This window comes from Diuraphis noxia, unplaced genomic scaffold, assembly GCF_037042655.1.
Source record: "Diuraphis noxia isolate RWA-SAM2 unplaced genomic scaffold, SU_Dnox_SAM2 contig0001, whole genome shotgun sequence".
NCBI lineage: Eukaryota > Metazoa > Arthropoda > Insecta > Hemiptera > Aphididae > Diuraphis > Diuraphis noxia.
In genome coordinates this window covers 101,578,503-101,692,266 of record NW_028301711.1, presented here as the reverse complement: position 1 = coordinate 101,692,266, position 113,764 = coordinate 101,578,503, and the positions used below count along the sequence as shown (strand labels likewise).

Genomic DNA, 113,764 nt, shown 5'->3' with positions numbered 1-113,764 from the left:
CACTATTCAACTAGACTTCTATAGACTGGTAAAATGGGACGAACGATTTTAAATAATTGAAAGCCCACACAGTGTTATAAAACGTGTAAAAAAAGCTAAGGGAACACTTTGACCAGTTTCGAGGTATACATTTTTAAAGTGACTACCACCCGACCGTATAGCGCACGGTAGACGTCCATATGCTGCCGAAAAGTAACTTTTCGAAAAAATATTTCAACAGGATCCGGGAGAGCGCGGGCTCTCGGACTTATACCAATTGAAAGCCCACACAGTGTTATAAAACTACATTGGTTGATTAAAAATAATTTCTGTTTATTCATTTGGACAGCAGCTAAATTTTTGCAAAAAAAAGTAGATTTTTTAAAATTAGGTTTTGAAACATATTTAGTATATTTAGTATCTTCTGAAATTAATTTTATATTAACATGTTTTCTAGAATCCATCATTGTTCTTCCAAATACTGAATTATTCATTGTTTTATAAAAGTTTTTATCGAAATCATTTGTTGCCATCTGTCTTAACTTTGTATTTTTATCTTTATAAACATTCATCCAATCGGATTGATCAAATTGAATAACTCTATGTATTTTTTTTAATTTTAAGCCTGCTCTCAAAGCTTGTTGTAGATTTGAGTAGTGAATAACATAATTATTTTTGTCATATAATGTAGTAAATAATTTTGGTAATTTTTTATTATCTATTATATTTTCTGAACAGTATAGCATGTTTTTTATGTAGTTCTTTAGGATAAATTAAATCAACCTCAAAGAGATATCTTTTTTCCTGATTATCTTTCATTTCTAAAATATTGTATGCATTAAATAATTCTGGTTTTACCCACTTAAACCCACCTTATGGTAAATATTTCGACATTTTATGCCCATATAAATTATTAGCATCTAGATATTGTATATATTATATTGATTCTATATTTTCATTAAATTTTTTTTCCCATATATTTAATATTTGCTTCACTATATCTGTTTGAACATTGAGATAACCCCCTCCCCCCTTTTGGCTCTTTCGAACATAAATATCATATCTATATCAGTTAATAATTGGATAATTTGTTTTGTTGTTTTAAGCATACAATCACAGGCAAATCCCGGAGTAGTATAATACCAAGCTGGATCTAGTCAATATGTTTTTAATGATTTTTTTCTGAAATATTCCATAATATCGGCTAATAAAATTACATCTATTGTATTATATAACATATTAAACTCTTTTAAATTTTTATATTGAAATATTTCCAAATTTCCATACCATAATGATATTTATCATCACTAATATGTTCATTATTCAATAAGTTTTAAAAAGATTCTTTTGGAGGTAATTCTGTTTCTTTATATTTATCTACAGAATTCATGTTATCATATGGAAAAGCTAATTTTTTAGTTAATAATCTAAATAAATATGTCTTTTGTAATTCAGTTAAATTATCAGGTACTTTTTTCTAAAACCATTTCTTTAAAATTTTGAAATTACATAATTTCATATTTTTGGCTAATTCTGAAAGTGAGCTAGATAGAAATTTGTAAGAATCTAAAAATCTAAGCTCAATTTTATTTTTATAATTTTTGGAATATTGTATTCTTTTGGAAAATGAAATATAATTATGTTCATTATTTGGTATAAGGTCTATATTATCTTTATCATTACCTAATTCTCTGACTAATAAATGAGAATCATATCCTGTAAAATTATGAAAGAATACAGGAATAAATTTTGGGACTTTATAATTTAGATTACATATATTATGAGCAGCTCCTCTATATAACCCTGTTAAATTATCAAGATCTTGGACCTTATCTTTTGCATTATTTTCATTTTGGACCTTATCTTCTGAATGATTTTTAGATGTTTAAGAAGGCATAATATTAGTTATTAAGTATTCTTCTTTACAAATATGACAGATTGTTGCATTTTTATATTCTTCTTTTTGTATTTCACTGAGATCTTAAATTTTCTTAATTTTATTCAAATAATTTTTAGATGCAAGTATACCATCTTGTTTTAAATATTTATATATTATTTCCAGAGAATCTTCTCCAAAGTATTCTAAAGTGCATTCTTCCCAATCCTGATCACTATTGACATATACAATAAAGTAAACAAAACTTATTGCAATATGTTTTTGAATTTTGATAGTACTACATTTTTCTTTTTCTTTTTTATAGTTTATCTGTCTTATAATACTTTCAAAATCTGCATATATAACAAAAGGTACTTTCATTTTATGATTATAATTTCTAAATTTAATAATATTATTTTTATATGGTAAAGTAACTCTTGTTTCTTTATTTAACCCACAATAATTCCTATGTTTTGACAGTATGAATTTAGTTTGAAAGCTATTTAAGCATATTCTACAGGGATATCTTATTTTATGATTATTTGTAATTTGATTTCTAATTAAACTCCATAATTTTTTGATTAAAATATAATGTGTGTTATCTTCATTCTTTAGCAGTAATAAGTCAATAATATGCACTTTTTTTCATTTTTAATTAAACTGGGAAATGAGAAAGCATAAAGTCCAGTAGACATTTTTGTTTTTCATTATGCATGTAATGTTCTAGATAGATAGATCCATTTACGATTTTAATTAATTTCATTTATTAACAAAAAATTTTAATAAGTTATTTAAATTCTATCAAATGGATTAATTTTCCATTGTCAATAACTTTTTTTCATTTATATATGATATATATGATATTATACATTTCACCATTATATCTATCTATATCTTGTTCAGAGATATTGTTAACAAATCTGTAAGGTAATATAAGTATATATTTATTATTTAATAAAACAGAAACTCATTCTCCATATTTTGTAGTTATTTTTTTGAATGATGTTATTCTATTATTTTCATTGATATTTGTTGAAGTACACCAGATACACAGAAGCTAAAGGTAAATAATAATAAGATCGGATATATGTAATAATATAATAATAATATGTATAATTGATACGAATAACTATAGTGCTCCGAGGCGTAATATAAAACAACGACTAATCGTCCTACAGGCTACTACATAGAACGAATATGATGCTAGTAATACAAAATGCCTATTCAGCGTCTGCTGTACTACAGTGTGAATAATTTTACTTATAATCTACATACTATAGGGTGTGTTGTTTACATTCAACACTTCCCCTTAAACAATATACCCTAACTTAGAATTAATATATCTTATTCCCATCATCTCCCTGAGTTCCTGGAATCTTGGTCGTGGAGTTGGCTTAGTCAATATGTCAGCTAACTGCTCCTTGCTTGGCACATACTCCAGAGAAAACATCCCTTCACTGAACTTCTCACGAATGTAATGATAGCGAATATCGATGTGTTTTGTTCGCTTATGGTATTCTGGATTTTTCACTAGTTTGATGGCGCTTTGATTGTCTACATACAAAACAGGTGTATCTCCCTGTGGCTCCAGAAGATCACTGATAAGTAGCGTCAACCAAGTGAGTTCCTGTATAGATTGGCTCAGCGCTATGTATTCTGCCTCAGTAGTCGAAAGTGCTACCGATTTTTGTCTTTGTGAACACCATGCTACGATTCCATCTCCCATCATGAAAATGAATCCTGATGTTGATCGTCTCGTTGTTGTGTCACCAGCATAGTCTGCGTCACTATATCCACGCAACTTTGGTGTAACACTAGAATCATAAATTAAACCATAATTAAATGTTCCCTTTAAATATTTAAATATACGTTTCACCGCATTCCAATAAATTGTCAGAGGCTTTTCTAGATAACGACTGACAAGATTTACTGCAAAATTTATATCAGGCCTTGTTATTTGGCTTAGATACAACAAACTTCCAACTGCTTCTCTGTATGGAACTTCCCCTGCTTCCAATGATCCTGACAAATTTGGATCTAATGAGTGTTGTGGATCTGTGGGAATATGCAGGACTTTGGTTTCTTCCATATTGAACCTCTCTAAAATGCGCTTGCAATATGAAGATTGGTGTATGAAAATTGAACCATCAGGTCTCTGATCAATTTCAATACCCAAGAAATGATCAAGTTCACCTTCCTTCGTCTCGAAGTTGTCCTTTAGATACTTCACCATTATGTCCACCAGCTGGTTATTTGTTGCTGCGATTAGTCCATCGTCTACAAAAATAGCGACAATTAGTAATTGATTGTTTTTATTACTTACGAATACACAAGGATCTGTTTTTGTTTCCTTTAGGTCAAAGTTCATCAGCATATTTTTGAACATTTTGTTCCAGCACCTGGGTGCCTGTTTCAACCCATATAGGCTCCGTTGAAGTTTGCATACTAACTGTGTTCCATCTTCGTAACCTTTAGGCTGTTTCATATAAATGTCTTCTTCAAGATCTCCATATAAGAATGCTGTTTTAATGTCAAATTGTCTGAGTACTAATTTTCTGGCTGCTGCTATCGCAAGTATTACTCGAATAGAATCATATTTCACTACTGGGCTGAACGTTTCTTGAAAATCTATTCCATGAAGTTGCGCACATCCCTTTATTACTAACCTTGCTTTGTACCGATCGACATCTCCGTTCGCTTTGTATTTAGTCTTGTATATCCAACTATTATTTATAGGTTTTTTATTTTGAGGCAAGTCCACAAGTGTCCATGTTTTATTTTTATTCAATGACAACATTTCATCGTTCATTGCTGCCTTCCAATCATCTGAATTGTCACCTGTCATAGCGTCTTCGTATGTAACTGGATCATTACATGCCGAAAATAATGCATCTTTATACCTTATAGGTTTATTGAGTTTTCCTCTGTCTCTGAGTGTCATTCTTGTTTGCTCTTCAGCTCCTATTGGTATCTGTTCATCATCATCCAACTTTTCTTCGTCGTCGTTGTTGTCTTCCTCATCTCCAGCTTCACCTTCCGAATTTATTTCTTCCTCTTCTTCTTTTTCTTCTTTATTTATGATTTTTACTTGTGTAGCTGTAGATGGACTTGTTGACTCTTTGAATATTACATCTCTGCTTATTGAAATTTCTCTTCCATCAATGCATAATGTATATACGATATCCTTTGGTTTCTTCTGAGTATCCAACGAATATACCTTTTCTACCCTTTTGATCCCATTTTCTTCGTTTTTCTTTTGGTATATGTGGTATATACTTCGCTACCAAAAATTTTCAGATGATTTATATGTGGTGTTTTATTGAACCATAATTCATAAGGTGTTTTTCCTTCTCGATCTGTGTTACCTGTACGATTTATTGTATACACGACTGTATTCACTGCTTCTGCCCAAAGTGTCTTGGATAGATTTTTGCTATATAACATAGTTCTGGCCGCTTCTACAATTGTTCGCATTGATCTTTTCGCCTTTCCATTTTGCTGGGGTGTGTATGGTACACTCGTCTCATGTTTTATTCCAAATTTATCCAATAAGGCTTTTACTTCAGTATTTTTATATTCCAGACCACAATCACTTCTTAAAGTAATTACTGAAATATTTAACTGATTTTTGACTGTATTTAAAAATAGTTCAAATTTATTTTTAACTTCTGATTTTTGGCTCATAAAATACACATATGTATATTTAGAATAATCATCCTTGAATATAACAAAATACCGTTTACCTCCAAGTGAATTTTCCTCCATAGGGCCACAGACATCACTGTGAATTAATTGACCTGGTTTTGTAGTTTTTGTATTGCTCAGTGTAAATGGCTCTCTGTGTTGTTTACCATAAATGCAAGCTTCGCAGAAAAATTTGTTTTTCGTTTCTGTAAATGGAATCCGCATATGTTTCAAGTAGCTCCGAACATATTGGACATTCTGATGAGTCAACATTTCATGCCACTGTAGTAATGTGAGAGTTTTAACTGTAATATTTGCTTGTTCAGCTTCTTGCACTGACTTTGTCTTCAGAGCCATTGAAAACATTTTATTCTCACGAACTCCAATAGCAACTATTTGATTATCCCTTTTAAATGTACATCCATCGCTGTCTGTCATCATTTTTATACCTTTGTCAAGGCACGCTCCACACGAAAACAAATTTACCTTAAGATCAGGTACATGTAAAACGTTTGACAAATGACTGTCAACCCATTTATTAACGATTTTCGCTTGAACATTTATATTCCCTTTGCCAATTGCCATGATATGTTTGCCATCACCAATACGTACTGGTAACTGAACTTCAAATGACTCATAGTTACTGAACCATTCTCTTCTGCTAGTCATGTGATCGCTAGCACCTGAATCCACATACCATTTTTCTGACTCACTGATTTTGATGTCCTTTGATTGTACACCAACCAACGCATTTCCTGAGTTGCTCTTATTTCTTTCTTTTTGTTCTTTTAAGAAAATCCGGCATTCAAGTCTCCAATGCCCTGGTTTTTTACAATGATTACACTTGCCTGGTTTTTTATCATTGTTCCATTGATTTTCAGAATTGCCAATTTTCGTACGTTTTTCTTTATTTGTTCCAAATGATTTCTTTGCCGAAAATGCACTACTACTTGCAGTATATCTCTCAGCATCATAACTTTGAGTTTGTCTTGTTTCCTCTACCATGAGTCTAGATGACAAATTAGACAATGTTTTGTCCACATTTGGTATCGAATCCCACGCACTGTAGAAATGTTTATAATTTTCTGGCAAAGTCATTAGTATCTTGGTCATAAGCATTGAGTCGGATATTGGTTCACCTAACTGCTTTAATTTTCTACTAAGACTCTCCAATTTCGAAATATGAATCGCCATATTGTCATCTGGGTCTTTAACATAGCTGTAGAACTTTTGTTGAATCAACGTTACATTCGAGTCCGACTTTTGTTCATATACACTAAGCAACTTGTCCCACATTTCCTTAGCCGTGTCACAATTCATTATGTACTGCAGTGGTTGTTCATCCACTGACGTGACTATATACTTTTGAGCCTTGTTGTCCGCTTTTTTATATATTGAATAATCTACACCATACCTTTTTCTTGCATCTTCTTCAGTTTTTGAACTTGATTTTGTAAGAGCAGGTTTTTTCGATTTTCCGGTCACAACATCAAATATATCGGCTGCAGTCATTATGACTTTTATTTGGAATTTCCATGTTTCCCAATTGTCATTACCGGTTAGTTTATTAATTTTTATAGATTCGTTTTTCATAATAACAAATTATCTGTACAATGTCTGTACACTATAAATGTAATAATAACAAACACAATTGCTGCGATTCACACGATCGATGCACTAACACTGCACTGCACTATACTTCGCGAATTATTATTGCTGTACACTGTCTGTACACAAACACGCGATTCGTAAATCAATAATTATTGTATCAAACATACACGACTTTATTATAATTACTTTACTATACTGGGCCCATAACCTGTTGAAGTACACCAGATACACAGAAGCTAAAGGTAAATAATAATAAGATCGGATATATGTAATAATATAATAATAATATGTATAATTGATACGAATAACTATAGTGCTCCGAGGCGTAATATAAAACAACGACTAATCGTCCTACAGGCTACTACATAGAACGAATATGATGCTAGTAATACAAAATGCCTATTCAGCGTCTGCTGTACTACAGTGTGAATAATTTTACTTATAATCTACATACTATAGGGTGTGTTGTTTACATTCAACAATATTTAGATCAGAAAATTGTATATATTTGTACGTGATATATTCTGTATTTAAATCTTTTAGTAAATTATCTTCAACAGAATTTGGAATATCAGCTTCAAACTCTAAATGATGGTATATATTTCCATTATTAAACTATTAAACATTTTTTCATATCTGTAATACATGTAATATGTATTACACTCATAATCATTCATTTCATAAAGATTGTTAGAGATAATTCTTAAATATCTATTTGGTAAAAAAAGTTTATATTTATTATCCAGTATTACAGAGATTTATAACCAAATATCTACCTCGAATTAATGATTCAGTTTTTGGATTATATTATAATACTCATAATTAGAGAGCGGATTTCTATGCAATTGCTTATTTTTGGATTGTTGTCAGTTATGTCCACGAATCATCATAATTTGAAACTAATGGTGAATTTTTTTTTGCATATTTCTGCATATTTAAAGGTTATTGCATATTTTTGCATATTTTGACAAAATTCAAAATGTATTGCATATTGAAGCGAAAATTTAAAAAAAATATATAAAATAATATTTTGTCAAGTAGAAAAATTAAAACTAAATTTCATAGTCACTAAATATTAATTTATATATATATTAATTTAAACCTTTATAAGATAAATAATCGATTACGATTAAAAATTCATTCTATTTCTGGATCGAAACCCAACACTTACTACAAAATTACGAGCTTTCCAACAAAAATTAAGGTCTGAAGATTCTACGAAAAATTAATTCAGTGTTATTAGGCGAAAACGTTCAGCTCGAAGATCTTTATCAAGACCCGACAATACTAAGTTGCTTCAAATATACCCCAATAACTTCGGTTAGGCTAGTCTTTAAAAATATGTTAGCCGATAAACGACACAACTTCACAGAAAAAAAAACTTGAAATGCATATAATAAATTAAATTTTAAAAATAAATTAAGGTTTTAAGAAAATTCCCTAAATTTTTTTACTAAGCATTTAAATAATTAATTATTATAAGTTTTACTGTAAATTTTAAATAAATAAAAATGTTTGCATATTTTTTAAATATTTCCATGATTTTGACTGCATATTTTTTGCATATTTTCATGATTTTTACTGCATATTATATGGCATATTTCGATACTTATAAGTGCATAAAAATCCGCGCTCTACTCATAATAAACAATATATGATTGGAAAAGATGTAGTAGAATTTAATAATGATAATTTAATTATAAATAGAAAAACATATGAAGAAACAACAGGATCATTTAATTTATTATGTTATTCTGAGTATGCGACCCCTAATTATTATACAGAGACAGATTTTGACAATTATAAAGATATAGGCTCTGTCTCTGGTCCCGGAAAATCCGTGAAATTTGCAAATATGTTATCAGTCCCGGACTATTTATGTTATCAATGCGCATGCGCCGGGCCTTGGACTTTTTCCAGTAGTTCGTACAATAATTACAGTGCATATTCTTAATCCCGGACAATTTGTGTAATCAAAATATAAAAACTGTGCATATTCATAATCCCGGAAATTTATTATCAAAATATAAAAACCGTAATATTAAAAATATTGTTTTTAAAATTATATAACATATCAATATAAAAAAACGAAATTCAATGATTTTTGGATTAGAGCACAGTCTTAGAAGACCGTGGATTAGAGATAATCGAAAAATAATACCATACCATGTAGATTGACAAGTTCCGAGGGGAAGCTTAGGTCACTCGACACTCAGTCACTATAAACCATACAGTATATATACTATGTTCTTATCTATGCTATAAACCTAAGACAAAGTAGTAATAGGTAGGAACTTTAACTTTGCTTCTATAGGCTACTCGTTTAGAAGCTGATGTTTTCACTTAGTAACCACCCCCCCCCCCCCGACCCTGAAATGTTTTTTTTTATTTTCTCAAACTAGTTTCCAAATGCAAATATATACTCATTTATTTAATCAAGCTTGATTGGGGTAGGTATGTACCCCGTGTAACTTTTAATCACTAATATAATTAAAATAGTGTTTTTAGACAATTTTTAAAAACTTATTTTCCAAAATATTTACTTTGTTTATTTATAAAATTAGGAGAGAGTGTTGTACTTTGGCACTTTATTATTTTCCTATTTATCACAAATTCTTGAAGTTTTAAAAATTCAGACTTTTTTCACTTTAAATATTATACTTACTTGATTAAAAATCAAGAAAGTAATAAAGTTAAGTATAATAGTGAGTTAGGTTAGGTTAGGTTAGGTCTACCTTATTTGTTGTGCATGTCATTTGTATGTCTTTTTTTTGGCCAATCTTAAAAAATAGTATTGGAGTACAATAAATTGAACCCTTAAGTGTTTTTAATTAGGTACGTATGCCTATACTTATTTTATTAAATTATTTAACAAGTAGTAGGTATATTAAATTACTTTCTCTATGAAAATAATTGTAATTAAATTGTACAATTTAAAAAAAGGATCTAATCCAAAAATCATTGAATTTCGTTTTTTTATATTGATATGTTATATAATTTTAAAAACAATATTTTTAATATTACGGTTTTTATATTTTGATAATAAATTGTCCGGGATTATCACGTAGGGATTATGAATATGCATGGTTTTTATATTTTGATAACACAAATTGTCCGGGATTAAGAATATGCACGGTAATTATTGTACGAACTACTGGAAAAAGTCCAAGTCCCGGCGCATGCGCATTGATAACATAAATAGTCCGGGACTGATAACATATTTGCAAATCTCACGGATTTTCCACGAATGGCTCTTAGCAGGAAAAATTTTTTGTAGAATCCATGATGTCATATCTCATGAAACTGTGATAAGGCGAACTATGATAACAATGATAACGAGAATATCAAATTCAGTGTTGCCAGATGATACGATCTTGGTGGAAAAATACGATAATTTAAAGTTTGGTACGATCCCCCCACCAAACCATTAAAAATAATAATACTACCTATTAAAATAAATGTTTATTAATAGCAAAATAGTAAATTGTAATATTATATTATATAATATTATTTTAATTTTATAAAATGGTATATTAAAGTATTTTACTATACTATTACCTCTCTGCTAATAAGTAAATAGGGAGTAACGACTATTTTAATAGCAATTATTATTTATAATTAGCAAGAGCAGTACTATTTTATTCATCTTAATCAGTCAGTTCTCAGTTCTTCGCATCGTTTGCCTATTGTTAAATCATATTTTATGTTGTATTAAATTATTAATTCTTTTAAAATGAACAGTGAAACTAAAGATAATCCTGATAATCCAAAAAGGGTGAGAACTCCGGAACATATTAAACGATGAAGAGGAGATAGGTAAACTAATTTATTAATACATTGTTGGTGTTGTATGCAGGTGGTCTGGCTCAGTGAAAACAATTATTGCTGGTAAATATTTGACTTAAATAAAAGTAGATACATAAATATTCTGGGTACCTAGTAAGTTAATTTATTTTACTTTATCATATTTTGAATCTGTATGTACTATTTTATATTCACCAAGACAGGGCAAATTAATGTTTTACCCTCAGATATTGAATCTAATTGATCACACAAAACTTGTTAATAACATAAATACATAATACATCTTTGACGACTTAATAAATATGAAAATTTAATTTTGGAAATATCTAGTTGTCAGTTAATACATTTTGGTTACAATTATAATATACAACTCTGAAATAACATAAAAAATAATATTGCAACAAAAAAATTGAATGTCAATCATAAATCATTTAGATAAAATAATTAAAATGTCAATAATTTATAGATAATAATAGTTAATAGATAGGTAATCATAATGATTGACGCTGTACATTTTTCATCAAATGGCTTTTGACATGCTGAATCAAAACCTTTTTTAAGTCAAAAGTTTCGTTACAATCATTGCATGTGTACAAGTTACGTTTAATAACTTTAGTTTTTTTTAAGTCTTTATGTTTAATCCTCATATGCTTGTTAAAACCTGAAATTGATTGAAACTTTGCTTCGCAAACTTCACAGGAATACATAATGTTGTTCGTAAAAGTTTAAACTTATAGAACTTGATTTAAGTGAAGTAAAAGCAAATTCAAGTTTCAGACTTTCAGTTGAAGTTTGAAAAACAAAACATTGATATTCTCGTTATCATTGTTATCATAGTCCGTCTTATCACAGTTTCATGAGATATGACGTCATGGATTCTACAAAAAAATTTTCCTGCTAAGAGCCTTTCGTGATTTTCCGGGACCAGAGACAGAGCCAAAGATATATTGATTCAGACTGAATCAATGTATCAAAATAATGATAAAAAAACTGGGTTTGTTAAATCAAGTAAAGGAGAAAAATTGAGTTGTCGGTAATTGTGGAAACTACTACTGTTAAGCTGTTTTTTGATGTAATTAATAATGAATCATATTCCATTTAACCCATTAAATACATATGTGAATTCTATAAATCATATATTCTTACCTCTCGTGTATATATATATACCGTTGTTTTCATCAATTTATGTGTACTCAAAACACTATAAATCATTGCATAAATACCCAATGCGAATACATTGCAATGTCTTATGTGTTTAATAAAGAATAAAAGTCATGTACTACTTATTTTACAATATATAAATACTTACATGTTTATTTTGTTTTAATAGGTACCTAGATATATTTATGTATTCCAAATACTATTATATATTGTATTATAAAGGTAATCATAGTCATGCTGACGTCCAATGCAAGTACATAGTGTTTTGTTACAGAATAATAGTCATGCACTATATATTACAATATATCGTTGTGCGTTAAATACTTACAACTAACGTCGATTACCAAATGAGTACACTATAAAATCCAGTATATCATAGTAGAATTTATAATCTAAACATGATATATATTTAATTGTCATGTTAACGTTAAAATCACAACGTACAATTACTGTTACTCATAAAGCTTCATATTCATTAAAACAATGATTCTCCCGACGGTATCACAGTTTTTGTGCTAGACCTACTGATAGGTATGGTAAGTACCTACATGTAACATACACAAACATGTAATTATTACAGACGGGCTCGCACAACGTCTATAATTGTTTCTAGGGTCAAACAGTATGGGCATACACGTTATATAAAAAAAAACGACAAACACAAAGTAATATGACAACGTAATTTGTTGAATTCAAACAAAATCATGTATATATAAGTCGTAACGCGACTCGATTGTACTTGGTTTGTGAACGTTCGTGGGGAAGGCTGCGAACCGAATTCGAACGAAAATCACACGCGCACGGCTCTGAAAAGACGTATGCCGTGAACAAAGCACACGCGGCCTTTATAGAGACGAAACGGATCGAGGAAAAACAAAAACGTCTAGAAATCCGGGCGACGGACGACGGGCGGCGACGGTTTTAGCGATCGACGTCTCGGCCCCCGCGGACGGCGCACGGGAGAAAACCAGATCGTACAGATGGTAAAAATGCGTCGGGAACGCGATGAGAGCACGAACGGGGCCGAAAAAAGGTCAAAAACGGAGTACGCGGGGCGAAAAGCCAAAATTTCGGCACCCGCCTTCGCGCTTAGAGTAATAAAACTATAGAGACGGCATTATGCATGAATCATTAGTATGATAGTGAAGCAAAACTGAACACCATTGTACCACAGATTATATAAAACCAGATGGTGCACTCCCTATTCGGCCCATGTAATTCTCAAAAATGCGAAAAATCAAAACCTACCTCAAATCAGTGTCACCACGGATAGGGAAAATAAGGCTTTATTAGAAATTATTGTTTATTAACTACGCATCACTGACTTTTTGACACTGTTCAGCCGTTGTACTACAGATTGTATAAATATATATTTAAATATATAGTAATATAATATATATTTAAATATAATATACATTTAAATATATAGTACCGAATTACCGTTATTGGTTTGCTGCTCATTGCTCAACGTACGCGGTATGCTGAGTGTGAATTTTTTTATTTAATCTTCATAATTTATTTTTGCATCAATTATTTTATATTTATTTAATAATAAAGAAAATATTTTTCATATCTGATTCTGTAAGATGCCCGATTTTTGATATCTGTAAAATTTAGTATAATATTTCATGTTAAACCATGCCCGTTTAGTTAGCTTTTCGAATTATTTTTTGGACGTAAAATTTAAAAATTAAAAATCGGGCTTCTTTTACGGAATCTGATTTTAATCTTCTCTACCTATAATTTTTTTTATTTATTTATCTTTTGTGTATTGAACTTGTGAAGAACATTATAATAAATGAGCTAATACTCCTGCCACAGACCAAAATTTGTTTTTATTTTAAAAATAATGTATTTCCTTCTTGTCTTTGTGATGTACACAGTAAAATATTTTTAAATTGTGTAACAGAGTCACTATTTCTTGAAGTGTAAATAAAAATATCGAAAAAGAGAAAACAAATTTAGTATTCTGGAATAATATGCACAAAAAAATATTTTAAATATTTAAAAAACACTTCTCAAAAAATGTTGGGGAAGTATTTGTGTGCTTAACATGAATATCTGTTAAAAGTTTTAAAAAATACAAGTAGATTTGACAAACATAAGCGCCAAGATTATAACAGACTAATCCATATATTGAATTAAAGCTACGCAAAATTGTATAGGATTTTTGGAATTCCATTAGCATTGAGCCATTGACGCTCAAAGTACATATAAATTATATATGATATAATATTATATTATTATGTATTAAATATTATTTGATACAATAATTAAAAATTATGGTAAAAGTTGTTGTACATTAATTTATTTCTCTTATGTGACCCTACTGATTTGAGGTAGGTTCTTGTTATCAGTAAATCGAAGAAGTGCACCATCTGGTTTTATATAATCTGTGATTATACTCTATGGATAATATCCAATATCGTCCGAAGCGCATTTTAGCGGATATGATGATAATTCACATTTTATACTTTTATTTATAATAATAATAACTAATAAGTAATAATTGCAATAACTTAATTGTCTTTTTTCGCTCCAGCCGGCCATTTTCGTGTTGTACTGTTTGTATCTACTTGCACTTATTGCGTTTTTGCTGTTTGCTGATCGTTATTGTTCCTTTTTGTTCGTCGCTACTCACTACCATCTTATTGTTATTTGTAAGACGTAAGTATACTATTGCCTATACAAAATAATATGATACATTTAATGTTTTTAAGAATATCTTCTTGTGCAACTCATTTTGTATATTGGTTTTATTCATTTAAATATATTATAACCATAGACCATAAACGAAGTTAGGTTGCTCTATGCATGCAATATGCACTACACTTATTACTAGTATTACAACTAATAACTACTTGGCTTATACCTTTCGCTTGCAGAACAATAACAACCACACAAAAATACAATATATTGTATTATAATAGCTGCGTAACTATTTTTTTTATAGGGCTGTTAACTTAAATATTACGGGACACAATAACAGTATAGAGTATAGCAAGGAAAATTATAACAGTCAATTAAATTATTACTTCTAAATTTATTATGTTTAAGATAAATATAATAATAAAATACTTAAGCACATAATATATTATGATTTATGATTAAGAATTGTATCAGACGATGAAATAGTCATCTATAATCTATATAATATACGACAATAATTATATAACATGTGTACGTGAACTAATTAATATGTAGTATTATGTACATGTAATATTATTATATAGCTAGCTTATAATTGCGATAATAACAATAACCTACATTTTGCAAAAATTTTGTGGTTAATAGTTAATTAAAAGTTCAATTTTTATAACAAAGGATTGAAAATTTAAAACAAGATTTTTCATTAGAAGTTAAAATTGTAATCAATATAAGTATATATATATATATATTAACAGAGTTTAAGCATAAATGTCTAGCACTACCGTGGAATCATGATGATGGTTGTGAAAACATCAGGCGCGGCTTCAGAGACTTACAAAGGGGGGGGGGGCATTTTTTTCAGCTGTCACTAAATTGCAAAGGGGACTTTGAGAATATTCTAACCTGGAACCTGTAAGTTTGTCAACAAATAATGTCTCGTATTTACACATAATATTTAGTTTTATTTAATAAAATATTTTATACAACAAACTCCAGCCTTCTTTTTTTTTTGTTTAGAAAATAATTCTATTATTTCGTCGACTTTATCATACATATTAATATTCTGATGTACGTTTAGCAAGCATAAACTTGTTAAACGATCCTCGTCCATCCTTGATCAAAGCCAAGTTTTAACTCTGCGTAGAGTCGAAAAACTTCTCAGCCGATGCAACACTCGCTGGGAGTGTTGCTAATATTTGCAAATACCTACAATATTACCGTTCAAAAGTTATGGCAATTCCATGTAGGTATTCGATATTACAAATTATGCTAAATAATTAACTATAAAGTGCAAATTTATCACCAAGTTGTAGCGCAGTGGAACGGAAAAGATCATTAACAATCCCACAATCCCAAGTTCAAACCCCGCAGAGTAACATATTCTTTTTGCACTTTTTTTTAGAATTTTTAAATTGCGTTTTTACATACGTACATAAATTATCATTATTCATTAGTTCATTACATAACAATAAATTAGATAATTAGATATTTTATTAATTAAATTAAATTAAATATTTACAAACAAGTTATTCATAATTAGTGTATGTTAATATATTATTTTGATCTTCGTCCTCTTCGTCCTCTTCATCTTCTTCCTGTTCATCCTGTTCATCAAGAGCTTCTTCATCATTATCAAAACTATATAATGACCCAGCAGCATTAAAAAATTCTACGGTAGGGTCTAGTTCATGATTACGACATTTTTTTAAGAACATGTATTTTGCCAGGTACCCTCCGTAGAATTCTTTTTTTCGTCAATAGTTTGGCAATGTTAGAGTGTGCGCCTGTCTCCGGGTCTTTAAAATTAACACTATGGTTAACCGTTAGATGATTATAGCCCTTTTCATTTAATCTGCTATAGGCCTGAAAATTTGTATTTTTAATACTTTATTATGTGATTAAGTCGCCGGCCTATTTGTGGTTATACATCAAGACTATAAAATATTATAGGTACCGACAAGAAATCCTACTATCTATGATTAATCGATACGACGGCGACGGTTTTATTTATTACCTATTTCGTATTTTTCTAATTTTATTTTATTTTGATCGATCGCCCTATATTGTAGTGCTAAATAATACGTACCTTCCAGTAATCGGAAATAATCGTCGTGCCTGGTTTTATCCACTCTTCGATTATGCGCACCAAAGTTTCTGCGCTTCGGTCTTCCACTGGAATTAGGAAGCAATCTCCACTTCCCCGTTCATATCCGCCAACTACCCACTGGCCTTCTACCCGGTGTCCTCGGTGATATTTACGGCGTCCAAATTTTGATTCGTCTATTTCGACGACTTCTCCGATGTCTCTCAATTGTTTTTTTTTTTTTTTTTTTTATCATATGTCCGAATATCACTTCTCTGCAAAACGAACTCCAATCTACCACCGTTTGATTTGCTAATCGAAGATGTTTTTGAATGACCAAGGAAGGACAGTTCATTGACCATAGATTTACGAATCCACAAATATTAATTAATAGGGACAAATGTGATTTGTAGAAAAAAGTATTTTTACGTAATGAGGAACTGTAAAATTATTTTTAATTAAACTAATGATAATTAATCAAACAATAATTATTACACGACTTACCTGTAATTACAAGGTTTTGCTTTTTGGTTTCTCTCTCTAATTTTTTGACGACACATCCATTTAAAATTGTCAATTACACTTTTGTCTTGTACCATGTTCATGGCATGTCCTTTCGGACATTTACGTGAGGCAGGAAGTACATTAAACTCGATTAATTTATTAATTAAAACGAGTCCATTATCCACGAAACTCCACTCTTTTAAATCAAATAAATTAATATCCATCGCTAAATCTTACTGTTGTCACAAGGTTAGGTTACTATACAGTCTGTTGTACACTACTGTTAGACGATTAAAATACTAGATAAAGAACCTTTTTAATCAACTATTTGTACGTTTCATATATACCTATGCGATTTTGCGACTTCCCACCTTTAGGTTGATTATTATTACAATATGACAATTCGATTTTGATTGTCCGAGCGAACACAGCGCACAAGTGACCCAGCCCGGCGACTAGATGCAATTAAAATGCATTTTGTATTACTAATTTTTGTTAAAAAAAAAGTACAAATATTTATTTTGCATTTCTTAATTTTTTACTACCTAGTGAACCACTTTTGGTGCTGTTGCATAGCAAATCGAGGGATATTTTCGTTTTTAATTGTCCGAGCGAGCGCAGTGAACGCGTAATCACTGCAACTTTGAACTTCCATAACTTTTGAACGGTAATCGCTTAATATATTTTATACGAAAATTATTCATGTTACATGTATTGTTCACGCATTTCATCGAATACCTGAAAAAATTAGAGGGCATTACTCAAAAGTTGACAAAATTATAGCAAACGTGAAGAAAGTATTTTGCAAGTCTCCATATCGCATTAATTGTTTTAAAGAAAAAGCACCTCTCCTTTTACTTCCCCAACAACCAATCATTACAAGATGGGGAACCTGGTTGAAAGCAGCTATTTATTATTGTGATAATTACGAACTAATACGAAATATTATTCAATATTTTTATAAAAAAGATTCTGTTTGTGTTGATAACTCTCAAAAGTACTTAAGTGTTCCAGGTGTTGCTCCTAAAGTGGTATGCATAAAATCAAACTTTGGATTTTTGCCTGATGTGATGACTCGCATTGAAGCAAGAAATATTCCCTTACCCGATGGAATTGAGATAATAGAAAATACCTATTGAAAATTGTCGCAAGCTACAGGTTCAGTGGGGAAATTAGTGCATAAAAAAATAGGTAGCGTGTCATGTGTTCGAATGCCAAATGTTCGAACGTTTAGTGTACGAAAGATTGTCTGTACGAAAGATTATCTGTTCGAAAGATTATATGTTCGAAAGATTATATGTCCGAAAGGTAGTATGTGCGAAATTGTCGATAAATAAAACTAAACAAAAATAACACTATAATATCGCGTTTTCATTATATTGGATTTCACACAATCTTATCTTTATTGATTTTACGTGGGGAAAGCATTATAGATATTATTAAACGTTCTTTTTTCTGTCATCTATCACAGTACAGTTTTATACATCATTACAAAAGTATCGAACACAATTTCGTTTGAACGTTGTTTTTAAATAATATTTTATACAATTTGTGTAAGTGATTTTTTTTTTTAAATGGCTAGTATACAGACATTTAAAAGTATATATGACAAGGAAATGTTACTTGTAAATAATTATGAATACATGTTTGATAAGAAAAGACTGCGAATACGTGATCAAAATAATATATATTATTGGAAATGTACAAAACGATGTGGAGCAACATTTCGGACAATATTTGAGCACGGTGAACATAAACAAGACAATTGTTTTATTAATAATGATCATTCTCACGCACCAGTTACAGTTAAACATCATTGCAAAATTCTAAAAAATAAAATTAAAAAATGTGCTCAAAATTCACAAGATTCGCCAAATCAAATATATCAAAACGAAATTGCCAATTGCAACGAAAATACTTACATTTATGGTAAACCAGCTATGAGACTACGAGGACGTATTAAACCTCAACGACACCCTCCCTTATTTCCAATTGACATGTGGTCAGTAGCTTCAAGAATTGATGCCAATTTTCCAAGAACAACAAATATTGCTGAATCATGGCACGGTCGACTTAATAGGTATAGGAACAATATATCAATATCAATAACCATAACATAATTGTTACAACTAAACTATTAAAAAATGTTTATAGATTAGTATCAAAACAACCAGGAGTTTACAAATTGATGAGACGGTTCCAAAAAATTCAGAATGAAACTGAAAATTCTATAGAGCAAATCATTCAAGGCCGAACAAGTAAAAAAAGAAAAACATGCAACGAAGAACGGGAACAAAGAATTAAAAATTTAGTTCTAAGACTAAAAAATTTAGACATAAGTATTATTGAGTTTCTAAGAGGAATATCGTATAATTTAAGTTTTTAGTATTTTTTTTATTTAGCATTTACATTTATTAACGACTAATTTATTTTACGACTTTTTGATACCTATTTTTAAATTTAATTTTTTACGCTGAAAATCGAATTAACGAATTATAAATATTTTGGTAAAATTCGTGTTTCATTTATCGATAATTTCGAACATACGACTTTTCGAACAGACAATTTTTCGTACACTTAACGTTCGAACATACAGCATTCGAACACATGACCCCTTACCAAAAAAATAGATGATATTTTAGCAAAAAATAATGGCTATAAAGATTAAATACTATTACAAAAATATTGAGTGGAGAAATTACTTCAATGGATGGCTTACCCGAAGACTTAAAAGCAAATGAATTGTTATTTTAGATTCTGAACGAAGTGATGAATGATTGATTTTACAATGATGTGTGTTTTTTTTTTGTTTTTGTATCCGTCTACAGCACAACTTGTCGAAATAATGCTTCAAATTCAAACTTTGGGGGTGGTTTCCGATGTAAAATTTAAGATCCTTGGTGCATTATAGAGGTCAAAAGTAAACATTATCCAACAGTTTTCAAAAAAATCGAGAAAAAAAAAAAAAATGACAGATAAACGGGAATTTTTAAGCAAAACCAGTTTTCGACCAAATCGATATTTTTATATGGTTGTAATTCAAAAACTAATCACTGTAAATACTTGAAATTTTCACCAAATGTTAATGTTAGTGATATCTATATACAGTTTAATTTTCGACTTTTTTGAATTATTTATAGACCACTGAAATTTTCGATTTTTTTGAGAATTTTTTTTTGAAGTGTCGGTAAAAAAATGTTGGACAACCAAAAAAACATGAAAATTTAATACAAGGTTCCTTATGAGTTGTTCTAATTGTAGCTAAAAAAAATTAAAAATCGTTAGTCACAATTTTTTTTTATAAGCGTTTATAGTTTAAAATTTTACGAAATCTGTCGAAAACGCGAAAATTTGCAAGTAATTTTGAAGTTGAAAAATCATAAAATTGTTTGCGTTTATAACTAAGGATTAAAAATACAACACAAAGTTTTTCATAAGTTTTCCTTCAAATAGCTATAGATAAAACTCGAAGCTTCATTATAGGAAAAATTTTAAGTGCGTTTGAATTTTAAATTTTTTCGAAATCGCGTAATGATAACGATTTATCCTCAAACCAGGTATATGTATACCTATGATAATATAAAGTATTATGAATTATGATAACTACATGCAATGTTTTTGGAAAAATTGATTAACCATGCGTCCAAAAATGCGTCCTAATTGAAAAATAATTTATTTGTTTCAAAATAGAATATCTGACAATATTTTAATATAATATATCCTTGACTGACAAATCATCTCCGTTCAGAATCGTTTTTCGTATACAATGATACCTATCATTGCATTCAAATTTAATCCCATCCATTACAGTAACCTACTGTACAGCAGAGCGACATCCACGACTTACCCGCTTTTTTTTAAATATGCATCATTAACTTCCGTAGATGTAGAACGATCTTTCTCAACATATAAAACATTGTTAGCAGATAACAGAAAATCATTTCAATTGTTTTTATAACTAAAAATACTCATAACTCGCTTTAAAATTAAAATATAATAAAAAGCCCATGAGATGCCCTCGGTAATAACTCTACATTTTAAATTAACGGAGATAAACGTGATCTGCTGAGCGTAAAATTTGCTATGCTACGACGGAGACAACACATGCAGGTGCGGCGTCCTCTTAAATACAAAATGTTTATTGAAATACATTTTTCAAACTAATATTTATAATAAATAAAAACAAAACAAAATTAAATTTTTTCAAAAGTAACTTTCCTAGTTAACAAAAAAATCTATTAAAATTAAAATTTGTAAGTACTTAAAAAACGTATTTAAATTTAAAATTCACTTCTATAGATATGTCTAACAAAAAAAATTAAATTTAGATTCGATGTTATTTTTATACAATTTTGTACAATATCCGGGCGTTTTATACATTGTCCAGACATTTTATATAATAACCTTTGTATATTGTGCAATATAGATAAATTTTGTATTTATCTCGTGTTCCATTCTGTCTCGTCCACCATGTCCAATCGATAAATTAATATTATGTATAACATAAAATTATTCTCTTCATTATGTACATAATATTTAATTTTGTTATTTTCAGATACTGCCATACTGGTACAATTAACTTGTTAATATCAGCAACTTTTAACACGTTAAATTTTTTTTTGAGTTTATAATCATTCGGTTCCTTTTTCTTTGAATTGCTTTTTAATTGATTAATATGTGAAATTAATTGATCATATTTTAAGTTGGTAAAAAATGTAGTATTTAAAACTTTTTTTGTAACAAATTGTTTAAATCTTAATTAAACTTTTCCATATTCGAATAAGTAGTTAGGTATACACTGAATCAATTAACCTGCACTATACAAACGATTCGCGGTTACAAAATAGTAATTTTTAAGAATAGGTAAAAGGCCGATTATGGCACAGCACGATAAGCACTACAACTAAATATAATATAACTTATAAATCAGTAAATACAGTTATAATATATTATGTTACGTACACGTGTATAATATGTGGACAAGCGGACATCCCCAGGGATATCCCCCCACGCCACCCTTAACGCTGGCCCTATAGTAATACTAAAAGCTAGTGCTAAATATAAATTACTTCAGCTCATATGTAAACTAAAAATTAGAGTTATTCATTTTATATGCAACATCATTACATACCCAAGGCCGTATATGGTGGTGGGGGGTTTAGCCCCCCCCCCCCCCGGAAATATTTTACAACTTATAAATTTAATTTATAATATTGTATATTCTATCTCAACAAAAACACTACGTCAACTCCGTGTAAAAAAACGCTAAGTAAAAAAAAAAATATATAAATGCAATAAAATGTGTGATATAAGGTGGAATCTAAGTAAATAGTTTAATGAATAAAATGTATGTATAAATAATTAATTCAAATTTAATAAAAATTGGTTATTTATATTAATTTATAATATGAATTATTTTAACTCAAATTGATCCAATTTTGGTTTACTTAGCCGGAAACAATTTATTTATTGTAATGGTGCTTTCATTATTTATTACATAAACTATTAGTACTTGGCTATACATTTTTTAGACTGAATCTTCCGGCCAAGTAAACCAAAATTGGATCAATTTGAGTTAAAATAATTCATATTATAAATTAATATAAATAACCAATTTTTATTAAATTTGAATTAATTATTTATACATACATTTTATTCATTAAACTATTTACTTAGATTCCACCTTATATCACACATTTTATTGCATTTATATATTTTTTTTTTTACTTAGCGTTTTTTTACACGGAGTTGACGTAGTGTTTTTGTTGAGATATCATTAGTTTTTATTAGGGTCAAGATATTTTTTATTTTTTTTTCCATTATTATGATGTAATGTCTTATTTATAATTTTTTTAAGATGTTTAAACATATCGTTCTGTACAAAAGTACATTTTGTTTCCTATACTTCAGCACCCATTTTAATACTCTATCTGCAGTACACCTACCTTGAACCAGAGGCATTTTTAATTTACCAATTGATCTATTGGTACATTTTTCAATATTTAATAAAATGGAAATAACTGTTTGGATTTTGGATTCTTTCTTTTTAGTGGTACTTCATGTACCGTGTTAATACTGCACTGTTTAATAGTAGTACTATTATAACTTTCAACTACGATTTTAGATTGAGTAGACTCCTGATATTTTTTTTCCTCATATCTCGCGCCTTTTGGAGTTAAGTTACCATTTTTAATGTAGACACAATTCGACACAAATATGAAGACAGTCACAATAAAGTATTATAAATTATAATAAAGACTGTTATAATAATAATTATTATTATAACGACTATATATTATTTACCAATAAAATGCTCAATGGAAAATGATAGATAGTCGATACGGTTAGGTTTGGTGATACCACGTGCATTGAATAATAATATTATGGACACGAGACAATAACGCCGATAACAAGCTCGTACGCAGGACGCGAGACGAAAGAACGAAATTTCAAATTACGAAAACAGAATGCACCGATACCGATAACTGATAAGCGATTGTGGACCATGTTCGCGTGTTAGTATGTTGTATGTGTCAAGCGGTGGGGGGAAGCAATAGTAGTGGGAGACACACGCCGCCGTCGCAAGAATCCTCTCACTCGTCCCGTCAACATGACGCGTTTAATACGGCAGCCGGCGGCGAAAGTAATATAAAATGATCACTTAAATATCCACAGTTTTTTGATCATAACTAAAATACTATTCAACCGATTCTATTTAAAATTATAAAAGCACGTAGCCTATGATTTTCTCGATCGATTGATATCTCATTCTAACTATTTGGTTCATTTATTAGACCTACAGCCTTTAATAAAGAATACCAAAATATTAACACGTATTAAATGGGAATGTTTAGGTTTCTGTATATATACACGGTCGAGTGCTTCGCCTTCCTTTTTTTTTTACTTAGCTCGCGACACTACCGTGTCGCTGGATATAATATAAATTTACTTTAAAATAATTATAATGTAATTAACATAGTAAAATGTTTTTTTTTTAAATAAGTGTTTTTATTTACTTAAAATGAAAATATTATTTGATTTAACCCCCCAGCTACGGTCCTGATCAATACCATTACCCTAATTCACTTAAGACAAAACATCTGTTATATTAATTTATATTTATAATTAATAAGAGTTAGAATATAATTTTATTGAGTTTTTATTAGAACATTTTATTTTTTATTTTGGTTTTCTGTTTTCTAGATTTAAACTTAAGGTTCACATAAGGCATGATAAATGCCGAAATTGTTCGTAATGCTATTCTTTCACGTATCACGTCCAGTTTGTCGTACACCTCGCGTTTTAGATAAACCCGTTCAGCTTCTTGCAGTTCAGCAAGATGCATATCCATTGACTTAACAGTCTCCTTAAATCACATATATTTATTTTATTATTATCAGTAGTATGTGCGCACGTTGAGTACACTTTTATTTTTTTATCAACATTAAAAATCATAAAAAAAACATAAACATTAAAAAAACCGACCTTATATTTTTATGTTAAAAATTACAAAAAATCTAGACATCTGTTAAAACTACAAAAAATGTAAACTATTTTTAAATGAATCTAAATTTATATTTTACCTATTAAATAATACAAAAAACATTATACATACAGTTATAATAATGATAACAGTAATTCTTCTTCATAAAATGTACCTTCTATATCATAAATTTTATAATAAGCAACATTTGATATAAAAACTTTTTCAATTGTAAATATTTCCTTCGACCAATTTGTTTTTAATTTATTTCTATATAAATCAATTATTGATGATAATCTAACTCTATCATTTATCTCAAATTTAGGTATAGAATTACTAATATCATATTTATAAACACTATTAAGTAAATAAATCTCATTATTCTTATTAACTTCAACAGGTTTCATTTTTATTGTTCTATGGTCAGTGGCGTATTTAAGGTTTTTCCGCCTCTAGGCACTTTCCAATTCGCCGCCTTCCTCCCCCTTCATCCTTCCTACAATTATTTCTAAAACGTATTTAAATATACAATTTATTATATTAAAAAGATACATTGAGATGTATGTAGATATATGATTAATTTTGAGCGAACAAAAATTAGTTGAGTTTGATTTCATCAAATGAAAAATAATTTTTCTAATTTTGTAAAAAAAAATTGTTGAAATTCGCCGTCCTCCAATGTTGCCGCTCTAGGCCCGGGCCTATAGGGCCTGTGCCTAAATACGCCTCTGTCTATGGTATGTATTGTTATATGTCTTAATCATTTTTGGCAAGTCAGAGATCCATACATTATTTAAATAAAGTACTTTCTTTAATTTATCACCTAATGTACGGTTAAAACGTTCGATCATAGAACTCTTTTTATCAGTACCAGTACTATACATTGTTATGCTATATTTGTTTAGTAATTGTTTTAAATCTTTATTATAAAATTCTTTGCCTTTATCGACATGTAACTTTTTTGGTACAACATATTTAAATATTTGTGAAAATGCTTCAGATACTTCCAATCCAGACTTGGTCTTCAAAGGTATTGAATAAACATACTTAGAAAATGTATCAATAACATTAAGAATATATTTACAACCATTATTAGCCTTATACAATGTCTTATGATTATCATTAACTTTAATTTCATTATATTTATTTCTTAAATTATAATTGGGGTCAATGTTTTTTGATTTTGGTCTATAAAAACAGTATAAATACCAAGTATCATTTATACCTCTTTGTATAAAATGTCTTGTATCAAAATGTTTTCTAGCTGGTTTAAATAACTCACAAAATTCTATGAATTCTTGTGGTTTTGATATATTGTTCTTTTTTGTATTACATTTTCTACATATTGATAATCTCCTATATTTTTTTCAATAAATTCAGGAATTCCATTATTTTTGTTTTTGTTTTACATTTCTTAGAATAATCCATTTAATTAAGATATTATTATCTATATATTTTCTCTAATTGTATTATTCGGAAGATCATAAAAAAATTCTGAACCACATACTAAACAAATATAACAAATGGTATTAGCAGGCACATCTTCATTAAAGTCTGCATGTAAGACAATAGGTACCTACTTGTTTTAGATCCATAAATTTGTGATGGCTGCCTACTCATATTAATTACAAAAAATGGTCCGGTATCTTTAAATTGTTGTGGAGTTATATACATTAAAGACAAATCTCGATGTAATCTATTATAAACATGCTTATAATCCATTAACATATCAAAAGCAATATTAAATTTTTCTTTTTTAAATTCTAAATTCATTAGTTTTTCAGGATACCTAATACTATCTATATCCAACCAAATATTCTTTAAATTACAATGATTAAACTGTATTGGATCTTTCAATTGATTATCTTACTTATCTGTTTGAAAAGCTATAATAGCAAACAAAGGATTATGGATATTTCTATACATAATACATATTTGTTATATCTTTAGTTAATGTTTTACCACTAATATTTCTATCTTCAATGCATTGCCATGATTTAAATCTAAACATATATTCATTCCTTTTAGACAGTAAAGTTAATTCATTTATCAACTTAATTTTATTCATATCATCGTAAACCACAAATGGAATCCTAATATTAAATTCATCAATAACAATTTTTCCAACACCAGCTAAATCACCTTTTTCATTTTTATCTCTAAATAAAGCATCATTATCAGAATGTCTTAAAAAACTTATTTTCAAAACCTCCTTTATATACTGGATATACTATATCTTTAAAAAATCCTAAACATAAATTAGATAATTTACCAACAGCACTAAAATAACCACCTTTATTAAATTTTGACTGAAATCCACTATTTATTGTGGGACCACTAAGATCTGCAGAATAACTAACTGTACCTTAAATTAAACTACATCTTCCAAAATTATCAATTCTGTCTATTTCATTACCGTGTTTTTTAACACAAATCCATTCAAACAAAAATGGAACAAAATTATCAACTAACAATATATTTGAACCTGCTGGGTAGTTATTACCATCTTCTTGTAAAACACGGCCAAAAATCTGATATTTTGATTTTTTAATATTTAAAAAACTATTTTCTTCCTTTATATTAAAAGTTGTTATCTGATTTGCAGAATTAAGATTAGATATAGATATAGGCCAATATACCTTATCTTGTTCACGGATAATAGCATGATCATAATTACCAAAAATATTTTCCATTTATGAGAAAAATTTTAATACAAATTTTATAATTTATAATTCTGAATAAAATCTAAACATAAATGACCACATATTGGTGGATCATTATAGTTTTGAAATTGTTCAGTGGTATAATATAAATCATCTTTTCCTAAATAATTCACAATTTCTTTAATTGGAATTGAATATCCATAAGAGTCAAAATATACTTTTTTATTATCATTTTTTAACCAAGCCACCCAATGTGAACCAGATTGATTAGAATTATTTAAATTTAATATTCCACACTCATTTTTCCAAGGTGTTGTTGGTAACTCATCTTTGATAAAACGACCTCTAAAATTCTTAATATTTTTTCCTGCATTAACACATTGGGGACGACAATTTTTTAAACCATAGTTACGTTCAGGACGAACGCCGTGTCTAACACGGTCTGTTTTTTTTAAGTATTGGAGACGACGCTATTTTTATACAGTGTAACGTTGAGGACGGTTATCGTGTTTAAAACGGTCAATATTTTTGCGTCTAAAAGACGGGCACCGTGTATTACAAGAAATCGTTTAAGTCATCGATATTTTATCTATATTTAATTTTAATATAAAGTGTATCAAAAATATCGCAATACCAAAAATTGTTTGATATTTTTATCGATTATAATATTATATTTATAGTCTTAAAAATTATAATAAATAATAATTATGATGTTTACATCATTTCCCCATCGACCATCGATTTGGTACGTTGTCTTGGGTGTTCAATTTTATTTTTTAACTGTGGTTTATTTATTCTATTCCATTTTCATGTTCTTAATTATTCGAATTATTAATTAATATAAAAATAAATATTATAAATTATAATTCACTATGGATCGCATTAATGACGATGAAATCATTCTTTTAATGGATAAATTTGCGGAAAACAGTGGTTCTGAACTCGATGACGATGATTCTGGTTAGTAAATTAAAAATTGCGATATAAAAAATAATTTTTACAAATACCAACTATTTATTATATAACTATTATCTTTTAGATGAAGATGTAACAGAGGATTTACATAAGACATACACTAATTTGGCTTCTGTTGTACCCGAATTGTATAACTACAGCGATGCATTTGATCAAAATAATCTTGAAAAATACAACGGTAATTTATAATAATAATAATAATTATTATTATTTTTTTGTTTTATAATTATTTATTTTATTATAACTGTTTATTTAATTGTTTGAGCTGTTTATTGTTATTTTTATAAATTGGTTGGAAAATTATTATTTTCTAACTGGTACCTAAATTTTATTTATTTTTTATTGATTATTAGATGTTATAGAAGAAAACGAAATTTTAGCTGTTCCGCTTAATGAGGAACAATCTACATCTGATGCACATAGATGGGGATTTGAAAGTGATGAGGAAGATGAAGATCGTCCAATGAATGAACCGGTACCTTCAAGATTACCTGTGAGTCACAGAAGACAAAGGACACTTCCGAAATGGCGACAACAAAATTCAATGCCTAAACCACATCCATTTACCAGCCATCAGTACGTTACAAACGAAGTAAGCGAAAACTCCACTGAGCTAGAATGTTTTCAACTATATTTTCCACAATGTATTGTTAAAATTATTAAAAAAGAAACCAATAGGTATGCGTTTTCAGTAATTCGTTCACTAAAAAGACGTAACGTACTAAAAAAAATTCAATTTGGCATAAGTGGAAGCCTTTAAGTATTTCCGAAGTTTATAAATTTTTTTCTATAATTTTACATATGAGTTTGGTTGAAAAACCGCATATTAAAGATTATTGGTCAACTAACTCTGTATTACAAACTACATACGCTTCGAAACTCATGAAAATTTATGTATATTTGTATTTTTTCTATGTTACACATAGCAAATAATGATAAATATATTCGTAAAGGTCAAACTGGATATGACAGTTTGTATAAAATTAGGTCTTACGTAAATTTTTTAAATGATCAAATGTCTAAATTATACTATCCGGGTCAAAATATTACTGTCGATGAAGGTGTGTGTCCTTTTCGCGGAAGAGTACATTTTAGAGTATACATGAAAAATAAACCCGAAAAATAGGGTATGAAATTATATATTGCTTCTGACCCCTTAACAGGATACACATTCAATTTTGATATTTATTCTGGGAAGGGCGAACAAAATAATTCAATAATACCGTTATATAGTCGATTATTAAAACAGTATTTTGGCAAGGGCCACATTATTTACATGGATAGGTTTTATACAAGTCCTATGGTGTTGGAGTATCTTTGGAATCATAAAACTAATGGTGTAGGAACGGTGATGGTAAATCGTAGAGGACTTCCAAAAGACACCGTAGTTAACGTGAAGTTAAAAAAGGGTGAAATGACTTTTGGTAGGAATGGTCCACAAATTTGCATAAAATGGAAGGACACGAGAGACGTTCTTATTATGTCAACGTGTCACTCGGCTGACATGGCACCTGTAAATGTGAAAGGCAGAGGAGGTCCAATACAAAAATTTAAACCCGTAGCCATCATCGATTATAACAAATACAAAACGGAAGTTGACCATGGTGATCAAATGATAACATACTACCCATTCAAACGCAAAACATTAAAATGGTGGAAAAAATGTTTTTTCATTTATTTAAAGTTAGCGTCGTTAAAAGTTTTATCATATATAAACATTATGTCTCACAAAATAAAAATCCATGTCTAAAAACGTTTATGCTCAATCTTTGTCTACAAATGGCAGAAAAAGCAGGTGAAATAATTGAGACTGACACAGGATTTGACCACAGCCAAGCTGTGTTTTCGCTGGATGGCGCGAAGCTGACAACTCGCGCCATTCCCTCATGGTCGGGGCGTCCACGTCGCGAGGAGATGGATACTGGCCGCTGCGCCTAGTGCGCAACGGCTTGCTAACACCGTACCAAAGTCACGGCGACTACTCATGACCTTAATTGGTTGGGGGCAGTCAAGCAAACTGCTGCCTTAACTGGCTGCAGTCTTGCGTGGAGAAGGACTTCCGGAGGTTGGCAACTCCGGTCGTAGGAGCCAGGCGGTGCCGAAGACCCGCCGTTATAAGGTCTTCAATGGTCGGTTAAACCAGTTGTGCCGGCCCCAGGCGCTACATGCTTGCCGTGTAGCGTCAAGTCGGACGCTTGCTAGCGGCCGCCTATACCTCGGGCTGGGAGCAACCCGCGAAAGAAGCTGACCGTCCTGCCGTGTCATTCGGTCAGGGGGCGTCGCGGGCGTAACCTGGCCTCAGGGTCGGAGGGTCGTCGTGAACGGGCGTTTAGGCGACAACCCTTAACTGGGGTGATTGCACGGTGACCTTAACTGGTTGTCGAGTGGTCAGGCTAGGCCGTATACTTAGCCGTATGCGGCCAGCGCTAGGAATGGACTTCCGGAGGTTGGCAACTCCGGTCGTAGGTGGCAGGACCACCTATGCGGACTCACATGAACAGGTTGAGTGCGCATGCAACTTGCGCTGGCCCAGCGCAGGCCAGAGGGCACAGGGATAGCCTGGCGGTAGGCTATAAAACGCAGGGAAGGCCACCCACAAACCAAACGATGAATGTGACCAAAAACTTATTTACCCCAAGTGATAATCCGGCAAATTCACGCTCTGCGGAGGCATGGACCCACGGATTTTGGGGGGGTCCAGCCGCATTCATCTCCCGGTCAGAGCCGAGCAGCCTGACTGACGGGTCTACGGACGACAATTTTGACAGTAACACTGACATAATAAAAAACATCGACTCACCCGAGGGTGTACTGTACATCGACTTCCCTTTGGGATACAGAAAGACCACGGAACTGACAAATGACTCTCTGAGACTCAGAGGCGGTGGGGATAATAGCAGTCCGCCGTCCTCTTCGTACCAACCAATTATTAAACGCAAACACCCGGAGAACAGCCCGGAATCCCCAAACAGGTTAAGCAACCATTTCAGTGACATCGACACTGTAATGAAAGCCGCCAAAGCTATTCTCGAGGAGATGGTTACGACCGGCAAAGTTGGCCGCAAATGGAACGACATGGTCTCTCATCAATTGGATGAAATCCTAATCGCAATTAGAAGGGTTGCCGAGGAAAGCGCCTTAGCTCTCGGACAAGTGAAAGCCAGACGTGAGGACCTCAGAGAGTCCTTGTCGGTAAATGGCGAACTGTATAAAGACATTGGCCTCCAAAGGGAGAGAATCCGGTCGCTTGAAGCAGCCGCCGAAAAGCTCACGGCCCAAACACAAATGCAGGCATCAGCACCAGCTAAGAATCCCTTAGGCATCCCAGGCATAGAGGTTACCCCTAAAAACTGTGAACTGATGGAAACAGATGCCATTATCGTCATAGGCTCCCCAGTATCACCCTCTGGCTCATGCACCTACACCGACGCTATCATCAACGCACCCAGTCCCAAAAGACCGAAACAGAAAGAAAATTTCCCGCCTCTTACCACACCGAGAATAGCAGGCAAGCAAAGACAGATAGCCTCAAAGGCAAACACCAGGCCTGAAGGTAGGGACGCCCGTGAGGTATTGACCGACCGTCGCAAAAGTACTGTCAACCGCGAAAGCCACGATAAGCGTAAACAGCTGGCATGTAACACTGCGACAACAACAAGATTTATCACCACATGTGAGATCCCATGGATTGACCTTCGAAAATCTATTGAGCAGAAAATCTCACAGGTGAAGCTTCACACGGTCAAAAGCAGAACTGGCCTCGTTCTCTTCCTTAGCGACGAAGAGACGGCAAACGCGCTCAAAAGGACGAGCAACCTTGGGGAAATTAAACCCCTTATGCCCCGTATCATAATAAGAGGCGTCGAAAGCCAGCTAGAACAGGCCGAAATACCGTGGGCAATAGTTAACCAGAACTCGGAGCTAGGACTCCGTGATGAGGACAAGGAAAACATTTCGCCTCTTTTCAAGCTTGGCCCAAGAGATGCTCATACGGTAAATTGGATTCTGGAGGTCAAACCGTCCACCTTGGCGAAGCTTGAAAGTAAAAACATCCACATAGGCATGATGAGATGTAAAATTAAACTATGGGACAAGAGTCCGCAATGTTACAAGTGCCAGAGGCACGGACACACAGCCAAATTGTACCGGGCGGACAAGCCAGTCTGTAGGAAATGCGCTGATGAACACGACTCTCGCGAGTGTAGATCCGAGAGCGTGAAATGTGCAAATTGCGGCGGCAACCACCAGGCCAGCAGTAAGTCCTGTAGGGCCATACAACGGGCGTCAGATCGCACCTTGCGACGAACCGACTTTGGCACGGCGTCTGCTAACATGCGACAGGGTGCACCTATCAATCATAAACCTAAATGAATAATATAAAATTGCACAGCTCAACATAAACGGCCAACGCGTAGCCTCGATGCAACTGCGAGACTACTGCGGTAAAAACAAGGTTAACCTAGTACTAATACAGGAACCTGTTGTCCAGTCAGGAAAGATATACGGCTTTGAGGACTGTAGGGCAATAAAAGCTGAAAGCCCAGGTGCAGCGATCGTCATCACAGACAATAACCTTTAGGCGATCGAGCTGACCCAGCACGTGTCTACCCACGTAGCTGCAATAAAAGTAGGACATGAGTCACGATCCGTGATTATTGTCTCCGCGTACTTTAAATACAGCCTGTATACACATGTCTTTACAGAAAAACTGAGGACAATTCTCGATAGCAGTGCCGAGACCATAATTGGTGCCGATACGAATGGACACTCGCCGAGATGGCACAGCGCCGACCGAAACCAAAGAGGCCGCATGGTTGAAAACCTCATAGATGACTTCAACTTAAATGTAATAAATACCCCAGGTAATATCGATACCTATGCTCGCCACGGCATGGGAGCCTCTAACATTGATGTCACGCTTAGCACACAAAACATGGCTAACGCCATAACGGGTTGGCAAGTGATCGACGCTACGGACAGCGACCATCGATTACTTAGCTACACGGTAGACATAAAGCATAGAAGGACTCAAGACAGCATACGCTTCAATGTGCGCAAAGCGGACTGGGACTCCTTCTCCCAGGAGCTAGCAAGCAGTGTCTTGACAGTCCAGACGTTAACGGGTATAGACGAACATGCGGCCACTTTGAGTGAGGCTATTACCGCTGCCGCAAAGAAATCGATACCAATAATAACAGGCAGACGCTGGACAATACAGAAACAGCCGTGGTGGACGGATAATCTCACCGCAATGAGGATAAAGCTCAATTTGGGCAAAAGACAGGGCCTAATGAAAAAAGACAGGCCAACATATAATCGATTGAGAAACGATTACCTCCACGAGATCAGACGCTCCAAAATGGAGTCATGGAGAAAAATGTCATGTCAAATAAATTCAAACACTTGGGGCAAAGCTTTTAAATATGCCAAAAACGGTCCTCGCACGGTTAATGTAACAAGCTCTCTGAGAAGAACGGATGGTACACTCACCGAGACGCTAGATGAGACTATGAAAGTCTTACTAGACATGTTCGTCCCCGCGGACCCAAAACAGAGAGGGTACCTACGACAAGGACCGCTCGACCAACATATCCCAGTTGAAGAGCAACAAGTTAAAAACGCGGTATGGCGGATGAAACCGTCAAGAGCTCCAGGACTAGACGGTATAACGGCTGGTATGTTGAGGAAAGCTTGGCCCATTATCAAGGTCACAACAACTCACCTAATGAATAGATGCTTGGAAAATGCCAGCTTCCCTGATTGCTGGAAGGTCTCTAGACTGGTAATAATTCCTAAACCAGGCAAAAAGGATAAATCTAGTCCTAAATCATACAGGCCGATCAGCCTCCTACCAACGCTGAGCAAAGTGCTGGAAACACTAATAATAAGTAAAATCGAAATCGAGTCCTCGCACAACGCCATTGGCAACCAACACGGTTTCGTTGCAGGCCGTTCTACTATCACGGCTATGGACTCGTTGTATAGCTGGGCAAATGAGTTGAAATGTAGGCACGTATTCGGAATCTTTCTAGATATCACGGGAGCGTTTGACAACGTCAAATGGTCTCCGATCTTGGAAAGATTACATGAAATTGGTGCATCACTCAGGAGCGTCTGTATGATAAATAACTACCTGACCTTACCAACACCTCAAGACACCAGCTGCAGTCGCCAAGTATTATTATTTCCCCCAAATACCCCTTCTTTTTGTCCGATTATATATGCATCTATAATTTTTCTCGTACACTCATTTTTTTCTTTCTTTCTTCTTTCTCTTTTTAAAGAAATGGCCGGTAACCGCGTGTCGGAGCCGTAGCTTTATATTTCTTTTTTTGTTGCAGTATTACATATTATATAATATTATACGAGTATTATATTTCTTCCCTGTGTTATGCACTCTGCCATGTGCCAAATTATATTATATTATATATTGTTTTTTTTGTATTATGCACTCTGCCATGTGCCAAATTATAATATTATATTATATTTTTTTTCTGTATCATCATGCACTTTACAATGTGCTAAATTATTCTAAAATATATCTTGTTTTTGAGTTGTAATTGCCATGTAAAATACAATCATATCACTACCTTACATGTTGCCACATATTTTCTTTTATTAATATTATTTTTATTTACTGTTTTCCCTTTTAAATAAATCTTTGGGATTCATTTCCCACTGTGTGTATCAAAACCCATAGATTCTACCGACATGTCCAAAAGACACCACGCGGTTCGGTCTATGGGTCATCACATAAGTGTTCCCCTTGTGTGATGGGTGGTCAGTAAGCCCTTAAAAAGGCCGAAAGCTCACACACAGAATAAGACAATTATATAACCTATTATAATACCTATTTACTGATATCGAGGTGATTATTAAGAAAATTCACATTTCATGAAAAACCCTGACATTTTCCAATATTGAAAAAAAACCCCCAACATTTTTATTTAAGCTTAAAAAGAGGACATGTCCGGGGAAAAGAGGACGTCTGGTAACCCTATGACGTGACACAGGATTTGAGTCAAATAATATAGATAGGCTTACTGGTAGACATTTTATTAAAAAAAATTCCGCCTACCCCAAAGAAATCTAATCCTCGTAGAACGTGTAAAGTGTGCTCCAAAAAAATTAAAACAGGTATTTTAGATAGATGTAAAAAAGAAACATCATATTATTGGCCTATTTGCAATGTGCCACTTTGCATTGACAATTGTTTTGAAATGTACCACACAAAAAAACAATATTGGTAAAAATATAATTATTATTATTACATTATTATAGGTATTAACGTACTATCTATATATTTATTGGTTTTTTTTTTAATAATTTATTCATTTTTTACGTAACATTGTTTTATATTATATAATATTCTATGTAAATACTGTTAAACATATTCATTCAATAGGTCAGGAGTTCATTTATTATTTATTAATGTTGTCATTGTTAACGCTGAATAATAATAAAATTATAAATATTACCGGTCGCGGAGGACAGCTGGTCACACACACACACACATAATTATTACCGTTATAATTTTTGTTTTATTTTTGTATGTTTTTAATTGTATCCCGTGTGAATTATATAATATATAGATAACCGCCGCTATAGCACGCCGCCGGATCGGCTGCGCGAATATTATTAGCACGGCCGCCGTGACTTTTGTCTCGTACCGTACGTTGTTCCGACTCCATATCATTGCGTACTTAATAATATTATTTTATAAAGTTTTTATTCAAAGGTTTTACCATCATTTTTTTTATATATATAATTGTCGCACCAGAAGGGCCTTACACTACAATTATTGTTTTTTTCTTGGTGCTAATTGCTAAAGGCGTCTGATATTCATATTATTTACTATTGTAAGCCATAAAGGCCAAATATTATTATATTATTGTTAATTTGTTGTTATTGCCGTCGTGTATTATTTTATATTATTTAGCACAGGACCAGCTGGCCAGTCTGCGCTCCACAAATTGTGAGTTTTTCTTATCACTACTATTTACTATTTATTTAATGATTATACTTATTTTTACTCTGTTGGGCCAGAAGGGCCAAAATATTATATATTTATTTGTCAACCATAAGGGCTGCACATTTATAATTGTATATTTATCTTGTTTAGCCATAAGGGCTTGATTTATTATTATTATATTATTTTTATTGTGCCATAAGGGCTATACATATTTATTATATTCTGTCGTGCCACAAGGGCCGTGCATTATTTATATTTGTATTGATTACTTTTACACGAGCATCAGTTCTAATAGCTGTGTTTATTATTATTTGATTTATTCGTACCATAAGGACCGCATACTATTCTTTATATTTACAGTAATTACTGCAAGCTTGTACAATATAATATTATAATTTATTCTGTTGGGCCAGAAGGGCCACAAATATTACCTTTGTTTTGTCCAGCTATAAGGGCTGTTATTTATTATATAGTATGTTGTATACATTTGTGTTGCTGTGATTTTATTATATATTTGTGCAATTATTATTATTGTGTATTATACAGCAACAGCAACTTATTACTAGAAACTTTGTTACCATTTATTATTATTTGTTTTATTGTACACACCCATATATATACACACATAACACAAATAATACACGTAAAACACAACACGCACTACATAGCTCGACAGTATTTGCCCGGCATTCCCGAACACTGCTGTTCGAGCTATTACACCAATACACACCCAGCTAGTCCTCGCACATTTAAGATCTAGGTGGTAGTGGTGAACAACAAAGGTGTCCGGGATGCGCATATTATTTTTATATGCTTCCGGCCCTAACAGTCATTATTTTGATTAAAAAAATGTTAATGTTAAGAAGGTTATAATGTATGTTTATTGATATTTTAATTATTTCAATTTTTATGTACGAAGAATGAAATGTGTATATTTTTATTATTATGATTATAAAGTTAGAAATATAACATGTGTCGTGACTCGTGTTTTACATAAAAATAATATTATTAAAAGAAAACAATTATACCATTATATTTTTAGTCTTATTCTCGAATCATCTATATTATACTCGTATTTATATTTTATAATAAACAGACAAGACAAAATAAATATCTTGGTCGACTTTTTGTTTTGAACATTGGAGTTGTCGTATTAAGCCATGTATTACTGATATCCGGTTTTAGACTACGATATTTATTTTTAGACCTATTTTTAGATCAACACTCGGAGAGTTCGATAAAAAAAAAACAAGATAATCGCATTATTCAATAGCGAGTAAACAACTAGAGAAAACATGTGAAAATTGCTCGTCCACACAACAAATAATTGGCGGGAAACGACCGTCTGTACGCATTAAACACGTGCGCCGCGTTATACGCGGCGTTCGTCCCCAACGTATTACCATTAGGGCCCTTTAGACGAACGCTTTTTTTGGCGCGCCAATACTACGCGCCAAGCATGCAGTCAGTCGCGGCGGATAGGCACGTAGCGCGCCAAGAGTGTGGTAGCAAATAAACGAACACTCCAGGCGCTCGATCTTTACTGGGAATGTAGGAAAGCGTGGCTGTGTAAAGGCTAAAACTGTGTCTTTCACGCACGCATGGCGTGGCGTGTGGCGTGTTGAAAATATAAACACTTTTGCAGTGAATTATCAGAGGATTGGTTTGTTATCACAAAAATAATAAATATAATTATTTTAAATTATTTGTTTCATTTATTTCAAGTCTGAAAAGTTAAAGCTTGATTTAACCACTCAACTGAAGTAAGTATAAGTATAAGTACTGAAACCCCTCCAAGAGTTTGTTAAACATTTGTAGCGTCTCCAAATTTAAAACTAACAAACCAACTTCTCTTTTGGTAGTAAAATAATGATTTTTAATAATATTTTAATATTATATTTTAATAATAACTAACAAATAAGTGTCTAATTAAACCAATTAAATCAATTTATTAATACTAAAGAATGTACAAACAACATAATAAAAAAAAGCAATTGGCAATCGCATGTGCTGCTATAAGTATAATCACAACAAAGCAAAGAAAAAAAAGATCACAATGGGTGAAAAATTGGAAACTGGGTCATAGTATACGACGTTGACGCTGAACTTACAGTTGAAGATATCGCGTCTCGTCTGGTAACACTGAACCCAGAACTAGGGCTAACCGCAGACGAAGTCAGCACGATGAATGTTAAGCACAAACTGGGCCCTAGGGCAGAGAGTACCACGCATTGGGTGATAGAGGTCCCGTCAAATCTTCTACACAAGCTGGAGAATAAGTCAGTAATTTGGAACTAACTAAGTGTAGGGTCAAACTGCACCAAGGCATCCCACAGTGCTTTAAATGCCAAGGCTTCGGGCACACGGCACTAAAATGCGTGCAAGAATTACCTATATGCAGGCACTGTGCGAAGCAACATGACAGCAGAGACTGCACTGACAAGAACAAGACAATCGGCACAAACTGAAGAGGCGACCATAAAGCCTCTAGTGCCACCTGTAAAGCCAGGAATAAAGCGCTACAGAGTCTGCTCAGGCGTACAAACTTTGGCACCTCAGAATGATCACTCCCATAAAAATCATACAGCACAACGTTTGTAGGAGCAGGTTTGCCTCCCTGCAGCTCAGAGATTACTGCACCGAAAATGAGGTCGACATGGTGCTGCTGCAAGAGCCATTAATTGCCAATCACAGAGTATATGCATTTGAGGAATACAGACAGACCCATTGGGGAGACCTTGCCGGAGCAGCAATTATATTCATAAACAAAGACCTGCGTGCACTAAAATGTCGCATTATAACACAGAATATGTAGTATTCGCTAAAATCTGCAGTGACAGCAACGATAGACACGCAGTAACAGTGGTGTCGGCATATTTTAAATACAACATGCCGACACCTTACTTCATCGAGAAGCTGCATGATATACTCGAGAGCAAGACACGCGTACTGATCGGCGCAGATATTAACGCGCATTCACAATTATGGCATTGTCCAAGTCGAAACGAGAGAGGCAGACTCGTCGAGGAAATGGTAGAAGACCACGACCTCCAGATTGTAAACCGTCCGTCGTCACTCAAGACATATGATCGCGAGGGTATGGGGTCATCGAACATTGATGTAACACTCACCACGCCCGCCATCTCGGGGCTTGTCAAAAGATGGTATGTCATAAACAGCACAGACAATGACTACAATACTGTAACGAGCTGTGACTTTATCTATATTTACTTATGAGTCCCTGGTAGTAATATCATAATAATAATGCTGGAGAGCAGCGGCGTAGTGCTAATAATAGTCATAATACATCTGACACTATATATCTCACTACTCATATAAATATTCTATATTATATTATATATAAATAGGCCACTCAGGAATTGTGTGTTTTATGGAGATCGTGTTACAATGTTTTATATAAGGAACATCCGGTTAACTGTCCGTGTAACCACAAGCCACAGTCACACGCACCATATATGGCCATGAGAGTTACGTAACATAGATATGACCACTGGAGTAGGGACTAGGGATTTCTCTACGAGAGGAGCTCGTAGACCGTACGATAGTCAGACGAACTTACCAACAACTAGCGACTGGAAGCTGAACACACTAGAAGTCACATCTCGTTATTACCATTAAATAAATTAATTGAACTTAGTCATTTTTTCAATATTATTAATTATTGGACTTGTAATAAATAAAAATATTATTCAAAAAACATCAAGTGTTGATTATTCCATTCAACTTCTTGACAATCCTAGAAGGGCTCGTTACAATTTGGCGCTGTGGACAGGGTTGTTTCAAGAGGGAAAAAGAAGAATACTTAGAATATTTTTGAAATTATTTTCGAAAATTTTTCTTCTTTCTACTTCTAACGGAGGTAATTCATATCCGATCACTGTGAGAAGACAGGCCATCTTCCCACGACTCCGTGAAAACGAAAACCCAGCAGTAGCAGTCAAGGAAAATCAAGAAATAAGGATGGCATCATCATCATCATCCGTCAATTCAGTCGCTTTGGTGTGAGTATTAGAATAAAGTTGTGAAAATTAGTTTGTTCGTCTCCTATGGTATTATTGACCATAGTATAGTTTTAATTAAGGAATAAGATTGGGGAATAAATAATAATATTAGTTAAAAAATATAATAACAGGAAAACAATTATAATAATAATTTATTAAATTAAAAAAATTTTTTTTTAAACGTTTTATTGAAAATAAATAAAATTCTAAATTACGCAAATTTAATTTAAATTTCTACGCTAAATTTTTAAAATACTTTTAAGTATACTTTTAATACTTTAAATAATTTAAATATTTTAATAATTAAATTTAATTTAACATAATATAAAGAATTAAATAAATAATAAAATAATAAAGAAAAGGCAAATTAAAATAAATATAGTAATTAAATTAAATTAATTATTTAAAACAAGTTTAAATATAACGAAATAATTAATGAAATAATTTTAAAACTAATAAAAAATAGTTCAACAAATTGTAAAATTTATAAATATAAGAATTTATAAAGAATATAAAGAATAATATAAATAATATAAAGAATTTTAATTCGTTCGCGTATTTATTTTTATTTTAAAAAAAAATATAATAATAAAATTTTTTATAGTGTACACTGTACACTAAAACATAAAATAAAAATAAAAATTATTTTTATTTATTTCCCTAGTTAACAATTGTTGTAACATCGAATTGAGAATTTATAATTGAGAGAATTTAATAATAAAGAATATTGTGAAATTGAGAATTATTGTGAAGAATTTATATTTTTTTAAAGGCAGAGAAGTCCTTATATTTTATTTTGAGTAAAAGAGAATTATTATTGAGAATTTATTGAGAATTAATTAATTATTGTTATAAAGGCCGTGAAGTAAGTCCTTATATTTTGTGAATTTATTTGAAGACAGTTGAAGTCTGTATTTTTAAAGGCCGTGAAGTAAGTCCTTATATTTTGTGAATTTATTTGAAGACAGTTGAAGTCTGTATTTTTGATTTTTATAGGCCGAGTAGTAAGTCCTAATATTTTGTGAATTTATATATTGAAGTTATATAGGCCGTGAAGTAAGTCCTGATATTTGAGAATTTTTTTTTAGACAATTGAAGTCTGTGTTTGAATTTATTATTGTAGGCCGTGAAGTAAATCCTGTTATTTTGTGATTTTTTTTTGAAGATAAATGAAGTATATTGTGAATTGTTTAATTGGAATTAATTTTATAAGGCCGGAATAAGTCCTTTTTGTAGAAATTTTGTGTATTATTGAGATTTAAATGAATTAAAGAGAATAATAATAATAAGGCCGTAATAAGTCCTTAAGTAAAAAATTTATAATTGTGAGAGATAATAAAAGAAAATAAAATATATAAAATAAATAATAACGAATATTGTTATGTGTAGGAATTTATGAGTTTAATAATTTTGAGTTGAATAAAAAATTATATATAATTATATATAAAAATATATAATAATAATAATATAATAATATATATATATAAATTATATATAATTATATTTAATATAATTAGTAAAAATAAATAAATAGGAAATAGAATTAATAATTAATTTGAAGCGAATAAATAATAAATTATAATTGATAGTAAGTTGAAAAATTTGAGTAATTAAATTATTTACGTATTAGAAGTATTAATTGAATATGATAAGACAGATTAATGAATAAAGAAAATAATACATTAGAAGTTAAGGAAACAGATAGTAAAAATTTATTAACGGAAGAATTACAGGAAATTAAGGAACTTGTAAAAACTGAACCCACTAATGTTACAATTGATAATAAAAACGTAGTAGATATTAAAGATAATAAAAATAACGATAAAGTAAAAATAGTTGAAAGTGAAATATTAATTGATTTAAGTACAGAAGAAGGTTATCAATATTCAGTAGATTTAGATAGGGAAAAATATTTGAAGTCATTAAGGGAAAAAGATTTATTAAATACAAGTATAAGACCAATTTTAGTTAACGAGATAGAGTTACGACAAATAGGAACACGTACCAAGAAAGGGTTAATACATACTCAATTAGAACCAACTAAACGTAATACAAGGAAGGTAAATAAAATGGCTACAGTTACTAAAGTTTCTTTAGACAAGGTTACAGGTATGATACCCACATGTACAGGTGAGCGTGATGTACATCAATTTATAAGAGCTTGCGATTTAGCATGTTCAATGGTAGACAAGGAGGAATTATCGATACTTACTAAATTTATAAATACGAAATTATTTGATAAAGCATTAGAAGTGTGTAGATATAGGGACGTATCAGAGTGGGAAGGAATAAAATTAATTTTGTTAGACGCTTTTGAACCACAGAGAACAGCATCTTTACAGGTAGCGTTAAATTCGGTAAGAATGAGAAATAATGAGGACGTTAGTTCTTATGCACATAGGGTAGAACAATTATATTTTAATTTATGTGTAGTTAGTACAAAAGACAAAACGCCTGAGCAATCTACCGTAATAAATGACCAATTAAAGGAACAAACATTAGTAGTATTTTTAAAAGGTCTAATTCCAAGTTTAAGAACGATAGTAAAATCACGTAATCCTCCTACACTTGAATCTGCTATGCAGTTAGCTAAAGAGGAAGAATCCGAACTTACATCCGATTATGACGCGTATCAGTATTATGGGAACAATAACGCGCGAAATGGAAATGATGATGGTGGAAATAATAGGCGAAATAACAATAATTTTGAAACATTTAATAATAGGTACGGACATAATAATAACAGAAATTTAAATAATAGTAATAGACATTTTAACACTAATAATTATCCGCGACAATCTTATAATCAAAGACCGAACAACAATTTTATTAGACCACAATTTAATCAAAACCAAAATTTTAATAGACTAAACAATAATCAGAATCAAAATAATTTTAATAATAATAATAGATTCCCACCACGTAATAATAACTATAATCGCAATAATAATAATTATCCAAATAATAACGTATTGAGTAATATAAGCTGTTACCAATGCGGAGGAAACCATTACGCACGGGATTGTATGCGAGCGCGAGGTATAAATAATACGCGTAATCCCAATGCACATAATAATTTTACGCGACCAGCAATACATCATAATACTGGAGTTGTAAAATGTACATATTGTAATATAGTAGGTCATGATATATCGAGATGTTATAAGAAACTAAATTCGGAACAAACTAATAATTTTTCGGGAAACTTAAATCGATCGAACGAGGCAAGTGGCGCTCGCCCGATAAATTTAATAGCCGCTGTCGAGGAACAAGATGCTTATACTTTGTAACTGTTATAAATGATAATCATGTGTCATGCCAAAGTGTTAATATAAAGAAAGAATTTATAGATTTACTTTTAGATACTGGAAGTGATGTTAATTTAATAAAATTTAGTACTTTGATACCAGATACACCAGTACATGAAAATAATTATTCGAGGTGGATGTAGGAACTTTCGATAAGAAGGGAAGATTACTAAATCTAGAAGAAACTCATGGATTAATATGTTCAAAGAACCATAAATTAACTTATGCTCATGACCCTCGTACAGACGTAATCTTAACTAAATGTATATTTGATTTCATGGTTAGAAAATATAAATATGAAAACCTCATAAGTCATTTTTTGTAAAAAAAATAATAGTATAAAAATAATAATAGTATAAATAAATAAGAATAAACAGATAACATTTAAATAAAATAGTAAGAATCAGTAAATAAATCATAATGGATAGGAACAATCAATTATTGCAAGAAATAAATATAAATTTAGCTATACAAACACACATTAATCCAAACCAAGGAGAATGGTATAATTTTACAACTTGTTTTGATTATCATATAATAACTGCAAATGAATCTATATTAGTACCGTATGAAGATAAAGAAATTTTAGAAATAATAAATTCTATAAAACGATTTTTAGTAGATATGATGATAAATAGAAATTTAAATAATCCTATATGTATGGAATTAGCCAGATTTATAGAAAGGGTGCCAACCGCCAATGATATGTTATTCTATGAAAGATAAAATAATAAATCATTTTAGACAAATAATTATGAATGGTCAATAATATTAAGAAAAAATTTTATAATTTACTAATCAATTTATTATTGTAATTAAAGGAAAATATTATAATATGTATTAACTAACAAAACTATTAATCAACTATTATTGTATAACAAAACTTATATACCATTGTAAAAATATATATGACATTATATAATTATTATACTAACAAAATATTTATTGTAATTAATCAACAAAATTATATATATAAAAATATGTAATATGTAATATGTATAAACATATGTAATCTGTAATTTTATAATATTATCAACAATAATTGTAAACTTTGTAAGCTGGATAGTTTGATATCTAGTCATATTATTGAAATTGTAACAATGAATTTTAAGCTTTTTGTAGTTCTATGATGTTATAGCCCTACAAAAACCTTTTTTTAGCGGTGAGGTGTAACGAGCTGTGACTTTATCTATATTTACTTATGAGTCCCTGGTAGTAATATCATAATAATAATGCTGGAGAGCAGCGGCGTAGTGCTAATAATAGTCATAATACATCTGACACTATATATCTCACTACTCATATAAATATTCTATATTATATTATATATAAATAGGCCACGCAGGAATTGTGTGTTTTATGGAGATCGTGTTACAATGTTTTATATAAGGAACATCCGGTTAACTGTCCGTGTAACCACAAGCCACAGTCACACGCACCATATATGGCCATGAGAGTTACGTAACATAGATATGACCACTGGAGTAGGGACTAGGGATTTCTCTACGAGAGGAGCTCGTAGACCGTACGATAGTCAGACGAACTTACCAACAACTAGCGACTGGAAGCTGAACACACTAGAAGTCACATCTCGTTATTACCATTAAATAAATTAATTGAACTTAGTCATTTTTTCAATATTATTAATTATTGGACTTGTAATAAATAAAAATATTATTCAAAAAACATCAAGTGTTGATTATTCCATTCAACTTCTTGACAATCCTAGAAGGGCTCGTTACAATACGCTAGCATATGAATTGAGACTTAAGCGCAGACATGGTCAAATCGGAAAGAGTGTTCAAAACCAGGATGGCAGACTGGGACAGGTTCAACTATGAACTACTAAGCCGAAGGCAGACAGTGAAGGACACATGCATAAATACATACGCAGACTCCATTGTAACGGTGATACAAGAGGCAGCTGCGTTATCAATTCCAGCACGAAGCTAAAGAGCACGCTGCAAAGGAAAGCAGCCTTGGTGGAATGACGCACTGGCCAAAGAAAAGGGAGATCTCGACAGATGCAGGCGTGACAGATTGTATATAACTGATAAACCGGCATATAATAGGAAACGCAACGCCTACCTAAAAGGAAATCCGATCTGCCAAGATGGTCGCTTGGAGATCTTTTGCTAATGATATTAACATAAACACATGGGGAAATAACCTTGAGCCATAACCTTTAAATGGGCCAAAAAAGGCTCAAGCCGCCCATCTATCCCCAGCACCATGCAGGATGCGGATGGTAAAATGACCACTAACTGGGATGAGACTACAGAGCTGCTACTGAGCACATTTTTTCCGGCTGAAGACAAAAAGGTAGCCATAGCCAGAGAAGGGCCTCTCCAACCATATGACAGGATAGTCGATGAAGATATGGGTCAAAGCGGCTATATGGCGGATGAAGCCGTCCAAAGCACCCGCCCAGATGGTCTCAAGGTAATGCTCCTTAGAAAAGCATGGCCTGTTATGGGACAGGACATTACACGGCTCTTCAGCAGATGCTTGAATGAAGCCACTTTCCCAGAACCCTGGAAGATGGCCAAACTAGTGGTAATCCCTAAACCAGGAAAGAAGGACCTGGCCAGTCCAGGATCGTACAGGCCAATAAGCTTGCTGCCCACTCTGGTCAAAGCGCTAGAGACGCTGGTCATTCAAGACTTGGTAGACGAGACTAACTTGGACGACTTTAAACAACAGCACGGATTCGTCGCTGGCAGATCGACTATTACGGCCATTAGAGATGTCTATAACTGTTCGGCATCAAACAGGCACAGATATGTATTTGGCGCTTTTCTGGATATCACTGGGCCCTTCGATAACGTGGGGTGGTCCCCAGTGCTATCAAGACTGGAATAGCTAGGTGCATCCTTGCGAACCCTCAGGATGGTCCACGGATACCTTAAGGACAGGAAGGTAAGACTCAATCTAGAGGGACAAGACCATGTAAGGTTCTTGGAGAGAGGGTGCCCGCAAGGATCACAGCTCGGGCCCACCCTGTGGAAGGTCGCTATGACAGTGATAGGCGAGATACCACTTGAGGAAACAACAAACTTAACAATATATGCGGACGATATCACCATATTGACGGGTGCGGCCAGGCCACCAACGGCTCACAAAAGACTTGAGTTGTACCTGGACGGGGTACTCTCATGGGCAGATACATATGGACTGAAGTTCTCACCAGCCAAGTCACAATTAATGACAATCAAAGGCGGCTTGAAACCAAATTACGCGGTAGGATTTGGTACAAGAGCGGACACGCCAAGAATTAGAGCAAGCGAGACATTCAAATACTTAGGGGTAACTCTGGACCCAAGGCAGAGTTACTGGGACCACATAGAGTCCCTAAAAGGAAAAAACAATGACATATACAAGCGTCTAAGGAAGATGACGTCTGCAAATTGGTGCATGGGCCGGAACTCGGCTAAGATCATCTACCGAGCAGTTTTTCTCCTAACCTATGCAGCAGAGATCTGGGAGAAGGCCTGTCTCATGAAGAAGACAATTAGAACGCTAGGGAGCATGCAAAGAGACCCATTACTGGCCATTAGAATTAGCTACAAAACGGCATCAACCAACTGTCTGTCAGCGGTGGCGGGTGTCCTCCCGCTAGATCTCGAAGTCAGAAGAATAGCGCTAGCACGCAGACTAAAGGCGAACGAAAAACAGTCCAATGATTATGACGAAGGAGTTAGCGAGCTCATGGAGCTATGGCAAGATCGGTACGACGCCACCGACAAATGGGAGTGGACCAAGTATATGATACCAAACTTGATCCAGAGATGTACCCTCCCCCTCTAACCTAACCTGGACCATTATACTACACAGTTCTTGACGGGCCATGGGGACTTCAAAAGTAAACTTTTCAGCTTCAAGCTGGTCCAAAGCCCCAACTACAAGTGCGGTAATGGTGCAGAAACGGTGCGCCGTGTACTACTAGCATTCAGAAGAAACAAAGAACACCTAGACACCCTAGTCAGAATAATGACCGAAGAAGGGGAAACATGGCCACCAGAAAGCGGGGCTTCCTGTCAACTAGAAGGACATACGAGGTATTAAGGACGTTAAGCGAGAAGAGTCTCAAAAACAGATCTGGTAGGTAAGAGCTATTACGGTCAGGACGCTGCCTTACCAGGAGGCAAAAGGCACTAGACTCGGGGCGGCACGGGTGAGCACGCAAGGCGTAAGCGGCACAAGCGGCGGGCCACGCTCGAGCGCGTCCTGACCAGGGGCGTGCTCACGCGTCAAAGGAAGACGGGGAGTCGGGCCCTTTAGTCAGGGCTGAGGACAGAATTCAATTACAGTACTCCCTGCTTGTCGTAAAAGGCGACTAAAAGGGACTGGCCAGACGGGGCCTCCGGGGACTAGGGCGTCCGCAGGGGTTCTGACCGCGATCTCGAGAAGAGTGGGTCGAACTCTATGGAGAGGCCTAAGGGAGGCGGACGCACCGAAACCTTCGGGGACTAGGGTGTCGAGAGGTTCTGACCGCGACCTCGAGAAGAGCCTCTTCGGAGAGGCCTCAGGGAGGCGTAGAAACACAGCAAGGCTACCGAGCCTCTAACTTGGGGGTCGCGGCCAGCGCGCCTGCAGTGAGCGCTGCCCGGTGAGGGCCCACCGTGAGCCCGTGGTACACGGCCCAAATCTCGGGAGGATCACAGCTGAGGCCTAGTGCTGACGAAGCTCGGTCCCACCATCCCACCATTGATGTGTGACACTAACGGGAACGAGAGTGGTACTTTGGGATGTGGAGGAGCCCCGAGGCGCCGAGTGGATTGGTGTCGTGCCCTAACATGACGGTCGCGTACCGGCTCCGGTCGTTAGGTTGGCGTTTGCGGATTGGTTTCGGAGTGGCTGTAGACGGAGCTACTATGTGGTAAAAAGACCAAGCTTGGTCTAGGGGAAGGTTTCCGAGTGAGAATACTCCTTAGCGGCCACCCAGCCTACCGAAGGGGCTATATGCCAGGTTAGGTGGCGAAGGGCACGTGTACGCCTCAGCCGAACGGTACGGGTGAGCTCTCTCCCGACTTCGGTGGGAACGGGAGTCCGCCCGGTTCTCGTGGTCCTTAGACGACGCGCGGCCGGCGGTCGGTGGGTAACGCCGCCGCACGTCAACCGTGAACCTCCGCGGCTCTCGACTAACGCATAGCGCTAATGTGAGGTCCGCGGTTGTAGCCGCAAGGCACCAAACCCGGGAGTCCTCGTGTCTTAACTTATGTTTGACCTGACCTTGTAATGTAATTACATGTGTTAAAGGAAAATACCCACGGCTCCGCATGACGGTTACCGGGGCACCTATGAGGAAAAATGGGGCATAAATAGAAATACGTTGTAGTGATACATAATCAAAATGAAAAAAAAAGAAAAAGTTGTGATACATAATCAAAATGAAAAGGGGGGAATGTTGGGGGAAATAGTTTTGTACGTTACACAAATGATGATGATGATGATGACTTGAGTTGTGGCTGGATGACGAAAGTGTGGATGACCGACGGCTGGGATAGGCTGGCCAGTTGGCCGTCGACCCTCAAGACACGTGGTCGACATGGCCCATCGGCGTCGGTCACTGAAAAAAAACCGAGGCTTCGCCCGACATCGGGCCCGACGTTGTCGCTTAGCCCATCATCTCGTACATTACGAGTATGGATGACAATACAAAAAACTATAAATTGACTATTGACCACGAGGTTGATCGGACCGCAGAATGAGTGGGCAGGTGGTGTTCGTTACGTCTTGTCGAGAATACGTTGGTTTAAAAAGTGAAGATGGCTGGCGAACGGTGTCCGGTCGCTGGCCGTTGTTGTCGCAATTGATGTTGTAGTAGGGAAGGTCAGGGTAGGCGTATTGCGGGATTTTACAATAATATGGGTAATTAAGATAATTGCACTGCGGCGATCGCACCGACGGACGCGACAGAGGCGCCGACGGCAGCCGATGACGACATGTTACGGTGACGACAGTGAACACTGATGCAGGCGGGGAGGTCGGGGATCAGTTATTGCATAACATAGTGGTAATCGCGGGCACGCTATTATATTAATGGGACGGTCACTGGCCGACAGGTATGCTGATATTCTAGGTATTAGGTATACCCAGTGGTTTAATAATAATAATAAGGCCTGAAATTCTGTGACGTTACAACCTGCAATAAAAAATAAGATGGGAACTATTCAGTCTGTTATTGGTATTTTTTTCTAACTCCGCAAAAAGAACAGAAAAACTTAAGTCTGTTATAGAAAATAATGGAATTTCAGAATCTAACGAATACAGTTCTATTTAAAAAAGATAACTTAAAACTATACGAGTATGTGAAACCCGATGGGTTGAAAAGCACACAGCTTTAATGACTTTTAAAGAATTGTATCTGTATATTTTTTATTGCATTAGGAGAAAAAAATGTGGAGATTCAAGCAGAGAAACATCAAGATTGGCTACAATGTTAGAGTGTGCTATAACGAAAAGTGAATTTTTAGTTGCTTTAAAAGTGGTGGTTACTTACACAATAAATTTGAGTAAAATTCTGCCGAGTAAAAACAAGATTTATCAAAAGCTTTGGCTGTTATAACTGTAGTAAAGAGAGGTTTCGAAGCTGTTCGTGGAGATGTTGACAGCTATTTTAAAGATAATATATTTAAAGTTACTTAAATTGCCACCAAAGTAAATATTGAAATAAAATTATCACATGTCTGTGGAAGACAAATTAATAGAGTAAACATACAAAAAAGACCCGAAGAATACTTCCAAATATCAATTTTTATTCCTTTCCTTGATCGTATTTTACAACAACTACAAACTAGATTCAATCAACAATTGAAAGAAGTCATAGCACTTAAAGGGTTAATACCTGGCAATTTTATTGCATACGTTAAAGACTCCATATTAAGTTCTGCATCACTGTATGAAAATGATCTTCATGGAAATGCTTTAATAAAGCTCAAATTAGAGTTTACTATGTGGCGAAACCAGTGGAAAGATAGTAGAGCGGAAGGCTACCAATGAATTGGCTCCCAATCTTGGGTAAATATAATTTCAATCATTGAATTGGCTCCTTAAATTATTAAATATTATTTTTTAACCAGGGGTTCTAATATTATAGGCGTTTACATTTACGACAAAAAATCCAAATATATTCAACTTTCTTAATATATTATATAGTATTCCAATACAACAATGCCACGCAGGAAAGAAGTTAGAGATGAAATAAATTTTTTAGAAAATGAAAATAGTAAATATATGATACAGGTGTAAATTCGAGGTTTCAATACATAAAAATATTGGCCAATAAGTATAGACCCCGAAAAATAGTCTAATACAATATTTTTATTTAACTTATAAACTTATAAATTTTATAATGACGCACTTAGCAAAAATGTTGTCTGCTTTTTTAATTTAATTTTTAATTTATATGATATGCATAAATTTTATAATGATGCACTTAGGTAAAAAATTGTCTGTTTTTTTGATTTTTAATTTAATTTTGTGTAACAATGTAAAATATATGAATTACGAATTATATTATAATTATACGTACTTTAGATTATTAACATTTTGGCAATCAATAAATTTTTGAAAAAAAAACGGTAGGGAACCAATTAATAGTAAATTCTTGGGAGCCAATTTCAAGTTACTTAGTAAGGGTAAAATATTGACTACCTGTATTGAGGAACCAATTCAATTGCACCGCAGCGGAAAAACCAGAATCAGCTATAGAAGCATTATGTTATTGTTCAAATGTATTACCTACTGTAAAATGACTACTAAAATTATTTGCAACTTTACCGGTTACATCAGTGACACCGGAACGCACATTTTCAACTCTTAAATTACTAAAAAATTATTTACGATCAACAATTAATGAAGACATATTTGGTAACTAATTTTGACTTTAATTAGGTAAATTAAAATTGTATACCTATATAATGTTGATTATAGTATTTTGTAAAAATAATAATTTGTAAATATATTAAATAAGCATATAAAATGATAAGATGTTTTTAAATTATATTCTCTTTCGCTTCGACTTAATTTTGAAGTTATAGCTTTTTGAAGTCTTAAGACCTAGACCTAGAGATTGTCCAAATAATAAAGCGAGCACACTGTTAGTAAATAATATTTAAAAAATGATTAACATTTTTGGTATATGACGTATAGGTTATGTTTTTATAAATTAGAAGTATTTTTTACACCGTCACAAGTCTCGTAATTATTAATCATGTATGTATAAATAGTTATGACTACACTGTTTGTTTTTAAAATAATATATTGCATAGTTTGGTAAAATATAATAGTACAACGAATGTGTGACCACACTGAGTGTTAATGAAATTTTAATCAGCTGTAACTTCAAATTGAGTCTGATTGCCAGTATTTAAATTCGTTTTCCTGTATCATCAAAACATAACGTTAAAACAATGTCCGGGTAGAAGTAAAAAAATTCTAAAAAATGATAGTTCAAAGCAATGAAGTCTGCAATGAAGTACCTACCACATTTTATGTCTTAGTTGTCCTTGCTATCATATGTGTGTGTGTGTGTGGGTGCGTGTGTTTTTGGAGGAGTCATGCTCTCGGAGCGGGGCGTACCGTCCACGTCCGACTTTCGATACATTCGCAAATAGTCGAAGTGTCAAGCACATCGAGCCGTCGGTGCAGTCGCACTCAAGAATCGTGTGCTTAGCGCGTATGTCGAGATTCGATCTCGTATGAATGATTATATTTTGCAATTTTTTTTTTTTCGTAACGTAACGTTTTTACATTTCGATTCTATGTGCCAAAGCAAAGACCTTAAATTTCAAGATAGTATGCTCATCAAACCTAAAATATACCTTTAATGTCTTAACCGTGATTTTTTTTTCTATAATCACTAGTTCAAGGCTTTTTTTCTTCTTGTACCGCATCAACATATCTTTACTGAACCGGTTGCTAAACATCTTCAAAAATTCTTCTTTCCTAAATCTAAAAAATATAATAAGGCATAACATATTACCCATATTCATGATAAGAAGTTTAGATAAATATTTATAATAAAATGTTTAAATTATTTCAATATTTTAAATCTGCAATTTGATTTTTAATTATAATAATATAACTGTTGATAAAATTTAACAAAAATAAATGCCAATCAAACATGATTTTTGCAGGTATAGCCTATTAATTGTTGCAATTGATTTTTTCCATGCTTCTTCCAAAAATACATATGCTAACAAAATATTTATCCATAGATATGAGCACAATTATTGCATTTTATCTTATATCTATAATTTCAATGGGTTGATTACTTGTTATTAGTACAATCTATACTCAGTTTCAATGTAGAACATTCCGATTTTGCGCATAACGACTGAAGCCTCGTGGCAGTTCCTAGTTCAGTTTCCCACACACTCACCCTAAATATTGAGTCGACCATGTACGATAGTAGATGTCTGAATCTATCAGACAAGTATTACTGTCCTGCTACCAATAAGTGCAGTAACTCCAAAAAGTAAAATTTTAAAATTTTTTAAAACTACAACTTAAATGAACCCTACGATTATTCCAACATAAAACAAGTTTTAAATATCCCTACTATGGCCTCTCACAGTGATAAAGCTGACCTAGATTCTTAAATTCAATTCTAAATGGTTCTCTGAACATTCCTGAACTCGCTGCTGCCACTCCTTCAGAGACCATTCTTATTCCTTCAGAAACCAATCCCAATTGTATGTTCCAACTCACAAGACCTCTTAAGGTGCGTTTACATTAGGCCGCGAACGTGAACGAATGCGAATGATTTCTACCGAACACATTCGTACACGAATTCGGCATAACTGTTTACATTACTGTGTTCGGAACTGTTCGCCACCGCTCGGGCTTGTTCTCTGGAATTCGTTTTGAACCTTTAATTTTATTGGTTTGAAATAATCAGTGATGAGCACACTACTCTCCAGTGAACTAGTGTACTGTCTGTGTGTTGCTTTTTAAATTATTTGGTGAATATATTTTGTTATTTAAAATGTCGTCAAGTGAAGATGCCTGTACGAGCCAAACTATTCTGTTTCCACCAAGCCACACTACGCCAACAACTAAGCCACTGCCTACTTGACCGCCGCGTATTGGTCGGGTAGACTACCTGGTATGCCTACGCCTAAATTCTGTCCGGATAGGCAACTAGACGGACACGACGACACCGAGGAATGGGACAAGGGAGTTTGGACTTAGGATGCTTCAGTTTAGTTATGGGGCGGGGGTCTCTGTGATCGATCCGGTCTGGTGCAATGACCCTAGAGCTCACAAAACCATGGGACAATACTTAAAACTAAAACTTAAAGCTATTTGAAGTCCGGTCACGGTGGTGGTCTGCCGAAGAGGTGAACAGGACTGCGGGACTCGACGACCTGGGCGGCCTCTCACACACCCACAGTGGGTGCTGGCGGACTTACGCAACGGCGCGCTCACGCTGATGGAAAGATGGCCTCGACAGCAATGACAGTGCGACACCCATATGCGGGATTTACTGGCCAACAAATGGATGACGTGAGGTATTAGATTTAAATAAACTTACGAGATGCGCTTTGGTGTACACAGTAATTTATTGTTCTTCACAATGAAGGTACATACAAAAAGCTCAAACTTGTGTTTATCACGGCAAGAATAATGTTCACGATGCGCTCAATGTGACTTACAATATAACTATCTCAACAACAACAAAAACGTTGAGTCGCTTTAATAGCGAGCATCACAGACGACAAAACAAAAAAATAAAAACAATAATAATAATTCAGATAATAAGGGCGTTGGCCGCAGAACAGATAAAACGAGAGAAACACAATGAGAATATAAATCCAGGCAAAAGGCCGAATAATAATTAATAATTGATTACACAAAAGACAAAAGACAAAAACAAAGAAATTAAATAAACATAATCAGTATCGGAATAGTTGGAGCCGACATGGCTAAGTGGTGGATGGAGGAGACGGGAGACCAGATTACGACAGGTGCCGTCGCACAGCGATTAGCAAAACGCGATAGCCTAATTTAATCGCGGCGCGAACAATGCCAATGATATATTACTAGCTTGTGCGTGTGCTATTACCACGAAATTATTGGTGAAAAAAAAACAAAGAAAAAGACGTCGTTGGTGGATGCGATCGCTGTATCGGAACAAAAATTTATATAGTGGTAGTATGTTACTTAATGACTTAAAAAATGAAGACGGAGACCATTTCAAAAACTGTTGTAGAATGTCTCCTGAAACTTTCAACAATTTACTCAGTGTTATTGATAGTTTAGGCTATCTATACCAGCAAATGAAAGGCTAGCTTTAACTCTCAGATTCTTAGCCACAGGCATAGGCGCACATAGGGGGGTGCTTGGGGGTGCTTAGCACTCCCAGGTTTAAAATTAGCACCGCATAAACTATTTAAAATATTTATTACATAGTCATATCTTTTGAAATATTATTATATAAATCTGTTTATGTATATCAGGATATTTTGAAAATATCAACAGTTAGTTTATCAGCAGAAATGATGGTTTTAATGAATAGTCTACCAGCCAGCTTTATATATGAAGGCATGAAAAATCAATGTTATAAAAGTTCGTTTCCAAATGTCTGTAAGCTATTGGGAATAACAATTCCAATTTCTTCGTCAACGTGTGAACGCTCCTTCTTAGCTATGCGTAGATTGAAAAACTGGTTACGCACCAATATGGGCCAAGAAAGATAGAAAGATTTACCAAGCTATCTTCGCTTAGCATTGAGAGTGATCTTACCAATAAAATAGAAGGGGAAATTATATTGCAAACATTTGCAATATCAAACAGAAAAATAAATCTTGTCTAACATTAATAATTAATGATTACATGTTATTATAACTTGTAATATAATTACAAAATATTTATTTTTATTTTTAATAAAATTTATAATTATTGCAATGCAATTATTATAGGATTATGGTGGTGTAGTGGGGGGCTTCGCTCCCCACGGGTCTGTGTACTATAAATTATTTCAGCACCCCCTAAATTCACACCCTATGTGCGCCTATGGCCACAGGTGATTCTTTTGCAAGTTTATCGTTACTCTTTAAAGTATCAAAATCATCCATCTCGTCCATAATTCCGGAAGTATGCGCTGCATTAATTGAAGAACTACAAGATTATATTAAGGTAAATATTGGTGACGTATATTTTTTGCTTATAAGTACATTAGTATACAGGGCGATTTTTTTATCATGAACCACTCATTATTTCAAAAAGTATCAATGTTTTTGAAAATATTTTTTTACAAAGTTTCATGTTGTTAAAAAAACAACGTTTTTATAAAAAAATTATATTTTTTAATATTTTTTATCCTTATAATTTTTTAAGTTTTTTACTTTTTTGAATGGCAACCTAGAGTTTTAATTTCATATTCCAAAGCAGAATATTTTTCTAAGTATTTTGATACGTAAAAGTCGAATTTTGGACGAGTAGTTTATGAGTTATAAGTATTTAAAGTTTAGATTGGCGGAGTGGAGTGGTACGGGGTTACCCCGCAAAATGTTTGTCCACTACTCCGCTTGTCTAAACTTTAAATACTTATAACTCATGAACTACTCGTCCAAAATTCGATTTTTACGTATCAAAATACTTAGAAAAATATTCTGCTTTGGAATATGAAATTAAAACTGTAGGTTGCCATTCAAAAAAGTAAAAAACTTAAAAAATTATAAGGATAAAAAATATTAAAAATATATAATTTTTTCATAAAAACGTTGTTTTTTTAACAATATGAAACTTTGTAAAAAAATATTTTAAAAAACATTGATACTTTTTGAAATAATGAGTGGTTCATGATAAAAAAATCACCCTGTATACTTAATATTTATGTATGATAATGTAAAATGAAGTAGGAATTTTCAATTTAGTCATCAAATAATATTTATTATTATAAAACAGATATAAAATGTAGTAGACATAATATTTCATTACATAATCTTGCACTTGGTTAATACTGTTAAATTAAATAATTTAAAAAAAAAGAAACAACTTTTTAATATAATTAATAACTAATTTTTTTAATGTTTATAAACACAAACATTTAAAAAAAATATAACGCTAACATTATCATAAACATTTTAATTATTAACCAAATTAATTTTACTCTTTAAAATTTTTGTTATTTTATACCTACATGTGAATAATATTTATTATTTAAAAGTATTTTGTTATTACAAATTATCAGTAAAGTTGTTGGGCATATACTGTGGCTGTGGTGACTGAGACAGAGCAGCGGACATGGAATGAAGAGGTGGTGAAGACGACGACGACAAGTATGTGTCCAGTGACTGTGGTTGAGTTAAAAACGTAGAATGATAAGTTGGTGAAGGTGTTGAAGCAGAATACGGTGACTGCATAGAAGACGAAGATGTTGAAGCTTGGTATGTTTCTGCAGTTGACTGTGGTGGAATAGAGTATATCGAACGAAGATGTGGCAATGATGTTACAATTTGTGAACTGCTAGTTTCTTGAGACTGATTAGTTTGTGGTTGGAACTTATAACTTAATTCAGCGTTAAATATTAGTGTACTTATTTGATGTTGTAATATTGTTTTCGTGCGATCGTCAAACTGTTCCAATTTGCTCGCAATAAATTCTCCAAATAGAGTGTTTTCATTCTTTTGTTTTTTTGACTGCCTTCTGTCAGAAATATCTTGCATAATATTTTGTAAATTTTGAATCACAATTTTGTCAATGTCATTTGCATTTTTGCGTTTACTTGCTATTTTTTGGGGGGAAACAAATGTTTTTCTTTGCTCTTGCAGTGGTTGTTGTGATTCTCCTGCAGTTTCCTCCATACATTCACCTATAGTAGTTTCATTATCGATTATAGTTGTATTTTCCAATAATTGACTATGATCTGGCTGTGAATTATAATAAAAAAAATTTAATTTAAACATGAAAAGTGAATTAATTACTTTAAAACTATAAGTTAATTTTCTGGATACATAATAAATTAATAATAGCCCTTAATTAAAAAAAAGCCATCCTTGGCTATAAGCCTTTTAGCTTGCCCCTTAATCCGTCACTGGAAGTACCTATATTAATATTTAATAGTAGTATATCATAGTATCAGTATGTGTGCTTTAAGAAAATGTATTCGTTCCATTTCATTCAATTAATATTACAAAACAATAAAAAAAAATTAAAATTTTATAGTAATTAATTAAACATGCGTATAACAATAGATTAAATTTGTTTATTTATTTTAAACGATTCTAGTTACCAACAACCCAAGAAGAGTGGTTAGATGTTGCCAGAAAATATGAAACAACTTGGAACTTTCCACATTGCCTTGGTGCGATTGATGGAAAACATGTGCAATTGCAGACACCAGGCACCTATTGGAAGTGGTAGTGATTACTTTAATTATAAATCTGCATTTAATATCGTTCTTATGGCGATCGTTGATGCTGATTATAATTTTTAGTACGCAAATATCGGTTGCCAGGGCAGAATTTCGGATGGAGGGGTTTTCCGAAATACGTCGTTTTTTAAAAAACTCGAAGAAAATGATTTGACTTTTCTTATATTTTTGTAATTTTAATTAACACGACATATTTTGAAAATTGTAGATAATATGAATACAGATCTTCATAAAAATAATACATTATTCGCTACGCATAGAATCTAAAAAAACTATAAGTAGAAAGTAGAAGTTGAAAGTTGAATGTACTTACAGCAATGGTATCTCTAGAGTCTCGTGGCAAAAATTTGTCTTTCAAAAACTGCATCGCTTTAAAAGCATACCATTTGGAACGAAACACTTCATCGGTTCCAGCGCCGGAACGGCTTGTGCTTCCTTCAATGCGACGTTCCCTTCTGTATGATGCTTGTAAGCTATCCATTTTCCTCCTCACTTCATTGACATTTCTATTCATTTCTTTAGCTATTTTAGACCAATAGTCGATTTTTTTTTTGCCATCTTATATTGGCTATTAGTCGGATCCCATAAAATTGGTCTGGCTTTAAATAAATCAATAAGAAGTAGACATTCTTCATCCGTCCAATCCATTATTTTAATAATATTATATTATAATTATAAAAAAATAATAAAATAAAACTAATTTAATATTATAATTATTAATTTAAAAAAACGGCGGTGCGCGTGGTAACCGTCTCGAGCACGACCGAATTAGAAATGACGGCCGAATATCGTTCGAACTGAACGAGCGTTTTCTTTGATCGTACCGCCATCCGAGCGAGCGTCCCCGAATGCGAAAAAAATCGTTCGGCGCTCATTCGCTCGTGTTCGGCAAACTGTTTACACTACTGTGTTCGGTAGAAATCATTCGCGTTCGTTCGCGTTCGCGGCCTAATGTAAACGCACCTTTATGGACACAGAGTATGATACTTTGCATCGCATGCTTAGAACTGCAAACACCCAATAGTCGTTTGGCCACTTTTTCTACTTTCACTTTTACTAAAATACTGCTAACCAATTTATATGTATACTCTGAATTATTGCTATTTAAATTATTTCTTTATTTAATAATGTAATTATGTAACTATATAATCACTCTTACACCTCTATTACCTCCATTATCTAGTCAGGCCGTGATTAGATAATCCATGCATAACATGTTTTAATTTCTAAAATGTATTTTATGAATTATTAGGAGCTTCAACGTATTGGTTTTAGAATGTCTTATTTAAAAATGTTAATGAATATCAATCTTAATATAAAAACAAACGCTTATACAGATTGCCCGGTATGTTTTCTATTGAAACAGAGTGTACTAAACTACCTGCTATGGCACACCAAAATAATAAAATAATAAATATACATAAGTTTGTTAAAATCATATTATCTTACAATTCTTTTTTCATCTGCTCTGTTTCTACAATATTGATTTCCTTTGAGGCCATGAACTTCCTTTTGTTTTCTTTATTTATTTTTTCAAGATCATCCAATTCCTTCTCACGTTCCATCAAGTTTATTAACATTTCATTTCGGTTTTTTCTCCTGTGTATGTATAGAATGTATTTAACAGATAGCGATTTGAGCTAATAACTGAATAATTTTATCATCTATCAGAAATGATTGGCGAAAATTTTATAAGCATAATATTTATTTTGTTTTTTTTTTTTATAATCCATATGTCAAGCTTTGTGTTTATAATTTAAAAACAAATTTCAAATTACATAGGTATTTCCTATCACATTACGTATACCCTTTTTTATTTTAAAAATTGCAACATATATTATTTATTAATAATAAATAATATATGTTGCAATTTTTTATGAGTCTATGCAGTCAGACGCGGGTTCGAAATCTTTACGACTCATGAAACAAGTGTAATAACGGCAAAAGTTTGTTTTGCATATTTGAGAATATTTCAAGATAAAAGAATATTTCGTATAATAAAGAATATTAGAGAATATATCGATTAATTTGTATAGATGTTCGATATTTTTGGTTGCAGTAACGTAAATAATATAAATTATATTATGTCCGATAATAGTGATAAATATAACTCATAAAATAATCGTCTCCTAAATTCGATTTTTATGAATCAAAATACTTAGAAAAATATTCTGCATTGGAATATGAAATTAAAACTCTATGTTGTCATTCAAAAAAGTAAAAAAATTAAAAAATGATAAGGATAAAAAATATTTAAAAATATAATTTTTTAATAAAAACGTTGGTTTTTTAAGAACTTAAAACTATATAAAAAAATATTTTGAAAAAAGTAAATACTTTTTTAAATAATGAGCGTTCAATGATAAAAGAATCACCCTGTATATAAAACGCAAATATTTATTAACTTTTCTATTATAGTATTCGCAAATATTTATAATAATAATAATGGTAAAAATACAAATTATAATTTTATATTATATTTGAATACTGATTCACGATTCAATATAACAACAACATACCAAAATAAAAATTTAAAAAAAAAAATATATAACTAGTATACAAGTAAAAATATATATAACTTTTTTTAAATTATTATTAACATTTTGTATTAAATTAATTTTAACAATTGTGGTAAAATTATTACTAAAAATTACAGTATCGATTTTATTTTATAAATATATAATTTTTTGTATTTAAAATTTTTATAAAACTATAAATACAAAATAATTATATATAAACAAAAATTGGTAGTCCTATTCACCATTTTCTTCATCGTCACTGTCATCCCAATCGCTGTCATCTGGTAGCAATGTTAAAATTATTGGCTCTAATACAACATATCTCATAATTTCTTTTTCATTATCCTTGTCTTGGAGTTCTTCGGCATGTCTCACACACTTTTTCCAATCCTGTTGGGTAACCGAATCTAATGCTTCGTGAGTCAACCGCTCGATATTGCACATTTTAAAAGTTTTGTTGTTTTTTTGTAACTTGGCCTTTCACCTGCGCCCATATCAGCTCAATTGGTCATATTGGCAATGATATGGAAGAAGTCGAATTACTTCATTACCCATGTCTAATGCCAGTTGATCCAATTTATATTTTTTTTCATTTGGTATTAAAGCTTTCACCCTCATTTTAAGTTCCGCTAGCGTCTCTAATGGGGAAAATTTGATATTTTTTTAGTCAACCACTCCTGTACATCTGCTTTTTTGCATTACTCTTTGGATAGTTATCTAAGGGTTGAATGATATGATGCATTGCCCATTATGATGACGGACGGTTCTTCAAGATTGTTCAAAATTTCGGTGAACCGAGATTTAAACAATTCCGAATTCATTTGACTGTGGTAATCCGTAGAATTGTCAGTATTGCTCCGGAAAACCAATTTGGAATTTGGAATGAACCCGTATTTAGTACACCCTGCATGCACATCAATAAGACGCCCTCCTTTTCCAGTAGGGATTTTTGGACCCACCATATTTGTATCATGTTGCCAAGCGACACTCCGCGAATGATTTCGATTCACCCATGTTTCGTCAAGATATACAATCGACCGAGAATCTTTATTTTTGCGCATTATACAAATTTCTCTTAAAAATTTACATCTAAGAGCCACTATATGTCACTACGCTCCATTAAATACTTACGACTGTCACTATATTTTTATATGAACATTTTAAAATTTTCAATAGTCTTTGAATAGATGTTATTTTTCCCGAATAATTTATTTTACTCTAGACTGCATTAAGTATTAATTTTGATGTAGGATACTCACCTCTGTCATAAAATCCATGTACGGTTCTTCTAACTACCTCACTATCGAAATCATCCAACTCCGATACAAGTTTTGATCTCTTGTAAGATTTCCGTGAAGATGAAAAAGAAGGGCCCTCTTCAGGTAATTCATCAGTCTTCTTCACTTCTGAGCATATTCGCTGAATGGAGCGTTTCGATATTCCAGCATCAGCAGTATCGTGTTGTGTTTTTTAAAAAAAATCGGAGTACAGTTCATTTGATTTGGATAGTTTTTTAAAACATAATAAACATTATAAACTATTTTTTCCTCTGGCTATGGAGATCGTGATCTTTAAATGACATTTTTAATATATATAATATATATAAAATTGAAAATAAATGTTAAAAATAAGTTCTGAAACGAATATTTGTGACGTATACGTATTTCAACGAACAGCCGACGTGTACACAGAAACACTGAAAACACTATAATGCACAGAAAACTGTAAAAAAAGATGCCACAAGCAGCTGCAGTTGAAATAACAATACAAAAAACATCCCCTATATACTGTATATACGTTTTAAAACGTATAGACGTGGAATGTTGTCTACAGGAGAGCCTAACATTTTAAATTGAACAATAGCGTCAATAGTTACGCGCTGGGGCGATACTGGTTTGCGCACAAATACCAAAAAGACAACTTGTTTGGGCACAAAACTACCACTCGTTTGGGAACAGTTGAACCGTAACCAAGCACATGGTTTTGGGCACAGTTACCTTTTAGCCTAACCTTTTAGACCTTAATACCTAGCATATTAATATTTGTTTATTTATAAGTAAATTATTAAAGTACTTACATACATTTTCCTTCTCACTTAACAGACTTAGGACTGTCTATGAATATATTCATAGGTATGGTTAAAAATGCATGTTAATACTTGCTTTTTAATAATAATTGTTAATAAATTTATAATATGTTAAAAATGCATATAATATAATACTTGTTTGTGTAAATTTTAATTTTAATATAATATGATTGGTAAACGTGTCTATTATTTTCCGTAAAAACAGTTTTCCATTATTTTTATGTATTTCATTTGGTCTATTTCGCCAGATTTATATCTTGTGCATAAGTTTATGCGATGTTCGACTGATTCTATTGACTCCTTACTCCTTATTTTCGTGTGCGCAAACCAGTTGTACATTTATTATAACTGTGTGCGCAAACGAGTTCCGATTTTTCAAGTAAAAATTGTAGAATGTGCACAAACAAGTTGCAGCCACGCGCTGCCGACCCGAACCGCAACCTAACCTAGGTTGTCCCAATGGTCGCATAGAATGAGAAGCACTGTCTACAGGCGAGTTGAGATCTGGGGTGCGACGGCGGCCATCCGCCAGTTTTCGTAAAGCGGACTATACAATTTAGTAAAATCTATGTCTATAATTATATAAAAAAAATTAGTAACATGGCAATAATTAAGTTACCAAAAAAAAAGTTACGATGAGATTCTCATGCACCAAATGAGTAGATACATCAATGGTAACGAAGCAGCATGGTAAATTTTAAGTTTTGCCATACAGAGCACGACCAATTGAGCAACATCTAGATGTAAATTTGAAAATAGACGTAGAGTCTACAATTTATAAATAAATGTATTTAAAAAATAATACACCACAAGAAATGTTGCAAGTAAACAATCTAATAACACAACTTTAACAGCTATTTTCAGATAAAGCCAAATTAATCCAATTGCGAAAACATGCATGTCAACGCTTAGGACTGAAAAACAACAATCGCTAGAGATAAATACTAAACGATATCTCTCACAGCCCCAGCTGAACAAATCAAATACTTATCTGTCATTATTCTAATAATACGTAACTCATCGAATCCAAAACAACTACGAAACTCCATCAAATAAATTAAGAGTGATGACATATTGTCTGTATCGAATGCTTCCACATATCCAGAACTTTACATCAAATTCAACGATGATATCATTAATAAAACTCTAATTCACTTAAAAACTAAATTTTTAGCAATAAAAACCAGCCATTAGTACAACCAGCTCCACGATAAGATGCTTTCAGTGTGTTAAACTTTGAAATAACAAAGGAAATATCTACAGCATGAACAAACTATTTTAAAACATTGCTCACATAAAACCACTCAAAACAAATGTACGACGTTATCATGGACTGGATCAACAAAAACACGACGGAATTATTAACTTGAGCGCACGTCTGCAACGTTTCTAATAAATCAAATGTTGGCAGAATTACACGCTAAACAACACTTCTCACGTGTACTAGTATCATTCAATATTACCGCCACACGTTTGGGAAAAGTGCCGTTGAATAGTTTGGGTATATTTAACCTCTAGAATGAATTCTCAATGGTATATTACTCGTAAATATTGAATATTAAATAAAAATAAATATTAAATACTCGAATCCATGGACGGAACATAACAAGACTAGCGAGTTAACTCGAGTAGATCTGTCCATACTCTCGGGAGGTTTTTGACAAACCCAGTTATTTGCAAGTCAACGTCAGTAGAAAAAAATCAACACGTCATACTTTAAAAAATCATAATGTAGCCTCGCATACAAATACTGTGACTAATGAATAATGTGGAAGTTAAATTGTCGAAAGATGAAACAACAGCACATTTTTCTCAAAAACTTTTACAAGTTATGTGTATGTGGTTAAGCCCCATGTCTATGGGGCTAAGCTTCAATGTAGGTAAATGCCAATCTATGTCTTTTGCCCGTAGTAGGAATATTATTCACTACACGTACTTGATAAACGGGTCAAGCATTAATATTGTAACTATGAAGAAAGACTTGGGTATTTTTTTTATTTTCAAATCTCGATTTTCATTACAATATTGAGGCTGTTTGCTGTCGTGCATTAAAGATGCTCGGCTTTGTCATACGCACTTCTAAAGAATTTAGGCTCTCTAGTTCTCTCAAAGCTTTATATTGCTCCCTTGTAAGGCCTCTTTTAGAATATTCTTCCATTTTGTGGGACCCTTTTACGGCAGCAGACTATTCTTGCATTGAGAGGGTCCAGAAGTGTTTTTGTTCTTCGGCGTCATTTATTTTACAAATTCCTCATCCACCACATGATTATTGGCCAGTGATAAATAAACTTGGACTCTTGTCCCTGGCAGATCAAGATAGAAAATTTGTGTTTATTGATGACAAATAAAGTATTGTCGTGTTTTGGAATGACAGCACCCAATCGTTGAATGCACGGTGCATTAAACCACGAGTTGCAAAGAGAATAACAGTATGAAATTGAAACATTGGCCGAAACACTTCATACAAATGTTCCACAATTGTATGAATAACAAAGAATAGCGTACGACACTTTGATAGAAGCTGTGAACAGTGGATTTGTTTGAGTTTATTTCTCTGATGCTCCCGGAAGAACCGGAAAAACGATCTTAATTTATTACTTTTGGTGAGGATTAGATCACGAAATGATATACCACTAGCGTTGGCTTCATATTGAATAGCTGCGACTCCACTATAAGGCAGCTGAACTGCACATTCTGCCTTGAAATTACCGTTAAACGTGCAAATCAACAAAACATTAACTTGCAACATCGCCAAAAATAATACAATGACCAAGATCCTATAGATATGCAAATTGATTAATTGGGATGAATGCACAATGGTCCATAATAGGTCACTGGAGGCACTGGACAGAACGTCGAAATATCTTCGTGACAACTAAAATATATTTTGTGGGGCCATTCTGTTGTCAGTCAGTTCGTCAGACTCTTCCAGTTATTCCCCGATCAACTGTTACTGATGAACTAAAGGCATGCCTAAAATCATGGAATCTCTTGCGGTACGTAAAGACACTATAATTAACAACTAATATGTGTTTATTTATACACCACAAAACAAAACAAAAATTATAGTTTATCAGAAAGCTTTAAATTAATTAACAGACTGTATCATAACTATTTATGTCTGAAACCTTATAAATAGCCAGTATTTCAGGAAAACTCTGTTTTGTAAGTAAGCAATATGTGTAATTAATCGAAAACAATAATAACACTTCATTCATACCGAGCATTTTTTTTTTACTAATTATGGATTCCTTTTGTTAGTTTTAAGTTTATTTTATACAAAAGTTTAGATCTTTTATTTATCGACTTCGGCAGTACGAACATACGATTATATACGAGCAAGAAAAAAACAAAGAATGTTGTATATCATAATGCATTAGAATAATAAACACTTTTTTTGGTAATATTTTTTTAATTAATTATACCAATTCGAATTCAATATTTATAATTAAGACAGGATAATGTCTGTCGGGTCAGCTAGTCTAGTTATATATAAATATATATAAATTTAATAAGATATAATTAAGATAATGACTACTACTACAGTCGATAGATTATCGATTTCATATACATATACGGTCTATCCACATCAGCCAGAAATGCTAATCAAATATTGTAAAGACAGTTATACATATACATAATAACAACTCATAAAAAAATTGTTTTAAAAATAAATTTTGAATTATCTATTATTTTGTTTTTCATGATTTTGCACATTTTGCACATTTCAATTGTATGAAATTTAGGTGTTAGCTGCACAAAATTCTGGTCTTCAGTTATAATCTATTATCAGATCACTGAATCCTCTACATATAACTTTAAATTCTATGTTGAAATTAAAAAAGTATATAATTTATAATATAAAGGGTACTTTAGTAACACACTCCATTACCTAGGACCAAATTTAAAGAATGGCATATTACATAACTCTGAACGAACCAGAAAATACATTTAATTATTTACAATTGTAGATCTTACTCAATCCTAACTTTATTCAGTTGGGCTTCTCTGTATACTTTTAATACTTGTTCATCAAATTGAATTTTTTTATTTTCATATTCTTGAACTTTATTTTTATGATCGATCACCATATTTCCAATTTCGTCATTAAATGACTCAATTTCTGCCAAACACGTTTCATTTTCTTCAGACATGAATTTCATACGGACCGTGCGCATCTTATCTTCATCACTGCTCCAGTATATCTGGAATATCTTGTCACTGACGAGCCGGAAAAATGTATCTACCTCGTAATTCAAATCACTGCCACCTATCGATATCTGTTTCGAAACACGAATTAGTTAGTTATTATAGTTATAGTACCAATGAAATAATAATAATAATAAATAAGTTTATTCTGCCAATATATGATATATCATATAACAACATAAAATAATACAATTAATAAAAAAAAGATAATAAAATAAAGTCAAAATAACATACCTATTGATTCACTTCTAAAAAGCTAAAAGCTTGTGCTTAGAAGTGAGAGTTTCTTAAAGTATTAAATAATAACAGAATTATTTAAAATTATATAACAGTACAAAATCCAATTACAAATTACAATAACAAATTTACAAATCATAATTAAATTACATTATCAAACTGGTTAAGCTTAATATATAATTTTAATGAGTTAATATTATTAAAATTCATAAGATTTATACTTAATTTACAACACAACAATGTGCATTTGTAAATAGTACTCTGTGGAGTTACTGTCTTATGAAATCTAATAGAATTAATATTAGAATGGCACTTATTTCTAGTATTATATTTATGCTCTATGGTATTCAAACAATGTCTATATTTATAAATAAGTAAAAGCAAAGATTTATAATATAATATTGATATAGGTTGAACATTAAAATCAATATATAACTATTTTCTTGGATACAAAAAAGGCTTTGAGATAATAAGTTTAATAAACTATTGATAGTTGTAAATAAAAGAGTCAAAAAATCTTTATAAGTACCATCCCAAAAGGGTAATCCATAATAAACTAAGGACTGAACTAAAGATATGTACATAATTCTCAAATGTTTAAAATCTAAAACATATTTTAAGCTTTTAAAGTTATAAAATGACTTCCTAATGGTATTAACCAATTTATCTATATGATAATTCCATTTAAGTTTATCATAAAATATTAACCCTAAATATTTAATATGATTTATTCTTTGAATATGATGAAAATTACAGGATACAATTTTGTTTTTACAATTTAAGGAATGCGGACCAATGACAAGATTATTTAATGTAAATGAATCAGGTCTAAGATTAAATAATATATAATTAGATTTTTTAAGATTTAACTCTAAGAAATTATAATCATACCAATTCTGTACACTATCTAATGAGAGATTAACTTAATTAAATAGGACTTCAATACTTTTATTATTAAAAAGCATAACCGTATCATCAGCAAAACTATAAATATCACCTTTTTTAGAAACATTAAGAAGGCCATTGACATAAATATTGAACAGTAAAGGGCCTAATACAGAACCCTGTGGAACACCAATTGAAATATTACTTAAATTACTATATTCATTATTAACCCTGACTATTTGAGTTCTATCGCTTAGGTATGACTTGATTAATTTTAAGATATTACCTATTATCCCAGCATAGTGTAACTTTCTTATTAATAGATCTAGATTTACAGTGTCGAATGCCTTTTTTATATCAAGAAAAACACCTATTACATAATTACTTTTATCAATATTATCATAAATAAAATTAGTAATATGAAATAAAGCGTCTTTAGTGGATAATCCCTCCCTAAAACCAAATTGCTTAGCTGAAAAAAATTTATATTTATTTAAAAAATTGACCATTCTGACTTTAATACATTTTTCTAATATTTTTGAAATTGATAGGGTTAAAGAAATTGGTCTATAGTTCTCAGGTAAGCCTTTATCACCAGACTTAAATATTGGGATAACCACAGCTTTTTTAAAGGCAAGAGGAAATATACCAGACTCAACTACTTTATTAAATATAATTGTTAAAGGTTTAGAAATAGATGCAGAAGTTTTTTTTAAAAAATTAAAAAATAAACTTTCAAAGATATAGCACCCCTTATTTAAGTCATGAAAACTTTCATTAGAATAATTTTTATTTAATATATTATCACAGATATAAGATATTCTTCTCTAATGAGTAAAAGTAATTATTAAAAATGTTAGAAATAATTTTATTATCAGATATTTTTATACCTTCATTGTTTATTAAAGAATGTACTGTAGTTTTGGAATTATTTAATGAGTTATTAGTTACATATTTAATTGTTTCCCAAAGTTTTTTGACATTGCCTTTATTATTATATATTATTATATTATGATAATACATACTTTTGGCATTCTTAATCAAAATATTAAGTAAATTTCTAAATTTATTATACTTAGAAATTAATGTAATATTATTTGGATTTTTAATTTTTTGACCATACATTTTTTCTCTGTGTCTGATAGAAACAATGATTCCTGTGGATAGTTTGACAATTTATTCGTGCTTTTATATTTTGAGCTGAGATAACTGGGTTAATATATTAATTTACACTTACAATTATGTTTTTGCCTTTTGGTATTTTAATAATACTCGTACATAGCAAATTGGGTGTTGTCGATACTAGGGGATAAAAGTTTGAAGTACCCAGAACTTTTCAATATAACTATGAAAAATCAAAATCACTAAAAGTAATTTTGTAGTTAAAAATGTATTAAACATACAGTTCCACGGAAGGTCTTAAATATTATAAAAATTTACTTTTTTTCTTAATTTCCTCCCCCAATTATTATTATAGGAGTCACTGAACACTTTTAATTTTTACCTCCTAAGAATAGAAATTCGCTCTACTCAGAATCTAAAATGATATGATTGCGTTCTGGTGTGAAATAAAAAAATTATAATAAATAATTACAAAAGTAATAATATGAGTATTAATAGGTTTCATGTCATTTGCCATGTCAAGTTTAATATGTTAAACACTATTACAGAACGAAATACCAAAAATAATTGTGTTGGAGTGGGGTAATATATATTCGTACTATGGGGGGGGGGGGGGGGGTAAGCGCATCTAAGTCCTGACCCTGGATAAGTTTATGCATTATGCGTGTACTATATTGAATTCACTTCAATGGAATTAATCGTTTATTTCATAAACCTATTAAGTGGAGTTTTATATTTCCATAAAACTTAAAACGAAGTGTTTTATTTCATAGAACAATAATCTGAACCTAACACATTATTTATGATTTCTTACAGGTTTCTGAAATAATTGCTTATTTTAGATTATTTTTTTTTTAAATTGATTATTGGTTTAATTAGTCGTCAATGTGAGGTACGCTGACTCTGATTTGAGCAAGTACAATGAAAACACCTATCAACTAAAGCGCTAAATTAAAAATTTTTTTTTCACTAGAGAAGTCTTTTTATATCACTAAAAAATGGATGTTGGTTTATACGAAGTTAATTTTACTCAAAATCTTCTGGATTGTATTTTATAAAAGTTAAATCAATAGATTTAATCCATGAGACTTGTGCGGTGATTATTGCTTACTAGCTGATATCCATGCACTTCGTAGTCCGTCCATTACTACTACTAACTGGTATATGATTCAAAATATGGGTTTATTTCGTCGTTTAATACCCGGCGTAGCTAATGATGTTTAAAAAATATCCGTGGATTTACAGTATCTTAATCTCCATTAAAGATTTTTCACACGGTCAAATAAAATACAAAAATAAAATAACATTTCTAGCTTTGTTAAGGTGAAAGAATTTGATTATAAGATTTCACAAAATAAAGTTTGTAGACAATGTTAATTTTTGTTATAGAAAATGTAAACTTAATTTCAAAAAACTAGGAGTAAAAAACTTTTTAATTTTTACCTCTTTTACCATTTTTTAACGCCTTAGGGATTACATTTTCAAAAATCCTTCCTTATTGAATATCTACGTCATAATAGCTATCTGTATGACTTATTACAGCCCGATTTGATAAATGGCTTGAGCTGTGCATTGATAGATCAGTATGTCAGCTTACTGTTTCATATATATGATAATTTTCGATCAGTTTTTTCCTTTATTACCACTCTTAACCATTTTATCTCATGTAAGGGTTTAATTTTGAAAAATAATTTATTGAGGGGTTTTGAATCATAAAATGATACTATTAACTAAATTTCATACTTATAGCTTCTGCGGTTCCGGCTAGTCGATGATAAATAAGTCAGGGCAACTCATTATATGTATCTAATATAAATTCTTATAAACCCTCTAAAGGTTAACTAAAGGGTTTTGTTTTTATATAAAAAGGTTGCCTTTCTTATAATACTATAATAATTATTTATGTACCAAAATACTTAAAACACCATATTGTTTGCATGAACAACGTCGGCCATTTATATAGACCAAAAAATAGATTGTATATCATTAGCAAGGGAATTAAGAAAAAAAGGAATTTTGATAATATTTATGACCTTCCAGTTTTCGACAAAATTGATATTGTTTTTTGGTGTAAATTAAAAATATTTTTGAAACCCTTAATTTATAACACTTAAAGACAATAATTTTGATACCAATTAAGGATAATCCTATAACAAACAAATTTGCAATACCTAAATGGTAAGGTGGTAATTCATACTTAAAATATAAAACATAGTATTCATATTGAGTTGGTATTTTTAATTGGCAACTGATCCCTTGCAGCAAGGGATCAGCTAGTTTTTGAATAAAATACTATTAAGTATATTAAGCTAGATTGTAGTAACTACAGAAAAATTTCTCTACCTTTAAGTTTATCTAAAATTAATCTATGAATGAATAAAATCTATAATAATTATTCATTATTTCATACAAGGCATGGATCCAGAGCAAAGATCTGGGAGGAGGGCAATAATTTTTTTACAACACCACTACAATATTATAATAAATTATTATCCTTTATTCATAATTTAAAAAATTTGTTGTAATAGTAGCTACCAATGTGATAAACAAAATAATATTTATATATTAAATAATAAAGTCTAAACGCCTTTTTATATTGTCACTTTTTCCAAATCTGTCAATTATTTGGTCAATGTTTATTTCAACTTCCCTATGAACACTGAGTAAACATAACGAAGTTATGCGATCCTCCTGCGTTCTAGAGCGTCGCCAGGTTTTTACCCGTCTCAGGGTAGAGAACTTTGTTCTGCAGTAGCTACACTCATTGGTAGCGTGTAAACTATACTTAGAAGATAATATACTGTAGGAAATATATTTGGATCACATTTATCTAAAGCATCTATTGCTGTTGATAGAAATTGATCTTCACTTCGCACACCAATATTCCAAAACTTTAACCAAAGTTCAAGTTCATCTGAAATAATAAGAATTTTTTTGTTGATTTTAAATGAATTAAACATATTTTAACAAACAAATTTAAAAAAAAATACCTTGTATGTGTAAATCAGCTGTATTATTTGATCCTGATGATAGCAGAGGAAAAATCTTTTACTTGCTTCAAGTATATTTACTCTCAAAGTATTGTTGTCTTTTCCATGAAATACTTTAGGGATTAACAGTCTTAAATTAAATGCACCAGAAACGAGTATTTATATCCCCAAGAACCCCTTCTAATAATAGTATATAAATTGACCAGCGATAATAATCGTCTGCATTTTGAGTATGGTAATTGGCTCTATTCATATGTGTTTTGGATATACGTGGTAATTGTATATCAAATCCTAAACTTTTAGCCATATTAGAAGATTCAATAAAAATATCTTTAAAAACATTATGTGAATTGGTTCTATCCTCGTTTTACACTTCTTTAACTCCTTAAATAACAAAATTTTCACTTTCCAAATTAAGTGATGTAGATTGCAGTATACGACTGGTAGTTATACCAGTAACTGGAAGTGTCCATTTGAGTACAACAATGAGTGAATAAAGTGAAATAATAAATGAACTATTTCATATAGATAGTTCAAGTGTATTTACATTAGTAGAAGAATTTTTATCAGTCCATAACTTAATATCAGCAAGAGCTTCTAAAATCTGAAATTAAATTTTAAACAATTGAGTTGTTTCAATGTTTTATAAAATACAATTTTATAATAATTATTAATTTATCATAATTACTTTATCGAGGTGATCCCCGATCTACAACATATTATCGAAGTGGCTCGTCATTTGTGTCATACTCGGCAAATTCGGTAAGGTTAACGGAACACAGAAACGTAGAGTACATTTTTATTACCCCCCCCCCTCCCCCCAAACAAATTTAGCGAATGCTATTCAATTCCTGTGAAATCCTAACCAACTTTTTATAATTCCTGCTCTTACTGTTTTCCCGAAAAATTGATTTTTCCCCGGGTGAAAATTTTAAAATTTTGATGTCAGCGTTGTATAGGAAAACAAATAGAAGCAGTGAAGTATGGACTAATAAATCAAATGATATTATAGGATTTTTTATTTTTAAAAAAATTAAAAATCTGTGATAGATGATATTTTATGATTTATGTTTCAAAAAAATGTGGTTTAATTTTTTTTTATAATTTTTTATATACAGGGTGATTCTTTTATCATGAACCAGTAAATATCTTGGTAAGTATAAGGAATTTTAAAATTTTTTTTTTTTAATTTTCTAGGTTTTATTATTTTACATTGTATTATGATTTTGATAATTTTAACTACCTCTCTTATTCGATAAAACACTATAAACTTTGGATTTTCAAATGGCAATACCTATTTTTGATAACGACAATCTATAAACGTATTCAAAAAAATAATTATAACGTTTAAAGTATTTAATTTGAGTAATCCGTTTTCGACCTATTAATGTTTAAGTATTCGTTCATTGCACTGCTACTGGGCATTTAATCAAACTCGACAGTAAAAACCAGAAGTCAAAACAAAATTATATCTCAATTTAATAATACCCTTAACGGTCATAATCGATGATAGCATGAAAAAAAAAACAATAATAGTAATAACTAATTAGTACAATGGTCAATGATCATTATATGAATTGGACCCTCTTATCTTATCCCCACTCCCACCAGAAAATCGAGCGTCGGCAAACTACGTCAAGTCTGACTATAAAGTATAAAAATAACAAGTCATATTTTTACAATTTACCATCATTTTGGTTACATATTGTAGAGGTGGTTACTGATTCTTGGTATACGGTATTATCACTTATTACGTTTGTAGATAAAGGAGAAAATGTTTTAACGGTTAATCAACAGTAAATTGTTCCTGAAAGCATGTGTTAAAGAAAACGTTTTAAGTAAATTCTAAATTCTATGTATTATTTTAAATATAAGATTAAACCAATTATTGCAATGTATGTTTGTTGATGTTTTAATGTTTTCTTTTGGATAACAAATTTGAATTTAATTTTACCCAATCTGCACTATTATGTATGGGATCATAATATATTAGATCATACTTTGCCGACAACTTTATTTGTATAATTTATTGGTAAGTTTAATATGATTTACATATTTTATTGATATTTAAATGATAACCATAGTTAAACATTTTTAATTTTATTTCAGTGGCAATCATTAGAATTTGTATAATAGTGAACTATAAGACTAGACAGCTCAATTTTACCAGCAATTAATGCAAATTCATATTGCTTGCTTCTAATACATATCTGATGCTTTATAAATTAATATGGAATAAAGGAATAAAATACATAATATGCATATTTCTACATTATAATTTAAACTTTAAATAGACTAAACAATTAATTATGTAAGTATGATTTTTTTTTTAGCTTTTCATTTATTATTCATTCAATTAATAATTGAATGTTTATCTTAATATTTATTTATTTTTAGGAAATTCATTTTGTATTCTTTCAAATTTCAATTGCATTAACTTGTAATTATTAAAATATCTATAACTAGATTAAATGAACAAATGCAAATTGTTATTTTTGGTTACCTAGTCACAGGCGCATAGTACACTTCACCTGATAACTGTTTAAGTTAATATTGGAATGAATTAATACATTTTCATTTTCAAATAGATAACAAAATCAAATCAATTAAGTATGTATAAAAAATTTTTTGTATTAAATAAATCAATTTTATAAATAATTTAATGTTTTTTTTTTTACTTAGTTGCATTCAGATTAAGAAAAACAGTGCTGCATCTAGACTAATTACTACTACATTTATAAAATTTGTTGATGATAACATTAAGAATTTATTTTATATTTTAATAATTAAGTTAGGTTATTAATTTACTATTTTCCATAAGTTGTAAAGTAGGGCTATGAAATTTTTATGTAATTTTAAAGAATTTTATTGTAAAATAATATATAAAAAAATAAATAAATAATAACAAAATTGTAAAAACAAATATTGTGTTGAAACAGTTAAAATTTAAAAAATTAAAAAAAAAAGAATTTAAGGTAGGCATATCATAAAAAAAAAATATTTACCAAAAATTAACCTATATTCAAAAATAAGTATAAAAAAAAATTAATTTTTTAAAGTTGCTAAATATTAATATTATAGTACATTCATATTTCATAGCCCGAAAATATGTTGTAATCTAGTGTAGTTAATAAAAAGTATGTTCAATGTTCACTTAATTTTTATTAATTTATCTAGGGTTGTGGATAAGTTAAGTGTTAATATTTTTTATTTGTTATGACCTTACCCAAATCCTACAAAAATTTGCACTACGGAAATTTGTTCATATTCAAGTAAAATTATTGATAACTAATGTGTACATTGCCTTTGATATATTAATATTAAATTTATGTCCATTATTTGGTCTATTCACACACAAGTTAAAATGTTGATAAAAAATGCAAATTACACATCATATAAAATTATATCTCAGAATACCTACATATTAATTAAAATATATAATCATAAATGGAAAGTCTGATATGCACTATGAACAAGGGGCTCTGGGCCTTTAGCCCCCCCCCCTCCCATAAGATTGATAATACAAGACTCAGTTAATTTTGTACTTATTTATAAAAACAAAAAAAAATTAATATAAAATTAATGTAGGTTATTTTTTGTGTTACTTGTCACTTTATTTGTGTAATCTAAAAATTTACCTATTCTACATTTTTTTAAATATACATAGATTACTATTTATTTTTAATGAATAGAAATCATTGAATGGAAAGGGCATCAACAAATTTAAAACTAAAAAAAAAAAAATGTGAATAGACCTCTAACTACTTTAGTCTTAGCTTTAAGTCCTGAATTCTAGTAAAATATACATATTTATGAATTATTTTTTAAATACTTACATTAAAATTGTTAATTTTAAAATGAATAAATATGTGTTTAATATTGTATTAATTTTTATTTAAGTAAAGTTATGTATTAAATTAATGTTCATACATATTATATTGTATATTAAATACATATTTTAAAACAATAAAAATTAAAATTCTTCATCTGAAGATATTACATAATTGTTTGTGATCAAACATCCCAAGTCATGTGTTAGTAAAAGCTACTACAAATGAATTACTTAGAAGACTGGCAAATTGTTTAGAAGTGGATGGTCATCGATTTGAACATTTATTAAAATAATATTATTGTAAATAAACTTAAATGAACAGCTTATATGCATTGTATTTTAATTTAATTTCTTATTCTAATAGTAATTAGACAGAAAAAGTAACCAATAATTAAATAAGACCATATTTAAAAAGAATATTTTACTAATGACCCAATAGGTATTAATTCAGTATGCATGACGTGTGTACATAGGTGTCCTACATTAATAAAATAAATCAACTTCCTACTTAGTTACTTTGATTTAACTTACCTTTGATATATCAATTTACTTATTGAACAACAAAATAAAATTATTATTATTAATAGTAACATTATTTCAAAAATATAGTTGATTGTTGATTAGTTTAAACCAATAAATCAATTTAAAAATACAAAAATACATGACAATATTGTCTATGAGGGCTATAAGCAAATTTTCATGTTGTTAATTCCCGCTTATCAAAGGTTTAACGATTCACAATTAATACCTATTCGATAGTGAGAATTTTACATTAAACACTTGTTTTCAGAAACAGTTTACAAATTACAACAACTTATACCTACAAAAATTACTGATGAATGTTGATCACGATTTAAGATGGTAGTGCAATCGTGCTGTTACATGTTGACATTTGTTAATTCAAGGCTTATAGATAATAATCCTATACTATAAGACCGTGGTTTTGATTAACCGTTAATTCTCGTTTATCTACAAATGTAATAAGTGATAAGACCTTATACCAAGAATCAGTAACCAGTGCTTTATTGTGTAACCATTTTGGTAAATTGTAAAATGTTATATTTATACGTTGTTCACTCGACACTCGATGTTCGGCGGCTGAGAGCGGGGATAGGATAGGTAGGTCCAATCCGTACGACCTTTGTACATGGTACCTACTATTAACTTATTGTTATTATCGATTATGACTGTTATGGGTATCATTAAATTTAGATTTAATTTCGTTTTTACTTCTGGTTTTGACTGTTGGGCTTAATAAATTGACCAGTAGCAGTAAATTTAACGAATGTTTAAGCATTAATAAGTCGCTAACGGATTACACAAATTAAATTCTGTAAACGGTAAAATGATTTTTTTCTACATGCTTACAGATTTTCGTTATAGAAAATAGGTATTTCCATTTGAAAATTGAAAGTTTATAGTGTTTTACTAAATAAGGGAGGCAGTTAAAATTATTAAAATTATAACACATTGTAAAACAGTAAAATCTATAAAGTTAAAAAAAAAATTTATATTAAAATTCCTAATACTTACCGAGATATTTACTGGTTCATGATAAAAGAATCACCCTGTATATGCTATCTGAATTATCCATCGTAGCCGGGTTATTAATTGTTTTTATATGGTAAAATTAATTATTGTCTAGTTAAATTAAATTTAAATAAGATTTTTAAAAAAAATATGTCATATATTAATTGTTCATTAAGCCGATTTTTATCGTTAATATAATATTTCTCTATAAACTGTATTAGCTGTAATTCCTGCCAAATAACTAAACTCGTGGGCGTACTGACTCTGGAACATGTCACATACAATTGGCCATGTGAAAACCGGACACGCAACCGGAATGAGTTTAAGTACTAGACAGGAAATCTGACTGGCTTATTAATAGATGTAAAATTGACTCGAACGTACTAAGATTGAAAGGCGGAGCCGACTCGGAATCGGATACAGATAGTGGCGGAAATACATGTGTTGACATGGGCACGAGCAATAAAAGAAGTCCCCCTAGTCCTGGCATGCAGAACCAGGCAAAAAAGAAAGCAACAGGGCCGAGCGCAAAGAGTAAGGCGATAAACGCCCATCTCGGCTGGCTTGAACAAACAGCCCAATGCGAGCGAGCAAAAAAGTTGACGGTTGCGGCTGCTGAGGGCATTTTAGAACGTACTACTGCACTAAGAGAAATTTTTACCGACCTCAGCCTAGAGAACAGCAGGCTCAGCGGGAGGTCACAGGTCACACAAGAGCAACTAAAATGTATACTTGATACTTTTAGCAAGTCCCTCAGCGACAAGACCGCGGAAATCGAAGACCTGCGTAGACAAAATAGAGACCTTAGAGCAGCCCTGGAGTCTCGCCCTGATACAGCGGACGTGCCTAAGAACACAACAGAGAGTATTGCTCCAAAGACTAGCTATGCGCGGGTGGTTGCGCAGGAGCCCCCCGTGGTCAGAAAGACCAACTCGAATAAAAAGCGGAAGGAAGTTATGGTAAAGTGTCGCGAAGCCAAGACGGGCACACGGTTCACCTTCACAGTTCCAAGTGGTACAACAGTAACTGCTGCAAAAACGGAACTGTGGAAAACGGTGAAAGGTAAAATTCCAAACCCCAGGGCAAGGACGATGGTTCGGGGCGATCAGCTAACGATAATCCCCGAAGACGCCAATACGTTGGAGGTGATAAGAAATATGCCGGAGGCAAAAGTGGTTGGTCCTAGACAACCAAGGGTAATAGTTTATGACGTGGATGCTGAACTAACGATAGATGAGATCGCGACCGGCCTAGTTACGCAGAATCCAGAACTGGAAATCACTATGGATGACGTCAGCAAAATGCATGTTAAACATAAGCTTGGCCCTAGGACGGGCAGCACAACTCATTGGGTGATAGAAGTTCCGGCGAACCTCCTCCATAAGCTGGAAAATAAGTCAATCTTCCTAGGCCTCACTAGGTGCAGGGTCAAACTGCACCAAGGACTCCCACAATGTTTCAAATGCCAAGGCTTTGGGCATACATCCCTTAAATGCGTGCAGGAACTGCCAATATGCAGGCACTGCGCAAAGCAGCATGACAGCAGGGACTGTACAGAGAAAGGGAAGACTGTCTGCACTTATTGTAGAGGCGACCATAAAGCCTCCAGTACTACATGCAGAGCTAGAGATAGAGCGGTACAAAGCCTGTTGAGGCGTACGGACTTCGGAACAAAATGATAGGCAACATAAAAATAGTGCAGCTCAACATTTGTAGGAGCAGGCTTGCCTCCATACAATTAAAGGATTACTGCATTCAAAATAAGATCGATGTACTACTACTGCAAGAGCCACTTATAGCCAATAACAAAATATTTGCGTTCGAAGGGAACAAACAGATCCACCAGGGGGACTTGTCTGGTGCTGCAATTGTCTTCCTTAACGAGGACTTACGTGCCATAGAGATGTATCAATACAATTCGAAGTACATAATAGCTGCTAAGGTCAGCGGACAAACTGACAGGCAAGCAATAACAGTGGTGTCAGCATATTTTAAGTACAACATGCCGACACCCTGCTTCATTGAGAAGCTGAAAGTTATTTTAGAAGGCGAAGCAAAAGTTCTGATCGGTGCGGATGTCAACGCGCACTCTACACTATGGCATTGTCCAAACCGAAATGATCGAGGCAGACTGGTGGAAGAGATGATTGAGGACCATGACCTCCGTGTCGTCAACCAACCATCTCCATTAAGGACCTACGATCGCGATGGCATGGGTTCATCAGATATTGATGTTACCCTGATCACACCTGCCATTACAGGACACGTTAGTGGATGGTCGGTCGTGGATAACTCGGACAGCGACCACAACGCGTTGACGTACAACCTAAAGTTAGATGGTAGATCGACCCCTGCCAAAATGGACCGAATGTTCAACACTGGCAAGGCAGATTGGGACAGATTCAAAATTGAATTATTAAGCCGCAAGCACCAGATAGTCGAGACATCCATTGACGACATGGCTGGCTCAATTATAACTACAATGCAGAAAGCAGCAAAGGCATCCATGCCAGTAATACGGAAAGTTACCCGATGTACGAAAAAGCAGCCCTGGTGGAACGACACACTAACAAAATATAAGAAGGATCTTGACAGATCCAGGCGTCAAAGACTGAATATCACGGACAGGCCTGCTTATAATAGGAAACGCAATACCTATCTAAAAGAAATTAGATCCGCTAAGATGACTGCTTGGCGATCATTTGCTAATGACATTAACGTTGACGTCTGGGGTAAAGCCTTCAGATGGGCCAAAAAGGGTTCAAGCCGCCGAACCATCCCAAGCACCATGCAAGGCGAAAATGGCGAGATGACGACAAACTGGGACGACACCGCCGAACTGTTACTGAGCACGTTCTTTCCGTCAGAAGGAAATAAGGTTCCAATTGCAAGAACCGGTCCTCTCCTACCATAGGATAAGGTGGTTGACGACGTAAGGGTCAGATCGGCAATCTGGAGAATGCGTCCCTCCAAAGCCCCTGGCCCCGATGGAATTACAGCAAAGATCTTAAGAAAAGCATGGCCCGTCATCGGACAGAACATAACTAGGCTCTTCATCAGATGTCTATCGGAGGCCTCTTTTCCAAGTAACTGGAAAGTGGCTAAACTAGTGGTTATCCCGAAACCAGGGAAAAAGGATCCAGCCAGTCCAAGATCATATAGACCTATAAGCCTATTACCCACCTTGGCAAAGGCACTTGAAACGCTGATCATTCAGGATCTGATAGCCGAGACAAACCTAGATGACTACGAGCAGCAACACGGTTTTGTCACCGGCAGATCGACTCTAACAGCCATAAGAGAGTTATACAGGTGGACGGGAGCAAACAGTCACAGACACGTCTTCGGAGCATTCCTTGACATCACTGGGGCCTTTGACAACGTCGGCTGGTCCCCTTTGCTGTTAAGACTGGATCAACTGGGTGCGTCTCTGCGCACACTAAGGATTGTCCATAGCTACTTGGATAACAGAAGAGTAAGGCTAAATCTGGAAGGGAAGCTTTACACAAAGACTCTAGAAAGAGGATGCCCGCAAGGGTCACAGCTCGGTCCCACCCTATGGAAGGTCGCGATGACGGCGGTAGGTCAAATACCATTGGAACAAACTGCAAACTTCATTATATACGCGGACGACATTGCAGTCCTGGTAGGGGCGGCTAGGCCACCCATAGCTCATAGAAGGCTTGAAGCGTACCTCGACAGTCTGTTGGAATGGGCGAGAACATATGGGCTGAATTTCTCACCAGCCAAATCTCAACTGATGACGGTTAAAGGCGGTCTGAAGCCTAATTACGCGGTGGCCTTCGGCACGGAACCGAATGCACCGATGATAGGAGCCAGCGAAACGGTAAAATACCTAGGTGTAACCCTAGACACCAGACAAAGTTATTGGAGCCACGTTGTAACACTAAAAGAGAAAAACAAGGAAATATACAAACGTTTACGACATATGACATCGGCGAACTGGGGTATGAGCCGGATCTCAGCCATGACGATATATCGGGCAGTCTTCCTCCCCCGTGTCACATACGTGGCAGAGATCTGGGAGAAGGCATGTCAAATGAAAAAGGTGATACAGGCATTGGGAAGCATGCAACGAGACCCGCTACTAGCTATAACGAGCAGCTACAGAACGGCATCGACGAACTGTCTTTCAGCGGTAGCGGGCGTTCTCCCGCTGGACCTCGAAATAAGAAGAATGTCACTAGCACGGAAACTGAAGAATAATGAAATACAGAGCGAAGAACATGAAGAAGGAGTCAGCGAGCTCATGGAGCTCTGGCAAACCCGGTACGACGCAACTGACAAAGGCGAGTGGACGAAATATATGATACCCAACCTAGTTCAAAGATGCGCCCTCCCACTCACAGCTTCAAACTGGTACAAAGCCCTTATTGCGAGTGCGGCAATGGCGCAGAAACGGTGCGCCACGTACTATTGGTGTGCAGAAGAAACGCAGCTCACCGAGAAACGCTAAAGAAGATCATGGACGATGAAGGAGAAGTTTGGCCACCCAGAAGCGGTGCTTTTCTGACGTTAAGAAGAACCTATGAGGCGCTAAGGACATTCAGTGAGAAAAGCCTCAAAAACAGAACAGATAGGTAGGACCTATTGAGGTCGGGACGCAGCCACACCAGGCGGTGTAAGTGCAAAAGACTCGGGGTGGCCCGGGTGAGCACGCACGGTGTAAGCGGCACAAGCGGCGGGCCACACTCGAGCGCGTCCTGACCAGGGGCGTGCTCACGCGTCAGGGACGTGTAGAACGGCCCTGTGGTTGGGGCCGAGGCCAGAATACCGCCACAGTATTCCCTGCTTGTCGTAAAAGGCGACTAAAAGGGAACTGGCCAGTCGGGGCCGGCGCCTGGGGCGCGGACACACCGAAACCTCCGGGGACTAGGGTGTTGAGAAGTTCTGACCGTGACCTCACGAAGAGCGGGTCGCTCTCTTCGGGGAGGCCTCTGGGAGGCGGGCGCACCGAAACCTTCGGGGATTAGGGCGTTGTAGAGGTTCTGACTGTGACCTCATGAAGAGCGGGTCGCTCTCTTCGGAGAGGCCTCGGGGAGGCGTAGACAAACAACTAAGGCTACCGAGCCTCTAACTCGGGGGTCGCGGCCACCGCGTCGGCAGCGAGCGCTGCTCGGAGAGGGCCCACCGTGAGCCTGCGGTACACGGCCCAAATCTCGGGAGGACCACAGCTGAGGCATAGCGCCGACGAAGCTCGGCCCGCATATCTCACCATTGATGTGCTTGCCTAACGGGAGCGAGAATGGTACTTCGGGATGTGGAGGAAAGCCCGCGGCGTTGAGCGATTGACGCCGTGCCCTCACACGACGGCGGCGTAGTGGCTACAGTCGCTGCGTGGTCGACGGCGGATTGGTTTCGGAGTGGCTGTAGCAGGAGCTACTATGTGGTTACAAGACCGACGCTTGGTCTAGGGGAAGGCTGCCGAGTGAGCATTCTCCTTAGCGCACACCCAGCTCACCGGTGGAGCTATATGCACCGGAGGTTGCCCGTGACCAAATGCGGGAAGCGATGAGGATAGCTCGCGACCCGACCAGGATGGCGAAGGGCACGTGTACGCCTCAGCCAAACGGTACGGGCGCACTCTCTCCCGACTTCGGTGGGAACGGGTTTGCGCCCGGTGCTCGTGGTCCGTAGACGACGCGCGGCCGACGTGCGCCGACCGTGAACCTCCGCGGCTCTCGACTAGCGCACAGCGCTAATGTGAGGTCCGCGGTTGTAGCCGAAAGGCAACAAAACCCGGGAATCCTCCTGGCCATGTGAAAAACAATCTTCTCTTATATCATCGATCTCTGCAAATTTCAAGGTTTGCCCTTGTGATTAGTTTATTGTCATGGCAAAACATTCTTTTACAGGAAACTGCATTCTCTTGAATTAGAAAGGATAATCTGATAGTGTGATTGGTATGCGAGGAATAAGAACTGATTCATTTTTTGCAGATAATTTCATAATAATAGCTTCCATCAAATTCTTTTGTGGATCAATAATCCGTATACGTGTTCCATTGCAAAATTTTGGTGAACTAAGGTTTCTGAGAAGCATTATAGGACAACCAATTTTTAATATTAATAAATGTAGTGGAAATCTAGGAGGGTTGAGTGAATTGATAAAATTCAACGGGATAATTAACTGCATCATCTACTTCCATTACTGAATTCACTGATATGTATTCCATATTTTTTTGCTTTAAAAGAGTCCAATAATATTTTGTTTATGTCTCCTGCTGTATCATTTTTTGATGTCAATATGGCCCTCTCACATCACCAGTCCATTAATTTATAAATAATAATATCAAGACTTGATTCAGGCTGCAATTTCATTAGCTCGAGGTCCTCTTGGTTTGAAATTTGAATTTTTCAGAACCTTCAGACAATTGTTTAAACCTTTAAATCTTTTCTTATAAGACATTGGATTTTCATCCCATAGTGTAAGCTTGCATTTTTTCAGAACTTTCGCTAAATTTGATTGTTTATTAACAGTGCACGTTGGGGTCTCGATGGTGATCCCTCTGGAGGACAAATTCCTTTATATATTATGTAAAGTAGGAGATTACATTATAATATAAACATAATACTTGCTGACCCCGCACTCTTAATTTCCCATTAAAAATTCCAACTCCAAACTTTGATTGAATTTCAATTCATTATTTAATATTCGGTGTAATGGTGTTAAAAAGTTAAAAATGTTCATCGATCAGCTTGAATCTCAAATTCATTATTGTATGAATATTATATAAGCTAGATGTATCGTGTCCCCCACCTTTTTTCAATCTATAATAATGATTGATGTTTTTGTGTTCTATGTATCTTCATTATTTTAAATTATATCCAACAATAATATTTACAAAAATTAACCGTTTACCGCTAATCATTACTCGTAAATGTATCCCATATTTATCTCCATTAAAGGTTTTTAACACAGTCGTTTTAACCAAATCTAAAGTAAAGGTCTAAATTAGTTATGAACTTATAGTTGATTAAATTATAATAACTATTATACTTTTTGTAAACAATTATTGTAATCCTGTCACAACCAATTGCACATTTTTTTAAACAAAAAAAATTTTCAATTTATCATTTCAGGAACACTGTTTGACCACTTCTTTAAAATTCAAATATCGAAAATATTTTTCCCACTGAAAATCTAGAGTATTACAGGAACCACTATTCTTAAATTCGTATTTTGTATTTAAAAAAAAAAAATTGAAAAATAGCGATCAGTGAGTAAGTGGTATTTGACTTCTATATAAATACTTATATAGATTATATAATTGCATCAACCCACAATAATCAAAATTAAATATTATAAAAACTAAAAAGAGAAAAAATAACAGTCATCCATCATATTACGTAGTTTGTAAATTTGTAATGCATAATATACGACGACTTCATCAATCCGAACTAGATAGTTTACCTTAGATTACCATAGATAAATAACCACCATAATATTATGTAAGCTGGTTAGTTGTAGAATAATTGCAAAACTATATTTTTGTTATCATTGTTATCATAGTTTCATCGGCTATGACGTCATGGATTCCACAAGAATATAGTAATATATTGGCAGCTAGACTTATGGAAGTTTCAAAAGGCGAAAATGGATAAAGTATACAAAAGATCTGTGAAACTACCTAGTGAGAAAGAAGGCACTTGATCCTCAGCCTGACTGTAGTGCAGCTTTTTCAGTAGGTGGCAATCGAAAACATGAAATTGGCTAGAGAGCTAGACAGTCAGCTGGAATGGCGTATATTCCTATAAGAAGCCCTAGCAAGGGGTTAGGGTTAAAACTCCCCCCCCCACCGAAATATTTTACAACAAATAAATTTAATTTATAATATTTTGTATAATATAAATTTACTTTAATTAATAGTGAACTTATCTCTAATACCAGTATACTATTAGCAGGGTTTTCTCTTTCACGCCAGGACTGGGTAGGTTGTAGGTAGATGCACAAACTTATGCACAGATTGCATCTGAAAGACAACCCAGCATGTGACTACACCGAGATTCGGCAAATGGTTGATCACATTATTATAAGCAGCCCGGAAACGTGAGAGAATTTATAGACCTAACAGAAAGAGCAGTAGAGTGGATGAATTAAACATTAAATTGTAGTGATTTGTTCATTTATTATGTTTTGTTAACACATTATTATTTACTAATTTTTTGTTTATATATGATTTTTATGTCTTGTTATCGCTAATTGTGTATTAAATTGTATTTATTTTGCTGTATTAATGGTGTGTGTTAAATGAGTGTAATGGTTAGTAACCATACGATAAATAAAATAACTTTCAAATACTTAGATAACCTAGATTTTTGAAGTAAAACTTCTTTCTTGAGGTATGGATGGAGAAAAAATCGTCACGAAAAATGAAACGCCACGAAAGAATGAAACGTCACGAAAAATGAAACGCCACGAAAAAATGAAACAGTGTATCAATGCGTGTGAATGACTGCGACAGAAATCGATGAATGGTTAAATATTGTATGTCCGAATGTGATAGCGCGTCATTTGCTTAGTGTGTTTTCTATGTTTTTTCAATTCTACTCTCCTATTTACTCTTTTTTACTCTCACTTATGATTTAACGGACCCCCAATACTTATGAAAGAAGTTTTACTTCCTTAGAGTGTAACTCAAACACTTTTATTTTTTATAAATTAAGGAAGGGCTTGTGGCTCTATCAACTTCTTTTTTTTCATATAAGATATAAGAATCACACTTCTTCCAGTAAATTGTGATTTTCTGAAGACATTGGTGACTGGTGTATCTAAATTTGAACAAGTAAGTATTTTTGAGTATTGAGATAGTTTATGATATTTTTCTATAATAGTTTTAGTATTAGCCTCAGATCATGGAAATGTTTAGGCCGAGGGATTTTGTTCTTACATTCACCATAAACTATAATAACCTTAACTCCAAATAGTGAAGAAGAATAGGCGTCAAAAGTAAATTTATCAAACGTTTTCCCACACGATGACTGAAAAGAAAATAGTGTCGAGATTTACTAAATGAATAAATTAAAATAATATAAAATAAAAAAACAAAATAACAAATTATTAATAAACAAATAGGGGTAGTACTTACATTGGATGGCTTCATCCCTCACGTTTTCATGTTAAAAAAAAAAATAATAATAATATACAGCCGAGTCTCGATCACTCGAACCTCGATAACTCGAATTTTTTTGTCCCTAGGAAATTCCTATACACTCAATGCAATATTTGTCGCGATAAGTCAAATATAAAAATAGTTGAGCATAGATAACTCGAAGTCATTTCTTACATTTTATCGTTAGAATAACCGGTTTACAATCACAATTATACAAATGAAATTATCCTATGTACAACTGTTGTGCTGTAAAATAATCGGCAGTTGCCGTATATCTTCGCTGTGTACAATTTACAAGCAATTTAATATTCCACCCAGTAAACTTTCAACTATTCTGAAAAATAAAGACGATATTTTACAAAAATACGAAACTAATAAAGGGTCCATGAAAAGAATGAAGATTTGTGAGTATTCCGTTATAGAGGTTAGTTTACTCAATTGGTTTATTCAATGTAGAGATTTAAACATTCCAATAAATGGACCAATTTTAAAGGAGAAGGCCGAATTTATTGCTTTTAATTTTTTAATTTTAATTATAGTTTATAAATATACATATAATACTTCTAAAAAAAAAAAATAAAAATAAAAAAATAATGTGTAACTCGAAAAATACATAAGTCGAATTTATTTTTATGTCTCTTGACATTCGAGTTATCGAGACTCGATTGTATCTCATATTATTATTGTGCCCTAGAGTAAAGATTGTATACTTCTTGTTAAAAAAAAAAAATAAAAAAAAAATAATGTTATGTGAACTTATTACGTAGCATATAAGTACCTATGTAGGTAACCAATAACCATGTACTGTATTTTGTTTGAAGATTGCTGTAGAAATATACAATGTTATACAACCATTGCATCATCATACCAAACTTATGATTCATCTTAAAATAAGCCTCCTCTGCACGGATAACTAGTTACTCTACCCCTACTCTAAAAATAGAAAAGGAACATCTGGTTTAGTCATTGATATCACTTGTATTGAATCTTAGAAGGTATCAAAATCGTTTATTATGGAATTAAGTATTGTGTTGTAGCCTTGTAGGTATAAGAAACCTATTATTATACTTATATAAATAATAAATTATAGTATAAAAGATAAATATTATTATTTTTAAATATTTAAATATTAAACAAAACATAAAAATGTTCAATAAAACAATTTTATAAAACAACATAATTTGTTTAATAATTAGCTAAAGAGCTATATTTATGAATATTGAATAATCATTTATCATACATAACTATATTCTCATATTATAAGAAATGATCAGAAAATAATTTTTCAAAAATATGGGTACTGCATTAAAATCTTAAACGATGATTATCAATTTGTAACGTGTTATTTTGATCACACAAAATATAATTTGGTATATACAATATTGTATATTGTGTAGGTATTATATTATATTATATGTGCGTGTCTATTTATAATTTTTATACTCTGAATAATTATAAATATTCATGAATATTATTCATATATATTTGAAATATTATTTATATAAATTATATTTAAAAAAATATGTATGACAAAAATATTAATCATAAACACAAAACAAAATTTATAAGGAAGACATTCCAAAAAATATCACCCAAAATTGTATAATATACAAATTTAGATTAAGACTTAAAAAATACACATTGTTATATTGTACAATAAATAGTCCCTTAACAAGAATAAAATTATTAAATATTATAATTTATGCTATAATATATAAATATACGTTTAAATAATGTTTTTTAATTTAAATTATGTGACTCTCGCAGAGATGACTTTAATGGTTTATTTTGTTTGCACTGAAAAGTTTATACAAATTTTTACTTATATTTAGAATATTTAAGACATCTATTTGACTATGTATTTCAAAATTTGTTAATTATGTTGATATATCTCTTTTATATGATACTATTAACATAATATTGTTTACAAGAGAATATTAATTAGGTACATCAAACATTAATATGTGTAATTGCAATAAATTTATAAATAAATATATTTCAAATTAAATTTTCAAATATCAATTATTTATTTAATAATATTGAAAATTTGTGTTTTAACGGAAGTAATAAAATAATATACCTACAAATTAAACATCAAATCTAAGCAATAAACTAACTGAGCTTGAAATAAATATATTATACAATCATTTTTGGTAAAAACAAGGTAGATATACAAATTTTAGGTAACTGTTAAATTAACCGTTTCTAAACTTAAACGGTTCAAATATACAAAAAAAAATGTCAGTACCAATTACAGAAATAACATACGAGCACCCTAAAAAATCACCAGTTTTCAATAATCAATTATCGATTATATTTTGTGCAATTCAAGAAAGCAATACGTCGATTTCACAATTATTTTCGATGGCTTTGCGACGTCTATCCTGTTGTTTGATCAACGCACTTAATTTGTTCAATAGAAACTGTTTATCATGTCCTTCAATTACAAGTCGCTTGCGAAGAATTACAATATTTTTTTATTGGATCCCATGAGGCCATGACGGTTTGATAATAGTAGACAATGCACGGAAGTATGAAAATCAACGGGACAACAAAGTTTACACTAAACAGTATTTCGTAACATGTAATTGTCCACTGAGGTATGGTGCGCATACAATTAATCAAAACCCTCCAAATAGACGGTAATCCTTTGAATGGGCCGTAGGACCTGGATGGCGTTATTTTTGATACAACTGTTAACCATGTAGTCACGCAAATAACATAGGACATGAGTAGCATGGTCATGATCATTGTATGTGCTCTTGACGGGTTGTATACCTTTTAAGCTAGGCTATAGTTACAAAACAAGAAAACCATTTTATGTAAAACATTATCACCATCAATACAAGGCCTAAGGCTGCCACTAGGATCACATAGAAACTACCCAACCACACAATTACCTGAATGTAGAAAACGTCCGATACATGTTTCGCTAAGTTGAGTTCTTGATTGGACATCACTTGAAACAAATTATTTTTAAAATATCTAACCAGGATGCTATTGGGACAACTAATCAAGATGATGATGCCGATTTCGCATGCGACGTCAACGATTAAAAGCTTATACATGATCTAACTACTAGTATATGCAATAATTTAAAAGAACGATTATTAGAAAACGAAGATGACTTCAATTGAATTCATGATATTTCAATAATTGACAAAACCACTTGGCCTTCAAACGTTTATGTCAACTTTTCGTGTTGAACAAAGACAATGCAATTAACGGTTTTAGGGTATACTTGGATAGTTATAGTCTTTAAAATACTATTCTGGAGTTTGTAAATTGCATTAAAACATTTCTCTGTTCTACTGCAGATTGAGAAAGAGGTTTTAGTCTTTTAAATCTAATATGCACTGATCTCAGAAATAAGTTGACAATATCAAATATCGCAAACTTAATGTTTTTAAATATTAACAGGCCATCTCTGAATCAAAGGAATCCAAAAGAATATGTTAAGTCATGGCTAATAAGCCAACATAGAGATGCTGATGATACTAGAACAAAGATATTGAAAATTGATGAACCCAATATTGAATACAAAAAATATTTGTGGAAAATTTTATAAGTTATATTGGTGTATATTATTATTATTATTTAATATATTGTATTAATTGTTTTATTTTTTATGTACTGTTATTGTTTTTTACATTTTTTTAGTGGGCCAAATATTATAAAGCATGCCCAAGGTTAAATTTAGAAATATAGTAGTAAGTAATAACATTTTTTTGTTAAGAATCTAATAAACAGTATTTACTATCAACACTTTTACAAAATTGCATTGTCGTTATCCATTATGTGTTTTTTGGTTGAGGTTTACTTATTTATTAATTTCTTATAAAAATATGAATAGTAAGAATACTGAAAGTTTAATAAAAAAAAAAAAAATAAAAATAATATAATGTAAGCGATTAAATTAATTCTTGTAGTGTAACGACTACCGAAAAAAAACAATTCGAGCGGAGCGATAAAATGTTTTAGGTGGATTATACATATTTATTAGTGCGTATACCCATAAATATTTATCCAATACACCACTGCGTTGACGGAGACTGAAGCTATTGCAAAAAAATTCTTCGAAAATTTATATTAACGGCAAAACGAAGGGTTGAATTTATTTAAAAATCCATTTCAATCATGGCTAAATGAGATTTACAATGAAATTAAAATGTTGATTAAACAAGGGACTGGAATAAATCCATTCTATTCAACCAATTTAGTTCCACTCTTAATAAAATGTACCAAACTATAACCACATTGGTCAGGAGTTATGGTACAATTTTTTAGTTATGGAGAAGAGGTATCAAGCTTGGCAGCTATAGAGTCAAGCTTTAAAAAATTGAAAACAGTGACATTATTACATATTGACTTGCCCACAAACATAGAAACATTCTTGGGAAATTATATAATGCCATTAAAACGTGCCTCTATGTTGCGAGCAGTTAAAAACCACACACCGATGTTATCCCAATATGTTGAAAAAAATAGTTACAACATGCATCAAATATCGGTTTCATTCCCAGAATCGAATGAAGTGGACAAAGAAGGAACTATAAATAAAACATCAAAAACATCTCCAATTTTTCAACATATCGAAGACCATGTCATACATTAATTACTTTTGCTGTCACCAGATTTTAAAGATGCCATTATATAATATAATAATTATGAGGATGTGTTGCATATACCAAGGAGCAAATGTTCGTTATGTAGTGCAGGTAAAAAATAATAATAATTCAGTTATTAATTCAACAATTATAGTATACCTTAACTTCATAACAGTTAATATTAGTACAGTTAATTAATAAATAAATTTGAATCTCTTTAATTGTTAAATTTGTATTATAACTTATTTTTAAATGTATAATAAACAGTAGCATTTACAAATTAATTTTAAGAAAATTATTCGATTTTTGGCATAAAATTTTAATTCCTGTATAAAAAGTTTTATTTTATTTATTCCTTAATATTTTCAGGAAATTTTCCAAAAGCTGTTGCAAAAAAAAGTTCAGTCTGTAAAAAGCTTGTACATAGCTTTTCAACCTGTTCCACTCATAAGCCAGGAAGAGAAAACGAGCGTTTATGTAAGGTTTGCTCTTTATATTTAATAACACGTGCGCATGACTCATTGGCGTCACTGATTTTATATTCAATCCAAAATATTAAATTGTATTGTGCATAATAATTATTTAAATATACTACAATAGTACAATATGGTTTATAATAATGAGTAGTTAATATTGTACTGGTGACTTAAGGTATTCGTACACTTTTAAAAATAAGTATATTTAATATGTTTTAGTTATTTATCAATCTATTATACCTACCAAACTAAAAATGTATAGAAGTTAAATTTTTTTTTTTATCTTCTTATCTAGGTATCATATTGTGATAGTCATGCCTAAGTATCCAGAAATAATTTATGTTTCTGAAAAATCATATTTTATACACTTTATTAGTATAATTTTAAATTCTAGGATAACATCTGCATCATATTCACACAGAGCTGATTTAATTATAAATAATTTAACTGTTGAAATAAAGCAAATGGAACCTTAATTGTATGTGCATTTACTGCTAGCCATGTAATCGACGCTTTAATGGAGAAGTGTCGATCAGCAAAAGAAATTTCGGATTTTCCAGATACACGAAAAATTATGCATTTTACATTCTAAATGAATAATGATGATAATATTTTTCAGTTTTTGATGGAATCAAAAATCAAACGGATTTTTTTCACAATCCTAATTGTTACAATCGTAACCAGTCAACACTTCCAAAAATAATATGCAACAGATCTATAAGACTTCACACAATTGCAGGTGTTTCAAGTTTCAATACTAAAACAGTAAGTCACTAACTACCTATGTAATTTTTTCAAACAATACCTATAATTATAATTTTAAGCATTATAGTTAAAACATTAAGACAATAAAACTCTTGGTAAATTGTTGATAATATTGTAATGAACTCTGGCATATTTATAATTAATACAATATTATTACATTTATGTAATTATACTTAAACTTATTAATAATTATATCTTAGACACTGAGTTAATATTATGATTATAATAATGTAGGTAATTAATTTTAAGGTATATAACTATAAATTAATGTTGTTTAAGACTTATCCACAACAAATATATAATGTTAATGAATTTAGTATCAGTAGCGGCTATCCTAGAGTAGAGGTTTAGCGCTTGCTACACCTTTAATAAGGGCTGGTCGGAGTGGATTGTCTAATTATTCAGCAGAATGGAATGTTATATGAATGACTATTGTTGTCCGTGGGTGGTTATTTCTTATGTTTCACTACACCTATATTTTTAAGGATAGCCGCCACTGTTTAGTATGCAATTTTATTGAATAATTAAAATATGTATTTATATTTTAATAATAATATTATTATCACTACTATTCACTAGGCTATCTAGATGACATTGTGAAAATGTTTCTACATTTTTTAATAGGATGTATAAGATACATAAAATATTAATAACTAATATAATACCATATAAATAATAATAAGATGTACATTCAAAACATTATCTTAGTTAGGTTTCTATATTATATTTTATGATAATAATATTATTTTTATAGAACGATGAATTAGCCCAATATAAAGCTACCAGTAGTGAAGATGAGCCAGATATTGTGTATGATAGTGACAAAGATCCGGAATACTTACCCATTAACCGTGATGATAGTTTCCACAATGAAACAAATAGTTTGACATCTGATGATAATATATCTTCAACCTTACTAGTCACACCCAATACATTGGTTGTTAGTTCATAACAATAATAACGTTTTTTCAATAAATGTATTATATTTAAATTTACACAGGTAGAGAATACATTAGCACCTTCTGTTAAGCATAAAAGATGTCACAATATGATTGATACAGATAAATTAACAAAGAAACGTATTAAAAATAGCTCTGAATGGATTGGCGTAAAATCAAAAACGAAATTTAATCTAGGAGAAGAACATATCAACAGAGGAGGTAAAATTAGAATGGCAAAGAATGGCAAAGAATGGCAAAGAAGATGGGCCCACCGTGTATGGAGAAGTGTCGAATGAAATGCAAAGAACAATTGAATGATGAAGATAGGAAAATAATGTTTGATTCATATTGGAGGTTAGGTTAGCTATATGAGAGCTATATGAGACAACGAGACTTTGTTTCAAGCAATATACAAATGACGAGTAAGAAGAGTAACACAACTTTTGGTATTTCTAAGGTACACCTCAACCTCGTAGAAACTATTCTAGTAAGTTTTATTTCTTTCTTTTATTATTTACGGCCCTTAAGACCATCCTGAAAACGCTAAACTTTGCCACCTATCCCTGTCCTCCGCTACTTCTCTCCATTTGACACCAGGCTCTATCTTTTCCACTTCTCTCTTCACACCGTCTTCCCATCTTAACTTAGGTCTACCTAGTGGTCTTTTTCCATTAGGCTCTTCTTCGATCACTCATTTTACTAAAGTACCATGTTTGCGCCAAGCATGTCCTGCCCAACTTAGTTTCCGCATGGCGATCTCTCTAACTATATTCGACCTCTGGAAAAGTCCTTGGAGTTCCACGTTATGAAATTTTCTCCATTAATTCATTTGTCTATCGTATAAGGGGCCAAACATTTTCCGTTGGACTTTTCTCTCGAATATCATTAATCTTGATTCTTTTGTTTTTCTCTGCCCCCAAGTTTCTGAGCCGTATAGAACAATAGGTCTTAGTTGAGTCATGTACATTTTGATTTTTAGGGCTTTTGATAAGGACTTCGATTTCAAGACTTTTTCAAGTCCATAATATCCTCTATTAGCTAGTTGTATCCTTGTTGACACCTCTGTCTTGATGTCGTTAACTTTCGTTATCATCGACCCTAGATACTTAAATTGAGACACTCTTTTGAACTTAAATTCTTCAATTTTGATATATTGTTCCCAACCGCCATATCTATTTCTTCGGCTAGCCACAAGGTACTCTGTTTTACCTCATTAACGGTTAGGCCCACCTTTTTCGCCGTATTTATTAGATTACATCCTAATCTCTTTATCATATCTAAATCTTCACCAAGCAGAGCGATATCATCAGCATATGCTAGCATTCCAATTCTGATCTATCCTAATATAACTCCCTCCGAAATGTTCATCTCTCGTATTACCATCTCCAATATTAAATTAAACAGCACTGGAGACAAAGCATCCCCTTGTCGAATTCCTGTCGTTACTCTAGTTGACTGTGATGTTACGTTCCCTATCTTGACCTGTATATCAGTATTATTGAGACTGGCTCAAATGAGTTTAATAATTTTTCTGGGGAATTTGAAATGTTTGAGAATGTTTAAAAGACTTTATCTATGTATAGAGTCATAAGGTTTTCTGAAATCCACAAATAACATGTGTACATTACATGTGTACTAACCTTGTCAAATTTCAAACGTTTTTGGTTGATTTGTCTTAGAATGAACATTTGTTAGTAGTGGATCTATTGGTCCTAAACCCACCTTGGTCACCTATTATATTTTCGGCCTTGGGTACTACTCTGTCTAGTAGACAATATGATAAGACATTATATGCCGTACCTAATAAAGCAATACCTCTGTAGTTACTGCATATTTGCGGGTCTCCTTTTCTATAAATCGAGTAGATTAACGCTGTTCCCCAGTCTTTGGGTAGTTGTTCCTCAGACCATAAATTTTCGATGATATCATGTATTATATTTATTGCTAACTCATCCAGATTTTTTAGAATTTCTCCCTGGATTCCATCTTCTCCCGGTGTTTTATTGATTTTTAGTCTATTTAATTGATTTACTACCTCCATCCTACTAGGAGGTAGGCATTCACTGTCGTTAGGGTCTGATGATATCCATGTGAACGTTTCAGGAGGGTTCTCGCAGCTAAGCAGTTGGTAAAAATACTCTCTCAATTTTTCTAGAATCTTGTCTTGCTCCGTAATTATAGAGCCATTCTCATTTTTTAAGAATCTTTCATGTTTTTTGTACCCACCCCTAATTGCGTTAATCTTCTGATACAGTTCACGAGTTTATTAACTCTGTGGTTGGTCTCGGCTTCCCACAGTATATCCTTCGTGAATTTACGTTTTTCGAATCTAAATATATTACTTGCCTCTTTTTGGCGTTCTTTATTCTTCTCTCTGTTGGTGGGGTCATTGATCCATCGTAGTCTAGCTTCTTTCCTTCTGTTAAGTGCCTCCTCACAAGAAGTGTTGAACCAAGGTTTCTTCACTTTTTTTTGTTTCCCTATCATCGTATCTGTAACCACTTCTAAGGTTTCTTTTATTGCCTTCCATTTATTGCGATCAATCGTATCTAATTGATTTATATGTAACTTAGACATTGCTTCATTCATCCGTTGTTTGAAAAGATCACATACAGTTTTGTCCTTAAATTTATTTACTTCATATTTGCCCACAAATTTACCTTCTTAACTACCAATTTTTTAAGTTTCACATTTAGCTTTCCTTTTACCAGATAGTGGTCCGAATCACAGTCAGCTACTCTGACTGTTTTCACCTCATGTACCTATACAGTTTTTAAACCTTGTTTTAATTATAACATGGTCTATTTGATTAGTGTATTTACCATTAGGCGCTTTCCAAATCCCCTTGTAGATATCTTTGAGTGGGAACATTATGCTTTTCACAACAAGGCCTCCCCCACTCGCAAAGTCGATAAGTCTAAGTCCGTTTTCACCAATGGTTGTTCTGAATATGTTTCGTAAGTATTATTTTACTATTAAAAACGAGAAAATTCAAATTTGCAAAACCATGTTTTTACAAAAATTAGCCATTTCTGACAAAGTAGTTTCTATTAATTTGCACAATCTAAAAACATCACCTATTGTACCAGAAGATTTAAGAGAGAAATTTAAACGTCAATCAACTATGAACAGTGAAGCGAATAAATATATCACAGAGCATATAAATAGTTTTCCCACTGTAGATTCACACTACATAAGAGAAAATTAAAAAAAAAAAAAACTTGGAAAGTGGACTATCTATATCAAAAATGCACAGTCTTTACTTGGATTGGATAAAAGAAAAGGCTACATTAGATCCTAGAGTATTAAATGGAACATTAAGACAATACACAGATATTTTTAATTATAATTTTAATTTGTCCTTTTTTAAACCAAAAAAGAATCAGTGTGATGTATGTGAAAAATATAAACTAGCCAGTCTATTAGAGAAAACTACAATGCAAATTGTATAAGATTTACATATTAAAAATATGACATTAGCGAGACAAAAAAAAACTGATAAACAAAAGGCATTAACTGATTCAAAATTTTGTTTAGCTGTGTTTGATCTCCAAAAAGTTTTTACAACACCTCAAGGAGATGTGGGGAGTTTTTATAACAAAAGCAAATTTGCCACATACAATTTTACTGTTTATGATATTGGTAAAAAACAAGCATATTGCTATATGTGGTGCGAGTCTGACAGAAAAAGGGGTTCTTATGAGATTTGTAAAATTTACAAAATTTATGAAGGAGAACCATGATATAAGTGAATTTAGTTTCTACTCGGACAACTGCGTGGGACAAAATAGGAATCGATTTATATACTCCATGTGGGAATATGCGGCTTTCATTCATAAAGTTAATATAAGACACATTTTTGGAGTAAGGTCATACACAGAACGAAGGTGACATTGTACACTGTACATGCAACAATCGAATGTGCTAAAAAGGGTACAGTTATTTATGTTCCAATGCAATGCAATGGATGACTTTTGTGCAAAGTGCAAAAGTAACTAAAGAACCCTATTTGGTTATTCAAATGTCAAATAATGAATTTTTAGCTTTCAAATGATTAGTAGAAAATGAACAGTTTAATTGGAAAACATCTACAAACAGAGATGTAATAAAATGGAATCAAGTGAAAGAGATATCAGTATATCACCAAAGACCGTTTTTGATAGAAATTAAGTATTTGACATTGATACAGTAGAATTTATTACTCTTGACATATTAGCTGCAAAAAAAAAACAAAGAAAGATGTCATGATACACAATATTTCATACCAAAAGTTGCATACAAAAGAAAGATTCCTACAGAAAAACTTAAAGTTAAAGATTTGTTATCTTTATGTGATAGTGGACTCATACCATCAGTATATCATGATTTTTATAGATCACTAAGTTTTTAATAATTTATAATATTATGTTTTTCTATTGTTTTTAGATAATAAACAGTTTTTAAATATTTTTAATGTAACAAGTAATTTGTTGTTTTTTTTTTTTATAATTATTTGAATCTACCAGCGGGGATACGTGTACAAAGTATTAATTCATTTTATTAATTTAACATTTTTATAGTTGCTATTATGATTTTGTTTGTTATAATCTTGTCGTTTTTATTTTAAAATAAAATTGTTTTATTTGAAAATATTAATTTAGTACTTATCTATATTTACCCAAGATTAAAGAAGTAAGTCGAGTTACTTCTTTACTTTATAATAAATGATTTTCCCCAGGAAAAAAGAAGTAACTCGAGTTACTTCTCCGAATAACTTTTTTCCCCCTGAAAAAAGAAGTAACTTAAGTTTATTCTCCATCATACATCTATTGTAGAGGTTAAAAAATAACAAATCATGGTGAAAATATTATATTCAATCAAACAACAAAGGTACATAAACAAACATTTTAAAAAAAAAACCGTTAAAAAACGATAATTAATAGTAATTTAAGTTAAACTTTATAATAGCTCTACTGAAAAAATAATAAAATTCGAGTTACTTATTACGTACCTTTTCGTTGGGGGAGTCGATATATTCAAAAATAAATAATTATAATATTATACATCACAATAACAAGTCATAACTTTTTAGCACAAAAACGTGGTCCCAATTTCAGTAAATAATTATTTAACGATATCTCATTATTTTTATATTTAAATTAATTATTAATTAGAAATATAATATTTTCTCCTTGTTCTTTACGAGGCTTGTTAGTATTTTAGTACCAGTTGAATATTTATTTTATTCAGTTTAGAAATTATTAAGATTTAATGTTTTTTTTAAAACTATATTACTTATTTAACTATTTAAAAAGATATTTTTAACGGAATAATAAACGATTATATTATTGCATATTATATCATAAGGCAATTGTAGTGTGTCAGCTTTCTGTATTGTGAGTGGATACTTGCCGTGTGAAAAAAAATATTATAAACAATAGATGTACATGTACATAATGATGACTATATAAAGTTTTTATTTGTAACATATGTGAAATCAATTCTAGTGTGTATCATTTTTACATACTTAATAACATTTAAATTCGTAAAATTTTGAAGTAATATCAAAGTAAGTACAACGATATTTAAAAATAGTTAAATTTTACCAGCCCATTTTGGAATTCATTAATTCTCACAATATTTAATACTCATATAAATCAAAACGAATATAATATTTGTTATGTTTGTTTTTTGGTAAAATAATGCTACATCATATTTCATTAATTTCATGAAGTGTCCGAAAATTCTGTAAAGTGAGTAAGTTCCATTAAAAAAATAGAAGACCAATCTGTATAGTAAACATATAAATATGTAATTTTCTAATATTGAATGTGTTATTTTCATATACATTTTAATTTATTAATTTACTTTGTCATGAATATCTGTTACTATAAATGCATATTAAGGATTGGTCACAAGATTTATAAAATATCATCTATCGCACATTTTTAATTCTTAATCTCAATCTTAAAAATAAAAAATAAAAATAATATAATATCACTTAATGTATTAGTCATACTTCACTACTTCTAATTTTTTACTATACTACGCTGAAATAAAATTTTTTGAATTTACAAAATTTTTAAATTTTCATCCGGTGAAAAATCTATTTTCCGGGAAAACAGTAAAAGCATGAATTATAAAAAGCTGGTTAGGATTTCACAGGAATATAATAATAATTATTAGTGTAAATAAAGGCTAAATTTTGAATAGGGTGGGGGGGAGGTTGTGGGGCAATGTACGTGTACTCTACGTTTCTCTAAATGTTCACTCGGGGAAAAATCAATTTTCCGTGAAAACTGTCAGAGCAGGAATTATGAAAAAATGGCCAGGAATTCACAGAAATTGAATACTAATTATTGGTGCGAAAAAATTGCTATATTGTGGTTAGGTTAGGTAACCTAACCTAACCTAACGCTAAGCAAGAAAGTCGAGTTTGAACCGCTTTGTAGAAACTCTCGGATAACAAATCTCTACATTTCCAAAAAAAATAATAGTACTTGGATTTACTATACCTACCTTATAGTAATTGAAGCGTTCAATTCGTACTCCGATAATACAGTGATCTTTATTATACTACCCTTAAAAACAGGGTTACTCAGGGGTAATATTATTATTATTCAATCACTTAATAAATCATGTATATGTATACGTCAATATAGCATATTCAACTGTGTTAGTACTTAGTCTATGAGGTTCCTAGAACCTATAAAATATAACTTAAAAAACTTTATTTGTAATAATTCAACAAATCGGTTCTTGTAGTAAGAATAGCTAACCTATTACTCCTTAATTGAATATGATTTGGTGGGTATGCATATCGACAACCACTTGGTTTAAATAAACGTGGTACCTAGGTGTGTTACAATTCTCAATGGAGTCAATCATGAAGTATGTTTTAAATTTAATAAACAGAACATTTTAATACAAATTAAAAACTGTGTCTTATAACATAAATGACAAATACTAATTGGTATAAAACACTTATACAATCAATATATGTATGGGTTATATAAACATATATTGGTTAGATGGGCAGGTAGCATACTAGCATGCAATTCTTAAGCGATCAATACAGCGCTCGCAACTAGTATTATACACGATTCTCATTGAATTCACAAATTTAACGTTTGTCTTAAAATAGCTTTTTTTATAATATTTATAATTTATAAATAACAAAATTTTAAAATAATGGACTACTTAGTATGATTTTAAAATTAAAACGAAACAAGTGTTTGATATAAACCAATCATCATAGTATGATAAAACTAAAGTGAAAGTGAAAATATACTGTAACTATAATTCAATTTTTGCTGGTTACTATTAATTGTAGAATGATGCTGTATTGATACTGATTTAGACAAAATGTACCTAAATATTTTGCATTATATTCAGTGTTTATTCACACCCTCAACAATTTCATTTAAAATTCCATTAAACGTTATACTCATAATATTACATGATGGCATAAAATCGTTTTTTTTACGCTTCCTATGTAATATACGTATATTACCGCTGAACTTATTATACAATATTTCACCTGAGATGAGTAAATTTCTCTGCAAGTATTAAACACATTTTGGTCTTGGTAGATGTCAATGAACATCTTGCAAAACTCTACATAAGTAATATCTTCACCTTGTTGTTTGAGTTTTGCTGACATTTTTAGAGCAGCGTTACTTCTATGAAGCCGAGGATGACGGGAAAAGAAGACTGGCAGAGATAGCTGCATGCAAAATATAAAGCGTGCATTATTATAAATATTCAGAAAAATTAAAATTGCATATTATTTATTTATCTTTTGAAGTAAAAATTTCTTTAGCCTCGTTGGGCACTTTTCAGATAGGTGAAATCTCGTGCGTTCGTATGACGAATGCTTATAGTAGTACCTATATCTGTAGGTATACAGCAGACTGTGTAACAAAGTGCTGTGTATATTTTATGTGAAATTTAATGGATTTAGTGAATAATCACTAATACTTGTTTAATTATTATATTATAAAGTGTTTAATTGTAGAATCATTGTGCAATACAATAGTGAGCACTAAATAAATATACTAATATTGTTAAGATACAAACAAAGAAATAACAGGAAACTATTTTAAATCCTCCTATTTATTTTGGCGTTTGAAAATTTTTTATTATTTATTTTCTAATATTTAACCTTCTGCAAGGCGTGATACAATTAGTATTTGACAGTGGTTTGGACGTTTTATTATCATCATGGTTAAACAGATTTATAGTTATTCAGTCACATTTTTACCATGTATTATAAAATTAGAATTTTATAACATTGATTAAAATTTAAGATTAATGTGTTGAAGTTTAAAATATGGTTGTTTATGCATAATAATTATAGTTTATCTTTATATAAAGAATGCAAATACCACTCGCTCACTGATCGCCATTTCTCAAAAACTATTCAACGTACGAACATGAAATTTGGAAAAGTGGTTCCTCTATACTTTCACCGTGCATAAATTCTCCATCCCTCTGATGTCTGCAACCGTCCACCATCTTGGATTTTAGTTGAAATTTTTCACTTTTTTACGGTTTTCTAAGTTTTCTTACAATATCTCTAAATTAATAAAAATAGCTTAAACAAAAATTGAGGATCTCCGTGAAACATCCTGTATGTATACGTATATATGTTTAGTCTCTTGTGTTATTACGGTTAGCAGCTGTTAATATTAACAATGAACAAGGGACTCTATCCCCATCTGGAGCGAGGAATGTAGCCTTGGAAACAATGATCGGTTTTTACGAAGGGTATAGGTACACGGCACTGCAGGGTCACTACACTGTTAAGTGTCTACACATGTTTACATTTAGTTAGTAGTTAGTGACTATCACGCCGTCCAATACGTTAACTGTGTTATTAGTACCATAACCACGCATTTATTAAACATTTAACAGTGTATGTTTCGTAATGTCGTTAAATACGTGTTTTTTTAATTGTGACAAACGGCTTAACGAGGGTAATGGCGTTATTGTAAAATGAAAAGGTATAATAACATTTTTAAATTCGAGTTTCATTCGTAAAACGCTAAAGCCGATGTTATAAATAATCTCGAGTCCGTTAAAGTGCACAAAGAATGTCGAAAACGATACGCGAGAATTGATCGAATTAATCCTCAAGACACTCTTGACCAGCCACCATTTCGTTCACCCGTTAAAGCGAAAGTGTGGTCCACTACATTAACATTTAATTTTAAAAAGTCGTGTTTTTTTAAATAAATTTTAATAAATGAATGGAAAAAAACCTGCGAATAAAGTTCTAAAGTGTATAATGTCCGAAGTTTATGGTCACGCGAAAAAATAATAGAGAGGGCTGTTGAACGAAGAGATGATATTGGAAAAACTGTTTAGAAAAGAGTTATCAGTAAACCAGATCTAGTATCCACTGAGGCTATTTATCATCACGATTGTTACGTAAGTTTTTTTAATTACTGCTACTTCGGGACAAAAAAGTGAACGACCAAAACCGGATGTGTTAAGGAACTAGTCATATTGACCATTTGAATAGTTCTTTTTCTCATTTTGTAGTTTTTAATTTAAACTCAAAAAAAAGTTCAGTTAAACCAAAGTAATTAAACACATTAGTAAAATCGAGAATAACAATGTCAAAAATAAATTAATACTGGAACGCAAACTCATTATCACTCTATCAAGCTCTATCAATATCTTGAAAGAAAGATGGACAAAAATAAATTGTTTTTATAAATAACTATACGAATACGAACTTTAATAGCCTATATGGTACCACGGTAATAGACAAACAGGTTTTTCTGTTGGTATAACTGCAGTTTAAATTTAACATGATTTTATTATGAGAGATAAATGGTTTCAGCTGTAATCATTAATACCAATTATAATTTTTGTTATAATATTAACATAATAAATTAATTTTTATCATTGACTTATGCCATTTTTACACGAGATAAAATTACATTACAAAAGGCGTAAGTCATATTAAGCCTTATGTACCTGAGCAATAAAATTGTATAAACAGCATAAGTCACCATACGCCTTTTCTACCGAACGGAAAAACGATTCATTTTAGATATGCCTTATTTATTTATTCAATAATATGAGTAATATTCTTCACTGACTTATGCCAATTGGACCAAAAAAATCAGCAAACATTAAGATATAAATCTATTGAAAACAATTTTTTTGAGAAAAATTGACTAACCCCTTTCTATACCCGAGATGAAAGATCTAATCACAAGCATTTATTTTAAAATTTTTATTTTTAGATCTTCAATATTAAGAAGTGGAGTTGAAACGTTACATTCTTCAACTGACGCCACAGAAAGATAAAATTTTAATTTAAGCCTTAGGCCCATAGGTGAGTAATCAATGTATAACATATACGTTGTGTAATACGTAATCATTGAATTAAAATATATTTACTCATAATATTACAAGTATAGTATTAGAAATCTTTTGGTTATACAAACGTTTATTTAATAACAAAATATCAAAAATAGTAGGTACTTAAAAAAAAAAAATTAATAATAAATTGTAAATTAACACTGTGTCTAAGTATTACCAAAATGTTATGCACTTTAATTTTGAATTGCACAATATTATGATTTATACTCATATATGCATATATACCGTCTAAATTATACCGAATATACTTTACACTTTAAAATACGTATACAATGTGGGGGATAAACAGTGCCCGTCGGAATTGATGTTATTGAAACGTAGCTGGTGTAATCGATAACTAGTGGAGTTGATACAAAATCGGTGAATCGTGCTAGGTAGTATTTGGCCTACAGAGCACCAATAACTGTGAGTTACATTATTTATTTACATAAATTGGTTGTACCAATACCCAATTAATTACTATTTAGATTTAATAGCTTATATAAACCAAGCCTAGTAGGTATATTATATTATTTACGTATATCAATAATATAGGTAGTATACGGTAAAATATATATAAAACAACAAGTAACTTACTGCAAATGATAAATCAGAAGGAATTTTGGTTGTAAGCAACAAAAGTCTTTTTCTAGAATCAACCATTTCAGCCGTATTTGATGAATATTTGATGAATATTTGATCAAATTTATATCACTTTGTGTAACTTATTTTAAATACATTTGTTATACACCAAAATAACTAATGATAATAATAATAATACAAAAATCATTCGTATAGTGTTACCATACATATAGAGTTTTATAACAAATACATTTAGCCAGTGTATAAAATAAATGCATGGAACATAAGCTAGACAAGTGGTCGGTAAGTAATTTCTATTGGAGTTCGGAAGATTAAAATTATTAATAAATGAAGTCCAGTGAAAAAAAAATGTTGTCAAATCTATTACTATTATTATAGTAATACTCGTATGAGGGGAAAAATGTTAAGAAATGTTGACGGTCTAACTTTCTACCTTCCACGGTACGGATTCGGATCAAGGTCCGCCAGTTACCGACCGTTAAACTAGACAATCTATATAAACTGACCATGACACGATACGCAGCGCAGCCAGTACCACGAACTAAGATATACAGGACCGTTAACAACTAACGATACGAAGGCTCTTATCACCACTTACTCGTACAGGACGAGTACCGCGCAATCACGCCCTTTTATATTTTATATTGTATTCGTATGTTGTATGTTAAAATCGACTTTTTGGATTGTTATATTTATGTTCCTTGTCCGAACGATCTCACGCCTAACTCGCTACGCCGATGACTCGTCCAAAGACGGGAATGATGCCGTCGTTCAACACCGTCGAACGAGCAACTCCCCTACCGACCGAGATTGCAACGAACAGGTATCGCCAAGGCTACTACGGAATTTTTCCCAAATGACTGCGCGCGTATTGTGTTGATCCTAGAGTTTATTTTTAGTGAGATTTGGAGTAAATATCGTCGACTTTCTAGGATAAATCTGCTGACTTTATATTAAATAGGTATTATAATAATTACTTTTCTTTTAGTAATAATTATAGGTCAATTAGTTTAAAATTGCCTTTTTTCTTTTATTTATTCAATTTAGTGCTGACCAAGTTACAAATTTGATTCATATTTTACTGCATTAAAAATACTATTTTTATTTCTCATATGTTATGATTTTTATTAATACTTAAAAAAATAAATATATTTTGAATTTTTGATAAATATAATCATATAATATAATAGTGGTCAGTAGGTACTTTTAAGTGTAAGTTCAGCGGTGGCTGTCGTAGCATAGCTCCAAGCGAAAGTGCACTTTCACAGCTTCCTCCCCGGAAACCAGCAGGAATCAGATAGAAGGAAGTTTGGCCTACATTATATCCATGCTGAAGATCTTAGATAGAAATTCATAAAAATTTTTCATTTTAGATCTAAGATTTGAAAATTTAATACAAGGCTCCTAACATATTTTTACAATAGCAGTTGAAAAATAAAAGAAATATACATGAATACATTTTTTTTTAAAAGCATTCAAAGTCTGAATTTTTACAAAATACATAAAAATCACGAAAATTCGCAAATTATTTTATTCAAGAAATTCATAAAAAATTTTCCTTTTATACCTAAGATTTGAAAATTTAATACAAGGCTCCTAAAATATTTTTACAAGAACAGTTGAAAAATACAAGAAATGTATAGTCACATTTTTTTTTTTACAAGCATTTAAATTTAAAATTTGACAACATACGTAAAAATCACGAAAATTCGCAAATTATTATAAGCTAGAAATTCCTTACAAATTTGTCAATCTTTATCACAAAAAAAAATGTCCACCGGAAATTCAAATTAAATTTTTATTAGCATTTGAATTTCAAATATTGACAAAAATTCGTCAAAACCATGAATATTTGTAAATTATTTTGTAGTTCTAAATAAAAAGTTCATAATATTATTTGTATTTATATCTAAGGTTATAAAATTTAACACCAAGTTTTCCATAAGTTTTGCTTCAGATAGCTATAGAGAAAATTTGAAGCGTCATTATAGGAAAAATGTTTTGAGCGTTAGAGTTTTAAATTTTTATGAAATCGCGTAATGATAACGATATATCCTCAAACCAGGTATTCGTATATCTATGATAATATAAGGTATAATGAATTATGATAACTACATGATAACTATACTAATTGATTAAACATGCCTTATGCAAAATGCGTCTTAATTGAAAAATAAAATATTTGTTTCTAAATAGAATATATGACAATATTTAAATCTAATATATCCTAGACTGACAAATTATCTCCGTTCAGAATCGTTTTTCGTATACAATAATACCTATCATTGCATTCAAATTTAATCCCATCCATTACAGTAACCTACTGTACAGTAGAGCGACATCCATGACTTATCCGCTTTCTTTTTTTTTTGTTTTTCCCGACACTTGAAAAACCAAAAATTTTCCAATTATCACACACCAAGTTTAAAATGTAAAATGTTCTTATTATAATATTTAATTTCAGTTATCCTTCTGTCGTCTAAGTGAAAACGGTGAAATGAAATTAAAAGTGGACCATAATTACTATTATCAAGTTTATGGACAAATGTGAATTTCAAAACGAAATTTCTGTTATTTCGTCGTTTATTTGCCAAATTGGATAGAAATACAAATAATTAGTTACGATGATTCGTTCTGGCGCGAAAATATGATTGAAAAGTTAAAAGTGTGATTGAACTTTAATTTTTAAATTCATAGTTATAGGATTTTAATATAATTGTATAAACATATGAAATTTTATTTTTAGTTTTTATACAGAATACTTACTTCCAGAAAAAGTCAATCCCCAGTACGGAAAGAAACTTTTGGTAGACGACATTTTAGATCCTCAGCATATTTTGGAAAATATAAAAACAAAACAGCAAAAACGAAATGATATGAATAAAAAAAAAAATTAAAATATTTTATAAATGTTAATTACAACAATCTTAGTATAATATAATGATATACCACGCAATACAATTATAATATTATAGTCTTTAGAAATATTATAGATTTTTATTATTTTATACAATTTGACGATTTATCATGTGCTACTCATTCGCCTATAAAATGTTTTTATTGTATATTATACAATAATATAAAACTAGTAGATTGTAAATATATTTTTTTAAATAATTGTGAATTTTCGATGAATTTAGTCATCTGTAATTCGTTTTATCAAAATTTTGAATTGGTTTCAATCCATTTATATATTAATATAATATTATATATAAATAAATAAATATAATCTGTAATATTATATGTATTTACTAATTAAAAATAATCACAGTATTTGACTGTCCTATATATAAAATTCATATAATTAGGTATTAATGTGACTTATTGTTTTTATTATAATTTATATAAGTTATCGAAGTACATCGTACATTATTAATTTATTCGGGTCACTTTATTCAACAGCTTTGAGCTTTTTATTTATTCGTATGTATATCTAAGGTTTATTTTATATTAATTTGGTCAACGTTAAAAAAAAAATTGTAAAATGCTCTAAAAGTTTAAAAAAATAATTATTCAAATCGCAGTTATTTTGAACGATTTATAGCAATTTTATGATGAAAGAAAATTTGTGTAAAATACGATGAGCAGAATACTATTATACGAAGTATAAACATCAATATGGGTATTATGAAAATAATAAAACAAATATTCTGTAATCGACATTACTGTTTTCGACCCGACTATTTATAAACGACGAGTCGGTCGCGATATGAAAACTAGTTGACCTATGGTGCGGTATAGTTACAGCTGCGCGCGGGGCGGTGGTACGAACACTGTTCCTGAACGCTGCCACTATAGTCAGCAGAGCAGCAACATGCCGGCCGTAAATTTATATTTTTTTGACCAAAAACATGGTTTCGTACATCAAGTTTTCCTCAGCTTTGGGTAGTCGTAGAGATATAATTTTTGCACCAAAATAAACGTGAGAAGTTCTTCTAGATTTTGTCGTGTCAGATTTTTGATATCTTTTTTTGTGAATTTTATATGATTTTTTAAAAATTTAAAAATTTAGTTAAATTTCAAATGCAAATATAATCGGTTTAAATTAAAAATTCGAAAATTTGACACGACAAAATCTAGAAGAACTTCTCACGTTTATTTTGGTGCAAAAATTATGTTTCTACGACTACCCAAAGCTGAGGAAAACTTGAAGTACGAAACCATGTTTTTACGGCCGAATTTTGCTACCAGGACGGCCTCTTAAGTATTTGCCTGATTTGTGTGAGCTCGGTGGTCATTGCACCAAACCGAGACATTCCCCCCATTATAACTAAACTCATTTTCCTCATTCCCGTGTATAAACTCAACTTCCTTGGTCCCGTAGTTGAAAGTTTATTTTAGTCCCTTCCTATAGTCGTCATCGTTATCGTCATTGTGTCTTGTGTTGCCGACCCCGTCAGTTTCAGGAGTAGCACATTTGGTTGCCTATGTCAATCATATCAGGCGTCGTCATCTAATCGTAGCAAGCCCAAGTGGCAACAATGTGATTTATATTTTAAGTATTATGTAAATCGTTTATGTATTTGGTACTGTTGTGTGAAAATATTATTGTAACAGGGAGTACACTGGCCAGTCTACACTCCACAAAAACATCTGTGAGTACTAAATTTATTAATTTTATTGTTATTACAAAACTGTAATTTAGCCCTAATATTACAATATATTGAATGGCAAGTTTATTATATATTTTATTGTAATTCATAACTGTTGTTGATCAGCCCATACTATAGTCTTGTTATAATTTATTGTTAATTTCTAATCTGTTGTACACCAGGCATACCTGTAAATTATTATTTTGTGTATATGCAAATCAGTTGTAAATTAAACCACATTATTATTATAAAGAACACCTATCTAGTGTATTGAATTGTAATAAACACAAGGAGTTCATTTACCAAGTTTTCTTATTTAGTTATTATACATTTATGAATAAGTAATTGCGGGACAAATATGAAAGTCTATACCTAACATGGACTGTCGGGACCGTGTGATAGCGTCGAACACTTCCGACTCCCACAGTATTAAAAAACTGTTCGTCAGATGTAATTTCTAATAGAGGGCGCTCACTATTAAGAACGTCCGGATTTGAGAACCTAACAGGTAGGCTTGTGCGTGGAGCTGGATTTGGTAGTAATTGGTCAGTGGAATCTGAATTTCCGGTTTGGGTATTTAGTTTGGGAGACGGTGGTCTACTAGACTCACGGGAGTCACTCATTAACAATGATTATTTATCCTATTCAACTAAATCCCTAATATTATGTCAAGTAATAAAATTAAACTAACTTCTTTGACCGTTATTTATATTCTTGAAGTGTGGTGTACCGTCGTGTGAGGTCTATCTTAGTTGTTAGTGTCAAATAAAGTAACACAGGTGTTGGTTATAGGTATATATATTATATTATAATTACTGATTTATGAACTTAACACTGGATAAATCAATATTGATATGACTTAAACACTAAAGAACTGAATATTAAAATACTAATATTACGAGAGGATCTGATTGAAATTATACGAGGTTCTGCTATACAAATTATAAGATGCTCTGCCGAGTAACGCGGGTGTCACTCACTCTTTTGACCAGACTCGACTGACTACCAACAGACGGGGCGCGTTGCAACGGTCCGTCCGAGGCCTTCAGTATGTGCTGACCCAGCCTTTTTGGTCACGTAGACCATCGTGAGGACCGAATCGGTCACACAGTCATTTTATCCTGAGTCAACACATTTGAGCGTTATATATATATAAATATATACGTAGTACATACATACATACCTATATACATACACACAGGCATGCATATACAACATACCCCCAGCATTAAACTGGAACAGTCCCTGCGACCTAATTTACTACTTTTACAAATTTCTTAAACTACGGGTACACCTAGTTACAATACCGCCACATGGTGTCTTTTATACTTAAACTAACTTAATTTTACTTGTAACTTAAAGGCGATACAAAAAGGGTTTTTTTTTTTTAAATCACAAACTTAAAGGTTATCTTGATCGTTATTTGAAAGGTTGTTCGCAATTTCCGGATTACACATTTTTATGATTTTATTCTTAAACCTTATAGCTACTGCACTTATAAATAATATAGAAAAGGTTATGGATATATAAAGCATGATAATATGGAATTCTATTTTAAAAATAAACAATGGTTCTGTGGGTTTAGGCTTAAGTTCACTCGATTCCATTGCTCTATGAGCTAATGAATTAAGATCCTTAAATATTTTTACATTAGTGAGGTTCTGTGGCAAAACTGAGCAAAAAGTTTCTGTTAACATTGATTTTATATTGTATTTAAGATCTTCCGGTATTATATCAAGCTTAATGTTTCTATTGTATTTAGAGAATGGTACGAGTACAGAACTTTTTGTATGAATTTCACAAGATGAGGAGCTGGTCAACCTACCCACACCTGAGATCTCAACTCTGAATATATGCGGAGGATCTGTGCACTTAATCGTACATAAATCAGGTTGAGTATAGTACAACCAAGAGTTTGTCTTCGATAATCGGTGCCAAATAGGTGTCTCTAATGTGACTAGTTTGACTCTACAGTCTTTCGAATGGGTGTTAAATTTAGTTAATTGAGATAGCTCGCATAAGTTGGATCCCGTTCGGTAATGGATCGGTTGCTCACCCTTACAAAGTGTATATGACTCTAACTTACTACATGATTCCCATTGACTTACCCCTAATGAAATAAAGTTTTCGTTATCGTTACTTAATGCTAGGTAGTCGACTTCAGGGGGAATAAGGGCTATGGTATTTTCGCCATATTGGATAGGTAGTGAAATAGGGTGATACACGGTATATTCCTCAACAGATGATAAAGGTATTCCTATAAGAAAAACCAAGTAGTGTTCCCTATGAAGGATTGTTAGGTCAGAGATTGGTAGAAATTCTGTTAGAGATTCTGCTTTAAGTTCTAGTGGCAATGCTGTTCCTACCGGTAAGTTCATCTTAATTTCCCTCAATTCCATGAGAAATTTCTCCGATGAGAACACGCTTGTATGTATTTTGCCATTCATTGCTGAGTTAATTACGACCATTAAATTTTGGGTTTCGTATGAATACTGATTAAGTAAAATTTCGAAAAGAAACGCCTGTTCTAGTAGCCTTGTTTTAAATTCTATTTTGTCAAGCTTTTGTATGACTACTCTAGTTTGCTCTTGTAAATACTGAAGATTTTCTTCCAGTTTTTCCTGATGTTCTGTGATCTTCTTTATCTGTTTGTCTGTGTCCACCTGCATGATTCTTATCCTCTCCGAGCTTAGGGTGATGTTCTGATTTCTGCTTGAACTGAGGGCTATTATTTGTTTGAATATGAAATCGGTGTAAATATTTGAATACATGCCATACAAGACTTTCGCCATCCGTTGTACTGTGTGGACCAATCCTCGTCGTATCCTAGCTTCCCCCGTGTATTTATCTCCAATGGAAAGCAGCATATTACGATGACTGGTTTCGATTTCATACAGGTAGGGCAATGTTGCTCTTGAAAATACCTGCACGAATTGTTCGCATGCATTTGATATTTCCGTACTTCCGAACCGCTCTGTCATTTGTCCGCAAATTTTTGCGGTAGCTTCATACAGCGACATTATATCCTGGTATTTATAACCCGGATCTGCGAGGTAGATGTATGCTACTAAGTCCCAATTGAGATATGACATCTTCATTGACCCATGGTGCTCGAAATATAAGCCCTGATGATCGTGGTATGACGTGATGTTATAGGCATACGTGGATGACACTAAAGGATATTCCGCTTTATGTTCTAAGGCATCAGAGGTGATTATGATTGATTGAGATAAAATTCTGAAACAAGATTTACGTTTTCTTTTCATACTTAATTCTAGTTCCCAATAAAGCTTATATACAGTGCTTTGATCCTTAATTGTAGTTAAGCTGAAAATGAATTTTTTTTTTCCACTTAAGATTATGTTAGTATTTACATTCCCAGATTTATCATGCTATTCACAATGTTCAGTCCGCAAAAACACGAATAAGATTTTTGTGTACTGTCACCCTTTTACGTTCTTTTTGTAAGGTTACATTTTCGTTGGCTCTAAGCTCGATTACTTCGTAAGGTCCCAACCACTTGGGGCTGAGTTTCCCTTTTCTTGCACTATTCTTGAGCAGTACACGATCACCTACATGTACAGTGATTTGATTTTGCTTTTGGTCATAATACTCTTTCGTCTTTTGTTTTTGTTCCAACAGACGATCCCTGGCTATTTGATGCGACAGTTGAAGTTTCTGCTTTAACTCCAAATAGTAATCCTCATAATTGTACCGGGGTTCCGGGGGTTTCATGAACGAATTTGGCATGTTTATGGTGCGCCCATACATTAACTCGTATGGCTGCTTTCCAGTGGAACAATGTTCTGATGAGTTAAAAACGAACATAGCATACGGTATGAATGTATCCCAGTTCATTTGATCTTGGTCTATGAAATGCCGAAGGTATTCCCCCAGAGTCCGATGACTCCTTTCCAGGGCTCCGTTAGCCTATGGGTGATAAGGTGATGTGTTGCATTTTTTTATTTTCAGCAGCTTGCATGTTTCAGCTATACTCTGCTCAGAAACTCTGTTCCCTGATCACTGACCAATGCTCCCGGAATCCCATGAAGACATACGCATGACGTCACAAAGTGATACACCACTGTATTAGCCTCGTGGTTAAACATAGGGACGGCCATTGAGAACTTGGTTAGGTCATCCTGCATTGTCAGGATATACGCATTGTTGCTGTCTGTTTTCGGTAGAGGACCGACCACATCGATAAACACCTTTTCGAAAGGTTCCGTCGCTGTAGTACTTATAATCATAGGCTGCCTGATATTCTTGTTACTTGCTTTGTGTATTTGACATGACGGACATTTGGAGACGTACTCTTTTACGTCATCCGCCAATCCTTTCCAGTTGAATCGCATCTGAATACGCTTCAATGTTTGGTTTATTCCGCGATGACCTCCTAGCGGGCTGGCATGGTGCTCTGCCAAAACTTGTTGCTTTTCTGAATCCTTCAACTCCGTTTGAGGATACACATGGATCTCTATGTTTGTTTCCTTGAATATAAATCGGACCATGGTCCTAACCGTAGACCAATCTAATTGGTCACTTTCGCTACCAATCGGAGGAAGCGCCAGCTTTTCAATATTGAGTTCGATACAGATGGCTCTGAGGTTCTGTATTGCCAGGAACATGTCCTCTAAAGATGATTTTTGCCAATATTTGCATTTAGTAATCATGTACAAGATATACCGATCCTCTTGCCGAATATATAAAACTTCGTGGATTTT

At 32.2% G+C, this 113,764-nt stretch overlaps 3 protein-coding genes and 1 pseudogene across 3 annotated transcripts; 2 read left to right on the top strand and 2 right to left on the bottom strand.

The window, feature by feature from the left end:
- Positions 1-24,513: 24,513 nt before the first annotated feature.
- On the bottom strand, positions 24,514-104,508 carry LOC149062888 (uncharacterized). The gene is made up of 6 exons (XM_089215438.1): positions 104,443-104,508; positions 101,009-101,194; positions 66,741-67,042; positions 59,607-59,756; positions 52,600-52,729; positions 24,514-24,717 (listed from the first exon to the last, which is right to left on the bottom strand). The coding sequence occupies exons 1-6, from the start codon at positions 104,506-104,508 to the stop codon at positions 24,514-24,516; spliced, it is 1,038 nt and encodes a 345-aa protein (XP_089071564.1).
- On the top strand, positions 41,870-45,462 carry LOC149062891 (uncharacterized). Its single transcript, XM_089217471.1, has one exon. The coding sequence runs from the start codon at positions 42,128-42,130 to the stop codon at positions 43,754-43,756; it is 1,629 nt and encodes a 542-aa protein (XP_089073597.1). The 5' UTR covers positions 41,870-42,127; the 3' UTR covers positions 43,757-45,462.
- LOC149062890 (uncharacterized) lies at positions 56,962-58,805 on the bottom strand (annotated as a pseudogene).
- On the top strand, positions 78,017-79,246 carry LOC149062889 (uncharacterized). Its single transcript, XM_089222295.1, has one exon. The coding sequence runs from the start codon at positions 78,017-78,019 to the stop codon at positions 79,244-79,246; it is 1,230 nt and encodes a 409-aa protein (XP_089078421.1).
- Positions 104,509-113,764: the final 9,256 nt, after the last annotated feature.

Coding starts and splice junctions, on each gene's coding strand:
- LOC149062891 (XM_089217471.1), top strand. CDS start 42,128: ATGAATAAAGAAAATAATACATTAGAAGTTAAGGAAACAGATAGTAAA.
- LOC149062888 (XM_089215438.1), bottom strand. CDS start 104,508: ATGGTTGATTCTAGAAAAAGACTTTTGTTGCTTACAACCAAAATTCCT. Junction 67,043..101,008: donor GAGAAATTTACTCATCTCAG/GTGAAATATTGT, acceptor GTTTCGAAACAG/ATATCGATAGGTGGCAGTGA. Junction 24,718..52,599: donor TCACGGTTAAGACATTAAAG/GTATATTTTAGG, acceptor ATGTGATTTAAG/GAGACTGTTAAGTCAATGGA.
- LOC149062889 (XM_089222295.1), top strand. CDS start 78,017: ATGGGCACGAGCAATAAAAGAAGTCCCCCTAGTCCTGGCATGCAGAAC.